The sequence below is a fragment of the Diadema setosum genome, chromosome 12, assembly GCF_964275005.1.
Source record: "Diadema setosum chromosome 12, eeDiaSeto1, whole genome shotgun sequence".
Lineage (NCBI taxonomy): Eukaryota > Metazoa > Echinodermata > Echinoidea > Diadematoida > Diadematidae > Diadema > Diadema setosum.
Genome location: NC_092696.1, coordinates 15648924 through 15793102, shown reverse-complemented (window position 1 = coordinate 15793102; position 144179 = coordinate 15648924). Strand labels below are relative to the sequence as shown.

Below are 144179 nucleotides of genomic sequence, written 5' to 3'. Positions count from 1 at the left end.
GCTCTCCCCACCAGTAAGAATCTGCAACTAGAGTCTACTCATCATTTCTGAATGTAAACTATTCAAGTACCAGGTAGCCTTGCACATTTTTTTTTTTTTTTTTTTGGCGGGATTTTTCACCAAAAAAGTAGGAAAAAGTAGGAAAAAGTAGGATTTTGAGCAAAAAAGTAGGAAAAGTAGGGACAGCAGTAAAAAAGTAGGAAAAAGTAGGAAAAGTAGGGCCACTTGAAAGCCTGCAATTCTTCTAAAGCTGCATGGACCTTGTTCCAGCAAATTATCAAAATTTTGTGATAACTATTAATAGCCTCCTGATTGGGATAATCACTGCATGATTATTCTTGAAAAGTTTTTTGTAATTCAAGTGATTACTATTTGACATTTCATAGTTTATACCTACCTATATAGACCAAAGCCATTGTTTATGAGGCTGAAACATTTACATGTATGAACAGAATTTTAAGATTGGAGCTCGCTTCCTGCTGTTTTTTCTGAGATTTTTGAGAACTGAACATTGTGAATTTGACACGCTTTTAAATGTGTTTTATACTATTCTACTCTGAGGTTTTAGCTACATTGTTGCAAAATCCTACAATGAAACTTTTCCATGTTTTCTGTAATTTACTTTACATGCTGATCTATTACCAAAAACCTGTTGAATGTGAACCTCATTATCAGACATTTTCTTTAAGAGCTGGACAGTCATGTACAAAAATGTACCTTAAAGCAAACTATCAACATTTTGTGATATTAATAGTTAGCCTCCTGATCACAAAATATTTACTGTTGATTCATGTTTTTCATTGGGATTTACTGCTTCAGTCTGCTTGATTACTCCAGAAGATACTGGTATACTTTTTACATGTATGTACAATTTAAATAATGGGTACTTGACATTTCATAGACCAAAACCATTGTTTTTTAAGGCTTAAACATTTATGAACATGTTTTATTAAACTGATCAATACTGGTAGCAGATAACTAAAATTTATCTGCAGTTTCTGTAATTCAATTCTAATTTCTGTACCAGTTTAGTATAAGAATTTGTAAACAAATCAAACATACAAACAATTGATTATTGAGTAATTCAAACAATTATCACATAATTGGAATATAAATTGCATTGTTTAAAAGTTAAAAGATTTATTGAAATATTCATTTCTGAACCTTTAAACTCTCCACAGACTACATGGACAGGTCTCTAGTCTCGTGACTCAGTGTATTAAATGGAATAGGTTATGGATGACTTGTTTTATCTAGATAGCCTGAAATCCATTTAGTAAAATAAAAAAAAAAAAAACAATCAAATCAAATTCTCAATCAAATCTTCAATTTCTGATGCATTTGTTAACTGGAAAAGAGTGTAATTTAATGAAATAGACTCTGTTTCATATCATTTTGTTGAATACAATTTTTGTCTCAGTACAAATGAAAGCTTGGAACACGACTCAATTAAAAATGAAATTTATCTTCAAGTTGGTATTCTAAATGTAAAGTTTCCTGCCTTTTGGTAATCTCATGGATAAAATGGGATTAACCACTGTCAGATCAATGTTCAAATCAATTTAGATTCTTTATTCATGGAGTTTGTTTGTGAAAAAAAGTTGTCTTGGTAAGTTTTCTTTGGATTATTAAGACAAAAAATCGTCTTGTGATCATGTGGACAAACTGTAACGTGAGTTATCGTAACGTGAGTTACCGATTCACATGACGATACCTGGAGAATGTAAGACAATTTGAATTTTTACCATACTCGGTGATGTATGTTGTTAGTCCATGACTTTGACACAATAGACTTTAAAGTCTCTCTGTTTCTTGTTTGAGGAAACTTTTGAATATAAGACATGCCAAATTTTTGCATGTCTAAATTATGTAACGTGAGTTACCAACATTTGTAGTGTTTTTTCTCATAGTTCTCATAAGAGTCTGTGGATGTAATGTTGCTGTGAGGTAGGATGGAGGTGCATGATACTCATTCACATATAGTAACTCATATCTCTAATTAGGTTTTAAGGATATTGATCTCAACGACCTAATTTTGAGTTCAAAATGTAACGTGAGTTACCGTGGAAATGCCCATATATATATGTATATGTATATATATATATATATATATATATATATATATATATTTATGTATGTACGTATATTATGTATAATAGTTCACACCTTTTGCAACGTTGAAAATAAAGTTCCTTACGCTTGTAAAATTATTGTTTAGTTGCTTTTTTTTCTTCCTTTTACTGGCTCTGGTTATCGACGAATCCCGTATTTTAACCCTAACAGGACCGGGGGGGGGGGGGGGGGGGCAGAAACCGCCCCCCCCCCCGACGTTTCGCGCTATAATTCTGTAACGCGAGAAGGCCTCGTCGCGAGGCTTCTTGACTTTCTTCGTTCAAGTCTCGCGCAACTTTTGAGACCAAATTTGCAACGTTCGCGCATACTTTTTCGAAGCCACGCCCATTTTTGTAACGGCATGTCGCCCCAAAACGGGCACAATTTTGTGATTTTGTGTACATTTCCTACGGAAAACAGTGTTCTGTCATGAAAGTCATAGAAACCTGATTATTTTTACAATTAAGCACTTCATTGATTAATTTTATGCTAATTATGGTAGAAAAGTGGTTAGTGACAATATCCAATAAAAAAAAAACAAAGAAAAAAACAAAAGTTGAAAAACAAAGAAACACATAAGAAATTCTGAAAACAATAAAATACATAAGAATTGAAATGAGTTTTGGCAGTGTTTGTGATGTACAATATTGTTGAATATGCTAAAACAGATTTACAGACCAAAAAGTAGACTCTCAATGCTTTTAATTAGGCTAACATATGATCTTGAGCTTAATGTGCATAATTAATCAATTAAAATTAGAAATTGATTGTTTCAAAAAATGTTATGGCTCAATCTTGTAGATTATGACGTGGGTGTCACGCATGCCAAATTTTATCGCGATCACACCTCCGATGGCCGAGATCTGGGGGGGGGGGGCGGATTAGGGGGGCGGATTCAGCCCCCCTCCGGTTTTAGCATAGCCAAAAAAGCCCGTCCTGATTAGGGTTAAAGGTCCTCTTTACCATTAGGAGAAATGATTTGAAAATGTTCCAGATCACATTTGATGCATATATGTGGGTCAGTTATATCACAAAACATCCTACCATAAGAATTTTGCAATGGATCCTATTAGATAGGGAGATATCACTGTTTGTTTTTTCAATAAACCATACCTTTAGACGATTTAGTCTATGAATCATTTTTATTATAACTATTGTTCACATTTTGTACATCTAACAATACTTAGAATTAATTATACTGATTCGAATTGGTTGTTTCTATCCCTATAACTCACATCTTAGAAGCATAAAACTAAGTTTTTGATTCATCTGCAGAATGGTAAATTATGCTAAATAGATTAAAAACACAATCAAATAATGATTACTTGTTCAATCCAACACTTTAAGGACACACTCACGGAAATGACTGAAGATCAAGAATCAACTCGTTTACATAATATTTGGGATGGAAATATTACTCTGTTGCTCAAAATAAAATTTCTGAGAAAGAAATCATCAGCGCTTGCATATGCGCTGACGGCGAAATTCAGTTTTGATTCTCAATCGATTATAATCTATTTGTACACGTGTCCTGATTGACATGACTGCGGCTTAACTTCACATTTTTCTTTATCTGTTAATGATTATTTGTCATTTTCTTCACCTGCTTTTTGTTATACATTTCTAATTGAGTTTGCAAAATAACTGATGTCGGAGGCTGCGTCACCATCAGATGCAGAAAGTTTTACAATACTTAAAAGGATGGCATAGTATCGACTGAGATGAGGATTAAGCTTTTAACTTTTTGCAAGATACTTAGAAACCATTTGTGAAATTCCTATGTTTTCAAGAGGAATCTAAATTTCATCTGACAAAAACTGTTTTGATATGGCTGAGATATCCAAGAACAAAGTAAAACAAAGTGATCTAACAAAAGATTGGTCCCACCTTTTATTAGGATTGCTTTGTTTTCAATATCTCATCCATCTAGAAACCAATTTCACTATTAACTTTGAATTCTTCTTATATGCTCTTTCATATTTCATAAAAAAGTTTCTCATTATCTCTCTCAAAAATAATGGAAACCTGAACCCCATCTTAACTGTTAACTTTACCATCTCTTTAATTATGTACCCCGGGTATCTGCTGCATGGTTTTGTCATTCACATAACGCACGGTTCTCCACTTCCGTCGTTGGTGTTCGTGGAAAGTAAAAAACAAAACAAAGGCTCCCTAGAAATGCGATCTTGGAAAGTTGTCAACGTGCCTCTAAATTTTGACGTCAAAGCCATTAAGCACCATGGAATTGTGAAATTTCACAATTTCCCCCTTTTGTCTCATCAGCCATACATTCACACATCATCCTTCTTGGTAAAGGAAAAAAAAAAGGGGGTGGGGGGGAGGAGTTCCCGAACTTCGCTGCAAGGCAAACTCATCAAATAGTGCATGCTATTAAAAAAAAAAATCTGTCCACCATAATGATAATGAACGAAACAGCCGTTTCGTTAAAGCGGGAAATGAAAAAACAAACAAACACCCAACAACAAACAAACAAACAGACAATTAAACGTTATGAAATTCGGAATTTTCTCGTTTTTCACGAAACGGTGATACTGTTCGTAACTGCGGAAGAAAATGACGTCATGATGTTAACCTTTTTCCCCTTACATACACAATCATGTATGAACATAATACTCATGTAGCGACAATACCATCCCCAGCCTTACAAAAGTATGCCCTGATTATACAAAGTAGAACTGTATTTGCATGTTTTGACGCAATGGAATTAATCCCGCTTAATTACGTAAACTTTCAATTCCAGAAATAAGAAATTAGATGAAATAAGATAGTAGAAGGCAGTGGAATAGGGAAGCAATGGCATATTGTTACCTTATATGATTACATTCATCTGACATCATTATGATTTTATCTTAGAAACGCATGAAAAACTGAAATGTTGTACCCCTTTGATTTAATGTTAGATTTTACTTCCACTTTCACTATATTCTATTTAGAATTACTAGATTTAAAGGCAATTGTACCATAATGTGTAACTTCATTTAAGAATCAATTTAATAACATGTACAATATTTGTACCAAGAACCTGTTGGCCAGATTGCGTCCCTTAAAAACACACACACAAAAAAACACACAAAAACACACACAAAAAAACAACAACAACACACACACACACAAAAAAAAACACATTTGTCTGCATAATCACGCATGGAAGAAAAAAGTCATCGAAATTTTAGAAGAAACGTGCTTATGTTATACTGGTACATCACTTAAGAATCATGGCAAGACAAGGAATAGATTCATTACAGAAACTTTTTAACGTATACAGTGTTCGCCATATAGTGGCAATGCGGTTTTCCACAGGAGGACCCAGTAACTAAAAGCCTTATAAGTCTGCTTTGAGTGCCGGCTGTCCCAAACAGTCACATAGGGCTTGTACATACAGCCGGAAGTCCCATACAGTCCCAGAGGAGTGGGCTGGAGCAGAATCTCTTCATTATATTTTTGGCCCTCTGTGTGGTACATTAAATTCCTGTTCATAGGAAAATGTGTGTGAAATTTCTGCATATTCAACCCATTATCAGAGAAAGGGTTTATCTTCACTGTGTTACATAGAAGAGTAAAATCATCATCTTTCTTGTGAGCCCCCCAAAACTTCAACAGCCTCCTTTTTTCCATTTAATTACTGATTCTTACAATGACGTCACATTTGGCATAGGATTAACTTCTTTATAGGTCTCTTAGAAAATGTTTGGCAAATATTTGGGAATTTCTTTGACTTTCTGCAGAATGTAATGACATTTAACCATTCCTATCTAATCCAGTGATATCAGATATGCATATAATGACATTTAAAAGTTATGACTTGATGACAAAATTTGATTTTTGTTGCAAACTTACCAGAGAACCTGTTGAAGAAATTAAGAAAATTATGATAACGGAATTGTAGTAAGAACAAAAGTAACATTACATAAAATCATAAAATACATACGTATTCGAATTCATGCCTTTGATTTTGTCTAAAGTGTGACGTTTGAATCGTGCGTGCCCTTTTATCCAATGTTCTCGCGTTAAATGCCAACTGTCATATTCGATATAAAGTTTATATAAAGTAAATGATATTTTAACACTTTTTATAGCCTTTCTTTCAGAATAGCGGAAGGGTTCAATAAGAGCATGCTTTTGTTTGCTTGCTTGTTTGTTTTCATTTTGTTCTGGTCTCACTCCGAGTCAAATTCGTCTCATAATGGCGGTCTGCTGTGGTTGTTTGTGCCTCACCATTGTTATAATTGCAATTTTGATTTTCACTGCTGCCTATACATAATAATCCTAATGCTGGATTTATATATTGCTTGTCATTGATGTCTATGGATGTGTGTTACAAACGCAGCACTGTATGATTTGTGCTGAAACTTTTGAAACAAATGAAATGAAATAATTCAAGTTGCGACGATGGTTCCTGACATTTTATACGGACTTAGTTATTCCTATATCACCAGGGCCCCCGTTTCATAAAAGATGCTATAATAGCAACTCTTGCTGGAGTGGCAACTTCCAATATCAACAGCCTATTAACGAGGAAGCTGAATTACTGTCGATACCTTGACAATTGTCATTCCAGCAAGTGTTGCTATCGTACGAACTTTCTTATGAAATGGGGCCCTGGGGTCTTTAATTATGAATTTATACGCTATAATTGCATTTTTTGACTTAAGAAAAAAAGAACCAAATAAACAGACAAAAAAGAGATATAAAGCGAGAGAGAGAGTGAGAGAACGCCATATGGCAGCACAGATATATTCCTGCGAATGTATAAGACGTAAAGTATAATGGTACATTATGTACTTTGTTGAGTTTCAAATCCTGTAAGCGTTTATTGCACCGGTACGGGCTATTTTTTTTTGCCGAGTCAGTCACAGTTAATCCTACTCAATTTGCACGCCCTGCGTCATAGGTGACGCGTAATTTGGCGCACTCCGCTCTTTCCATTCTACCCCATGGGAAAGCGCGCGCGTCGTTAAATACTAAGCTGTCAGCACTTGCTGACAAACGGAACGCTTCGAATTTTCGCGCGGATATTCCTCATAAAGTGACGCGGAAACGCCGTGAGGGAGCCACGCCGAAGAGGAAGTTTGCTTCTAGTGCGATCTTGTGCCCCTCGCCACATTTTTTTTTTGGGCTTGTTTCGTTTTTATCGATTTTTGTTGAATCTAAATCCTCCCTATACCAGCGTTAAGGGCGAGCAAAAATTGCCTTGCAGAATTTACAAGGTACAGTGTACTACTATCCAATGCAAATTCCTTAGACATCACACCTGTGACCGAATCATAATCAAGCGGATTCATGTGAGTAATAGAAATAGCTGATGGCGTTCACCTTTAGTGACATATACGCCACGGGAAGCCAAATGAAGTTTAAGAGGGTGATTCCACCCGACCACACCCCAGTGAGAGAGAGAGAGAGAGAGAGAGAGAGAGAGAGAGAGAGAGGGGGGGGGGGCGGTAGAGGGGAGAAAATATGAAAATTCATATCGTTCTCCGTGTCGTGCTCCTCTTTCTCCATTTATGGTGAAAGTCTTGCAAGAATACTCAGGACGTCTCTACAACCATATTAGCAATCACCGCATCATTCCAACCTCTGGGCGTTTCTCGAGAACACTGCAGAGAAGAATTATATTCGGAGAATTAACCAAATATTATAATTAGTGAAAACTACCATGGCGTCTTCAACGTGGGCATTTGTGTCTGTGATCAGTGCGTGTCTTCTGGTGACAGGTTAGTTTTGCAGAGTTTCTCTCTCTTTTTTTCTTTTTAAATCCTATCAATTACTTTATCAGAAGCTTGAAATTTTGAGGTGGTAGCAACGAACTCTGGCTTGTTCTTGCCGTTGTGTGGGTTCTCGGAGATTTCCTCCGTACGTGATTGTAATGTGTTGACTCGAAATGATAAACAATTAAAATGGTTTCGTTTAAACGCGAAAGACGTCAAAACGTCTCTGTTTAAGTTTGTTTTCTTGACAATTTGAAGAACACATTAGTTGTATATAGATGAAAATTAACTCCATGTTTGATTATTAAATCTCCTAAAGTAATAACGATTTGTAGTTTTTACATTTTTGCTTCAGTTTTCGCTGATTCATCTCAAGACATTTCTTTTTTTCTAGACCCTAATCTAAACGATAGTTTGATATATTATGTAAGTTACGCTATCCGACATTGGCAGGTGAAATATAAAGAAATCGGCTCTATTAATTTGTTCTAATGAAATAATGAAAAGAATGAAATTATCAATGTGATTTTACATAGTCACTGTACCAAACGAAAGAATGATAAGTGTTATCATTCAGAGTTCCTCACCGCGATATTTTTGATGACGTCGAAAATGAATATAAAGTATTATGCATCACAAAGTGAATGTATATAATCATTAATACATTTTAGCCCTATTTTTGGTACTTCATTGTAATTATTATAATCAATAATAACGCATAATTTGTACATGTATGAACGTACAGTTACAGCTCTGAACTGCTACACCTGCCAGAACTGCGCACAGACAGCGAAGAACTTGGCGCAGACCAGCCGCGTTTGTCCGACGGGTCTCATGGGCATGGCCCAGCCACAGTGTTTCCACGAAATCACAAATATGGGAGGTGAGTTTTCTTTTTTTCGGATCCTTTTAATCAATTCAAAATTTGTTTTCGTAATAATGGTCCTAGAAAGCCAAGAAAGCCTCCTGATGTTACCGATCGTCAATCTTTAAAATTTGGTATTTTCAGACTTTCAACAATTATTTATGTTTTCCATAATGATGGATTATAATGTCCTGCAATGTTTCCTATGTATCGAAAAGAAGGGGAATAAGCCAGCTACTTATACCAACCGTTAAAAAAAGCCCAAATTGGTATTTTTTTTTAGAGTAGGCATTTAGAAAAAAAAAGGTATTGAAAATAACAAGGCAACACGACTCATTTTTTTTTTTTTTTTACCATTAAACAATGTAAAATGTCAAAACATCCGAAACCACCAGAGTCTTATGGCGTGCCTAAATGCGTGAGGTTGTCTCCCACTAGTATAGTTTTATCAAAACAAAATTATTGAAATACATTACAAAATGCTCTAAAAAAGAAAACAATACAAAAAAAGGTTATTAACCGGTCAAGGTAACATTTGTATATTGCATGAGATTATGCAACGTATTTTCTGGAGCATTAGAGTAATATACAAGAAAAATGATCAAATTTAGTTTAGCCCCTGATTTGATTTCCTCCTATGGTGCCCGTTATTGTTTTAAGAAGTGGTGACTGATCCGTACTTGCTAGCAGGAAACATGAGTACGTCTTTTGTCGACATGTCGCGCCTTTCACACCGATCCGCACATCTAAAATAAACTTATGTTGAAAGATGTACTAGTCCTTGCTGAAAAAAAATGAAATTGTTATCCAGACTTAACTTGTGCAATTTCATATTTTTCTTTAATTTTCCTGTATTGAGCTGGGGAGTAAAACACAAGTAAAATATTTACGCACAGTTTTTCCTCCTTTTTTTCAAATTCTTTTGGAATACTTTTGAAAACAAATGACATAGGCAGTAATCTTGTTTAGCAGTTTACATAAAGCACCACGAATGCAGTTTTCATTTGTAATTAGTTGTTTTGAATATGATTTTGAAAATCAGGAAAAGAATTAATATTGTAGGCATATGTGGCTCTTGGGAGGCAATTATTATTGGTAAGACAGTATTGAGGCACAGAGATTTTCTGGTTTTTTTTTTTGTTGTTGTTAGTCAATCTTGCATTAGTCGAATTTTTCCTAAGTCGATTTTCTGAAACATTGGCGTTGTAATGATTTTCTATCGCTTTTATCTTCTAAGTCTAATTTCTCAGAAGTCGAAGCTGTTTTATATTCACCAGTCTCGAGAGATTCGACTTATGCGAGGTTTACTTTTATATGTTTATGTGTTTAAGAAGGAATCATTCAGAAACTTTGCAGATGACCCATCAACTGTCAAAGTATTCATTCATGATGGGATGACATTATAGCGTATATTATGCTGCTGTGAATCATTTTTTTTTTTCATGTTTAGGAACATGCAAAGCAAAAATGATTGTTTCTTTCGATGTTTTAACTGCCACAAAACTTTCATTACTTTTGGAGGCTTGTGATGTTAAAGGACAAGTCCACCTTCATATACATGTGGATTGAGTGAATGCAACAATATTAGTATAACACATCCGTGAAACTTTGAGGAAAATCTGAAAATCCTTTCAAAAGTTATGAATTTTTAAAGTATCTGCCCAATCACTACTGGATGAGAAGATTACTACAGTGTGTGATGTCACATGCGTACAACGATATAAGGAAAATAAAAAGAGAATTTCACAAAACTTTGCTTTTTGAATAAGGTGCACATTTCTTGGACTTGTTACTGACGTATGTTAAGAATAATATTATCCCCCTTGCCTTCTGAAAGAGAGAAGTCGAGTGTTCTTTTATTATGCGAGAAACGTGAAAATAAGTTGAATTTTCTTTATACTTTCTTTATACCGTTGTACACATGTGACATCACAAGCTATAGTAGTCTTCTCATCCAGCCATGACTGAGCAGAAACTTTAAAAATGTATAACTTTTGAACGGATAGTCTGATTTTCCTCAAACTCTCACTGATGTGTTCTACTAATATTGCTGCATTCACTAAACCCACATGTCTATGAAGGTGAACTTGTCCTTTAAGAATATTATGTTTCTCTGAAAGGAGCAAGGTACTCTTAACGGGATGAGAGACTTCCTCTAACCAGATTTGCTATAATACTACACTCTAAAAACGCAAATGTTGAATCAACATTTAAAAGGGCCGAGGAGTGACAGCATTTTTTGAAGTGTTGCGTCCAACTTTTAAGATAACATTTTAAGGAATGTTGAATCTAGCAGGAAAACCAACACTTTGAAAATGTTGTCACTCCTCGGCCCTTTTAAATACTAATTCAACATTTGTGTTTTTAGAGTGTAGGTGAGCTTCACTCCTCGAATTTACCCTAAGTTGTAATTTCCTTCGTATTTGCCCCCCCCCCTTCCCCCCCCCCAAAAAAAAAAAAAAAATGCGACGAAGTGGTTAATCGTGGATGCACCAACCGCTCCGAGTGTGCTGCCCGCTTCAGTCAAAGAATGGAGAAGCAGTGCGCCCCCGGTGTTCAACCCCCGTGCTACTCCTGCTGCGAGCTGGACAACTGCAACAAAGGCACAAACTCTGCGACCATGACGACCGTCTCCATGACAACGATGCTGATATTCATGTTGTCAACCGCCTTGTCAATGTTCGTTGTTGTGTAATCAACTGTATATTCCATCATTTCTCAGGATTGCATGTCTATACTTTGAGAAATGTTACTGTCACATTCGTAACTTCGTTAATCTTAATTTCGCATTGTTTGTAAATATCGCTTTAGCCCATTCTTCCTTGAATGGCCGCCCTTTTGGAAATAAAGACCCTTCCACGGATGATAAAACTGGAACCTTCCTTATGACTGAGGGGAAAGCAATAATTTATTCGGATCCCGAAAAATTCCAACCGTTATCCTTTCATTTAAAATGGGGAACGTATTCTCGAGTGACATAGAGATTTTTATTTCTTCTTTGAAATTTTCATACGTTTAATACAAGATTATAATATGTTTGGAGACATTATTCTTCAACCATGCAAATTTCGTGTCGTTTGGAAAAGGGATACACGACCTTTTATGCTTTCAATAATGAACAGTTTGCAACGATAAAGAATGCGAGAGACACTTACTCCTGGGAGAAAGTAGAGGCATATAAAGCCTACTTTATCAGAATTCTACGCCATGTTACTCCTCTGAAATTCTTTTTGTTCATCTTTCACGGTCGTTTGATTAAACAGTTGCTCTGTATAAAGATGTAAAGGACATATATCATTTTTCTTTAAAAAATAACATAGATCCAAAATTGACGTTGAAGAAATTGAAACGTTAAAAATCTTTTGCTGTTATCTAAAGCGATTTGATTGTCCTAGTCTATTTTCATACATTTCTCATCATATGAAATCAAGAGTGTACATTTTTAGTTCCCCAATATCCTACTTAAACTTGTCACATTTCATCGTTTATCAAAAAAAAAAAAAAAAGCAGTCATAAGCTTCCCACATACTTGCTTTTTGAATTAAAAGTATTTAATCAAGCGCAGTTTTTTGAATAGCCTATATTCGTATTAAACATCAGACTCAAATGCATTTTCCACTTTGCGTTTTTGTATACAAGTACTTTAAATGTTTGCAGTTAACACTTTTTTGTTGATTTTGAGTGAGCTTCCCTTTGATTGAGCGAGTGAATTTGCAAGAACACTGTCTGACTGTTACAGGTATTCTCTTTTTCATCATTAGCTGGATTTCTTTTTTTTTTTTTTTTTTGGTGAAACGTTTATCGATCTTCAGTCCAAACACCACTCTTTTTTTTTAAAGAATCAACTACCAAAGGGAAAACAGAAACAAGACAAAAGAAACAAATAAAAACTATAGAATGGCAGTAATTTTTAATTAAAAAAAACAAACATTTGTACTTCGGCAGGTTTTACTGTGTATACTATTACAGAACAACAGCCATCATTGACGCTATAAAAACATATCAAGTGTGAATTTACAATAATATTATGAAAAGTATGTGTATCAGAAACTCAGTAAAGTCTTACATGATTTCTTTAATCCTTCCATCGATGAAAGCACGTATTCAAGTTCAAGTATATTTTATTTTTTTCTCCATTTCAACGTTACCAATAATAATTATATACACACAATTTTTATGAAAGTAGAGTAAGATCAACATAAGCAATCAATAAAAATGAGGGAATACATTCTACTCTTGATAGGCATGATACATTGATTGCAGGAATAGACATTTTGGTGATAAATATACTTATTATCCCCAAGTCCCGTTTCATCAAAAGATAAAATCGATTTTCGATTTCCTTACCACACAGGCTGCCATAGACTTACAGTTGAAATCAACCATATAATCAATTTCAACTCTTCATAAAACAGGGTCCATACCAGTCCTGGTAGCACATTATTTGCATAAATTATATTCTTTACGACTCACATCAAACATCTTTAATATATGCATTAACATCTTCATCCGTACATGCGCATTGTGATAAATGTGTGATAAGTAAACTCAGCTATTAAATTCACACACACACACACACTCACACACACACACACACACACACACACACATACACACACACACACAGACATGCAAACAGCTTTCAGCTTTCTAAATTCTTCGTTTGCCGGACATCCCACACCATTATTTTAAGGAACTGTGCAATGCAAATATACATTGACTTGTAGGACCTATTGATTCATGATATCCTCTGCATCACTTACAGGACGTATATAGGTGGCCAAAAGAATATACAACGTATGTGCCATATATTCTGTAATACTATTTCTCCTATTTTTCTTCAGATTACTCGGATTCGCCCACAAAAACGTTCCAAACCATAGATTCTGCCAGTGACATCATCTGTCCGTTATCGCAACATTTAAGATTAAAGGGATGGTACAGTATTGGTGGAGATGAGAATTGGGCTTTTAACTTTTTGCGAGATACCAAGAAAACACTTGTATGATATAGTACAGAGCATACCATTTTAAGAGGAATTCAAAGTTCAGTTGATGAAAATCGGGTTTGGAATGACTGAAACATCCAAAAACAAAGTAAAACAAAGCGATCACAATGAAGTGTGGGTCCCACACTTTATTAGAATCGCTCTTTTTTTGGTGGATATGTCAGCCATTTCAAATCCAATTTTCATCAAATAAATGTTGAATTCCTCATAGAATTACATGCTCTTTCATATTTTATAAGAGGTTTCCCATTATCTCACCAAAAATGTCAGACACCTGAAATTAGGTCTCAACCAAAACTATACGATCCCTTTAAACAAAGACAATGGAATGCACCTTGCCCAAGTAGACCAAGCATAACTTGCACGTTTCTCTGCTGTGTCTTTTGCTAGTCATGATTAGTATAGGCCTACTTAGCAATGATTGACAGATTATGTCACCGGAAGAATCTTGGTTTTGATTTTTTCTTTTCTCGTCGGCGTATATGATAGTAATCTTATGAAAAAAAAAAAGAAAAAAGAATCTATATAAAATATATACCACGTGTTCAGATATTTATTTGGCATGCGTATAAGTGATGTTGACGGCATCATGAATCAACAACGTCAATACGTATATTTGCAATATAAGCCCTTCCAAAAAAGAAAAAAAAAGTCGAACGTCATTGTTATCGTGATTCATTTACACGGAAAACATGTCAGACATGCTTATTTGGCAGTTTTATGGCATTCAATTTCTAAAGTGATTGTTTTCACCAAAGAATAGAATCGATGTTCCACGTTTCCACGTCTCTTCCTATCTTACACTGCGACTGGGGAAAGCGAGTTGGCACACAAAACTGTTACATGTCGGTGTACATTACCGGAAATGCTAACAATTCGCTAGTGCTGTGAATGAATCACCGTCAATGACTGTGAAGTTTACTCATGCTTTGTTTAGATAGAATTGCAAATAGTCACGTCTCATATTTGTATATGTATCAAAATTAATGTTTGAAATTGTTTTTCATGTTTTGGAATTTATGATCACGATATAGGACAAGAAGTGGTTCGTTTTTTACAAAGATTGTGGCACAAATAGTAATGAAAAGGCAGCTTCTCAGAGAGCTTCGCCATTATCGCAATTCAATTATTGTCATCCGCAGCTAATAGGCCTACCCATTTGTACACACGACTTAAAAGAGAATTTCTGGGCAAAATATTCCCTGTTCAAGGATGTAAGCTCCGAGAATGATTCGAAACTGGAACCCTCTATAATAAAGTCAAGATACTTATCCACATTGCCACAATGGTAGAGTGCAAGTGGGTCGTTTTACAATGTTGGTGTCATAAATGTATGTAGTAATTAAAGGAGACCTCCGGATGATTTTCAGATTTTTTCCATTTGAACAACTATAAATATTGAGTAGGGCCTACAGCCTCTTCAGCCTCTTCAGAGTTACCACTGCTCTAATACCAGAGGGCCCTGCCATTATTATTACCCTAGCGTTGCCAGGTACCCATTTATACACCTGGGTCGAGAGGGACACAGCGCCCCAAAGGAATGCCCCTTTAAAATGTTGCCTTTCAGAGGGCCTCAGTATCATAATATACTGCACAATTATTGCTATGTGATACCCATTTTTACACCAGAGTTATAAGGGATATTCTGGGCAACATATCGTCTTCAAAGAAGTCGGCTCCTGGAAAGATTCAAAACTGGAACCTTCCGACGGTAAAGTCAAGATACTTATCCACGATACCACAGTGTGCTTCCATAATGTCTTTTGAATATAGAAACATTGCTCTCTGAATGCGACATTTAGAAGTGGAAACATGACTTCTGTCATGCATAATAGTTGTAGATAAATTATGGAAACAAAAATCACGGGATTAATGTTAGTGTGTACGAAATTACGAAGAGTTTCATTTATAAGCCCGTCATCAGATACAGCACAATAAAACATTTCCAGTGATTCATCACGTGTAACATAACAAGGAATCTTCTTGAAGTTATGATAAGTAACAGCCCGTATCTCCTTATCGTCAGCTTTGTTTTTTTAGTAAATATCTCAACTTAACAAAACTGGAGTTAGCTCGTTTTGCGTTAAAACTCCTCACATGGTTCGATAAGGCAATATCTTACAATACGTTAGTGATGCAAGAGAGACAATATATCTTACAGAAATTCACATAATTTATGTCGGCCCTAAAAGTGCCAGAATGTTGATTAAAAAGGCTGATATTTTGTTTGTTTGACTTTTGTTACAGGGTGAACTAGGAGATAATGCTATCGCCTTACAAGACTCCAATCAACTTAAAATCAACTGAAAATCAAAAAAGAAACTACTCTGACTCCTTCATTAAAAAAAAAAAAACAACAACTTGTAATGCCATAACAGTCATAACTGAGCCTTGGACGATTTCACGAAAGGCATGCCTGTTTTGTGTGTGCGTATATCTCAATAAGAGACTTGTGAGGTATAATTATTGTGACACCAAGTTCATCTGATTCCAATGGTACACTTTAAAAAAATAGGTTCGACCTTGCACCTTTATGCCAGTGTCACACTGGAAGCACTTTTACAGGTGCAACTTTGCACTTTTCTGGTCTGAAAGGTGGAAAGGGTACACCCGTAAGAGTGCTCCCAGTGTGACACTGGCATAGATGCAAAGTTTAACCTATTCTTTTTTAGAGTGTAATTGAGACCAGTAATGAACAAATATGCGCACATTCAGAATTTCATAACTTTCGAATTCTGTGTCAGAGTTTTCGAAACCTCTGCCATTCTGTATGAAACGTAACGAGTTTGCTTATTTCGTGAGACATTGAGTGACCTCTCACTCTGAAGGGGAACACCGTATTAGTTTAGAATTAATTAGTCTGAAAACTTTACTTTTAATCTCATTTTAGGCCGAATTTTTACTGGCGCGCTTGTCATAATATCCTCTTTCTTTTCAGACTAGCTTTAAACTGTCCTGGAATGCGCCTTTAACCCTTTGTCTCTGACACAGTATGACGTCGCTGGGGTGACAAGACCTTGTATCTGCAATTTTGGTGAAAATGACTTTTTTAGATTAATGGCCAGATAATCAATTAACTGATGTCCTGTCCAAATCCTAATTGTCTTACCCCAAAAATGAAGCCATCACGGCATGTCAAAGGAATATCTATCCCATTGGATACATTGCTTTGGCTGCCTTTTTTTTTCTTTCCTGAACATTTGACATTTTGTAGATACGAGGTCATGTCGCCCCAGCGACGATGAGGTTTTCCGATTTTTTTTCTCGAAATCTTAATTCATCATGCACCAGTTCCAGTGAGCAGTTAATGTCTTAAACACTTTCACCTTTGACCTTGTCAACATGATTTTAGAATGGAATCAGTCATTCCGTGGACTATCCTTATCTATCGTGCTGGATATTTAACGTAAGTAGATGGATCCAATCCACGTCTTCTTTGGCTCTCGACCCAGCCTTTTGAAGTTGAGATACTACGCCACCGGCTGACGTTTTTCCACGATTTCTTACCGCCTCAATAGACATTAACGACGCCGCTGGAGTCCCGCGCTTGATGCCGCGGGGACCGAAGCCCAGAATGTTCGCCGCGATGGTCGCACCGAAATCGTTACTCCAGCTGAATGTGGAAAATGAACGCAGATAAAATGGGGTGAAATGGATCATAAGTCTCTCTCTCTTTTGCAGATACACAGACATGTTGAAAAACACACAGACATAATTATTGTTCCTGATGCACACACATCCACGAAAACGTGATGCATGGGGCACAGGACTGTTAGATGGTGTGGACGTGGCCGCCAGTCTCGTACGAGAGCGGCTCTAGGCACAGACGGATTCATCGAAAAGTGTTATATTATTGCTTCAAAACCATCCCTCGCGCACACACACATGTTAAATGCACTTCCAAAGGAATAAAATTTTTATGCAAACATTATTCAAAGAATGATAATGATAAGTGAGGGTGACGTCACACTTTCCCGAAATTGACACGAGTATGTAGTTATTGGCCATACAAATATGGAATGTTCGATTTCGCACAAAGCTTGCCCGAACTTTGTTTAAAGCTAATCAACAGCAAACACAGGCAAATACTGTACGATGCCTGTAATAGAAAATCACAAGATGACACCGAAACCATACCAGAAGAAGATGTGAATCTATATCATGAAATGAACCCTGGCAAGAGCTCCGGGCTACTTATTGTTTTGCCAAAGATTTTGCCGCCGCTCACGAAGCTGTTGCCGCAGCCTGAGAAACTCCATCGGCAGTCGTACCATAGCTTTGATAGAATGCCATCACGAATAAAACAGAAGTTTAATATCAGAGTCGAATTTGAAAATATCCCTTTATGCAGGCGTCACACTGTCCCAAAGTTGAGCAAAGATAGATACTCGATAAACGAAATGTTCAAATTCGGCTCTGATGGTTATAAAGATCGGTATATTTGGGAAGACATCGCTTAACCGCCATTGGAGTTTCTCAGGCTGCTAACCAAAGATCGTACCTCCTTTGGCTTCTGGTCGGCTTTTAACCAAGGTCTGGGGGGCGTTTCATGAAGGAACTTGTCGGATAAAATATCTGACAAGTCAATTATATCCGACAAGTTTTGAGAAATTCTTTAGTCTGATTGGCTGATTTCTCTGAACTTGTCGGATATAATTGACTTGTCGGACATTTTATCCGACAAGTTCCTTCATGAAATGCCCCCCTGAACTAACTTCATGCGAAATTGAAAATTTCATATTCATGTGACCATCTTGTGTCGATTTCGGAAGAGTGTGACGCCTGCGTTATATATGCAACATACTCAAACGTTTCGCGGACACGCCGTCTGGTCTTCGCTGCTCTCGGCGATGTCACAGTGACTGGTTTAACGGAAACCTCACTGTCGGAGTCGTCCGAAAATGAGGAACACTTTAGTCTCGTTCCAGTCGCTGTCGATTCAAGGCTACTTAGAAGATTTCTCTCGAAACACAGACCCTTCATCGCTCGGCAGCGTAGCAATCGAAACATGACGAATTCCAACAAACTTATAAATGAAGAAAAGAATGGATGACAACGTAGGCCTATAAGATCACTTTGTTTACTTGTGATTCAACAATACTACCTTCTAAAATATCTGTGTATCGTACACAAATTTGTGGTTCCGGAAGAAATCAAAGTAGCAGAGTGCTTGTAATAAGAATGCGATTATATTTACACTGTGGTGACATCCACACGATAACTAGTTCTGTGTCATGCATGCCCTCACTTCCATATCTTTATAGACCTACAAACGTAATCACAAATTTCAATCAAAATTGTTTATGATTTCCTAAAAGACATCCAACTAATCTACCAACCAAAAGAGTACCACAGTGTGATGTCACAGCCATTCATCGCCTTGAAATATGGTTCTATACAACCTATATAACCTGGCCAGAGTGGCAACTGGCATCTCCTGTTATAACAAATTCCTAGTCCGGCAGTTTTCTTTTGTTAAATCGAAATGTCGTTATGTCCGAACGATAATAATGTGCTTTTATATAAAGATATCTAACAGATAATCTGGGGCCCGGAGTTTTATTTCGTTTTATCAGGAAATTCGTTATAACCATGTTCGTTATAACGGAAGTGCACTGTATAAAAATTAGACTGTGAGTCCATCACTTCAGCACTCTATAAACAACAGCAACAAAAGTAGAAGAAATGTAATGAAAATGTTATAGACCCTTCAAGAAGATGGCTGGTCTCACATTATTCATAAAAGAGCATGTTAGGTACTACTGGCGTTAAATTCACTCTCCACGGATTACTCATAATATGGTACTAACCTCGAGAATTGAAACAATATTTTTTTTCCCCTCGTGTTCAGTGCAAAACAAAACAAAGTAATCCTGCTCAAGAAACATTTTAACATGCTTTGAACAAGGTTATTTCATCAACATAGATGACATCCTGGCAATAAAGGAATATTCTAAACGGCGGCAATGACTTAAAGTGTTCCGATTTGTTTAGATTTCCACCGAATGATAACGGCCGCGGTCAAAGAGAATTCATATACCCTTTCTCTGTGGAGCTATTTACACTTTCCGTCAGTGTCAGCTACTAGTGGCGCATATTATGTCTATAGCGCATTTGAAGATACTTAGCCAATGATTAGTGTACAGTCAAACCTACTTTGGCATCTACATAGGCCTATACCTGTCTACAGAAACCCCCGTGTGTGCTAACCATTCAATTTGTTTCTCTCAGTTCAGAAGATTTTGCTTGCTTATCTGCTTGTCTTATCTGCTTATAAAGACCACATGTCCCTATAGACACAGCTATAGACACCGCGTTTTTCTGCCTACCTTCACTGTATAGTCCGTATGTTCGCTTTTTTTTTTACTGAATGAATATAGAAAATTTATTCCTTGTTATCCGTTATTGAGAAGCAATAGACTAATAATCAATATTAGAAGCACGCAACATCAATAATCACTCATTAAAGTTCGTTACCTATACATGAATGAGAAAAATAATGTCATTGACTGTTACAGAGAGAGTTATTGTAGTGTCCGTTGTGTGGTCACAAACTTACCTTGAAAGAGGCTGGTCAGTATAAAAATATTCTGAATAGCTCTAATAGAAGCTGTCCGATAATTCCCGTCAATAATCGTGGAGGAACGCAACGCTCAACATGTGACCGCACCAGACCTAATCAGCTGTAACTGACTTTCGATGCAGAAATGACAAAGTATCGACAGTATTTACATCCTCTGCCACGTCTGCCAAACTGTAATCATTGTCGTCCGTATTGCTCATTATTTCCCCTCATTCTTCATTTACCTCTCGCTAATTTTAACCAATATCAGGACTTTTTTTTTGCCCAATCAACAACAGCAAGAGCAACCAAAAATAGTGTCAGGTTACTTCTTCTGCTGCGAATGAGAGGAAAAGGTGAAGGAAACAGGCCGTCAACAATCTGGGACAGAGTTTCAATAATGTGTTCATGACATTGTCGGTTCGGGAAACAATACATGCATGACCCATTGTTTTAGTCATTTTTTTTTTAATTATTATTTTACCCTCCACTCGGCGAGCGTGGGCTGACGCACTTCGGCAGCAACAATGTTTTCATCAATAAGAAAAAAGAAAGAAAGAAAAAAAAAGTATAACAATTGATATGATATCGGTCATGGATACCATTATCGATGCCTTGCTTCTTGTACGTCATTTAGATTAAAAGTGTTGCTGTTATGATATTCTGAACTGGTCTCCGGTTTATCATGTATATCTGATGCAACAACTGAACAGAAAAGTTAAAAACAACAACAACAACAACAACAACAACAACAACAACAACAACAACAACAACAACAACAACAACAACAAAAAGCAACAACAAAAACCTGACCAAACAGTTAAGTTGTCACGTAATCTCAATTTATATCGAATGTGAAAAAAGACAGAAAGTTAGATAAGCATAAAATAATAGATGTAGATGGCTATAATTATAGACAGATATAATTATAGATATAGATAGGCATAGGTATGACATAGATAAATATAGACAGAGAGAGAGAGAGAGGGGGTGGGGAAGTGGCTGTCTGTGGCGGGATCAGACAGCCACAGACAGCCACAAGACAACCAAAGAAACACACACACGTCTGCTTTCAGCAGACAATGAAGCTGAAGAAGACCCAAGGTATGAAGCTGAAGAAGACCCAAGGTCGAAAGCTTCCACCAGCCGGCATCCTGCAACATCTTCTCTCCTCATTATTATCTCGATTATATTCTTCCAAAGATGACAGAAGCGTTCGGTAAAAATATCAGCATCAATTATACTAGGAAGTAAATTGGGTTCGACTTTGCACCTTTCTGGTCTGAAAGTTGTATGCAACGTTGCACCCGTATGTAGGTGTTCTCAGTGCATGTGTCACTGCACGTATATATAGGTGCAAAGTTGAACCGATTTTTTTTTTTTTGTATTTTTTTTTCATGGAGTGTATGTCATAACAAATGGCAACGGTTTATTCGAGACGACTAGGGAATAAGACATTAAACCCTATCAAGGAAAATTAGTTCAGTTCTACTTACTTTCCATCCAACAAAGAGCAAAACAAAATACAAAGCACGCATTACACCATCACAGTGTTTGATCAATAATCAGAAGAAAAAAAATACATCGGGCAATGTGAACAGTATAAAGTGTTTAGTAAGATATAATAATGTAAAAACAATTACAATACGTAAGAACATCAGTAATGAATACTTTGAAAAGTTGACAGAAGAGTAAGTACTGAAAAAGAGTGGTCCACTAAAAAGCAAGGCTTGTAATTATACGTTGATCACTTAAAACGTAGTAATAATTGATTATTGTCACAAAACAGCATCACTATATAAAATGGCAAGGTCAGACTGATCTGCAACTGTGCAAATTTTGTAAGAGGGAACCTTAACACAATGATTTATGAATGAGGATTGAGTGACAGTAGCAATATATAGTAGAACACATTAGTGATGTTTTAGAAAAATCGGACGATCGATTGAAATGTTATTAATTTTTTAAGTTTCAGTGTTTCCTCTGTGTATATAAAGATAATACGGAAAGTCATGATGTCATGAATGGGTAACAATCAAATTCAACATATTTTTCACTTTTCACAATAACGAACACGGATAAAAAGAGCACCATACCTTTTTCAGAAAACACCATGACGAGTCGAGGTAATGTGCACTTTTCTTGAAAACTGAATTTTGAGGAATTCTGATGATTTTCTGTACATAGATTTCCCCGGCCAATTTCGCACTTTTGTTAGTCCATTTGATAGAAGGTTCATTCACAGTCTGTCTTTCAAAATTGAAACTTGCTCGTTGAATTTAGCATTTCAATCGATGAAATTTGTACATTGTGGTTTTCGAATTCGTAAAAAGGACATTCAAATTGGCAGGTACTCTTGTATACGTTCATTCAAATTCGCCATCACTCGCCGAAAAGGTTTTTTGGGTCATATTTCGCGAATGGGCAGTCAAAACATATTCCTTGAAATTTACGTCATGTTATTTTTTTGTTGTTGAAAAGGTGAGAACATTTAAACGTGTGTTACTATGTGACTTTTTGTTTCATCCACTCACTGTTAAGCAGTAAACGTATCATATTTTTTGACCCCATAACTCGAGTTTGTTACTCTGAAATGCCCCTTTTCTTTCATGCATATCATTATAGGCCTATTCATGTACCAGTAGTACGGATTAACTTCATCTTCTTACAGTATTGATAGCGCAAGTTAGATAAAGGCATATATATCTCAATAGGACAGAGATGAATTATAGAAACATTTGAGGATCATATTAACCTTGACTTTTATACACTGCAAAAAGTCCGGTGTTAAATATGAAACACCGAGCTGGTGTTAAATTTCCGGTGTTCATTCATGGTGTTAGATTAACACCTCCGGGTGTCATTTCAAAATTTAAAATTGTTTTTTGAATAGTTTCTTAGTTACTACACTTCTTGTTAATTTTGAACTTCAACAAGACGATAAAGAATTTTCCGATAAAGTACTTGATTTTTTGAAAAAATCTGTAAATACATTTACACCACAGTAACACCAGTTGGTGTGGTCCCCTGTTGAAGCTGGACGGGTGTTATACCATTGAAATTAACACCACCAATATCAAATCAACACCATGCGGTGTCATTATTGAATTAACTCTAGCGCAGTGTCAAAAATATCGCCAGCCACAGTGTCAAATTAACACCACGAAGTGCCAGGCGAACACTTTTAACACGGTCACAATACATTTTCTACACCTGTGGGTGTGGTCCTCTATTGAAGTTTGATCGGTGTTAGATTCTAAGGCATTCTGCACATGGAGACGGACGTGTAGTTGTCACTGCTCTTTCGGCTACCACTCTTATTTCAACACGAATACCTTCATTCGCGCTATTTTCGAAACCAGCGCTTTTCAGGACTACCCACATCCTTTCAACTTCGTCAGACTTTTCTTCTATTCTGTAATTTGGTGAATTTTCGACGTTTCTACCACTAACTTGTCATGGCTCCCCCTGCTACTCGCTCGAAGACCGCACCCAACACCCAACCAAAACCACTGGCTGACGAAACAGCGGAGAGCCAGGCCACCCCTTCTTCTCCGGTTGCCCACCAGCCCACGCTTGCCGATATTCAGCGCAGCATTACGGAATCATCTGCTAACCTAAGCTCTAAGCTCGACACCCTCACCAGTGAGGTTACCTTACTCAGAGGGAAAATGTCGGAAATAGAAGCTTCAGTGACCATGAATTCCGACAAAATTATTGAAATGGAGCGCAAACAACTGCCCGAAATTGAAAGCAAAATGGCGGCCGAAATTGCGGATCTGAAGGAAAAGCTTATGACTATGGAATTGTACAACCGGCGCTCTAACCTTTTGTTCTACGGCGTAGAGGAGAAACGTGATGAAAATATCTACCAAGTTCTATCGGACACCTTCGCCTATCTCGGCCTCGAAGTCGATGACGCCAGTAACATCGCCATGGTGAACGCTCACCGATTGCCGCGACGCCAGGTTTCCGATGGCCAGGCTGAGCAGGATCGCCCACCCCAACCCAACCCCATTATCGCGAAGTTTGTTCACATGTGGGACAGAAACAGGATCCTAACGGCTTTTGAGGATCGTCAACGCAAGCCCGACCTCGCTTCTCAAGATTCTGTCGCGACTCCCTCCCCACCTCCCCACCAACGGAAAAGAATCACGGTCCGCACTGATTTGCCACCGGCCATGAAAATCACTAGAGGACAGCTAGCCAAAACTGCCTACAGACTGAGGAAAGAGAAAGGTGTGTCAACCAAGATTGCTGTCGTGGGAACGAAGGTAATCTTGAAATGGAAAGAAAAAAATACTAGCAAATAGAATGACTACAGTGATTAGAACGAGTCAACTTTGTTTCATGCATCCTTATTACTGCAACGAAGCATTTTGTCACACTCGTCTTATCATGTATAATAGATTTCATTACAGATAATTTCCTATGCATACAATCAATGCTTGTCTATGTTACGCGGTGATCCTGTTAACGGTTATAGTCGTTCTCATTGACCCTCATAGACAGTTTTTTCTCCACAGATTTAATGCTTTAACAACTAATGAGTTACCATCCGTTTTTATTCACATGTTCAAAAGAAATCGCTCTATTCATTGCTACCCCACTCGTCAGAGTGACGCTTATCACCTTCCCCGTACTCGCACTATTTTTGCAAAGAAAACAATTATGTTTACTGGACCCAGATGCTGGAATGACCTCCCTCAAGATTTCCTTCTTCCTTATCCTTATTCACCTTCAAACGCAAACTAAAACGGCTATTACTTAGTGGATACACACTACCCTGCTCTTAGCAACATTTTTTTTTAATACCCCCAGTCTTTTGTCTTTGTCTGCAGCTCCAAGTTATTTGACGATACCGTTATAGCACTTTTTGTGTGAGTGTGTGTGTGTAAACACGGCGAAATATGTACAGTCTCGTTTAAGCGATACTTAAGTATTCATGTGGTTCGATAGTTCGTTTTTAATACTGATTTTGCACTGGTACAATTTAAGTTGGTCGAGATAAGCATGTCCATTCTCCGTATAATTTCACGCCTATAAACTCGGGAACCTACAGTTTTTACAAGCATCTTTGCTTTTATGTAGGCCCCATCATATTTCTGACATTTATTTGTGATATACTCAGATGAAAATGACCATTTATATTTGTGTGTAATATTTGTTTGTCTTTTTTTTTTCTTCAAACATAAGATATGGTTGTATATGTTTTGTACTTTTGTTTTATTGTCAATCATTTTGTAATCCCATCACTGAGAAATGGAAATATGAAATAAACTTGAAACTTGAAACTTTGTTGAGATAAACGTCAGCAATGAGTAACGTTAAGTCTTTTTTTCGTATTGCAAACGAAATTTTGAAATGCAAGGAAAAATACTAACAAAGGAATAACTACAATGATTAGAACGAGTCAACTTTGTTACATGCATTTTGGTTACAAGAAAGAAATTAGTTATAAAATTTCGTCTTGTCACGTATAATAGATATCAATACAGATAGCTTCTTATGCTACAATCAATGCTTGGCTATATTAAGTGGTAATATACATGTACTTCTCAACGGTGATAGTCGTCTGCATTGACCACCAAGACAGTTTTTTTCTACGAGATAAACGTTAGCAGTGACTAACGTTGTGTGTGTGGGTTTTTGTGTTTGTTTTTTTTTTGCATTGCTCTAGTGCGTATGCTTGCTCAGCGTGTCTATACAGTTTCTCTGACTCCACTACCATTATCGTGCTTAATTGACATTGCTTTCCGTCAGTGTACAAGCTAAAAGATGATGTTTTAGTTATTTGTTAAAAAAAATAAAATAAAACAGGAAGAAACTTCATTGATGTCGTTTTAAGGGCATAACTAATCGTACTGCGAGTTTTGTGTAGGATTATGTAGGCCCATAGTGCTGAACACATCACTGTAGTCCGCATTTTGTTCATTGATTTATAGTTCAGCCCAAACTGGTGGCTGAGAGCAGACAACCGTGTCTTCTCTATGACGAGATTCTTGTCTAGTTCCTTTTTCCACTCCATTACTTGTGACCTTGACTTAGGTCCATGTTTCGTATCTGACATATATGTACATTTTTTTCTTTTGTTTTTGTCTTGTCTTTCTGTTTCCGGGATCTTTCCCGTGGAGTTTCGTTTGTACTGTATGTTTTTCTTGTGGAAAATTTATCAGCAGTTTCCGTTCACACAAAACACTTGCTGTATGCGAGTACTCAAATAGCACTTTTTCACTTCTGATAGAATTAAGAAATCTCTTGTCTCTCACCTGGTTTACTAGAAGAACATTCTTGTGTACCACGCTCCAGAAGCATTCCTTATATTCTTTATTGATAAGATTCCTCTTACATATGCATTTGTGTGAATTAATGCATGACTCACCCGTTTTCGTAACGGCAATTTGCATTTTTGGCGTCAGTTTGTTGCTTGGTATCGCAATCTACCAACTGGCATTTCTCGCTGTTTACGTTTTACACCAGCTTGTCTTAAATGTCTCTTCCTATAATGGCAATGTCAGGTATTTTCTGCTTCCTTGTGAAATGTTTATATGCTACTTGGCAACGAAATCTCCCAATTGTTATTCACACGGTGTTTCCGATTCTGGCAAAGTATGTCAAAGTGTCTCTTTGTTTAGTACTAATGTCATGCTTTTCTCATATTTGCAGTGTCAATATGTTACGCGATGTACATTGAAACCTCCCAACAGGTGTTATTTTCGTATGTCACACGTTTGGGAACCATGCCTCGTTTGTTTCTCCGTCCCGCAAGAAAGTGGTAGTTTCTTTGCTGTCAACTTTTCCTCCCCCACTAGTTGTAATCTAACTCACAATGGCTAATGAGGTTAATATAAACTCCTCATTTAGGACCGAGATTTCAGATTGTACTGACAACCCTGGCTTTTTACGGTCAATTTATACGGCCACACCTGAGTTGCAATTTGATTTTGATCCCAATGATCGGTTAGTTTACAACATCACTACTAATTATCACTCTGTGAATGAAATGATTGAACAAATGCAAAAGACTTCCACAAGTGAACTTCTTCTTTTGCATTACAATATCAGAAGTCTTAATAAAAAGATTGATCAGCTGCAAATATTTTTAAACCAAGTGAAATCTGATTGTTCTGTTATTGGTATCTCAGAAACTTGGATAAACAATTTGCCGTCCTCGTTTTTTTCTATTCCTGGGTATACATTTCATTCGAATAGTAGGCTTGATAGGAAAGGGGGTGGTGTAGGATTTTTTGTTACAAACAATTTGAAAGTTAAAATATTGAAAGATTTGAATATAATGTGTGATAGTTTGGAATGTATTTTTATTGAAATCGAATTATCAAAACAAAAGAATATTATAGTTGGTGAAGTATATAAGCCACCGTCTTCCAATTTCCGGGACTTTCTTGATGCTTTTTCTGATTTGTTGCTAACGCCTTCCCTATACCAAAAAAATATTTTCATTATGGGAGATTTTAATTTGAATTTGCTTCACTACAGTGAAAATGTTCACTGCCAAGAATTTTTAGATCTGATGTTATCCAAATACCTTATACCGTTAATAAGAAAACCTACCCGTGTGACTGACACATCATCCACGTTGATAGACAATATTTTTTGTAACAATATTTCATCTGTATTATCTGGTGTCATAGTATCCGACATATCTGATCATTTCCCGATATACGCAAAGGTTCCTCTCGCGAAAAGTTGTTGTCTTAAGTCTCAAGGATTTACTTTTCGTGATTTTTCTGAAGGAAACATCGATAGACTCAGGGAGAGATTGTTGATTGCTAACTGGGATGAAGTCTTTGGTATTGATAATGATGTAGAAACTGCATTTAATATTTTTTTTTTGATAAATTTTCACTGCTTTATGATGAAATTATTCCTTTACGACAATCCACCCGTTTTACCAATAAAAAAGCACCAAGAATGCCTTGGATCACCAAATCCCTCCTTAAGTCTATCAATCATAAGAACAATTTATTTTGTAAATATAAGAGGAATCCAAATGATAAAACGAAAGGTAAATATGCTCGTTATCGTAATATTCATACAACTACTTTGAGACTTGCTAAGAGGAGTTATTCCACAAGGCAGTTTGACCTTTACAACAACGATACCAAGAGCACGTGGAAGGTGATTAATAAAGTTCTCAGAGTTAAAGATAAACCAGAACAAGTCAAGGAAATATCCCAGCATGGTATTTTGATCCAAAATCCGATACATGTTGCTAATGCGTTTAATGATTTTTTTTGTTGATTTAGGCCCCAATCTTGCTAGTAATATCCCAGTAACAGATAAAGAATTTCATTATTTCTTATCTGATCCAAATCCTCAATCTATGTTTTTTACTCCCATCCAAGAATACGAGGTGAGGGATGTAGTTCTTAAGTTAAAAGCAAAAAAGGGTGCTGGACATGATGGTATTACGAATTTTTTACTGAAAAATATTATATCCGCAATATTGTCTCCTTTAACATATATATTGAATTTGTCCCTTGCTACTGGCGTAGTGCCTAGTCAAATGAAACTTGCCAAAGTTGTTCCGGTTTATAAAAAAGGTAATAAACAAGATGTAAGTAATTATCGTCCTATTTCTCTTTTGACGGCGATTTCTAAGATTCTCGAATATTTGATATATTCTCGTGTAATTAAATTCTTAAATGAATGTAATATTTTTTGTGAGTCTCAATTTGGATTTAGGAAAAAACACTCTACTACTCACGCTGTGCTTGCTTTTATAGATAAAGTAGCCCACGCTATAGACGACTCATCTCATACTGTTGGTATATTCCTGGACCTGTCCAAGGCCTTTGACACTATCGATCATGGTATTTTGTTATATAAACTCTCACATTATGGGATACGTGGAAAGGCCTTGGACTGGTTCAGGAGCTATTTAACTAACAGGAAACAGTTTGTAAATATCAACGGATTTAGTTCCAGTCTAAAAACATTATCTTGCGGGGTCCCTCAAGGATCCCTTTTAGGCCCACTTTTGTTTATTCTTTATATAAATGACTTTAGAAATTCATCAAATGTTTTATCTTTTCTCCTTTTTGCCGATGATTCTAATATTTTCTTTTCACATCGAGATCCAACAACTCTTTTAGAAGTAGTGAACAGAGAATTAATGTCGGTTCAAATGTGGATTCAAGCTAATAAGTTATCTCTTAATGTAAACAAAACTGTTTATATGTTATTTAGTAACTCCGTTACGCATTTGCCTGGCGACATAAAAATGAATAATGATTGTTTGACTCAAGTTGAATCGTCCAAATTTTTAGGTCTTTATATTGACCATGAATTAACATGGAAACATCATATAGATTATTTGTCTAAGATGCTTTCGAGAAATACTGGGATCTTAAATAAGCTAAAACATTTTTTTCCCAAGTATATTTTTAAAAATTTATATTCAACGCTTGTTTTACCCTATCTCAGTTACGGTATACTTGCCTGGGGCAACTGTGCCAAATTACACATTGATAAAATTTTCAAACTACAAAAACGGGCTATTCGTTCAGTTAATCTAGCCGATTTTTATTGTCACACGAATCATTTTTTCTTTGAAAACAGACTCCTTAAGGTTGCTGACTTGTTTTTATATAACTTAGGCACATTTATGTTTCAGTTATCAGCCAACGGCTTGCCTGACGTATTTTCCCACATGTTTCAGAAAAACTATGCCGTCCATGCTTACCCAACAAGACAAAGAGATTCATTTCACCTTCCACGTACTCGTACACTCCTTGCTCAAAAAACAATTGTTTTTACCGGACCTAAATTCTGGAATGATCTTCCCACCGATTTAATCAATTGCTCTAGTATGTTTATATTCAAACAAAAATTGAAATCAAAGTTAATAAATGAATATAATCAGTCTGATTAGAATTTTTCTTTGATTTTATGTTATCTGCAGTATCCTTATTCAATGTATGATGAATCAACCTGCAGTTTATGATTGTTTGCTTCTGGTTTATGCTCACATTATATAATCACTGCATCCGTACCATTGTAGTAACATATTGAACTCGTTATGAATTTGATTCTAGATATGTGTGAGTATATACTTGTGTATCTATATGCTAAATTAACTTTTTACACTGTTGTTATTCCTTAGGTTCTTGTTTTTTCTTCCTTTTCTTTTTCATCTCTTTTATTTTCTTTTTCCTTTGTACCTTGATAATCTAGTTTTTATATAGTTTCGTCATTATTACTTTGTGTCCTATCTCCATTGAATGCATATCAAATTTACACTGGTATATTTTCTTGGAACCTGCGTTTACAAGCTTTGCTTTTGCGGTTCCATCATATTTCACAAGTTATAGAGAATTGTCTTATGTACATTACATACGCTGACACACTTTCTGTCCATGCCCCGATTTATAACATATTTTGTATCTTGCTTGGTTTGTATTCTTTTTAGTGTATTTTGATGAAATGTATATCTCATGTGAAATATGAAAATAAATATGCTGGAACTGTTTACTGTGTCTCGAGTGTAAGACCGGTGCAGTTTCAGTTATTCAATTCAATTATTCAATTCAGATTTAACACCCATGGCGTTAAATCTAACACCGATGTTTTTACAGTGTAGAACCTACTGGCCGACACACTCGGAAAAAAAGCGCTCAACGGCCACATCTTCGGTTTGGGCGACTCAATAAGCACACACACAAAAAGGCCTTTACCAAATTTATAAAATGAATACGAAATACTAAATGTTATGATGCTTGCAAGAGAATAACCATGATAAAAGAAAATAAAGAAAGAACCATAAAGCATAAACGTACGTTATAAATTGACTGCAGAAGATGTTAAATTGGACGCCAAAAAATGAATTCGAATGAACGGGAGCAGCATATACGTGATCACGTGACTATATCATTCCAAACTAAATGAACGAATAGCGAAATGGTGCTTGTCTTATACGGATTTCAGCTGAAAAAGTGGTGTGTGGAATGAGGTTTAAAGCAATTAGAATGCTCCAAAATGAATTTGAATGAAGAGATCATAAAACTGAAGTACCGAACATGTCGTCGAGGCAAGATTTTGCTTTATTGAAAGAAGCAATAAGGAATTGGACTGACAAAAGTGCGAAATTGGTCGGGAAAACCTAGATTATTGTGCAAATATAATGTCATGAACTGTAGAAGTTTTAATTTTTATCAATCGATGGAGGCACAGAAGCTTTAAAAATTCATACTTTTTCGTTGCCGTTTTTCTATACAAACTTCGCTGATGCGTTCTACTTATATTACTGCTTTCACTCAATCTATCACGTTCATATTTGGAGTATAGGTTTCGTTTATATTAATTACTGGAAAATCGCTTGAACTTACAACCTTGGGCTTGGTTCAGCGTGCCGATTAATACGCAAAGCCATTTTACTGCGTTTTCTGATTTTTATTTATTTCTATATTATGATGAATCTTATTATCAGACGTTTCTATTTGTGACCGTGCATCATAAAACAAGCAAAAAGTCGCACCCTTTGATTTTACGTGAGGACTCAAGAAAGGTGAATGGGTCAACCGAGTCAGTTTATAGTTTTCCATGTTTTAAAGAACTATTCTTCTTTTACATTATTCTTGAGTTTGCTATCATAAATTGAATTGGAAAATGGGTTTTCAGCAGTTTTTCTACAACCCTCTTTTGGTAGAGTAGAGTAGTGTGATCAGGTTTTTCTTAGCGGCACCTTTTCATTTCTTGAAAATCCTTTGCATACAATGCCATTTCACTATCAACTCTAATAACTTTTGACAGGATGATTATTGCTATACTGCTTTGAAAGTTAATATTCATTATGGACAGAATGTGTTAATAGAGCATGCTCAATTTCTGCTTATAATCCCTTCATTGTTGTTGCTACAGTGGTTTACATCATGCGTTTCTTTTTCTTTTTTTTTTTTTTTTGCCCCATTCATGGCACAGGTAGCACGGCTTAGTAAAGATTAAGCGCTTGAATAGACCCTTTACTTCATCAGAGCCTCATTTCTCAGTTCAAACTTTTCCAGAGTGTGCGCTTTCTTCCCAAATGAGGTTAGGAGAATCTATATGTATTGAGTTATACATCATTTTAAAGCGTATAGAGTCGGCTCTTTCAGAATCTGCTCTTAACTAGAAATCCATGTCTGGTTTTGTGGTTTTGTGTGTTTTGTTTTGCAGGGTCACATTTTGTTACTGAACTTGAAACTAATCACGCGTAAATATTACTGTTTCACCCGACCTGCTTTCTTGTGTGACAGTCCAGGCTGGAATCCTTGCATGCTGATACAGGAAATGCTCGATAATGACTCGGGGGAAAAATGTTAAATTGATTGTTGAGAGATTTCAGAATAGGAAATGTGGTCCCGGTGGCCGGTGCACCGTTAGAAATAATAATGTACAATGTTGCGATTATACGCAGGAGATCGTGTTGTGTGTGGGACTCTTGTGGATGTTACTCTTGTATTGTTATTATTATTAATATTATTATTATCTTAATTAACATTATTATTATCTTATTTGTAATATTAATAATAACAATAATTATTATTATTATCATCATCATCGTCGTCATCTTCGTAAATTATAAGATTTTTCTTTGAGTGGTTCACAACATACGAGCTTGCTTTTTAGTGGACCTCTGAATTCTTTTTTTTTCCCTCGACTGAAGCATAACTTTGTATTTGCATTTTTTTTTTTTGTCAGAATGCATGCATATCCTTGAGCTGTTTCATTTATCCTTTGCAAAGTCGAATGTATACATTTATGATATAATTCCTTTTTTATTCTGTGCTATGTTTTGTTGGAAAAATAAATGCATTGATGAATTATTGATACCCATTTACTTTATCATACAGGCCTACACGGTACTATATGAAACGTTGGCATAAGCTTAGGATTTTTTTTTTCTTTTTTCAGGTGTTCATTTCGTATATAAGGAACAAAAAAGTGACTGTCTTACCGTTTTGACTTATATAACATATTTTCTCTCCGCGTTGATTACGATTCGCATCCCTTGGAATCCCTATCGTATAATAGGCCAACGCAATTTATTCAAATTCATATAGGTTATACAACACGACAATTGAATGCACGGCATTTCACTGGCTTTGATGTTCCATCCTAGCAAACACATAACGTTTTCAGAACGTTTCCTAAAGGTTTTTTTTTTTTTTTAAGTTCTGTACGTCTTCATATAAAATGAACGTTTTTAAAACGTACATACAACGCCAAAGTTGGGACTTAGCATTTACACCGCAAAGCACAGTTTTTTTTTTTTTGGGGGGGGGGGGTGGGGGGGGGACGTTTTAAAATCGTCAATGGACGTTACAAAGTATGCTACGTCTTCTTCCTTTTAAACGTCCACGTTTTTGTTAGGTCTGCAACGTCGACTTCGTCCTTAATGAACGTTTGAAAAACCGCTACGTGTTCGTCATTGGTTTCTGCACGTGAATATTCATGCCCATTTATGAATATTCAAATAAGATGATTTGAAAACTAATGGAAATAGATAAAAGATGTTGAAATCTGTAGATTTATGCTGGGTTCAAACTTTCTGTGTTAAAAATTGCACCTATGTTATTGTTCAGTTATTCACAATTTCAAATTGTGTTATAAAGTGGTATTTTCATATGTTAATAGGCCTAATTAAGGTATGTGTGATTTAATTTTAGTAACCATGTCTTCATGCATTACAACATTTTCTTTTTTCTTTTTTTTTTGTTGAAATTATAACTATGGTTCACATGTTGTGTATTTAACAATACTCAACATCTACGGATATACGGATACGGATACGGATCCAAATTTAAACAGTTGTTTTTATCCCTAGCTCACATTTTAGAACTATTTTAAAACGGTTTATTTACAAAAATAATGTTGGGTTTTGTTTCATCTGCACATGGTAAATTATGCCTTTTCAGAGGAAATGCTGAAATTTCCTGGTGGTAATCTTGTACGGAACAACTACACTGACTTTTGAATTTTGTGAACCACAACTAGATACAGTAACTGTTGTCTTAATGAATATAAATCAATAATAAAAGATCTAACACTTGCTTAATTTGCACACATGAGTTCCTTGGGGTTCTTTTTTTGTATTACAATAATAATATTCCGTATAAACCCACTGTATTAAACATCGCTGTGTAATAATTTATCTACTGATACCCTGGGAGCGTATCTCAAATATTGCCACACTACGATTTTTACTCGACGAGACTTTCAATTTTTATTGTTTTCCAAGTGAGGGACCAATAGCAAGAATCTCTAGAACGTTGAATATGAGGTGATCAACCTTTGAACGGGTCGGGTGAACAATAAATAGAAAGCCCCGTTCCAATTTGTCTTAGGATCGTTTTGAAAATATCAGTAGAATGCAGTGATAAGAAAAATGGTATCATCAGTTCATTTTATATGATTTAAGCCTTAAACGGTGTGATTTAAATTTCCAATAGGATAATAGATGTAATGTCGTCTACCAACAAGTGAATCTCGTCGACCATGCAATCCGTCTCTAAATATCTCGCAAAATCTCGGGTGCAATCATGTATTATACTCATAGGGCTCACACCTGTAAAGATACAGTTGTACCAAAATAAATGAAGAAAAAAAAATAATAAAAAAATCAGTAATGCAGTTTGGCATAAAATTGAATAGCTGCAGATATAGAGTACGAATTCCTCTACAAACTGCATTTTGGTTTCAAGATGAAGGCTTTTCTACTGGAATTTGAAGGGACTATATTTCATTGGGTGCGTGTATGGAAAATAGATGATTTTTGGAGAGACAAGAACTCGTAGTCTGGCTTTGCGGACCTTTGGACAGAGTTTGAGCGGAAGAACCTGACTTGCAAATTTGATGGATGACAGGGTATAGCTCACTTATCCAGGTTAGTGAAGATGAAACACCTCATTTTCCCCAGCTATTTTACAGATTTCTTTTTTTTTTTTTTGAAATTTGAATTTTAACACACGTCTCTATGGGGAATTTTACCCGTGTGTGCCCTATGTGTACCCTGCTCTGGCTACTGTTTGCATAGTTTACGCTGCAGCTAGCTAGCTGAGAAGGACTTGCGCAAAAAACCTGCGCGTACGATAAATTTTTGATTTTGAGCTCGTCTAGCTGAGATCGATGAAGGACTTACTTGCGCAAAAACCTGCGCGTACGATAAATTTTTGATTTTGAGCTCGTAATTGCGGTCTGACTGAAGTAGATTAGCTAGACGAGAATTCAGTAGAAAATAGAAGCTTCAATAATTTCAAGAATGAGCAATCACGGCAGGCAACTTAGACACAGTATGCTTGAGAGATTTTCTCTTTCACCTGAAGAGTATCTGGGTGAGTGTTCATGCATTTGAGAGTGTGATATTTCTCTTTTTGAAATGTTGCGGCGGTCCGCAACGCGACGATGTGTACGGGTTGCTAGAGACGCCGGACGGAGAAGTTTCCCGAGCCGACCCTGCCTGGCCCCGCGGCCCGCGCCATTCTGTAGCATAAACAAGCAAACTGCAAAACATGAGTAGGGCCTAACACATGTGTTAGACGTCTACAGTAGGCCTAAATGTGTTCCATGATGTACGCGCTTGTGTTCTACACTACGATTGTCTGTAAATCCAACCCATTTAGTAACGTTAGAGCACCGAACCAGCACAGCAGGCGCATAGCAAGCCACTGCCACATAACTTTCACAGACAGTGTCTTAAAATCTTACGTGTGGGCTGACCATATAATGACAATGTCCCAACAGACGAGACGGATACCATCCACCCACTTGCTAGTAAATCTCCCACAGGGCTGAAAATGCTTCATTCCGTGATCTTTTCATGGTCACCTTCCTTCCCCACCACCCCTAAACTTCCCAGTGGACTAACTTAGAACTAACTGTTGGACTCCTTCTTCTTCTTCCGATAAACAAAGTGCTGCCCTCAAATGGTCGAGGATGAACGCACTGCGAGAACATGCGCATACGCTGCACCGGGGCAACAGAAATTTGAAATCAGGTGAAAAATATTTACAGGTGCGAGTAAAAATCTGTGGATGAAGAGTTACATCCTACAGAGTTCCCTCAGCGCAGTTTTGAAGGCGATGAGGGATGGGTATGTGGCAGGATCAACAGGCAGGCTGTTCCAGTCCCGGATGGTGCATGGGAAGAATGAGTTGGCATACGCTGTAGTACTGGTGTGGTGTGGGGGATAGTGAATCGCGAACAGTGTCCTCTGGTAGATGTTGAGAGCTGGGTCAGGTAAGTCTGCCAATGGATGTCAACCAAGTGATATCTGATCTTATACATCATCAGCAGACGATTTTGGGAGCAACGTTCCTGCAGTGGAGGCCACTTGAGATGATCCAGCATGGCTGTGACGCTGCTAGTACTAATTAACAACGAACGTGTTAGCTAGAATTCATGTGATTCCTTGGACTAGGATCTAGATTATACTCGGGACTATTCCGCAATTCCGTTTTGGGCTGTGCTATCTAACAATGAACATTTTGATAGTAGGCCCCTATTAGTAATCAATCAACCAACTTCATATTCAAATAATATCAGTGCAGCCAACAGACAAAGCAAATTTTGCTGGATGAAATAGAATCTAATTTTTTAGTAATCTTCCAACATAGGGTGTTTTAATGTTACAACATTCCAACATCGGAACACAGTAGGCCTACTGTCAGTACACAGTAGGACATCTCATCTTAAAAACATTTAGATTCTAACATTTAGACGTAACTGGTTAGGCCTTTATACTGCAGGGTAGAATAGGATTATTAGAATATTACCATTTGTTGGGTTGTGCTGAAAGTTTGCAGTTTCATCGTTTCATGATTATCACTTAAATTCTAACTCGTTAGATTTACATATTGTATGTGTAGGGTCTAGGGCAAATTAAAAAAAAGATATCTTATTCTTAATGGTTATGCATCCTCCATGCACTTCCTTTTTTTTTTCTCCTTGAGGCCGCTTGGGTGATTTTTTTTTTTTTCTTCTAACACTAAGATAATTGGAAAATCTGAAAACACCCCCTCCCCAACTAGCCAAATACCACATTTGACCAACAATGTTATTTTTTTTTTTTTCATTTATGTATTTAGGTCTGTTTTTTTTTTTTTTTTTTTTTTCAGAGGAAAAGATCACATAAACGTGTCACATTAGGAAGATCGCATTTCTGTTGACTTATTGTATCACTATTAGAATCCATCTTAGCCTCATCGACATTTTCGTCAGTAGGGCCCCCCTTTTTTTTGTTGAGCTGTTGACCATTTTGAAAAAAGGGTTTGGGGTTGGCTGTTTGTTTTAAAAAACATATAAGCAGTCATTTTTAAAAAGAAAAAAAAAAAGGCCACCTTCCTTTTAATCGGCAGATTTTTTTTTTTTTTTTGCTTTGTTTTTTGTCTAACGTTAGTGTGACAAATGCTGACTGTTGAGCGTTGCACATGGATTTTAGGTCATTTCTTTAAATTTCTATTTTACAAATTTCTTTTTTTTTTCTTGAACTTTGGGAAACCTCAACAAAAATATATGACAGGAGTTGTACGACAATAAGTGGGAATTAAAGACAGACAGACAGACGAAAAAGTGCAAGGAGAACTTTCTTTACAGCATTCAGAAGTAGAAAAGTTCCATATGATTATAACTGAACATTGTAATGTAAAAGCTGGTATTTTCACAAATTTTCACAAATCATAGTTTGGCCACAAATTTAACAACACGCAAAAATACGGCAAATGGACAGGCGTTATCCTTTCAGAGAGCCTCAAAGTCGAATTCCCATAAACAACATCTCGCATTAATGTCTGTGACCTCATTCAGGAAAATATCGTTCGGCCTACATGGAAATAACAGCTTTTATTGTAATTGGTAACGGATAATAAGATTGTTGAATTAAAATGTGAAGGAGGGAGAAAAGAGGAGAAGAATCAGGACAAAGGAGTGGGAGAAGAAGAAGGAGGGAATTAGAATAAAGAGATAATAAGAAGCTCAGCCCTCTACAGATATTGATAATATCTATCTTAAACCTTTTTTTGTACCTCCATTCACCAGACCGCCACCACGTGTTGACCTATTTGGAAGATGCCGTGACCCAGCTACTGGAATTTAAGGAAGACCAGCCCAAAGTCGATCCAGCAATATTCTTGCAAGAATAGTGAGTTCACTCCTCACTTTTAAGATGCTATCTAAAGAAGGCCATTTTCTGAAAATTAATAAGAAAATTGGCTGGCTGTGTTTCTCAAACAGTGGAAGGGTGAGGTTGAATGTGCTAATCTTGTAACGATATTGTTATTAAATGCGCTTACTGAGAAACATACAAATTCTGTATTGATGTAATGTTGGTTGTCTTTGTGCCATTCTCTATGCAAACATACACCTTTTTTTTGTCTATTGCTTAAAGGGATCATATAGTTTTGGTTGAGACCTAATTTCAGGTTTCTAACATTTTTTGGTGAGATAATGATAAACATCTCATGAAATATGAAAGAGCATGTAATTCCATGAGGAATTCAACCTTTATTTGATGAAAATTGGTTTTGAAATGGCTGAGATATCCAAAACAGAGCGATTCTAATAAAGTGTAAGACCCTTATTTTATTACGATTGCTTTGATTTACTTTGGTTTTGGATGTTTCAGTCATTCCAAACCCGATTTTCATCAAATAAACTTTGAATTCCTCTTAAAATGGTATGCTCTGTACTATTTCATAAGTGTTTTCTTGGTATCTCACAAAAACTTAAATTTAAAGCCCAATTCTCATCTCCACCAATATTGTACCATACGGTACCTTTAAACATCCTCATGTTCATAAGATTTGTGTACTCACTACATCAGAGTTTAAAAGTCACATTGAATTTAATTCTATGTGGTGCTACAGAAAAATAAATCCTCTTTGGTAATTCATACATGGACTTATGGTTTTATAAAGACTCCTGACTTTTGAATATCTTTTTTTGTACACCACTTACCAGCTTTACCAGTATTCTAAATGGCAGCCATGTCTTGTACCGAGAGTATGATTACATCAGGTCGACGCCACACAACCGCGCCTCGTTTGTCCGGCTCTTTTGGCGTTGCTTCAGCTACATAGGCAAACAAGGAGGTTGGTATTCCTTTGTGTGTGCGTTTGTTGGTGTCATCATTCTGATTAATGATTGAGAGATTTATTTGATTTTAGCAGGAAGTATTGAGGTATGTGGGAATTTGCGAAACACAAACACAGTAATGGTATTGGTTAAAAAGAAATGTAACTTGAGTAATGTTGGATAATTGTGAAGATAGGCCCTTGGGGAGCTTTGTGCTAACACTGAAGAAGGTACATGTACACACTGTACCCTAGGTAAGTATGATTTTCAATAAATCTCAACTTGTTCCATACTGAATTCTGAAATCCCCATAGACTTAATACACATGTCACAAGGTTCCTGTAGGAAATGTGTTAATTGCTGCCAAAAACTGTCCCTGTAGCCAGTGTCAATATTCATGAAATATTTACATTCATGCCCTCATCCTTTCTCAGGGATTGACTTGTGATGCATTATAAATGCTGGGGTCATTTTTGCCTGTCCCATTGTCCACTCAAACAGACCTGCTAACGGTCAGGGAGTACCACTCTCTCCTCAACCTGCTCTGTCCGGACTTTCCTCTGGAGCCGGTCCACCGGACGGCCCGTATCATCTTCTTGGAGGACGCCATGGACTCGCTGACCTCCTTTGCCGACTTCCTCTTTGCGTTCCAGCTGCAGTTCTATTACGAGGGTAAGATCTCACTGAAACCAAAAGGCCAGATGTTGAATCAGTTGGAATATCTATTGAAGAGGTTTGCATGGGTATATATTTAACAAAGTAAGATGCGATTTGGTATTCAATTGTATGACAATACAGTTCACAAACTTGTGCTCCCTTAAATTTCTTACATTTTCTCTTTACTTTTGCATTATTCTGTTTTGAAATAGCAAAATGATCACTCTAATTGTAGTCTTACAGCGAATACAATGTTGTATGTTTTATGTTCGATAAGATTGTTCTGCTAGACATGTCTCGTTTCTAGTACCAGTCTTCCCTTTCTGCACTACCAGAGCTCTTTTTTTTTTTTTTTTTCAATTTTGTTGCATTGATTGTCAATTTAAGTATCATTATGGGGTATGTGCTAGAATAGACCTCAATATCACATTGTGCAGTAATTTTTGCAATGGGAAGTGAATTTAAGTTTCGTGAGCTGGCAAACTTCAATACTGCAGGCATTCACAAAGTTGTGCATTACAACACTTAATAGCCCTGTCTTGTCATGACGGCTTCAAATCGAATAATATTTTGTTGTCATTATGTGAAACAGCTCCCCCCCCCCCCCCCCCAAGTAAAATTGTAGATTAGTTCATTTGGCAGCAACCACACCTTGCGGAGTTCTACTGTACCTGTTTTCACTAACAGACTCGTGTTAAAATATCATACTTGTAGACAAACACACTATTATTTGAATGGCATAAGAATGTGCAAATATCCAAATCTGATATTGACATGCAACATTGCATACTCAACCCTTTCTGTGCCAGGGTCTTTGGAGAGTGTGTACGAAGCTATGGAATTTTCTATGTCGGTTGACAGTCAAAGCACACAAGGGGTTAAACTTTAATGCCTCATTGCCCACTGCTTGTCCTACCAGAGTTTTTGCAGCGGTGCCTTGACATCTATGAGCGGCAGATCTCAGCGGCCCAGAGTCCACGTGAGGCGGTTTACATCCCGAGTGAGACGTCACCGCGGCAACAGCAAAAGAAGCCCCCGCAGGCGGCGGCTGACCACCCTCCCCCAGACAGTGTGGACACAAGACACTTCCTGGATGCTATCGCCAAGGAATGCCAGAGGGCCAAGTATAGGTGAGGGGTCAAAGTTCAAGGAGCAGTGGATACAGACGAGGTTCTGTGATGTCAAATGACTGGTGGCCTGAGGGGCAAAAACAAATTGTGTGTGTAGGCCTATTAAGCACATACCTGTCAGCGGATGGTACACATACCACATACTAGCCTGCCTGACTGGCCTGATAAAAGCTCACGCGTTCAAGGGACGTGAGATGTAACGCTTACCCGCTTGCCCACGTGTATGGGTGCCCCTATACGCAGTCTTTGCTTATCAGCATGGCTTGAAGACGTCATTGGAATCTCGCCTATACCAAGAATTAAAATATGTGGGAATGCCATTTGTGTTGTCTGACACATTATGTAGTCTGTGCATGTGCTTCTCTCCCATTTGGGCAGATTCTTCAAAAATAAGAGAGTAATTCAACAGCTAGACAATGAACTTTTTTTGAATTATCCCCAGTTTAACCTGTTGAGGACGGACTAATTTTGCTACAACATGCATTTCCCATAGGCACTTGCCCGAGTATTTGGGACACATCCTCAAGGGGTTAAGATATAATGCTAGAATGTAAGTGGTTGGCACTTGAAACCTTCTTCCCTTGTGAAAAGATTATTCAGTACAGTGGCACCTCTTTATAAAGAGGGGGGATATAACAAACCCTCTTGACAAGGTGATTTTTCAGGTCCCACCTCCTTACATTTCTCTTTTTTTGTACTGTGATATAGTGAGAGTCGTGATGCAACATGGTAAATGTCATGGTTTGTAGATCTTTGTTATATCAAGGTTCCTCTGTACTGCACACAGTGGACTCCCATTATAATGAAGTCCTCGGGACCGGCAGTTTTCTTTCGTTATATCGAAACTTAATTGTAACCTAACAATTAAACAATATAAAGTGGATAACGTTACAGCCCAATTTTCTGCTTCATTATAAGTTCGTTGTAACGGGAGTGCACTGTATTGCATTCAATGTGTGTGATATGTGGTGCACTAGGATTCATTTGGTAAGTAGGTTCAGGAGTGGTTAGTGATACAGCCATGACTCCTTCTTCCTCTCAGCTACCCTGCTGTCTCTGATCTTGGCGTGCCTCTGGATGGGTGCGCAAGGACCTCCTTCTATGGCTTCCTCGTGGCTCTGTCGAAAAGTGAGGCCATCAACGGGGGCATTGGGATGCTTCCCTCCAAGTCTAGTCTCTACGACGACGAAGCCAGCTCCTCACCAGCTGGAGAGAGGTAAAGCCAATTTAATTATGACACAACTGATGATGACAATAATTACGTGTAGGACGATTATGATGATGATGGTATAAACTAGAGAAGCACTCTGAGAGCTCAGACCTCCGCCAAGTAGCTCATTTCCACCACTGATCTTGTTCTTCCAGAGAGATCAGTGATGTCCACTCATATGTACATATTGTATGTATGCATGCTGAAAATCGCCCGATTTCCTAATATAGAAGCCTTTTGTTATGTTGTCAAGTTCCAGCTACGCGGCGCGCTTTGCCCTAGCAGAAACTAGAGCATGCACTTCAGTGCACATATGCAAACCTCAAAAAATGTGCATGTCAACTCCCAAGTTCATTGAACCTACCTTCCAAAATGTGGAAAATCCTTTAAAATCCCTAAAAATACTTGCACCACTACCAAAATTTAATCATTTGCTTATGGAATGCTGATTTTTTGGTGTAAATATTCCTAGTGACATTCCAAACATTTGTGCTTAAAAAAAAAAAAAATCAGTATCAAAATTAGTTTCTTATGTTTTTTATTGTTTTATCAAATTTTTTAATGTATTTCTTTGTTTTTTTGAACTTTTGTTTTTGTTGTTTTTTTCAGCAGAATTTGTCATTCACACTTTTTGAAGCATAATCATACTAAAATAAATTGTTTTCAGCCATTAAAATTAAAAATATGAATCTTTATATGAATTAATTGTAAAAATACAATTTGTATTGACTTTGTACACAAAATCACGTTTTTGAGCAATTTTGGGGTTGACAAAAGTTTTTTGAAAGGGCGTGGCTTCGGAATGGTATGCCCGGGCGCAACAAATCTGGTCTTAAAAGTTGCGCGAGACTTGAACGTAAAAAGTCAGCGAGCGGCGCGGTCAAAAAATTTTGCGCGCTGGAATGGGCGTGGAATTTGTCGAGGGGGGGGGGCATTATGCCCCCCCCCCCCCCCCCCCCCCCCCCCCCCCCCGGTAAGTTAGGGTTAAGTTCAGGTGTATGTATTTCACAATCACTCATCAGTCAACATAAATGTAGAACTGCAACCCATCAGAAGTTCTATGAGGGTGTCATGAATATGCATTTATACAAAGGAGGTGTGGCCTGTTGGGCCGATGTGAAAAAAAAGTTGATGGCTCTTTTCGAGCGAGGCTGGGACCATGCCGTCCGCGGAAGCAAGAAGGAGGAATAAAGTTGTCATAACTTTAAGTTTTCGTGTGATGGTGATTTGATTCCGTGTCACAAATTTCTTTCATTCCGTAATAGAGGGCTTGAGGGTTTTCACCATAAATGAGCAATAATTGACTTCATAATTCACAATTGTCATTTAATTCTTTCTCCTCCATTACTAATCATCAAGGAGAGGGAAGCGGGTCCCCTCTCTGAAGCCTTCGGTATCATCAGCAGCAAGTTGAGCTTGGACGACAGATGAGGAAACTGAACATGCTGTTTGAGATGGGAGAACTCCTTTAGACGAATATTGAGCAACCTCATGAAGTGCCACCGCTTTGAGCCTTTCTGCGTGTTCACACTGGGCCTGCTCCGGGAGACTGTACGAACTGCACATTTTCTGTCTACTGAGACATTTCTTCGTCAGCGAAACAGGGTAAAAAGTAAGGGAGGTAAACATGCTAATTGAAATGGAGGTATCCCAAAGATAAAGGACTATCTGTAGGAAGTGCTGATGCTTTGAGATTTCAACAGCAATTGTGTTCACACCAGGCACTTTCAAGGTATCTATGCATCCAAAGTATGGCATTCTTCAAGCAGCAGAAGAGGACGACAAATGAGGAAGCTAAACATGCTGATATATGTGGCGAAGCATCCTATGGTAACGAGTAGTTGATAAGTGCCATTGCCCCAAGACCTTCTACAACACGTGTGGTTGTGTGTGGACTCGAGTGGCTCGCATGTCAGCGCAATGGACGCTGAACTTTATAGTGTTGCTCATCAGTCAAATCAGCTGATGATGAGATTACAACATATGTAAGTTAAAAGTATGAAGTGTGAAGGTGAGGTTAAGGAATTCTTAGTGATTGAAGGTGATGCCAGGTAATTACTCCTTTAAGCCTTTGGGGCAGCATGTCATGTACACATGCTTTGCTTCAATATGCAAGTGTGCATATAATTGTGTGCACATGCCATACTCTGTTGAAACAGGAATGTAATATAAAAACAAAGGGCAGACAAAGGTCAAGGAGCCCTTTGTAATGACAGACAGCTTTAGGAGATCTCGCTTACTTGAACTTTTCTGCACCAGTCATACTCATACATGTAAGTAATGGCTGCTTTTCAAAGCATGAAGGGAAAAGGTGTACAACCTCCAGATACGGACTACGTACATACAGCATAACCAACATCTTTAGCATTGCCATCATGGTGAACACCAGCAACATATACATTTGGCTGAATTGCTTTTTTTTTCTCTTGTATTTTATCTTAGTAAACATCTATGTGAAAGGCCACAAAATGAGAGATGTTACCTTGTTTGAAATGGTTGAATAATTGTTTAAATGTTGATATCTAAAAGATGAATGTTCATAAATGCTGTAAGGTTAAAAGCAGTTAGATTGATTGTATGATTGATGGCTTTACTTTTGTACTAAATTTCTTGCCACTGTTAATCAACTCACAGCCCAGAACCATAGTAAGAAAAAGGCTATAGTATGTAAGCAAGAAATTTGCTGTAAATTAGATTGCATGTAATACAATGGAAATCGCAAGAGTGAAAAATGACAAAGTTTCCAAATGAGAGCCTGAATTGTACATTTTCATCTCCTTTTTGAAAACCCCATAATAGATTTTCACCAAACTTGGCATGTAGCATCCCTAGGGGTATAGGATCTCAATTTGTTTGATTGGGCACCAGGCTCCTCCTGGGCGCCCCAGGGGGCCCAAACCCCCCAAAGTAAGGAATCTTTAAAAATCTTCTGATGAGTAAGTACATTGATGACTGTAGTGTCTAGTTTGTTCATGGCGGATGCGGAGATGCCCCCCCCCCCCCATTCCCCACCATTATATATAGTATCAAAATCTGGTATTTTTACTGTCACCAGTGCTGATCAATTATGAAGAACAATAACTAGACCATAAACGTAGTTCAAACTATAAATATAATCACTGACAACCATAACGTATCTACGCATTTCTCAAGATGAAAATAAATATCAATTGAACCCTGCATCTTTGTAATCTCATAAAATGGATAATTGCATTGTGTCCATGCCAACCACACAAGTGGAGGCATTGGCATGGTCACAACGTACCTTTGATGTAATTGTGTAAATGGGCAATTCCGCGGTTAGTAACGTTACATTTGAACAAATTTAGATATTTGTTTTAACCACTAAATTACCATTTATTCATTTCAAGTCAAAATTATGTCAAAAACATGTTCATCCTTCCCAGGTTTATGATACAGAAAAGAATGAACACAATCCAAGAAATATTAGAATTGCTATAGCAACTTAAAGGGCTGGTTAGTAACGTTACGAAAAAAGGACATGACAAAAAAATCAATGTCTTGTAACAAAAAGTGTGCAAAAATTCAAGTTACTTCAAACAAAGTGTTGCATTAATTTCAATTATTGCATCATGACAAATGTTCATGCAAATTTTTTTAGCAGTTCGACCGATAATTTTTTAGCTAGACCCCCAAAAGCATGGTTAGTAACGTTACAGTTAGTAACGTTACATTTGTCCGGAGTAATTCCGCAGGTCATTTCACCCTTTTGTAATTGACAAAATGTCACATGACTTCTAGAGTATTTAAATGTATTCATCTTTTACCTTTTAGCAAAACTTTGAGGAAAAAATTTCAAAGGAACCCAATGTAATTTGCATTTAAGTGAATTTCAGCGTCCCCAGTCCCACATGTACATTTTAAATGGTGGTTTTAGATCTCACAAAATCAATGAATACGAAAAATAAAATCTACTGAATTTGAAAGACCCTAATGATTGGTGAACATCCATGGCATTAGTTGATACCTAGATTAAATGGTAAGATAAAGAGGCACATTTCTTTTATCCATGTCATGTCCACCTAACTGCGGAATTGCCCATATGCATTTTCAACATGCTACACTAAAACCATCTGAAGTAATAGCGAAATATAATTGAAGACTACAAAAACAGTGAATCTGATTGTGACTTACATGGTTTTTACCGTTTAGTCATGTTTAAAAATGATGATGAATCAAAGTAGGCATACTAGTGTTACAAAACCCTTGTACGACTGAAGATAATGAATACTTTGACGTTGAAGTCACGCCTTAGTTTATTACTTTTACGATGAAAGATATATCTCATAGTTGCTTACAAGTCATTACCAAAAGCTTACTATATTTAGAAGAAGATTAACATTTTGATCATGAATCCTCCAGCCCTATTTAAAAGGATGTGTGTGAATCATGTCACATCATATGTCAAATAATTATTCCTAAATTGCATAGAAAATAATATTACACAATGGAATTGAATAGTCAGCGCTTCACAAGTTTGTTCTACTGGGCATCCTTGTTCTTCAATGCGTTCTCTACTGAACTATAGTATAGGGGTCCTTTTAGATTACAAAGTCCTGCGATAACTTGAACGATTATACTGGATACATCATTCAGTGTCATTGAAATTTGGTGCCTTGGGATGCGATTCTTATCAGGTACTTGTATGGTACGTACAGTGTAGGTGTTGTGACTCTTGTACTGAGAGTATGTCTTGTACTGCTCTTACATGTTCCTTGGGCGGTGTATGAAAAACGCTATGCAGTCCATGATGATACAAACATTGGAGAAACACTTGTGGAAGTCAGCTGGCATGTTTAATTTAGACAGTAATTTGGGATGGCCAGTGGACGAGGGCTGGGTACGAAACTAAACACACCAAAAAGTGTATCTGCCGCCATAAACCTTGCTGCTGACCGAGGCAAAGTTCAAGAATATTTAATGTTCTTCTATAGACTGTACGTATGCAACGCAACAGCTATTCCTGTATCAATATGATAGTTATAATGTTTTTGTGTGATTTAAAATACACAAAATCCACTCTGTAGAGTGCCCAAGGTGTACGTAGGCCATGGGATAAACCTGAGATACAAACAGATATCTGTATTATCAGGGAATACACTACAAGATGCCAAGCACTTCACTTACAGTCTGTAGTTCTTTTCTCCATTTTAGCGTCGACTAAAAATCAGCTTAACGTCAATCTTTGTATTTAATGCCTTCTATTCCAAGCCATTAAACAGACTTGTGATTTGTTTAATGAGTTACAAAAAATCCTATCCAGGAACTTTCATGGATGTGATGAGTTTCTGGATCTCAAGCTGGTTAAAAGTTTTCTTCCTCTTTCTCACTCCTTCTCTATTGAGATCTCTCTCCTGTCCTTCAAGCCCTGGTCACAACTCGCCGTGCGTGCTTTTAGTCCGTACGTTTTTGGCAGGGGCCACGGCATTCACGTTTTCTCTGAAAACGTGGGGAGGGAGTGACTAGAGCAGGGAGGAAGTACGTCAACGCACGACACTCGCACGGTTGCGCAAGGTGTAAGTACGTGGCCCGCACGCCACGCCTGGTCTTGAGGGGTTACGTGCATCGTACGGTGTGCACGTGGTAAGTGAGTTGTACGTGCTTACAACGTACAATCTCCGTGCGAATGCCACGTTATCTTGCGGAGACTATAATTACACGTGCTGCTCACGTACGGTATCCCTACTCTCTCGCATGTTGTAAGTGCGTGCAAGTGCGATTTTTTTTTTTTTTTTAACCGTCAGATGTTGGGGGTAGACCTATAAGACCACTTTTCGAGATTCTTCTGATGTATAATCATACGTCTTCTCCATACGTGTACATGGCAGTTTAACTTTCTGTGTATCATATCTATTTCAGGGTCATAGGTTTATATGTGAAATGTGTGAATGTATGACTCACTAACAGAGAAAGGGTTAATACATCTGGGCCCTATATATTTCATAAAAAAGTTGATATGATAGCAACTCTTGCTGGAATTGCAATTGTCATAGTAAAGACAAGAATCCAACTTCCTGATTGGCTGTTGCCATTGGAAGTTGTCATTCCAGCAAGAGTTGCCATCCTAACTTATTTTATGAAATGGGGCCCAGGTACACGTATAAAAAATATATCGTGTATACAATGACATTGTAAAACATTATTTTGGTAACACATTGGCACTGGAGATGAGCTGAGAATATACGTTTGTTATTTCAGATGCATATGATTTGGTGTTAAAAAGTCTGCCATCTTTACACGCAGTTTCAGAGGTGTCCAGTAGTTCATTTCAGCCATCCAGGCATATCTTGAGCTAGATTAACAGCATATTGCTGGAACGATGAATGTAGGCGTATGGTTTTCCAGTTTTCTTATCACGTGCTCAACACGCAAGTGATAAGTGCGCCGTCCGTCGAGCAAGTGACGGCAGGAAGACGCACGGAGTCAGTGCGTTGTACACACGTTTACTGTAGAGGGCACGTACGTTGCCCGTACTTGGGGTGAATCCGTAGCCCGAACGCAGCGAAAGTTCCTCATGACATAAAAGTGCTACGGCGTGTCTGCGTGCTTCAAAATCCATACTGAGGCGGTACTTACTACGCACGGATCCCCAAGTTTTGTCCATGTTTTTGTAAGTAGACAGCACGCACTTGCAAGTACGGCGAGTTGTGACCACGGCTTAAAGGATCGACAGTGGTTATGCTGTCTTTATGCTCTGCTCGATATTCTTCGCACTGCCATCCCTATCATCTGGTTTATGTTGAATTTGAATTGAATAATCTGCTGTGGCACATTTCCTGCCATACTTAGCCTTTGTCCCTTCTGTTCTTCAACCAAGTCATCATGTCATCGTCTCATCAGGGGTGACATCAATTTCATCCGTCTTTCCCGTGAACTCATGGATTCTTTCTCTGCGAGACCTATTTATACAAAACTCGCATCCCCTTTGCCAGAAGAAAGGTCTCATCGGGCAGGTGATAGTATTCACACTGAATGTTTATTGTATTCCCAAGGTGGTTCGCTAATTGCTCGAGCTCATTTTCTTTACTGTCTAGTAATTGGTGGAGGTGGTCTCCTTAGCGTAGTGCACGGGTTGTACTGCGGATGTGAGAGATTAGCCCGACTGGCCAGATCTCGCACTGCTTCATAAGCCTTCTTAGGTGTGGTGGCCTCACCAGACACTTTTGAATAGAAGAGTTGCCTGCTTTTGTTTGTATGTGGCCAGCAAATCCATCCTCTCCTTCAGGTGTTGGGGAAGGAGAATTATGATAATGATAATATGATAATCATAATATTTCTAATGTGCACTTTTTGACAATTTGTCACTCAAAGTGCTGTAGACATTGATTCATAATTACTCAACAACATGAGATTAAAACATAATTTGCATGAATATTGTGAATTAAGCTAACTAACAGAACCACATATAAAAATGTAAATTAGGATGTCTTGTACTTCCTAACAAACAAGTGGTACTTCAAACTTGACTGAAAAGTCTTGCAGTTATGTGCAGTTGTATCTTCCAAATACTACCAGGTAACCTGTTTCACACTGTTGGTGCTACATAGCTAAAAACATGGTCTTCATAATGGGGGGTTCGGCTGCGAGGTATTACCAGCACAGTAGATGACGATGATTGTAATGGGTACAATAGTTGTTCTGCCTCCTCACAAGAAGATCCCTGATATAAAGTAGGTGCTGCATTATGGAGAGCTTTATGGACTAATGTCAGGATCTTGTACTCAATCCTTCTTAACACAGGGAGCCAGCGGAGTTTCTTTAGAGTAGGGATGATATGATCTTAGTTCCCTACACCTTTCAGAACAGGATATAGTGACTGCCCGTCCTCTCTTACTTCTTACTGTCAGTATTGTTAGCCTGTTAACAGCAAGTCTCTCTGAGGTTGAAAGCGATTTCAGAATCTCATCTTGGATGGGACTTTTTTTTTTTTTTTGGAATGCTTGCTTCCTGTAATCCTCATGTTTTTACTTCCTTTGGCCTAAGTCCAATAAACAGTAGAACCTGTGCAAGAGTGACTGAGGAAGTTTATACTGGACATTAATCTGGTTGAAGTACACAGATATCTGTCATCAAACAGGTTTTCTGTCTCTTTCTGATCGAGGAATGTGTGGAACTCTGCATAGTCCTGTATGAGTGTCTTCCATTCCTTGCCATGAAGTAGACCATTTCCTTGTTTGATGAGTAACAGAAACAGCTCCTTTCCAGGAACTTTCTTGGATGCGAGGAGTTTTTGGATCTGGGGCTGGTGAAACAAATTATGTTCATCCTCTTCCTCACTCCATCTTGTGTAAGATCTGATCTCTATTTGTTTTTTGTTTTTTTATTCGCCCTTTTGGGCTCTCCCCTAACAATACGAACATATACGATCACATCACTTGGTGATCATTCACAAAACAAATACAGTAGCTCACTTGGCTGGGACATACTACTTAGGGGGGGCCTCGGGCAAGGCTGGCCCAGAAACTGGAGATATACATATATACACTACTATCCCGGGAGCCACACAACAAAAATAAGAGGTCATGGATAGGGGGGAAGGACAGGGAAAGATAGAGAGAGAAGAAATGGAAGGCACCCCCCAGATAGGAGTCTCGGATTCGTAATCCAGCATCTCTCGTATCGGCGTCGTTTAGATATCGAACTGCTTCTGTTGTTGAACGCCAGACCTTGGTGTTCCGGTCGGCCACGAGGGCTGTGATGCCTCATAACTCATAAGTGCTGTTGGCATGGACAGCACCAGTTGGTACTTGTCAGAGGTGGTAGATCCGGCGTGCATGGCCGCTAATGCCGTGGTCATCTCCGTCTAATGCCCCATATTTGGTGGCAAGGCTCGGAGTGACAACCAGTCCACGCTGTCCGTGATTAATGATTCCTTCCGCTGTTTGGCGCTGTACTTCTCCAGCACCGTCGCAGGCAGGACTGAACAGAGAACAGCAGAGATCTTGGTTCATGCCATTTCCACGCAGCTTGGTACTGTTCGTGGCTTGATTGTATTTGTGGGTATGGCAGGAGTGTTGTATTTGAGACCCTTCCATATGTAGGGGGGGGGGGGTGCCAAAAAGAGTATGGGCTAATTGAGCTGAACCAAAAGTGTGGGTGTGAAAGTGCTCCCGGGATTGAACCCAACAGCAGAGTGGCAGCGGAGGGGAAGGGGGGTCGGCAAGAATCCATCTCAGTCAGTCGCGCCCTGACTGTGCTTTAAACATGTGATAGATTCTCGCCGAACCCTCGAGGGATCTAACGACTAATAGCTTCGTATCCGCCCGCGACAGCCCGGCGCTCCACAGCGTGCGCACGGAGGCTTCAGTAAGAAGCCCCCGCCAGTTGATGGTGAGCGTGGAGAACTCTGGCTGATGTTCAAAGTGTTTCACAACGTAATCACTGATGCCTGAGTTCTCCCGGTAGTAGGAGACCTTCCGCGTGTGTGCCGCAGCAAGCGACGACACGTTGGCATCTCCCACCACCTGAACGTCCACCACCATTGCCCGATCGCCGCGTCCCATGATGATGTCGGGTCTACGTATCCCAGCTGGGGTGGGAGATCTAAGACCCGATCGTGGCGTTTGGTTCGCCAGGGCGCGACCACCGGACAAGATTGGAGGATGTGGCCGAGGCTCTCGACCCGACCACACCCCAGATCGCACACCACAGGTGCCCCCGGACGACCGCGAGCGGCCCTCACCCGAGTGGTGGAAACACCAAGACGATGCTTGATAGCTGTGACATAGTTGGAGCCCGAAAGCAGGAGGGTTCCGTCGTTGACCCAGTCGTGGGAGGACCTAGCGGAGTGGGGTTCCGCCAACCCAGCCCCATCAACGGACTCGTGCAGCATCCTAGCCCAGCTGCGGGCCGAGGCCCTCCGACCCTCCTCCACCCCGGTCTCTGAGGAGACCCAGAATGGAAGAGAGCGAGGGGCCTCTAAAGCGACCCACGACACTCGATCGTCCGAGGACTGAGCGAGACGCTGCACGATTCCTTGCCGCAGCAGTGGAACAGCGGACTCGAAGGATGGAATACCGAGCCCGCCGTCCCGGATCTGGGCGTGGAGACTTGCGTTGGTCGTATCTTTGGGAAGATGTAAAGCCCCGCGCACAAATTTTCTTGTCTCCTTGTCAACCCTACAAAGGGTTCCATTTTTCGCACCGCTAAGCACAAGGCTGTAGCGGTGCCGTCTGCAAAGGCTAGCTTGGAGATTCGACTAGGCCCCAATTGGACGCCGATGTTTTCATCCAATTTGGCAAGGGCCCAGTCGAGAGTGATGTTGATAAGGTAGGGAGACAAAGGGTCTCCCTGCAGGACTCCCCTTTTACAGTGTACCACCGTGTCGAACACCGTGGTGGCGTCGCCGTATACGCCCTGGATGTACTCCACCAACGGTTTCGGCAACCCCATGCTAGTGGCGGCCGCCAACATGGCCTCGTGTCCAACGGAGTCAAACGCTTTCCGAAAATCAATAAACGCGCAGTGTGCGCAGCAATTTCTTAGTTTCTTTAATGACTCCATGGAACAAGGCCAGGTTGGCCGCCGTTCCGTCCTTGTCAGTGAATCCCTTCTGGTAGTCCCCGACAGGTGCAGCAGAGCGTACTCTCCAAGCCAAGATCCTATGGAGGGTCCTCGTGACCACCGAGGTGATCGTGAGCGGCCTATACTCACTGGGGCCCTCCGGGTGTGAGGACTTGGGGATGAGAACGGTTCTTCCCTCTCTAAGCGCAGAGGGGAGACCAAAGACCAAAAATCCATTAAAAAGCCACTGGAGTTTAAGTGTATTGACCTGCGCAAGGTCTTTTAGTACTCTTCCATCCCGTCCATTGGCGGTTCCCTTTTTGGAGGCCTTAATTGATTTGTTTATCTCATCCGCAGTCACTTCACACCATGTTGCTGAGGCATCAGCAACTGGGGTAGGGATCTTGCCTTGGTTCGGAGGGGCGGGTCTTCCCAAAAAATCCACCCAATTTTGTTCCGTCCCCTCCGGGAAGGATGTGGCCGCACCTGGAACTTTTCCGTCCAGAATGTCTCTGCATGTGCGGCCCCTATCCTTCTTCCAACTCTGCTGAGTCTGTCGATACTTCCATTGGGATTTTCTTTTCTTTGTCCCGCCCTGCTGGTCGGCCCAAGGGGCTGCAGGGCGGCGTCGTGAGGTGGCGCTCGGGAGCCACTCCTCCAGCTTGCCCATCAAGAGGTCCTGAGCTCCCTCTGGGGAGAGGACCCGAAGGCCCAACTCCCCAGAGATCCTCCCAAAGGCCTCTTTAGGGGTCACCGGTGGAGCGACTCCCTCACTCGAAGGACGCATTGGGCTCGAGCTATCATCCGTATCGTCCGAGACCGCAGCGGCGGCCTCGACCGATGTCTCCACGGAAGAAGAAGGGCCAGAAGTTCCTTCCGTGGCTTGCTCAAGCCCGGGTTCGGCAGGGTTTGCTCCTACATCCGAACCCCCTTGACATCTCATTTCCCTGAGGAGGGCTGAGTACCTGGCATTTTTACGCCGCATGCCTTTTATGGCCTCGATGGTTCTGTGCGGCAGTATTTTGGCAATGATCTGATTGATGTTGTGTACAGAAGCGGGTGCGGAAATATCCGCACTCGCGGCCAGTCTCAGCTCCTCCTCATCCCACCTCATCTCCGGGTGTGCCCTGATGGTGTCGGCCACGCCCGAATGGTATTCGTCTGGGTGGGACTTCCGCTCGTGCTGACGTCGACCTGCGAATGACTTGAATTTCCGACAACAAATTGGACAAATAGAATTGTCCTGGTCGACGTCAGCACCGTTCTCGAAACCGGTGCCGCTCATACTGTGGTTATAAACAAAACGGTTAGGCAACGAAACAACGGAAAGAAAAGAAAAGAAAAGTGTGTGCCCCTAATTGTAGTCCTAAATTTGGACTACAATAACAAAACAGAAAGAATTTGGAAAGGGCACACAAACACCAAACAAATTGGTTAAGGGAGATTTGCCGTCTACGCAAGTTAGACGTTGCCCGGCGGGGCCACGAGGAGGCTCTCCCTTAGTAACTATGACTCAAAAACTCAGGTAACGAAAATAGAGTGCGTCAACAAAGAGAATTGGAAGCGAGCAAGGGACGCACTCGCAAATCATAAACTCAAGAGAATCATAGTTACCTCTTTATCTGTCTTCCTGCTACAGACACTGTTACTGTACTCGATCGATAGAAGCTAGCCTTTGTGTTCTCAACTTCATTTATTTTATTTTTTCATTTATTTTGTTTTTCATCTCCAACAGAAACATATGAATATTTTACAGAAAAAGAATACATATATTTCTTCATAATACATAATATTAAAGAAAAAGTTTTCAAAATATTGTAAGTATACATGGAAGTGCTGGAAATTGGGAGGAATGCTAAAAAGCAGTGCTTGTAGGGTACATTCCCCTCACACGTTATACAGAAATTTTTATGATTGATTGACTGATATACATAAAAAGTGAATCTTGGTCTCATTCTCTCCATCTTGGGCACTGTATAGCATTCTCTGTGCTTACATTGAACTGGTTGGTTCTTTCTTCTTTGTATGGCCTTCTCAATTTCATTTTTCCATATTAGTACTGCCATCACTACCAGCTGGATTATGTCATATTTTAGTCAAAAGTTGTCATGAGACACTCTCCCTGCCATCTTAAATTTTTTTTTTACTCTTCATCCAATTTGTCATGTATCAAGTTTTCGTCTTGTGACTTTTCCTTTCTCTGCGAGGCACAAAACTTTGCTGACTTTTGCGAGGAGGAATGTCTTGTTTGGTAGTCGACAGTACTCTCTGTGGATCCTTATGGTGTGTCCTAGATGATTTGTGAGCTATTTGAGCTCATGCTTCTTGAGACCTTGTATTTGGGATATTGTTGCTAAGTGCTTTCTCAATCTTGTGCATCGAATGTACTCCGTGTTGTGGATGGTGATGGTGTCCTTTTCCTTAAGATGAGATCATGAGCTTCCCTGCCAAATGCCCTCAAATCCTGTCTAAAGGGCATTATTGCTACAGCAATATCTTTAATATATAAAGGCCACTATAAGTCTTTTTCCAATCTAAGAAGTGGCTCTGTTTGATTAAAACTAAAGTGAAAAGTCAATATCCTCTGTAAAACATTGACATTGATATTGACATACATCAGATTAAACAATGTGTGAATAATTTACTGCCTGAAGTGTCCTTGTATAATTTATTTTTCCTGACATTGTGTTCTGGCTTGACTTTAAGGGAAGGTCGAGGGTATGCTGGAAATATGTCATCTGCATTTGGCATGTTCATTTCCTTTGCAATGCTGTGGAAAACAGCTTGCAATAATATGTGCTGTAATGAGAGGTGTATTAATTCATTGTACTTTTCTGTACTCATCTAATTTAATTTGCACTCATATGCTTCAGTTCTCAGAGTGAGCTAATTTACACACTTTTTCTTACTGTGTGATTATTGTGTTCACAAATTTTACTGAAAACAGTGCACACATACAATCTTGAATAACTTCATACCCTCAACTGTAAGCTCTCACATTTATACAATGCCCATTGACCCGATCATTCCGAGATTTGGCCATTTCTTGAAAAAAGAAGCATTTGAGAGCAAATAATCAAAAGAGAATTTAAAGTACAGTTTCATCAAATGATACATTTGCAAACATCGTTTCGTTACCATCACATACCAATACTCTCTGTTGGCTTTCATGCGATATTACAACTAAAAAACAAACAAAAAACGACAACTTAAATGTGGTAATTTAGGGCCATTAATCCATGCTCTCCAAAGTACATTGTTATGGATATAATTTCGAACTGTCACTCATATTCCCTAAAACGTATTTGCCTAAAAATGTTTTAAAAAGTAGTAAGCATAGGAAGGATGAACTGGAAATAATTTCTTTTTTTTCCCCCTGTCCTCGGTCACCTAGTATGAAATTTAGCACACGACTTTGGACAGAGAATGAGTGCTTACAATGTCAGTGCTTTTGTTGTGAAGAGGGGGCGTAGACCTCCGACGATCCCTGCCATAGTTTCTATTTGGCTGACACGCTGCCTCATACTTCCGTCTGCATCTGAATCAGCTGCTCCATATTTCCCAACCAGATTGACTTGACATCCCTGGAGGATCTCCTTCATTTCTATTCAGCAGTTTTATCACAATTATTAGCAATGCTATGATATGTTTAAGTCCATTCATCCCATTACAAACTTTGCTGACTTTTGAGAGGAGGAAAGTCTCATTTGGGAGTCGGTAATATTATCTGTGGATGCTGATGGTGCGTCCTAGCTGATTTGTGAGCTGTTTGAGCTCATTTTCCTTCCGACCTAGTATTTGGGATATTGTTACCAAGTGCTTTCTCAATCTTGTGCATCGAATGTACTCCGTGTTGTGGATGGTGATGGTGTCCTTTTCCTGAAGATGAGATCATGAGCTTCCCTGCCAAATGCCCTCAAATCCTATCTAAAGGGCATTATTGCTACAGCAATATCTTTAACATATAAAGGCCACTATAAGTCTTGTACCAATCTAAGAAGTGGCTCTGTTTGATTAAAACTAAAGTGAAAATCAATATCCTCTGTAAAACATTGACATTGACATTGACATACATCAGATTAAACAATGTGTGAATAATTTACTGCCTTAAATGTCCTTGTATGATATATTTTTCCTGACATTGTGTTCTGCCTTGACTTTAAGGGAAGGTTGAGGGCATGCTGGAAATATGTCAACTTAAATGTGGTAATTTAGGGCCAGTAATCCATGTTCTCCCAAGTACATTATTATGGATATAATTTCGAACTGTCACTCATATTTCCTAAAACGTATTTGCCTAAAAATGTTTTAAAAAGTAGTAAGCATTGGAAGGATGAACTGGAAATGATTTCCTTTTTTTTTTTTCTGTCCTCGGTCACCTACAGTAGTATGAAATTTAGCACACGACTTTGGACAGAGAATGAGTGCTTACATTGTCCGTGCTTTTGTTGTGAAGAGGGGGCGTAGACCTCCGACGATCCCTGCCTTAGTTTCTGTTTGGCTGACACGCTGCCTCATACTTCCGTCTGCATCTGAATCAGCTGCTCCATATTTCCCAACCAGATCGACTTGACATCCCTGGAGGATCTCCTTCATTTCTATTCAGCAGTTTTATCACAAAAGCAATGCCATATCTTTTATGTCCATTTATCCCATTATAAGAATAAAAGTAGCAGAATTTTCAATTACTAATTAGCCCTTTTTAATTATCACTGAACTGTGAAAAGACTGTACAAGAGGAAAGTATTAGCTGTAATTTTTCTCCAAAAGATAAACTTTATCACATTATATCATATCATAACTTACTTTAATATCATAATTATATTAAGACTTTCCTTTTAGAATGCAATAACTCAGTGATAAAAACAAACATAAATTAAACATACGTAAAAATATTTCAGACGTACCTGTATGTATTTCCAATGCATAACTTCTTTATCACACTCCCCTGCTCTTTTACATTGATTTCATGACTTGAAATAATGAAATAACATATTAAACCTTCTTGGTGGAGGGTCATTTTGGGCCCTTTAAACCTGACATAGACTGGCATTTTTGACCATGATGCAGGAGACAAAAAAAAAAAAAAAATTCTACAAGACCTGCCTCAGCAAAAACTCTTCATTCACATGGGCTTGTACCATTAATCTTGTGCTGACCATTTACTGACTACTATAGCGAGCTTGTATAATAATTCAGTGAAATAAAAAATACCTACAAATTCCCAGGTGGTCTTGAACTTTTGCAAATTATGGTATAGATACATTTGATACATTGTATTGTATTATATTTCATTAAGTCAATGAATAGTTTCAAATATATGATACAAATTTAATAATCAATTTTTCTTGATTAAGCAATGAATATAAAATATGCAGAATCTTTTCTTGAATTTCCATTAATAAGATATTGCTTATAGGAAGAATTAACTTTGACATGCCTCATGCTGTTAGGGAAAGAAAGCAGCTGTGCATAATTGATTAGTTAGTTTCTGGTTGAAGGGCATAGATGCTGGAACAATGTACTATGATTCAATCAAAATATGAGCCAATCCCATTTATTAGAAGTTGGTTGCAAACTGAATGTAAAAAAAGAGAAAAAATCTTACTGATTACAACAGTTGAAGTACAAATAAAAACTAAATTGAATGTGACATGAATAACAGGCGTCACCAAGCTTTCCATTATGGCAGCTCAATCACCACTACACAGGACATGGCATTAGTTTGTGTGACTAGCTACGTTTGACGTTTGTTTAATAGTCGACTTCGCATAAAATTTGAGACCACTGCGACTACTTCTGCGTCGCCCGGCTTTACCTAGGCACATGGCCTATTTTACGCATGTTTTTTGGTGGAAAATTAAAATTATTTTGTTTTATTGTTATATATTATATAAATAAAGAGAGTGTTGTCTGGAGGTTCCTCCCCACGGTGAGCACTGCTGCAGCCATGATGAGGGTCACGGGGTCTCCTCATCAGAGTCAGGGTTGGCTCTGCAGCTGCAGTCAGTTAACCTATATGACAACAAAAAAGTGAAAAGCATGTTCAGAATTATTGCACGTTCATTAGATGTATCTGTGTATTCCAGCTAGGTAACAGCCAATATGGATAACTAGAGATTCTGAATAGGCTCAGTGAAACATGGAAAGCAATACCAAAAGAACAATGCATTCTAAACAGAAAGGAAATCCCGCAATGTGTAATCAGCATATTTCCTCTTTAATCCTGTAGAGAGTGCATGGATATGCACATCCCCATACATCCTAATCTTGATGTCTAACCCTAAAATCTTGGATCATGCAACTTACAGACAAAATTTTATCAACTTACTGTTCGGAGTTTGACTGTTGTCTAGAGGTTCATCGATCGTCATGGTGCCATGAGGAGGGTTAGTATGTCGTTAAAAAAGAGTAGAATTATGGAGAAGAAACGTGATGATACAACTTCCTCAGTAGAGTGAAGATATAGTACTGTACATGTGTCAAGCAAACTAAGCAATACACAATTAAGCCGCCATTGGGTGCAGAATTTTAGAGAACACTGAGTAAGCGTACTACACACGTACGTACATTATTAAAATGAGAAGGAGTGAAAATGAATAAAAAGCATGAGTGCTATTGATTGAGTGGCAGTTTGGATCTTCCCTGCTAGCTCGAGATGTATGCAGAGTTCTTCATGCAAGCAATGAAACTGCTTCTTCAGCTGTCCAATTCCTCTCTCAACCAGACACCGTATCCTCTCATGTGATTGGTTGTAGCGCTTCTGCGGAGATTGCGAGCACAGTATGAGAGTAAGAAGCCATTGACGGAGCGGATAACTGCTAAACCCCTTGACCATATTATTATGTTCACTAAAGGTTCCTTGGGCCTTCTTTCCCGTAAGACTCTGGAATCATGGGTGTTCCCTCGCCAGCAAGCATTGATGTTGATGAGCTTGCATTCCGCATCCATGACAACTTGAACGTTGATGCTGTGTTTTCTCTTACGGTTTATGAATTGGTCCTCATGCTCGGTGGGCGCAATGAGTTTTATCTGGGTTCAATCGATCAAGCCGATCACCCTGGGAATGTTTGCTATCTCGAAGAGACTCACTTTTAACCTTCTTCCTTTCTTTCTTATTTGGTAGATGGACAAAGTCTATCACCCCGTGAATATTCACCATCTCAAAGAAACTCATTTTAGCCCTTCTCCTTTCCTTTTCATTTGGTAGACGAACGAAGTCTGGAAGACGTCTTGATAGCGCATCACTGTCTTGGGCAATACATCTCAACATAGATGCCCGAGACAGATGCAAGGTGTCACCATCAGTTCGTTGAAAGCACAGCGTTGCGAGAACAGGAGAGATTGAAGAGCAGCGCACACCCTGTCAGTTGGAGCTGTTTGGTGGTTCCAATTTAGCCTTGGGAACGATGTCATTGTGGATTAGATTCTCGATCCTAGGAATACAAAGTTGCTCTCTCAAAGAGCGGTATCTTTGAGTTGAACGTCAGTGTCTATCTCAAACGGTGGACGTGGGAATTTGGGACGATTCTTCTGCGCCCTCTGTGTGACGATCATTATGAATGTGATGAAAAGCAGACGTCCCAGTCTTGGATATTCCTATCTAATGTATCGCGTCAATCGTTACTAGCACCTCTTAACCGAATTAAGTTGCTAGAAATTGTAAGCTAAAAGGCTCAACACAAGTGCTTACAGTGAGCAAAATGTCTCAGCAAGTTAGATTTGAGCGGTATTGCTCAAAGTCCGTTCTAAGCGTCGTAATGTTCATAGTAGTCAAAACTGTCTCTTTCCTTTATTTTAGGTCAGGAAGCAGACTGCGCAGATTGTTATTATTTTGACTGTTAAAGAGACCTTAATGTACCCATCTGTAAATTACGATTATCATATTTGGTGAGAGATAACCAAATAAGAATGATGTTGCATTCACGTACTTGTAATCACTACCTCAAAATTAAAGAAAGAATTTAAAATATATGATTTTTTTTAGTCAAGTAAAGTCCTCTACCTTTGCAGAGTAGCCAAGATTATTGGCATACTAGCATAATTATAGGAACGATACAGACATACATATATAATTTATCATTGAAAATTTGTTTGCTGAACGTACATGACATTGTGTATGCCCTCATTTCTTCAATTTCTGCAATTACCAGCCTACGCCGAAGGCTGCCATCTAGTGTCTATTGCTTGTCCAAGGCAAGTTTAAGATACGGTATGATATGATATTAATTCATTCTGTACTTGTGGCTTGGGAGCCCCTTCTGCACGCGCTGATTTTTTTATTTTTATTAAAATTAAAAACATACAATCCAATTAGTTACAATACAGTACGATAAGAGCGTATTGTAATATTTGTTCATTCTTCAGCTGTTTTCGTCGTATGAATTGTTTGTTATCATAATGCCGAATGGGAAATGAACTTAACTATACGTTGAAAAATTAACGCGTTGATTGAATCAAACACATAGCAATTGTTTACAGTTCCAATTATGTTGCAGTAAAAACGAAATAATACAAAAATGATGCCGCGAGAGCCTATTGAAATACAATCTTAGTTTGAATTAATTTTTTTATTCTGTTGCCATTGAGATCAACTGCCAAGTTTGAGGAAAATCTGCCATGGAGTTGATTATTACAAGTTTATCCACACTCTTACACCCTTAATCTGAAGCTTCGTGTAGTCTGAAAAATGCAATAACGGCATGTACATGTAATTCAAAAGGTTTGTTGTTTTGAAGCACACGAAGTCCACATTTAACTGGATGTGCTTAATCCGAAAATGAAAAAGGGTTCGTCAATCGGAATTATGCATTTGGCAGACAAATCATGTGTGTATTGTGGTTTCAGAAATAGTAGAAATGTTATGATTGAAATGCTAACGGTTGTTAAAGAGTATCAATTATTTGGTTGCAATATTTGTTATCTCACCATAAATTGGCATTGTAAGGCAACTTTCACTTCAATTTTGTCAGTTACTTCACGTTGATTACTACATGTATTCACACGTAATGTTCTATAGGGCGCATGGTGTATCTGTGAAACAGAAAAAAAAAAACACCCAAAACCCTGTATCTGTATAACATTGATTTTCTAATCAAGAGATATAATTAATTATACGAACACGCAATCCTCAAGGTGGCTATTATAATGTACGTTGTACCCTGTAAGATACGTTAATTTCCACTCTGGATTATTGTATGCTACGCTGTATGTAAAACGCCGAATTACTCATTCCAAGGTATGCCAATTTTACACGACTTGCCCTAAACGCGCATACATGTTAAAGCCAAAACATAGTTCTGGTACGCCAGCAAAAGTTGTCAAATTTCGCTTCCTAAATGTGAACGTATGCCTAGGAAATGTGCGGAATAATGCTGCATGTAATAACAAAATATTCGATGGGTAACGACGAAAATGCGAAATATTAACCAAAAAGGTTCAGTCTCAGAACTTACCCGAACGGGGTCAGACTAAACTCGGACTCGGGGATAACTCGGCCTCGCTTTGACGGCGGGCTGTTAGCTTGGTTGCCGCAGCCGCCTTGGCAACCTTGGGTATTTATTATTGTTATTATTATATTTATTATTATTATTATTATTATTATTATTAGTAGTAGTAGTAGTAGTAGTAGTAATAGTAGTAGTAGTAGTAGTAGCAGCCTAATGGCATAATCATGTAATCAGCATAATGTAGAGCCTAATATATTGGTAATTTCAATCTGGGAAGCAAGAGGACAGTGATAATAACTTTTCAAGGGTTTTCTATGATGAGGAATCCATTTATAACCACCTTTACCATTTTGAAATGATGCAAGTTTCTTAAATATCATAATTATCATATTGAGCTAACACCTGTGAGCAAAAATCTAGTAGATGGTATTTTGTGTTCCTGCATCACAAAACCAAAAAGTCGCCAGACACGGATATTTAGTAAAGGCCATGTTCTGAAAGAGCAGACTCTAGGCTTTAAGATGATGTACACAATGTATTATAACACAGTGCAAATAGGCTTTCCTAACCTATCTAGACAATGGACAGAAAGCACATACTCTGGAAAAAAAATAAGTGTTTACTGGGGAAAATAGGCTTTGAAGGTTGGGTCTATTCAAGCGCCTAATCTCACAATGCTGCGCTCTGTGCAATGAATGGGGGGAAAGAGCAAACAAACAAGCAAACAGGAGGTAGAACTCCACAGCAATCATAGTAAAAGGATTATCATATTAAGCTAAATTGTGCACACTCTATGAAAAAGAAACAAATTCTATTTATAACTTATACTAACTTTGAAAACAGCAGCACCTTCCTATCAAAAGTTATTACAGTTTAAAGGGAAGAGTGTGCAAGGAATTCGTAAGAAATTAATAGGGGCCTGTAGGACACAACTAAACTCTTCTATGTTTCTTTTTAAATGTGTTCTAGAAAAAAAAAACTTCAAAAGAAAAACAAAATTTCCTTTTTTTGTATGTCCGTATATTTTAGAGTTATGCAGAATAATTACTCTTTCAGTTATTCTAAAAATGTAAATATTAACTGGATTGACCCATTTCACCAATGTTGAGTCTTCGGTTAAAATCATGCGTGCGACTTCTTGTTGGTTTTGTGATGAGTGGGAAAGTTGCTTTTAAAAGGTCTTTTGTTGATTCGTGTTCAAGATTGGTATTGAAGTAAATTACTAAAATTCAGCGAGTTGGCGTAAATGTATGTGTTGCTATAGTTTTAATCCTTTTAACCTGAAAACATGGATAATACAACTTTTCAAGCGTTTTCTTTGACAAGGAATCCATTTATAACAATAGTTATATCATTTTAAAATGATGCAAAAGTCTTAAATATAATATGCATAATGAACTAATTTGTATATATATTATAGTCCAGTATTAGAATGGTACCATAAAACATTCGGGGTTATAAAACTCCAAAGGACTTAATGGAAGCAGGGCAAACACTATAGAAAGTGACATTTTGTGTCAATATATTTTATAAGACACTTCCGTTACAATATGACAGCTAGTAATCACTGTCGTGTTGGTGTTCAAACATTTCGGCTACTTTAAGTGGAAATGAATTTGTTGATAAGTTACACTGATTTTGACCAATCTGTAATTTGAATTAACTTCTGGACATGCTTTATGAATTTTGATTTTAAATACAGGCATACACTTATATCAGACAATGGCAATGTTTTGACAAATCTGTACATCTATTATTAATGCAGAAATGTACATGCACATTGTTTGTGCATATTTTATATACATGTACATGTACTTGCGTACAATACATGTAGTTATATTGTGTATGTAATGTGTTTGTATGTGTGCACCTAGTGTATGTCATATAGTAACATAACTTTCAAGAGATACATCAGCACAGGAACAAAATAAATGTAAGTGTTACGCTTACGCCTTAAAGTCTTATCCCACTGATTTATTTTCATTTTGTCCAGTGCCGTCGTATACAGGTACAGCTTACGAACAATCTGTCGTGGAGCCCCAATGGGGTTTATAACCAATAACAAACTTCAGTGCTGCACTTCGTTCTGTTTGACATAGATGCCTTATACTGCCGGTGGCTGCTGGCGATGTGTATAGTACTATCAGGCTATGATAATACATGTATTGGACATGAATTGTATAGGATATTTGGACCCTTCACCTATTACAATAAGTCAGTTCGGAGTTTGGTCATGATTGTGCATATTGGTGCAAAGATCTTTCACACAGAGCTTCAACACGCAATTATTCTCCGTAACTCAACACTATCATAATCCGTGATCCCTTTGAGATTGCTAATCCCAACATCCCGTCTAAGAATAAAGTGAAACATATAGTAATAATCTCTTCTTGCGTGACCACGGTTTACATAACATGTACGATGAATTTAGATGTAGGGAATATCTTTTCTCGCAAGCAACGTGCGGATTGAAACAACCTCACTGTAAATTTATTTAATAGGCAATTCACATGCCTCGGAAACATTAAGGTCGACCGGGTATACTCCTCATATCAAACTTTGAATGACAACAGAAAACACGTGAAGGATGAAACGTTTGAAATATTTTTGCTTTGTACTCTCCGACCAGCTGTTTCTCTGTATACCCAAGATTGAAGTCGCTCTGCAGCCGCAGTTTTCAAATATTTACACCCGCCCAATTTCATCACTTCTTTTTAATTAATACGCGTGTCGAATGACCACTCCTTGTGTACAGTCGCTCCGATTTCGTATTGAAGCCTGATGTGGTGACTTCACGTACAATAGGAATGGTGAAATCTCCGGGAAGGAGCTAAAAAAAGTGGTTCCGTGTTCCGTTGCCAAATATCATGCATTTTCACAGTTGCCTGCCGTCACCGAAACGCTGTTTTCAAATTCTGATGGATTTTCGACATAAGAGGCTTACGTGCACGGCTGGTGTTCTTTGGGTGTTGCTTGGCGTTGGTGCCATTTTTCTTAGCACTGGTAAGGTACGTATAAAAGTGACGCCGCAAAGAGTTCTCATGTCTGTAGGTAGTTTATACCCTCCAGCTAAACATGCCTTGATAAAATAATATACAGTGCACACCCGTTATAACGAACACGGTCATAACGAAATTCCAGTAAAAAATCAGGGTGCAACATTAGCTGTGCTATGCTTTATTCTATTTTATTATTTTTCTTTTAAATTTGTTCGGTTATCAAGAAATTTGAAATTTTTATCAAGAAAATTGCCTGTCCCGAGAAATTCGTTATAACGGAGTCCACTGTATTCGTGTTCTGAAATTATTGTGATAAATTTAAATTATGAAAAGGATAATCTGGATTCAAATTACGTAATATTTGTTATTAAGTTAATTTAGTGAGGTTTAGTGTCGAAAATAAAGTTAGAAATGGGCTTCGGTTGGGGGTTTCGACCCAGAATCTATAAATTGATAAGACTATTTGCTTTGGCTATTCTAGTCTAGTCTCTAGACTAGTCTATAGACCTATAGACTACTAGGTTATGTGGAGGGTAGGTACCAAAGGAACTCGAAAGGGTTGGGTCATCAAAGAGAGTAAATTTATAGAGAGAAGAACGAAAATGGAGGGCGAAGAAGAGGACAGACATGACAGAAAGTTGAAAAAGTTCTGAGGGGTGATGGATGAGAGTTCGTGGAGAGGCGGGAGACATCGGATGTAATACTAATAGTCTAGTCTAGTATAAGGATAATGCTGTTAAAGTTAGCCCACTGAGTCCGAGGATGGGAAGTTCCACGTAGAATAAACACATTGATACAAATCAAATAACTCTTCCGGTATCAAAGCAATAATGACAAGCTAGACTTCCTTAATGCCCCCCAATATACAGTTTATGATACCCCAGTCCCCACCACTTGCCATATTAAAATGTGTGAGTGCCTGCATCCAATCCGTTCGTATAAAACTACAGCAAGGGTGTAGAGTGGTATGGTAGAATTGTGTGTGTGTGTGTGTGTGGGGGGGGGGGGGGGTAACGAAGTCTTTCCGATAATAATAATAAGATAATTTTCTGTCCACTGCACCTCTGATTTAATGCTAAATATACCATATACCTAAACAGGTGAAGGCAAAACCAAAGAAAGAAAATGAGGCGATGAAGAGGAGGAGGAAAAAAATATCTAAAATTTAGTTCTACACTGAGAAAATTAAAACACAACAAAATATTAGACTATTAGTATTATCTAACAATGTCTAATGTAGTATTAGGCATGTCATCGGAATGACGATTATTTTTCCATGACTACCAAACTGTATTATGTCATTTACAATAAAATAAGCATAATCTTATGTCATCTGTGCTTAGACAATGATAGATTATATATAAATTTAAGTCCATTATTGACTATCAGAACAAGGAGGTTTAGTGCTTCTGCTAATAGTATTGACTAATTGACATCTTTGGGTGATTTCATACAAGTTCGGCGGTATAGGGCTGGTGCAGGCAGTTAGGGACTGTTGCCCGCTTGTTGCAAATAGTTTTGTTTTGCTTCGACAACTTGGGTTACTTTTTTTCATTAACGTGAGTTTTCAGTTCTTACCAAATTAATTTTTTATTCTGGTAAAGAAGAAGAAGAAGAAGAAGAAGAAGAAGAAGAAGAAGTAAAAAAAAAAAAAAGAAAAAAAAAAGAGAGAAGAAGTTAATGCAACAGACGCCGGGTGTTGCTGAGCTGAAGGCGTCAGTATTTTTTATTTTTTTTGACGATGAGATTAACGGAATTAAGGGATAGCTGTAAAGATTATCGATCCTCATAATTATCTGTTTATTATCCGATTATCTGATCCGAGGGGTCAAACAAACAAACAAAACACAAATAAACAAACAAAAAAACAAATAAACAAATTAAAGACAACAAAACACAGAAATCGCAAACAGGAGTGCAGTGGAGATCGGTGTATATGGACGACATTCAACACCGGACCCAACAATGGCTGCCGAATCTTCATCATATAAGACGTTAAGGTCATCATACTTAATAATACACTGACTGACATGACTGATTTCAAATTCGTTGTGATGGCTGGTGCCAGCATGGAAATAGGATTATTGCCACTCTTAAAAACTCTTCTACAATCATGACAATTATAATTCTAACATTGAGAAAAAACTTCCCTCAAACTATGAAGGAAAAAAGCTATCATGGATTTTTTTTTTTCGCTACTTATCTCCCATTTTGCGTCAAATTGCATTTTTCGATGATTATTGTGTTTTCTTTGTCCTCTGGTTTTCTTTACGTCTCCTAATAGGCAGCAGAGCTTGATGCAGGCGTTTATTCCACTTTCACGAAGAGAGAATGCCACGGCTTAGAGTGCACTAACGGTACGTTCAGCCGGTGGTGTGTACCGCCTTTTCAATATCGTTATCATTGGCAAGTTATTAGACATGATTTTCGGGCGAGATTGAGCTTTGTTAGCTTCACCTACAGATACAACTATAAAGATGTAGGAGTTCCGTATGGGTACCCTCCATGCCACAAACGCGATAAGACGGAAGAGTATTACAATGCGGATCATTTTCCCGATTGCTAATTATTTTTGGTGCTACTAAAGTCGTGACATGAAAGGACGACAGAATCAATGAATAAAGATGAGCAAGTGTGGGTACCTGAAATTATGTGCATAACTTTGAAATCACCTATCACTGGACTCATTCACCCTTTCCATGATATCTGACCGAGTAAACACACTCTATGATACACACATACACACTCTAACACATACGCACAATAGACCAAGGGATAGTCCAGAGGCATCATTTGATTGCACACCTGCATCTCACCCTATTACCAGCAGCTGTTAACCACCTGTTTCGTGTTTCAAGAATTCCATTCAAGCCATTGCGCATTGCATGTGTGTCGTTCTCGAGACAAACAAACGCAAAGAATCTCAAAGGATGTTGTTTATGACCTTTGATGTTTATCATGCATTATGCATACATTTGAATACATTATGAAAAAGCAAGTGGAATGTATTATATTCATATGTATTTTGATACGTTGGGGATTTCCTGTCCACGCCTTGCTTGCTTCGGTGTATTAAAGTCGTCACTTTTTTATGGGCAAAATCAAAACCTATTACTTTTAAACACATCATTAATTGAAGTCAATACAGGTAAAAAGATTATGCTAGGCGTAATAGTTTGTTTTGTTTTAAATAGAACATTGCCAAGTGTTAATATTATATTGCACAGTATCAATTTGTGGGCAACAGTAAGGGGATCTACTCTTCACAAAGTATCGTCCGTCTTTATAGGGAAAATCATGATCAATTTCGGCGCTATTTATCTTATCAAAAGCATCTGCTGGTGTCACGCAGCCTTCCGCTACAACTTCCCCGTCATCGTCCACTGCCACGTCATCGACGCCTGCGACGTTCGGGGAGTCGAACTTGGAACCGCCCCACGGTTGCGACCGGACGATCACGGCTGATCGCGGGCAGTTCACGTCCCCAAACTACCCGTTGAAGGTCACAGATTTCCCGCGATGTCGCATCACGATCGTCGCCCCGCCGGGGTTCGCTCCGGTCATCGTCTTTCCCGAGTTCGAGTTTATGGGATCTAATGACTGCTCCACTGGCGAGACCTTTTTGCAAGTGAGTGTAACCTCATTTCCAATATATTGTTTGAAATCATGTTGAAATCAGATTCGCAGATTATGGAGTCAATATGAAGCCATGACAATATTACATGTCAATTCTATTGCCGCGTATATCCAAAATCTGAAGATACTGCTTTGGCACAAATCAACACCCAGCGATATGAATGGTCTAACATATAGCATAGTATATCATTTTATAAAGTCTGCACGCACGCACACAATAATAATCTTGGAATAGGACTGTATCTCGATTGCAAGTTTTAATGGCAACCTATCTTGTTCTTTAGTCTTCCCGTGTATTTGAATAGACCATAATTTTCTTTTCTGTAATGTTAATGTTACAAGTCATGGATGTTCCATTTCCTACATCCTATAAAGAAGTACAGTGTATTTCATTCGCCTGTTCCCTCCGATGATAATTATATGTGATTGGTTTCTCAGGCAGGTGTTGACTTAGATGTTGCCAGATAGATCACGTCTTCGGCAAGTTTAGTGGTTGTAAGGGCATCATTTTTTTTTTTTTTTTCTGACTAAAGCATGCATAGAATTTGAATACATTACCGAAACGGTCTATCCATTTCTTTCAACGGACCCTCGCCACGGTAGATCAACGCAGTAGAGGACCACCCAGAGTTGGTTTGCGGATCGCAAAAACCATTTTCTGTCACGGCTGACGCTAATGTGGTGGTGGTGGACGCCTTCGGGACCCCGGACTCTTTCCACTGGTTCTCGGCGTCCTTCCATTCACGAAGCACGGTTAATGGTGAGACAGTCCGTGGTCTAATTTCGGGTTATGTTTTTAATCCGAAAATGAAATGTTCGTTATTCCGAAGGTTCCCACACAAATTCCTTTACAAACATGTTTGTTAAAACGGAAGTGAAATAGAATTCCTTAATCCGAACGTTTATGGCGCTATTCTGAAGTTTTGTTAAGCTGAATGTTCGAAAATGAAAAGAAACGTTCAAAGGAACCTAATTGCGTTTTCGGATTAACGATCAACGATTAACCGCAATGACGATCTTGTTGATTTGAAGACAGCAAAGGGCCACAAGGAAGCTAGTTGTATGATGACTGTTTGACCTGATATTTATCTTTCTACGACTTTTTCCTCACAGTGCACTTCATCATGTACGAGGGGGTCATAGGTCGTTTTGACGCCAACGCGCTTGAGCCGCCCGCGTCGGGCGCGGACGGTGCGCATACTGCATTGCTGCTACACGCTCATCCTGGGTCACGTGTCAACGTCGGGTTCGAAGAAGTTCTCACGGACGTGGACCGACCTATACGGGTTAGTCTCTTACTTTGCTGATTGTAACTGTTTACACTATGAAAAAAAAAAGTAAATAAGAAAAAGAGTTTACATTCAGAGAGCAAATTTGAAAGTGACTACTGGACTGTAAAACGAATGCTCGCGTGCATTTTATTTTCGCGAATTTCGCGAGAGCCAAGATTCGTGAAATTAAAATGCACACGAAAGTTCTTGTCTACACATTATGCATTGGATAACAGTGGCAATTCGCAAAAATTTCATGCCGCGAATATATCATGTTTTACAGAACTTTTTTTTTCTCTCTGTAAATTATATTGTTTACACTTTTGTGAATCAAATAAAGCTGCAATACCAATAATTCTAATTTTGTTCTGTGAATGTATACAATACTCCCAAAGGCACCCCATAAATATACCCTTATTTCTACGATGCTAATTAACACCAGTCATTGGTGTTATTATGTTAACCGTTTTTTGTTTTTTGTCTTCTTGAGATTCAAGACGTGGTTACCGGAGACGTGCTCGTCGAGTTGTACGGAAGGCACGAACACTTTTCCATCTCCTCAGAGGGCAACGAACTCTTGTTAGAATATGAGCGAGGCTCGACCTTTGAACTCGTCTTTGAATATCAGCTGCTCATCACGGAAGAGCAAGAATATGCTGGTCAGTAAAGCAATCGTTATGATTGTTTGCCATGCCAACCTCGATTCGATTTGACAAATTTTTAACGTGTTCCTGGGTATGCTGAATCATAGGTTGTCACTGCTGTTATGGTTGTATGCAATGTGTTTTCGTTTATAGGTGGATATCATCTTTAGTATTTAATGTATTCATTTCAGGTTGGTGCCCACTAAACATAGATTGCCCTCCCGTTGGGACCCTGAGTACAACTGTGATAGGCCTATCATATCGTAATTTAGCACATGGAGCTCATAATATAAAGGATTATTTTTGGCAATAAAAAGTTATTATTAAGCTGCAGTGATAGGCGAAGATAACACTTGATTTGTGATAAAACGCTTTGCATTAAAGCATGTCTTTCATGATATCGCACCCATTTTGCCGCCATAATGACCAGTCACGTCAGGTCCACAGTCGTGCCGTTTGTGACATGGAATACATGTTAATTCGTTTTCTTATTATCTGTATTATGTCTTCTATTTTTATATATTTTATAGAATGTGACGTAACGCTTCTCGAACAATCGGGCGCTGTAACCTCACCCGGATATCCGATCGCCTACCCGCCCAGCCTCGATTGCACAATGACTATCCGCGTTGGTGAGGACTCGGCTGTCCGTCTCGTGTTCCTGAATTTCTCAGTGGGGTCGGATATGTACGCTGAGGGCGACACTGCAAATCACTGCGTGGATGATTATGTGCAGGTATTTGTTTTTGTTTATTCTTGAGTTGCGGAAATTCCGTCACTTGCTGCTCTCTAATACTGAAATCGAGTCACATACTGGCACAACAGTTCCGTAGAAAGACGTTCAGAAGTCACAAGAGATATTTGGGTTTATGGTTTGTGGGTAAAAATAATATTATGTAAGCTCCTTAACTACTTTGAAATCACGTCTGATTCAGCGACAGTATGATCTTCACAACTTTTCAATTTCGTGTTACTTTAAGTCTCAAGAGTGTGTAGCAAATACTCATTCGTCGTTTTGAAGTAATCTGATACTTCCTTACTTCGTATCACACTTTATTGCAATGCTCACTAAGTATGTCTACGTGAAATATCCAGAGTGTAAGACCCTTTTTAAAGAAGGGAGGAGTAAGCAAAAAACAAACAAACAAACAAACAAAAAACCAAACAAACTTTATTTTAGCTTCTCTTAACTGGCTTCCGTTACCTATCATAAAGCAAAATGATATCATTCGCTTTATTGCACAATAATTTATGATGGTACGATGATGACTAGCCTTGCAACTACAGTTGGTATGTTGCAATACTGCTATTGTATGACATGCTGTTGGTTGTGCTTAATTATAAGGTAACTGATGTAACGACTGATTGGGTGACGCGAGTCTGTGGTTTCCTGCATCCATTTTCGTGGACGTCCGACGACAACGAGGTGATGATTCTACTGCACTCGGACGATGAAGGCGCGTCCACTGGCTTTTACGCTCAATACACAGCCGTGGAGAAGAATGAGGGTAAACTTTGAGCTTCTATTCAATCATATTATGTATAATGCTCCGAGCAGAGACTGAGTTATGTACACAGAGTGTGTACCTCTACACGGATTTGTGTACCTAGGAGCTGTGCTCCTTAAAGCTATTTTAGTTGAGGTGGGGCTTCAGGTTTCCTACTATTAACCCTGTGAGAGAATGAGAAACCTCTTGTAAATTATGAAAGAGCATAATAAAGCAATTCAAAGCTTTCTTGATGAAAATTGGTTTTGAAATGTTGATATCCAAAAAAAGCGATTCTGAATAGGATTACTTTCCTTTACATTGTTATTAGATATCTCGGCAATATCAGTACCAATTTCCAGCAAATAAACATTGAATTCCTTTTGTATAGTATGCTCTTTAACAATCCATAAGTAGTTTCTGAGTATCGCACAAAAAAAGTCAAGAGCTGAGTCCTCATCTCATCCAGTACTATAATCGTCACTTCAAGACCTTGCCACCAGACAAGGTTTGGACAGAGAGTCAGGGTACAAGCCCTGACACCTCCGGTTAGAAAGCAACCTGCTGACCCTCGTGTTTCAGAACGTTGTTTTCCTATTAGGCATGTGCCTTGGTGAATTTTCATAAATTGCCTTTCTCGCCTGTACTCGTTTTTTAATTGTCTGAGACAAGATTTAGATTTGCAAACAATCTGAGCAATCACTTCATGGCTTGTAATAATTATTAGGAAATATGATATAGAAACAAAACCGATACGAAATGATAATGACTGGAAATATTTCAACAGTGCTGTTACTCTAATAATGTACGGGTAATCTGTTCGGAACTGGCCGGAGTGCGAACCCATATGCCACCCGTTATTCAGATCCTTAAGCACTTTGTATCGTCATGCTCTCTCAAACCATGTAAAAAAGGTTTTAATTGGGCTTTATATTCACACAATTTTATCAGAAGCTATAAACAGACGCAGACTATCGCAAATTGTGGTGTTTCATTCTCTCTTCCCAAATTTCCCAGACCCGGACTGTCTGGTGGTTGAAGGATCTGAGGTGTTCCTAAGGCTCCCGGCGGACTCTGATTCACCTTCGCCTCGGTGCAGGGCTCTCCTCTCCTCGCCGCCGAAAACTATCCTCGTCATCGAGGTCTACCGCATGGACATTCCCGGCAGAGAGGATTGTGAGAGACAAGGCCTGGTGGTATGCTTGCAAAACGATTCATCTCCATGTTTTGATGAATTTGCTGACATAAACCAACTGCGCATGTACGTGTGTGTGTGTGTGTGTTCGTCCCTCGTTCTCGAGGATGACCAATGACATCAATTGGCTCGATGGGTTCGGAGGTGGCTGATGAGGCCAATCTGGGCAAGAAAGCCTCTCCCACAGGTAGGGCAGAAGTGGGTAGGGGCTACACTGCTGGGGTTGGCTGCTCTTGCTTTTCGCATCTGGCGTTTGTGCTCTGCCTGCTTGACGCGCTGCTCCTCTGCTCTACGGGCCCCTATAGCAATAGCGTGGCGCCAGGAAGGGCGATCTGCGGCAAGTGTCTCCCAGGACTCGGTGTTGATGGAGAAGTCTTTTAGGTAGAACTTCAGGTTGTCTTTGAAGCGCTTCTTTTGTCCTCCCACCTTACGCTTATTCCCATCAGCGAGTTCCCCATAGAAAAGCTTTTTCGGGATGCGGTCGTCAGACATGCGGGTGACGTGGCCTGCCCATCTCACCTGGGCCTTGCGGATTTTGGTAATGATGCTGGGGATGCCTGCCCGCTTCAGTACCTCTGTGTCCGGAACTTTATCCTCCCAGCGGATGCGAAGGAGGTTGCGGAGGCATCGCATATGGAAGTGGTTGATTTGCCTCTCATGTCTCCGGTACAAAGTCCAAGTTTCGCAGCCATAGAGAAGCGTGGTGAGAACAACTGCACAGTAGACTTTCAGCTTCGTTGAAAGGCTGATCCCTCTCCTCTCCCAAACATTTTTTCTGAGTCTCCCAAAAGCACTGCTGGCTTTAGAAATCCTGTTGTTGATCTCAGCATCAATTGTGACACAGTTGGAGAGGGTACTGCCTAGATAGGTGAAGGTCTTTGCTGCCTGGAGGGTCTGTCCGTTCACCTGGATTTGTGGTTTGTGGTACTGGCTCCCTGGGGCTGGTTGGAACATCACTTCAGTCTTCTTGGTGCTGATGGTGAGGCCGAAGTTGTCACAGGCTGAGGAGAATCTGTCCATCTGCAACTGCATCTCGTCCTCACCATTGGCATTGAGTGCGCAGTCGTCAGCAAACAAGAAGTCTCTGATGACGGTCTCCTTCACCTTCGTGATGGCCTTCAAGCGCCTAAGATTAAAGAGCTTTCCATCCGACCTGTACCTAATGTTGATGCCAGGTTCGCAGTCTTTGAAGGCCTCTGAGAGCATTGCCGAGAACGTCATGCTGAATAGTGTCGGGGCCAGGACACAGCCCTGCTTGACTCCATTTGTCACTGGAAAGGCATTGGAGGGTTCACCATTGTCAAGAACTTTGGCAGTCATCCCATCGTGAAACTGGCGGACAATTGTCATGTGTTTTCTCTTATGCTATTTTTTTTTCTTTGTTGTTTGTCATGTACGTATGCTACATGACAAACAACAAAGAAACAAAAAACAAACAAAAACAAGCACCAAAACAAAATAAACTTTGTTGGTTATTCAGTGATTTGAAGCAGTATCTTGCAGTTGTTGTTTTAATGCTCTTTCTTTCATTCTATTTTTTTTTATGCCTCCGCCAACGAAGTGGCCGGAGGCATTATGTTTTCGGGTCGTCCGTCCGTCCGTCCGTACGTACGTCCGTACGTCCTTCCCGTTTTGTTTTTGTCGATATCTCAAGAACCGTGTGGTGGTTTTACATCAAACTTGGTATGAGGGTATATCCTGGGGGGATAATACTTTGTTTGGAATTTGGGGTCACGGGGTCAAAGGTAAAAGGTCACAGATTATTTTGTCAAAAAAAAGGTTGAAATTTCATGTTTTTCTCCATATCTCGCAAATGGTTCAAGGTATCTTCATGGAACTTAATATATATGCATGTACCGATGGGCAGTGATTATCTAGGGAAGTTGGGGGTCATGGGTCAAAGGTCAGGGGGTCAAAGGTCAAGGGGTCAAAGGTCAACGTCAACTCCTCAAAATATCACTTATTTCCTTATATTTATGCAATGCCTGAAGGATTTTTTTTTAACTTGATGTATGCATGTATTACCCAATATATATTCTGTGGGAAGTTTCTTGCCAAAAGGTCAAAGTTCAAAAGGTCAAAGGTCAAGTGAAAGTGCTAAATTGCACTTTTTCCTCCATATCTCGAAAGTAACTCAAGGTATCATCATGAAACTTACGTATTTATGCATGTTCTACCTAACAGTGATTCTCTTTGGAACTGTGAGGTCAAAGGTCAAAGGCCAGGTTTAAACAATACTATTTTACCATTTGATACTGAAATTATATTTTTTCTCAATACCTTGAAAAGTACTCAATGCATAAACTTATAAAAGGGTCAAAAGTCAAGTAAAAATCATCAGTTCCCCAAATACCTGCACTCTGACGTTTTAATCATTCATCCAATTGGACCTAGTTCTAGGTAAGTGAACATTCAGCACATTTGTGGCAAACCTGTCATTTTAATATTTTGCCAATTGTGTGAAACTGTCATCACACATTGTCAAGACATTGTACTATAGACCTATTAGGAGAACCATGCATTATGGCGGAGGCATACCAGTCGCCGTAGCGACATTTCTAGTTGTTTGTTTTTTTTTTTTTAGGTGAGCCGTTTTCTTTCTTTTTTCTAACAACTTCCTCTTGGCTATTTATATTATCCTCTTTTTTCTCCATTCATTTCATCATACAATGAAATTTGTTTTATCAGCCTGGAAGCGGCGAAGTGGTATTGATATTGATTTTCTGGTTGTTTTCTAATTTACTTATTTCATTTTCGTTTTCTCTTATGCTATTCTTTCTATGTGGCTCGTTTTTCATCATTCGTTCACATTCTTCCTTCATGACAGTCTTATCTTACTTCTGAAAGTTGTGCTACTGAGATGATAGATTTATGGACATTTTTCTCCTCTAGCTGAGGACCCAGAACCAACTCAGCCGTTACATGTACCTGTGCATTAAATTTAAGTTACAAAAACAAAACAAAAAAGTTTTCATACTTTCATTATACTTGGTAAGACGGGGAATCCTTGGGCAGGCTCATTGGTTGTGGAGAACAACCTTAGCTATAAAGATAGGCATCATATATAATATATTTCAGCATATACCGATCTATGTTATTTACCAGGGAACTGAGATCATGATAAGAAAAATATTTGTTCGTTGTTGTATTGTTTGTTTTGATTCATTTTCAACTTGAGTTCACGGATGTAGTTACCGAAAGAAGCGATTTCTACTGCGGGGCGACGGCGCCGTTTACATGGACTTCTGACGGTAACGAAGTTGCAGTAAGCATTGAAATGAACAGCGCCACCAGAGATACGAGGTTCAGAGCTCGCTATCAAGTACTCTCCCTATCGTCAAGACGCCGCCAGTCCTCAGGTACCCGAGTACATCTTTCCATCTCCTTAAAATCTACCATTGTACATGCATAACGTTCAATGTAGATATGCCAATAAATTTTTTGATCAACGAAGTAGTATAAATTAGATATATTCTTTGCAGGGGAGGATAAGATGAAAAAAAAGAAGAGATTTTTAATATCATTTTTTTTTTCATGTCTAATCATAGCAGATTGCAAGCGCACAATCACCGAGCGCAGTGGTGAGATTAACGTGCCCGCAGTTCCGGCGTGGCCACCGCAAGGAAGTGGAGACTGTCTGCTGCTTTTCCACGCAGCCCCTAATCACCGACTTCGACTCGTCGTGAAGGATCTGCTGATCGACGTTGCTAGTCACCACTCGAACAAGCACGTCATCCATGAGAGCGATATTGAGCACAGACAGATGTCTCTCGTGGACAGTGACGAAGTCGACTTCAAAGTTAGACACCACCATTCCATCTTTCCCATTTTCCATCCCCATACTAAGCTTCTTTTTTTGTTTCCCTCAATGATTATAAGGTATTAAAATGATCAAGTAAAATACAAACCAATCACAATAAAACCAGAAAGAGATGTACATGATATTGTGATGTTGTAATGAAAACCTTTGCTCATTCCATTCTCCCACTTGACGGCATTAAATGATAACTAAGCGCTTCGGCTTTCTAGAAATCTGGCTTTTGAAAAAACAAACAAACCCAGATTTCAGTAACTTTCATTTGCATCATTATTTGGGCTATCGTAGGATATTTTGACTCTACTTTCTTGTGTGTGTTTGTGTGTGCTTGTTTTCATAGTAGTGACAAAATGAGTGTTTATAACCTCTGTTATTCTTTTCCCCATCATCACCCCATCCCAAAAGATTATGGACGTGTCAGTCAGGCGGGAAAGCGTCGGAAAGGCGATCGAACTCACCACGAGTCAGGAGGCCTTTACTTGGACGAGCGAGACGAACGAAGTCATCGTCACGTCGAGACAGCTCTCCGCCGACTCGACCCGCGTCCAATTCCGCGTCGAGTTCACCACGGAGATGCACGAATCAGGTACCAAAGTCTTCTTCACCGATTCCTTGTCGCAAATCGTAGGATATTGGATCGTTAGATCTAACTTTCTTTCCAATCCTGTGGAAAATTCTACAAAATTTGATTTTTCCTTAATTCCTCTTACTTTGAAGAAAAATTTCATATAAATGTGATTTATGCCAAGGATAAGTACGGGTATGTGTTTAAAGAGTTGTTCCATTTTGTTGAAAACGAAATAATAACTGAAAAGAAATTAAAAGCATTTTGTTGAAAATGAAAATAATAAATGAAAATAAATGAAACGGAATGAAATGAAAAATTTGGTTCGTTTTTAACATTGATTATAGGAAACGGTTTTTTTTTTTGTATTAAAACTTGTTTGCTCTTGCCAAAAAGAGGCAGAATCCATCGATCTAACATTATGATATTTACATCCTGCCCACAGGAAATGTACCCATGGGACAATGCGGTAGAGTTGTGAATGACATGCCGGGCATACTTAGCGTGGTATCTGCACCTGCCCGATGCCGGATAGTCTTCAGGGCCAGGCCCTCGGAGCGCGTCCTTGTCAAAATTACGCCACTTGATACGATGAAAGAGAGCACGCCGAGCGACGACAACGACTGCGACAGAGCCTATCTACAGGTATATCGAAATCCAGACGAACCTGCAAGATAATGTTCTCATTAAAAAAAAAAAAAAAAAAAAAAAATCAAAAGTCAACAATAGCAACAAAATCAACACTTAAATTTAATACAAATAATGTCAAAAGCAAAACAGCAAAATAAACCTGGAATTCAATGCAACGTGTATCAAACAAAATATAAATACTTCGTCTTTGGTAGATGTGAGAATATCATGAAATCAATATTCAAGTCATTTCAAAAACAAAACAAACCAAAATAACAGTAACAATAACAACAAAATAAATCAATGACAAAATAGGCACGAAGCATCGTAAAATGTACCCCCATAAAGCAGACGTTCCAAATCTTTTCTAGTGATATCTTTAGAATTGCCTTGGCTGACAGTTAAAAATTAAAGTGAAATTCAGTTTTCGTAGCTTTGAATTTGTTTCTTTAATACCATGACTTCTGTGTTGGCAGTTATGATCACAACCTCTTATACGGTTATAGCCACAGATATCAATATGACTTGAAGATTCAGCGAAAATTAGAAGGCGTAAGCGCGATGTAAATTCTCGGCTGATAAGCACTGATAAGTAGTATATACTGTGCTGCAAAAAAAAAAAAAAAATTACTTCTGCTCTTCGTTGGCCTGGTATTTATACCACCTGTACTCACAATTCAATCATGTCCATTCTCGTAGTAATACAAACTTTTGGACGACGGCGTTTTATTATTCAATTTTTGAGGTGAGGTTTTTAGTTCTTGATTTTTTCTCATTTATTATGTAATATTGCATATTTAGCTTCTTTTTCAAACTTAATTTTGAACTCCGAATGTTCTTTTCTCGCAGATAACTGATGTGCTGACACGTCGTAACGAACGCGTGTGTTCCCTGCCAGGCAAGCTGTCCTTTTCCTGGCTATCGGAGGGCAATGAACTTTCCATCCTCGTTCACGGAAATGCATGGGTTCTGCCTTTCAACGTCGCCTATGAGAGTATTCCTCAGCCTCCAGCCTCTCCTTACCAGTCGTTTTTAGTGGATCCGCCCGGGGAATTCTCTTCCTTGCTGCACGCCAGTGCTGCTCGACCAGGAGATGAATGCGAGGTATGGTGAACCCACAACAGGCGACTCGACGCAAAGACTAATTAATGAATGTGATTATCGTATTAGAAATAATGTCAGAAATATTACATCGGTGGTGATTTTGTTTTTAATTGAAGTTACGTGAGTAAAGAAGGTAAAGGCCAAATTATTACCTAATTTACCCACTTGTCCTTAAAAATGTCAGAGAAACGTTTAGATAATGTATGAATTTAAGCGTTTTTTGAGAAACTCTTGAGAGATTCTCAGCTTCCTCATATCGGTGTTACTACAGACGTAAAGAGGTCTTTTTGTTATAAACTTACTTGAGCCCTGCTTTGTATGCCTATGTACTTAGAGTATACTACTACTACTACTACTACTACTACTACTACTACTACTACTACTACTTCGAGGGCATGTATTAGCTTCAGCCTATGCCAACTCGGTTTCATAAACAAAGTTGCACCTCAAAACCTGTCTATCTAACTTGACTGTCCTTAGTTCATTAATACTATCAAGGCCTGCGTCATACTGTCAAGGCCTTCAGTACTACACTGATGAAAGTAGCCCTACTTCTTCCTCTTTTTGCAATTCCCTGTTTGGGCTCCCAGAGTACTAAGTACTTAGAGTATGGATGGGGCGTGACTCTTGTATTCTTACATTTTGCGCGAATGAATACCGGCAAAAAGCCTCGACGCTAAAGCATGGTAATCGTACATATAAATCCGTATAGAAAACCCGGCTTGCATTATCCATTTTACGACAAAGTCCTTTGAACTTAAATCCTAGACCACACGTAAAGAATATTTGGTGTCCAACGTCCATTTTCAACGGCGGGTATTAGGTTTACCCACCATGTGTATTGAAGCTGTCGTCACTATTCACAACTTATGGTATACAGAATCACTGGAAATCTGGGATTGTGGCTTTTAGGGACTTAATCCTTTATTTTGTAGCTAGGCCTACATAAAGGGCATTTGGACGGAACAATAGAGGGTTAATGTTTTAAATACTCGCAGATCTTCTGCATGGACACCGTCTTCACCAAATTTTTACAGGAAACGGCTTTCAAGAAAAGGCTAGGCTACTCGGGCTGTTGGACATCGTCCTCTAAAGATTTTAGAGAAAGTGCCTGGCAAGCAAAGACTAGCTACTTAGGAATCACTCATGCAGAACACCCAAGAGTGAATAAAAGAGATGCACACCCCGGATGGTCGGGCGGAAATCTCCCTGGTGGTCGCCATGAGTGGACGTGCAGCGCAAGCCCCTCACGCAACCTACAACAAAACCACCACATGGACAACACGCACCCAACCACCACCATCCACACCCACGCAAAGCAACCACACATCAACATAACGACTCCGAACAAAACCAGCAGCCGTACGGCGGAAGTGTGTAGGACAAAATCAGCACTCCAACACCACCATCCACAACACACCACTGACACCCACACACACTCACTGTGCTCGATTCTTCTTCGCCTCCAATTAGGTATTAAACGAAACCCATCGCAGACCCACCACACAATATCACCGCCGCTCACACTCAGCCCAGCAACCACACACCCACCACAACCACAATACGAACCAAACCAACAGATCGACAACGAAATTGAAGGAGCAAGATACGGTCATTCCGACATTCAATGTGTTCGTTTCATTGCACAATCCTTTCCAACTCAATGATAAAACCCATTGCACACATCACACATCACCACCGCAGCTCACATAACATAACTTACAGCAGTATTGTTGTCAAAGTCAAAGTTTGGGCCTATCCTCATTTCGTTGCTCAAATCGACAACACACACCCATGTAAACTCTAAGATGGCCCCAAAATTACTGCCGTTCCCTTAAAATGTGCTCCTGCAAATAATGACAATGTATAAAATTGAATTGTTTTGCCCTCTTTGAGATATTCAAGACGGCTTCCAAAATATCACAAACAATCTTTTATTTTCTATATTGAAATACATAAATGTAGGAAAAAATGATCGAGCTCTTGCAGTCTTGAAATTCCTATTATTTCCATATAATTGACTTCTAAGGAGGTTGAGCCCACGGGGTTAAAAACAACTGCACCTTTCTTTACATGCCCGCATAAACTTCATCTACGATCCCCAGTTATAAGACATCTCAATAATAATTATGTCTCGACTTATAGTATATGTCAGTATATCTCTTAAGATTTTCCCACTCGTATACAGAACATCCCAACCGGGTTATTCTTCGCGCTCCATCACGTCCATGATTATCCACGCTTCGTGGTCTTTAAAGGGACATTCCGGACGATTTCCATAATTTCACATCATGTAGTACATAAATCAACAGCTCCATGTATAGATTCCTGGAATTTGTTGTGGTCCTTGAGCAGGGAAACCAATAAATTGAAAATCTCAAACAAATTACACTGAACAGTGTTGATGACATCAGAGCCTCATATATTTCAGAAATGTAGCAGTGCAATTCCATCACAATACCACTAGCTCAACAAGTTCACCTGTGAAGAATCTATGCATGCCTTCTTCTTTTGTTCTGCTTCCGTGAGCCCCAACTCATGCATTCTTATGGTGAGGCTGCCATGTCATCATCCTTGCTCATTGCAATTTGTTATAAATTTTGAAAAAATTCTCATTCCTCATCCCAATCACTATAAATTCTGAAACTCTGTACTCAGTTTAGTTGATTTATAGTTGTTCAGATGTAAAAGTCTGAAAATCATCCGGAGATCCCCTTTAAATCTCGTATGTATATTTAGTATTTATCTATGATTGTTGCTTGCTATTTTTCTTTATATGCTTTACATCTACATGTATTTGTCTACACGCAGATTATAGTTCACGCCAAATCGAACGAACGCCTAAACCTCCGGTTTCGTGAATTCTTGATGGACGATGTTGTGATGTCACGAAATCACATCCGAATGGGCAGCGACTGCCAAGACCAGTTCGCACAGGTGAGTTTTACCGGGAGCGCTTTACTTATGAACGTTTTGAAATACAGGCCTATTTAAATGTTAACATTTCCCTCGTTGACATAATTTTCCTCTTTGGGACCTATATGTTCATATCAAGTACTCCAGTTTAAAGTGTTGCAAGACTTGTAATTCACTTTATCGCTATAAATGGCACGAATCTTGCTGGAAATCTTTTTTATTTATTACGTAAAGCGAGTAAATGAATATATCTATTAATCGTGAAAAGTGATGACAAGGGCAATCGCAATGATCAATATCATCACTCTAATCAGTATCATCAGCATTACAAAAAAAAAAAAAATGACTATCCACCTGTAGGTCACGGATTTGACATCAAAGCGGAGCGCCACTTTCTGCGGCCAGTCGGACCTGTTTTCGTGGACATCTGACGCCAACGTGGTCCGTGTTTTATTCCGGACTCAACCCGGTAGCGTCTTCAACGGGTTTCGGACCGTCTATCACACCTTGGAAAGAACCGAAGGTATTATTTCAAATGTGTATACTCCCAGCTGGTCTTCGTTCAAGTCGTCGGGTGGTAACCTCTCCACAATCTCTTAGTATTTCATCGTCGTCATCGTCACTATCTTTGTCTCTTCCTTGCCTTCGCTTTCCTTCTTCTGTGTTTGTCTTCTTCTTCATTTTCTTCTTCTTCTCTTCCTCCTCATTCTGTTTCTTCGGTCGTATGGTACAATTGTACCGGGCTCTCGGCACTGCGGTGAAGGTATTGTCCAGATCCATTGCTGACTATTCATTTTTAGGTCGTTATTTACAATGCACGTTGTATCAGAAGAATTAAAATGTATGTTCAGGTGAATCAGCATGCAGTGATGCCGCCTATCGAGCGGGATTTGGGCATTGTTTTGTCCCTTTCGTAGTGTGTTTAGGTGCGTGCATTTCCCCAAACTAATCATCATTTCACCTTATACTGACTTGTTCTTTTCCGTTCCAAGCCGAAGAGGTACGGTTAGTCAACGCATCAAGCTGGAAATGGGTCAGACAAAGATTCAACGGGACGGGTCGCATAACGTCCCCGAACTATCCGGAGCCTTTCCCGAGAGAGGTCCGCACAGAGATCGTTGTACACGCGCGCCCGGAACATTCAATCGCGCTGGTTTCCTCGCATTTCGACCTGGGTTCCAGCGAGGAGTGCCAGGGGGATTTTTTAGAGGTGAGATTGTGAAGTGCGTAGTAAAATCATTGGTGTACATTATGTAATAACAATGTTTCACTGCTATGATTTCATGTAATACACAAATTACTCTCCAGCACTTTGAATTACCCAGGCCTGTGTTCCATGCCACTCACAGTTGCTGCATGATCATTACTTTTAGTAATGACAAAAGTTATCATACAGTGGCTTTAAACATTTGACAGCAATGGCATTATTTTAGTGTTACTCTAGACACGAATACACAAACATGAATATTCATGAAGGGAACAAGAATCCCCCTAGAAAAGCACATGAGATTCTGATTCAAATCAATGGATCTTACTGGAACGCAGCCATGTGTGATGTATTGTAATTCGATATAGTTTCAGAAAGCACGTCTGCCGAACTTTGAAGAGCGAAAATGTTCTTTCACTTGAAAAGGCTGTCGACGGCGTAAAAGAAGTAGTATGTTTTCAACTTCTTTGAATTATGAAAATTAATTAAATGACACTACTTTTCAAGGCTTAGTTAATTTATGTGCTTATTGAAGAAGGTGCTTACCTTGAAAAATAACTTTGCAGATAATATGAATGCAACACATAAGTATAGACCGATCCGACTTGACAAAACACCCGCCATTAATTGCGGTGTCCCACGCAGTTGCGCACGCGTATGCTGAATGCATGATTATGCACGCGCGAATGGGACACCGCAGTATATGGTGGATTTTGCTGCCAGGTCGAATCGGTCTATTAACTCAACGCATCAAATAATCACATGACTTATGATTTTCGCACGCTTGTTGAATGCAGATATTAGATCTTGGTACCGATAGAAGCCTTCGCATTTGCGACCGACACGCGCCCTTCACGTGGACATCGGAGAGTAATGAGGTGAAGGTCACCTTCAAGAGTGACACGCATGAGGAGCATGATGGGTATGAAATCAAATACCAGGATGTAACACCAGTTTCTGGTGAGTTAATCGAATAAACTTGTGAATTAGTTAAAACAGTAATCTGTATGATTTCCTGCCTTTATATTAATACATGATCATCACTTTAAATTGCCATGTTAACAATGTGTCAATAATTTCAGATCTTTTATACTTTAAGGACACACTTGATTTGTTTTCAAAAGTATTATAATTCAACTGATATAGTAAGGAAACCAAAAATACTCATTGTCCCCATAATGTCGCCTTTTAGAATTGTTTTCCAAACCAATGCAATTTCGATGACCAGGCATCAGTCTTGCTGTGAAGAAACGCGACTAAAAATACTCTTTTCTTTTCTAAAAATCGTTTCTTTGAGACGACGAACCAGATGATTATTTGCGTTTTTGTCATTTTACTGCACATCTGATTTTAGTTGTCCTAAGTTGTTTGACACAATTTCATAAAGAATACTGAATTAGAACACAAAGAATAGATAGAATGACAAAAGCTTTACTTTCAAGTATTTTTTCCACCATAAAGTTAATTACATTACTTTAAGGCCTATCTTTTTTTTTTTTGTTATTCTTATAAAGATAGTGGAGGAGACATTTTCTGCCAGTAACAATATTTCAACCAATAGTATTCTAGCTCTCAAATGTGTTTATATATATATTATTTTGACAGATTGTATCAAATACTTAGAATTGAACGAGTCGACACAGTCAGTGCGTATGAGCACGAAACACGCCATTCATTCGCACCAAGAATGGGGTTACTCGAACGAGAGAGGACGCTGTTTGTTTGTGATTCAAGGAACTCCGGAATCTCGACTGCGAATGACGATATCGGATCTGGAACCATTTAGTTTTGAAATCGGCAATATTCAAGTGAGATTCTTATTTCTAATCGATCAAGTGTAACAATAAACAGTACTGTTTCTACTGAAAGTGCAGCTTGGTTTGATTTCATTATAATTGTGTCATGATAAATCGTGGATTTTGTAATACATGTGATTTGATTTGTTACGAAATTGTTTTGAATATGGAATCAATAAATGATTATGGAAAAGAAAAAGGATTATTCGCTTTTTGAAAACTCTTACTTGTGAGTCTTGTAAGGGCATGGTATTCAAAATAAGACAAGTGTTTCTAAACGGTATCTATACTAGCTTGGACTCAAAACAGGTTGTGACATCCGATTACTGGACAAAGAAGAGCACATCTTTACACGATTTCTCTTCGCCTAATTGTTGCTTTGCTCGATTTAACTTTAACCAATTTTCATGAAAGCATATGTTTTTATGCATGCATTTTTGTGTGCTCTTGCATTTGAATGAGTGTGGGTTTTTCAACTCTTTGCCAAGGAAAAGATATCAAAGAAAACTGAATTCTAGAAACTTTTAAATCAAATCAATACTCCTTTGCACTTACTAATCAAAGCCAAAGTAAAAACCGATCCCTTTTATTTACTTTTTTTTAGAAGATATATTTTTTCTTCTCCTTTGATGAGATACCATAAAATTTCACGATGCTTGTTTGTATGTTTGTTTTGTTTTGTTTGCCCCCCCCCCCCAAGATGTCGGATATACAGTGTAGTAATTCCCTGCCATTTTTTATACGCGGTTTGTCTCCATCATCAGGTGATGGAGGTTCTACACTCAAGATTATCTACGTACACCCTGTCAGATCCGCGACCTTGGTCTTTCACTTCCGAAGGGAACGCCCTCTACGTCTTGATGCACGCTAGTCAAGAACGTATACCATATTTCACGATGCAAGTCCACGCGATCCGTCGTGCAAGACCAGCGGGTCAGTCGAATTGTCTTTTCCGTTTAATACAGTATTGGCTAGTTTGCTGTCATCCTATCCTATGCATTGCTCTGTGTAGGAATTATTATGTATATGGGATTATACAGTATGTGCTCCCATTTATCTGCCATATTGTGCCTAACTTGCCACATTTTTTTTTTAAACAGTTTACCATTAATGACTATTTCTTCTTACAGGATGCCAGAGGGTAATTGAAAGCTCTGTTCAGAATTCGATGCTCCGGTTTGCGGGATCAGGTGACTCTAACCAGCTAATCGTTCTGCAAGCCGATTCGGAGGAAGTCGACAATCTATCATGGGATTCGGAAGGGGTAACCGATTCCGGTTCGGCGATGAACATGATGGATAACCGCGACGAATGCCAAGTCGTGATCCGACTCCAGCCTTCCCATCGACTGACTGTAGTATTTACGGTGTTCGAAACGAGCGGATACGACTGTGCAGGGAATGAAGCTAGTATGGAGGTAAACAGGATGAAGTATGGAATGATACCCATATCGAGCAGAAAATTCATTCAAAGGTAGACCGTTAACAGTAAATTAACAAAGGTCATATCTCAAGATCAGTTGCGATCTATTGAAGTAAATCAACACCACGGCTCAATACACTTATTACACATGATTTCAGAAGTGTGATGTTTCAAATGCAGTTATGTGGGCTGAGTTTACGGCATGACAATCAAGAAGGTCAAAAGTGAGAGGTCTATTTCACAGATAAAATATTAGAGATAATGTATCGTTTTGTGTGACATGCAGGTAAACACGGTAGGATAATGAGACATAAGGAGGTTTTAACGTGAGAGAGTTCCACAATGTAATGTCGATGTTAACATTAGAATCAGTTTCTTTACGAGCAAAGATAACAAAGCTTGAGATTTTAGACCAGAGGGATTGGGAGGTACTTTGTTCACCTACTCCCAGATCACACTCTGTGTTCGTTATGCGATGGGCAGGTTGTCGATTCTACGTCTTTGCGGACCAGACGCTTCTGCGAAAGTCAACCCAAGTTTTCGTGGACGTCGGATGCGAACGAAATCCTGATGAAATTCCATCGGTACGACGCCATGCATCGGCTGAGGGTAGAAGCCAGGTTTAGACCCTTTGAACGTCCCGAACACACAGAAAGTGGTAAAGTATCGGTATTAACGTTGCGGGTTGCAGTAGCCGATTCATGAATCATAAACCAATAAGTCTTTCGCGCATGTGCTCTAGAAATTCAGTAAACATGTGCCCCTGTAGGTGTATTGCTTCTTTGGCATTGGTACAAAGTTGTCCGTTTTTTTTATTTTTTTTTTATTTGAGTGTTTAGTTTCTTTAAACAGCTAATGGAAGGAGAGATAATGTTAATATTGTCAATAGCTCTCACCTTTTAATATTGAAAAAAAGTGAAGAATGTTGCATTTCATTTGCGTTTTGATCGATGTATCAGCATAGTAATTATTTGTCGTCCTCATTGCTGTTGTCGGTTGTCTCTCATTATCCTGTGATCGATCATCAGCATTATGCTCTAATAATCTTTTAATAGTTGAGTATTTGAATTTGATATTGTATGCTACCAGCACATTCAATCCCCGTCTTTACTTTCTTTTTATTCTAATTTCCCAAAGGGATTTTTTCGTTTCCCCCAAGAACCCTTAACATTGTTTTTCCAAGAACGCTATCCTACGAGGCTGTATCTCGAAGTGAGATGCTGATGGCCTTTGATCTATACTCTCAACATTATTATATAGGCGACAAGTGTTCGAAAGTTTTGACCGCGAATAGTATGGTGATCGAGTCAGTGTACCACCCCAGGCATTACCCTGCAAATCTCAACTGCTACACGGTGGTGCAGGCTCCTCCGGATCAACGCATTCGCATCGTTTTCTCCGTCTTCCATCTGGAGGGTCTCGCAGGTAGCGACTGTGACAGAGACTATCTCGAGGTACTGCGGAACCAATCACGTTCTTATTTGCACACAAGCGTACTATGACTCACAAAAGCACAGCCAATTCAGCCTTATGGACTCCGTTGCTACAAAGTCATTGCTTTAAATGTGATTTGTCATTTTTCATAGGAATTTAATGGTACATTGTATTTTAAATTTCGGAATTCAGCATATTTCGATGGGGCTTTGCCATAAAAGAAAAGGAGCGAAATTAGTCCAGTAATACGATTGATTTATTGATAGATGCTTAGATTGATATCATGATTGATAGATTAAGTGATTTTAACATTATCTAAATTGTTAAGTATAAAAAAGGCTCTCTCTAGTATCATGAAAGAACCATCAACGTGAACATAGAAAACAGTGTCATGTACAATAAAGTAGCCCTATAAAAAAATCATTAACATGCCAGAAAACATGTATAGCAAAAAATGTTTAATCTTATTTTATTCAATCAAGTTAATGTATGAAGAAAAAGACATTGACGTGTTCAGTATTGCTAGTAACAGAAAAGCAGGGGAAATTGATTGAGAGTAATTTTTGTTTAAACAAGAATTTCGTAAGTGTGCAGTGCTTTGACTGTAACTTGATAAAGATATCCGACTGATTTCGTTTGGTTTGTCAAGATATCTGATTTGGCAACGATGCGGACGGATCGCGCGTGCGGCACTCTTAACCGATACGCCTACACATCCGATTCTAATGAGATACTCCTACGGTTCGTGACGGACGCGTATACCAACGGTCCCGGATATCAAGCGACTTACGTGTTTCTGAAGAGACCGGAACCAAATACAGGTGTTATATCTAACTTTGAAGGAACTAGAAAGCGCCAGGACACTCTTTTTTTCTTGTGTGTGTGTGTGTGTGTGTGTGTGTGTGTTTTCATTAACCTATTGCACTGACATCTCCCACCATGATCCGATATCATTATTATGAACTGTTGACATTTTCAATGTCCTATGTCGCGTGTAAAAATTTGTGTGCATAGAGTGGTTTGGCATTTTTTCTTTAACGTAAGTAACCGCTTCAGGACTGTTACCACTAGTCGAATCTCTACGTTACGATAAACCTATTCTTACATTGTTCGAAAGCAGCTGTGGACAGGATTCGAACGCGGGATCCTCCACCATCCCACAGTTAAAGAGGAAATCCAGTCCAAATATAAGTTAGTGTGATAAAAAGAGTAAAATCTTACAAGTTCAACGGTCAGCTGACGGTAAAAATTTGACTTAAATCGGATGAAAAATAAGGAAGTTATGACACCTCTGACCGACTCACATTATATATTTTGTTTTTATAGCGACCGTCACAAATGGACGTTATCTATTCTTCGCATGTGCAGATATCGGGTTCTTTGAGAACAACTATAGAAAATAAAAACATAAGATGACCCACGTACGGAAGACGGATGATGCGGAAAATAACAAAATTTCTCGTAATTCACCTATCGATCAGAATGCAACGTCACCCTCATCCACGACGAGGGGTCCATTTCGTCCACCCCTAATGACGTTGCCATGGAAACGCATCACGGAAGAGACTACCATTGCCAGTACCTCATCCACGCCCCGCCATCGATGAGCATCCTGTTGACGTTCGACTTATTTATGGAGGCAACAACTAACGACTGCAAAAGAGACTATTTAGAGGTAATGAAGAAAACACGATTAAAGTAAGGGTTGACGGAAAATCGGTTTGATCCCAAGAACAATCAAGGTGACTCCATTAATGAAATCATCTGACCTCTCAATTTGTTGATGTTGATAACATGTTGCAAAGGTGAAGAAGTGGACACTACCACGTGACTATTTTCTGGAAGAGAGAGTATCTTGTCTTCCTTCGTGTCCCATCTAAAATAAAAATACTACAGTTTATGACGTCACGTATTTACAACGATAATAGAGAAAATAAAAAGAATACTACAAAATTGTCTTTGAAAAATGAAATGCACCCATTCCCTCGTTTTGTCATTGACATAATTGTTCAGGGTGACATTCTTCCTGCTTTCTTTAAGAGGAATTAAGTCGAGTGGTTTTCACTATGTGAGAAAAGTAATAACATTTAACAATAATATGTGAATTATATTTTGTTTATAATGTTGTTGTCCATGTGAAGTCACACTTTGTTGTAGTCGTCTCATCCAGCAATGGCTGCATCAGAACTTGAAGAATTCACAACTTTTGAATGGATTGCCTGATTTCCTCAAACTTCGCTGATGTTTCTGCTATTATTGCTGCATTCCCTCAATTCACATATTTGGGTTTCATTCATTCTCCTCCAGTGAGTCTGGATTCATTTCAATTTTAAGGTCATGACCTCCGTTACTTCATTTCCTGTCAAACATACCCAGATCACTGACACTGCAGTGGGGAGCACAGACAGATTTTGCAGCTTCCTTCGCTCACATCGCTTCACGTCCCAAGGCAACGAACTGGAAATCGCATTCCATAGCAGCGAAAAAGGAGAATTCAGTGCAACGTACAAATGGTCCCAAGTTTTAACGTCAGGTTTGTACACTTGTGTGAGAAAATCAAGAAAATAGACACCACAAGATCACTGCTAATAATCATAAACTAATTAAATGGTAATATTCTTGATTTAATAATGTAAAAATGCTGTCATCAAAAGCTGATATACTGCTGTTTGTAAAAGGTTTCACAGAATGTAAACGAAAAGTACTTTTAGCTACATTTTCTTATTTTCAGTGGAATCCTATAAAACGTACCACAATCTTTCTACCAAAACATAAGATGTCGGGTTATTTTTCTAGCCAATATTACAGCTACATGACTGCGATAAAATCATGCAAAAGTCTTCGACGTCGTTATCGACTTCAAATAGAAATAAAAAACTCCAAAGGTTTGGATCCAGGCTTTTTGATTTAGTTTGTAATCTTCCGGATTGTGCCTGTTCGGTGGTATCCTGTAAAAGTTTTTATGGAGACTTCTTATACATCGATTTTGAACGCATTCTTTTTTTTTTTTTTTTCTATGCGACAGCGGTAAATATTGCTCTCGTAAGAGTCGTAACTTCGTACTTCGAGGCACTTAACTGGTACTGGTACCTTTCTCTCGTATCATCTCTTACACGATATGCAGACTGCGATCAGAGTTTTACCACCAGCCCCCAGCTGTTCTCCTCGCCCAAGTTTTCGGACGCCAGTCCCGATGTTTTCTACGCAAACGACCTGGACTGCACGATTACCTTCCTCGCAGCACCGATGGATATGATAAAGATTATGTTCCTGACCTTTGACCTCGAAGAGTCGGAAAATTGCCAGTATGATTACGTTGAGGTAAAAGTAATGTTTACCTCCATAAGTGTACTTATATCTAAATGCATAAACATGTACCTATGTATCTTTCTGAATATCTATCTTTCTGTAACACTATAGCTTTCTCTCCATCACATATACATCTAATCTTATTTAAGCAAAATATTCATGAAGTGTTTACCTAACATCGACAAAAAGGATGTTCGATTTTGTGTGTATTGGTGCGATTTAACAGAGATTTTCTTTCATTTCCTTTGTGCGGATGGGGCACGGTAGGTTATTGAGTTTGTGATAGCTCTTTCGGAATGAGGGAATCAAGAATCACGTTGACCAAAACAAACCAACTAAATGCTAATGTTCTTGCTCGATTCGAGTTAACACCCTCAGAACCCCCTAGAATTACAGAGTTAGAAGACAATGGGTGTCTTTTGCAGTGCTGACACTTGTGGTCGTGATCAAGTAAAGAGCTATTTGGTGGTAGCAGGGTTAATTTTTGCACCACGTATATAGCCCTGAAAAGGGTCTACCCAATCCCCACATACTTACCAAAGAAAGAATGCATGGTGCACCGTTAGCCTCGTACAACCCAACGTTCTACCGCCACGGACCTTCAGAGATTTAAGAGCTGTTCATCTACGGGACTTAACTGCTCTCCTGCCGCAGATACGGGCCATGGGAGAAGACTCGCCCGTTCGCTACTGCGGCTCGCTGCCGGAGTTCGTCTGGACCTCACCAAGTAACACCGCATCACTTCGTTTCCATAGCGACCACATCGTAGCAGGCAAGGGATTCCAGGCAGAATACAAAACGGCGTCGATGGAAACTGCCTACGGTGAGATCACTACTAATTGTATCATAATATTGTGTTTTGTTTCATTAACTTACTAGGACTATATATACGTGAGTTTCATCGTTGTACCGCCAAAGACCTATCTACCAAAGACCAATTAACCAAAGACCAATCTACCAAAGACCAATCTACCAAAGACCAATCTACCAAAGACCAATCTACCAAAGACCAATTTACCAAAGATCAATCTACCAAAGACCAATCTACCAAAGACCAATCTACATCATAACATTTTGAAGTGTGGATATGTGGCATGTGTGTGTTAGTGTGTAGCGTGTTGAAAGTACATCCCACTTTGTGTCAACCTCATGATGTTGGCAGGGTTCGACATTAGCGGTGGCCCGTTGGCCCGGGGCCACTGAATATACTTATTGATGTCGAGCTACCAAACTTTATCTTTTATTAGCCCAAAATTAACTAAGTTAGCTAAGTTTTAGAATAGATTGTTGTTGTATTTAAATTTAGGAGCTTTGCCAAGTTTGTGTCTGTTTTTGTAAACGTTAGTGATCTCCCCTCTCCAAACCCACGCTCACTATGCCACATCTCGCTCCTTCTCCTTCTTTCAATCTCCCCCTCCCTTTCCTTTCCTTCCCGCTCTCTCCATCCCTTCAATTTGTTACCCCCTCACCTTCCCATCAGCATGCGATGTGAGTTTGACGCAGCAGTCGGGGTCGTTCACCTCCCCGGAGTACCCCGGGGAATACCCGAACAATCGCGACTGCAAATATAGCATCACTGTGGAGCCTGGCTTCGTCATCAACGTCACCTTCGTGGATTTCCAGCTGGAGTTCCACCACGCCTGCGAGTACGACTTCGTCGAGGTAATGAAGGTCCATTGAGCTCTCGTAAGTTTGCATTTTCAAGTATAGTTGTTTGAGATCATGGCCTGCTAGAAACGGCGAAGTTTTGCGTTTGTGCAGGTATAGTGTTACCATCCATTGTCATTATTATAAGTATACACACTCAAAGTGATTTGATACAGCTTAGAAAACAAACTTTCTTCTGTTCCTAGGAAGAGAGTCAAACTTTACAGCTGGTGGACGGGACATGAGATCCAATGGAGAATAATCGTAATCACGTTCATTTTCGTGTACAGAAACTGTTATTTTCAGATACCGGAAGTGTTTGGCTTTGTTTCATCTAGGGCTTCGACCTTGACTCCACAAATCAATAGCGCTTCTCGGTTTTTAGGAAGCGAAGCGATTGCTTATTGGGAAATTGAACTAAAATTTCATTTTGTTTGTTACAACGCGACAGTTACAGATCATAGAATTTATATAAAACGAAGTATATTATTCTTACAGGGTGGACAAGCTCCACCTTGAAGTTGAAAAGCTACAATTTAAACTTTTGTGTGCCTTCAGTGCTGATTCTAACAGAAAACCCAATAGGAATGTACACACTGTCCAATGTCACTGGCACAGAAAGTGCACCCCCTTGTTGTTCGCTATTGCATACACGCAGCTATTCAAAAGAGACAATTTATTATACGTTATCATGCCGAGATCAGTACGGGACTTTGACTGATAGATTTCAACTCGAGATGTAGATTTTATGAATCACTGCGGCTTCTCCCGTTTTAATTCTGCTGAGGTTTACGATGAGCTCCTCGGCCCGTCGTTGTCTCGTCGATATTGCGGTCCACTCGCTCCCTTCAGCGTCATGTCCGAAACCAATGACGTCTTAGTAGAGTTTCACAGCGACACCAGCGCCAGGTTTCGCGGGTTCACTGCCGAGTACGTTGCGATTCCGCACAAAAGACCAGGCTCGCCCAAGCAAGGTATATCATAAGTAAAACTAGAAGTGTTTTGCTGCTTTGCTTGCCAGTTTGTTTGTTTGTTTGCTTTAAAAGCAATGCTTGACCATTAAAATTAATGAACGCAAAGAAGAAAACTATTCTGGGCGATAGTGTTTCATCGGAACAACTCTTTCCATTCGAATTTCAATCAATCACTTAACAACTATAGCATCTTTTTCAAGATTATATCATTAATACTAGGTTACTTAAACTCTGCACCAGTTTCATTTTTTAAAGTATGCTGTTGTAAATGTATTTGTAGAAAGAAATCTTAGTATACATCACTACATATTGTGTCCATTTGATTGTGATAACTATTGTCATTATTGTGATCAATAACATCCTATGTACTTTCAATGACTATGATTGTAATTATGATTTCGATTAATATCATGATTGTTTGATAATTATCGTGACTACTTTATTTTGGTACTTTTAAGGCGTATCTGGTGTTACCGTTATCAAAATGTTATCATCAGTACTTGTACATCTTACTATCATTATAATAAGTGAGACACATACCGTCTCATTTCTCACGTCAGTCCAAGCCCCACTGTGTGAGGACCAGACCTACCGTGACCCGAAGGGTTCGTTGACGTCACCCAACTTTCCTTACAAGTACGACAACGACGAGCACTGCCGCATCGACATCCGGCTCGAAGACGAAGACGCCCGCGTTCGCGTCACGTTTCATTTCTTCGACGTCGAAGAGCACCAAGATTGCACGTGGGACTTCGTACAGGTGGGTGACTGGAACCCTATTGAACTCTCCGAGTTTCAGAAATATTTCTGTAGTTTGGTGCTGCATCAGCTCATCGTGATTTATTTCTTATTATACAACATCCAAGTAGATCCTTGTAATTTGATTGGAGGATTGTTGGTGACGTAATATCAAATAAGTACTCCATTCAACGCGCCGTGCAATTTTGGTTCTATTTTTGCGTGCAACTTGGTTCGATTTTTTCGTTCTATTCCACGGTTCGAGAAATTGCTCGGTACTGCGTGTACTGTGTGTTGCATATTGAGGATCGCATGCAGCTAGCGCAGGTACGTGTGCGGTACATGCATGCGCGCACATAGGCCTACGTAGTGCTAGTGTACGTGTATGAGCGCTAGTATAGCTGTGACCTGTATCTACACTGATTGCACAAGCCAGAAAGAGAATCGCAGTGGATCCACATGTAAGTATAGCTATATTTTTCATACATATATAGACTTCTAGGCCTACTTAGACCAAAAAGATCTACTTGGACGTTGTATAAATCAAATAGTGTATGGTCTTTACTCGTGCAATGGAACGAGATTTCGCACTCGGTGAAAGATGAGGCGCACTATTCAAATCGGCTTCGCCTCGTTGAATAGAGCGCCTCTATCTTTCACCTCGTGCGAAATCTCGTACCATTGCACTCGTGACCATTCACTATTTGTATATTAATGAATGAACGAATCAGTTCATTGATTAATTGGTTAATCTATTTCATTATCTATGCTACATATCAATCTGTATATTCATGTATTTATGGATCTCTATACACATTTAATCTGTTCATTTTTCTATTTCTTTACTTTTCATTGTTCGTTTCTTCGTAAGGGAGAGTAAAGCTTTACTTTCATGTCATTCAATTCGTGTTTATATTCAATCGTTTGTTCAGTTACAAAATCGTGAAAAGTTTCTAAATACCAAAAATTATCATTGCGTCTCAAATCGACACACACTTTAAAAGATTGGAGTTCCTTTTTCTCTCCCATATTGGCAAAGTTGTCAAAATTCTCTCTGATTTTGTGCGGACTTGTGAATACATTTCAAGCTGATCTTTCTCAAACGTAAGATGTGCTGTGAAATTCAATTTTATTGTTTTGAATTACGTATTTTAGATTGCCGACAACATTAGCCACCGTATGTCGGACCGGCTTTGCGGCACCCAGTCTGAGCCTTTAACCTGGGAATCGGACTACAATGACGTCACCATAACGTTTCGGAGCGACGGCCTAGTAACGCGGACGGGATTCTACGCCACCTACGAATCTCTCGCGGGAAATGACGAGACTTCGTCGCAAACGAATTAAAGGACAAAAATGACATTTTTTTTTTTAAAGTCAATATACCATGAGGGAAAATTGTTTTTACATTAGAGGAAAATTATTTGCCAAATACGTGGATGAATTGTGATCATCTTATTCATTGTCCAGACCTATTGCCTATGATGACGCGAGTAACTGGTGTGCTCCGATGGACTGAATGAAATGACTTTCTATTGTGTTACGTAATTATGTTTTTATCTCAGTTCGATTTTGAACAACGCATCATCGTCAATCAAAAGCAGTGCTGCTTATTAAGTGTGTGAGATGAATCAATGTACCTCGAAATTATAAGATATCATTTGCATTGTTTTATACCTGAACTAGTTGCTAACAAGAACCGGCTGCTGTGCCTAAGATAGTTATGTATAGGAAATCATAAAATATCTGAGCTAACATATTACAGTCGATGCGACCAAGATGAATTTCGTGAATGCTTTTACCAAGAACTTCATTCACCTCTTGGTTACTTTCAGCTATTGCTAAAGTGTAGTAACTGTCTGACGGAGTCTATCACTTTAATACATTTTCTGGAAAATCTGATCTTTCCTTTGACAGCATTATCGATATTTTCGAGGGCATGGATTTTCTTATTCTGACGTTATTATCTTGATCTTTGATATGAAGTTATTATGTAGCGGCTTTGAAAACAGATTGCCCGATATTTTACTTTCCATGTCCCCTAGTTTCATTCTAAAAACAATATTAGTAATTATGCATTTTATACCACTTTAGGTCCTATTTTGATTCGAAGCAACTGTGTGGCATGCACCAAGTCATGCCATTTTTATGCCTCCGCCACGAAGTGGTGCCGGAGGCATTATGTTTTCGGGTTGTCCGTCCGTCCGTCCGTCCGTACGTCCGTACGTACGTCCGTCCGCTTTCGTTTACGCGATAACTTGAGTAATGTTTACTGGAATTTTACCAAACTTGGTCCAAGTATGAAGTATGATGGGGCAATGATTTGATTAGATTTTGGGTGAAATCGGCTAAAGGTCAAAGGTCAAAGGTCAAGGTCAAATCATGAAATTGTATCCGTTTACGCGATAACTCAAGACTGGATGGAGAAAATTTCACCAAACTTTGTTGGAGGATGATGTATGATGGGACAATTACTTGATTAGTTTTTCAGTGAAATCGGACAGAGGTCAAAGGTCAAAGATCAAGGTCAAATCCTAAAATTTATCTGTTTACGTGATAACTCAAAACTGGATGAAGCAGCTTTCACCAAACTCGGTCCAAGGATGATGTATGATGGGACAATTAGTTGAGTAGATTTTTGTGACATTGGCAAGAGGTCAAAGGTCAAAAGGTCAAGGTCAAATGCTAAAAATGTTGCTATTTCCCCCATATCTATGCAATGCCAGTAGTTATTTTCTTGAAACTTAGTGTAGACATGTACTACTGCGTAAAGATTCTCCAGAGAGAGTTTCATGTCATAAGGTCAAAAGTCAAAAGGTCAAAGGTTAGGTGAAAATGTTGCAATATCACTTTTCTTGCAAATGGTTCAATGTATCTTCATGGAACTTGGTACATATGCATGTACTGACTGGCAGGGATTATCTAGGGAATTCAGGGGTCATGGGTCAATAGTCAGGGGTCAAAGGTCAAGATCAACTCCTAAAAATGTTACTATTTCCCTCATATACTAGTATATGCAATGATTCCATTATTAGTTTTAAAATTTAATATATGTACATGTATTGGAGATTCCCTTGGAAATTTCTAGCCAGAAGGTCAAAAGTCAAAGGTTAAGGGTCAAAGGTCGGGTTTGAATGAAAAAAAAAATATATATATGTACTGTAATTACACTCTTTCTTCATACCTTGAAAATTATACTCAATGCATAAACTTATAATAAGGTCGGTCAGAAGTCAAGTAAAAATTTTCAATTCCCCAAATATGTGTACCTGCACTCCTTAATAGACAATTATAGCAAACCCAGTTCATGGAAAGTGAGCATTCAAGATATTTCTGACAAACCTGTCCGATATTTTGCCAGTTATGTGAAACTGTCATCACACATTGTGAAGACATTGTGCTATATACCTATTGGGAGAATCATGCATTATGGCGGAGGCATCAGTCGCCATAGCGACATTTCTAGTTTTTTTTTAAATCAGACAATGAAATTGCGATGAATGTGCACCTTTTCGTTGATATGATTATGCTCAATTTCCAACAATCAAAAGCATTATGTCTCCCTCTTTGCATTATCATTATGATTTTATTGTACGCAACTATCATTTATTGTATGATGAAAATCATAATTCAAAAGCTTGAAAAATCAAATGATTGGCCATGCACAATGTATATGAATATACTAAACATGTTGAATGCTTTGCATGATTGCAAATACGCCCTCATTGGCACAATGCGACCATATTGGAATTCCAGTACCACTCCCGAGCGTTGCTCTGTAAGCCCTGTTTCTGTGTGTCTCCTATAGGGCGATGTAACAGAGTAAGAAATCCATTATCTCTGTTATTGTAATAACAGAAACTTTTGCTTCGAATGTGCAGTGATTCGAGTTTATCATAAAAAAGAGTAAGTAATCCATTTTCTTTGCTATTGTGATAACAGAAACTCGTGCTTCGAATGTGCAGTGATTCGAGTTGTCAGTGTTTATTTCTTCTCCATATAATTACCTTCATTTACCCATGCTCGATATCTGACCACCACAACTTTAGCTGGATGTATAATCATATTAAACAAACAACAATGACATCACTTCAGTATCACAATGAATGAAAGCTGATAGGACTCAACTGCACAACATGTACCGGCTTTACATCCTGCCAAAAATGAATTTAGTCAAAGGCAAACGCAATAAACCGCTTTGATCTTGTGTATGGGTGCGTACCTGTGTGTGTGTTTGTGTGTGTGTGTGTGTGTGTGTGTGTGTGTGTGTGCACGCGTATGATACTTTTTTCGATATACTTACGGTACCACGGTATACATGGTACCACTATGTTTGCTCGTTGTTCGTAGTCTTGGTACTCCAAAACCGATAAATCATTGTGCTTGAGTCAAATACAAAGTCTTTGCAATCATAAAGAATTATACTTTTAAAGGAAAAATAACCTAATAAGTACATCAATATTAAACTGCAGAAACATAAAATACAGAAGTATCCTCAAGACTGGTCAACAACGTATATCTTTCAGCCATAACAAAACAAAAAAAAAAATCCACATAAGGTACTGTCACAACATTGTAACAGTGTTTCAAGCTGGTATCTGTGGTATTATAACGTGAGATCGTTTTCTGCGCCTCTACCACATCGACAGAGCTCTGAGATGCTTATCATTAATACTTCACTTCACTGAGGCTCTCTTAGACTTGCTGTGGGGTCGTCCTATGCGTGGTTTTCCTGTAATTATACCTCCGCCACGAAGTGGTGCCGGAGGCGTTATGTTTTCTGGTTGTCCGTCCTTCCGTTCTCCCGTCCGTCCGTCCTTCCGTCCGTCCGTAATCAATTTTGTGGACAGCGTAACTAAAAAACTGTATGTGGTATCCTATAAACTTGTCATGTATGTGTATGAGAGTGTACACATGCTCAAGGTCAAAGGTCACGGTCAAATGCTCAACATTTTGCTATTTCACCCATATCTATGCAATGCCTCTGAAGACATTTTCTTGAAACTTAGTGTATACATGTACTGTCCAATTAAGATTCTCTGGTGAGAGTTTGGGATCATGACGTCAAAAGTCAAAGGTCAAATGAAAAATGTTACAATTTCACTTTTTCTCCATATCTTGGAAATGGTTCAAGGTATCTTCATGGAACATAGTATACATGCATGTACTGACTGGCAGTGATTATCTAGGGAATTTGGGGTCATGGGGTCAAAGGTCAAGGTCAATTCTTCACAATTTTACTATTTCCCTAATTTTTATGCAATGCTTGCAGGATTTTTTTAAACTTGTTGTAGGCCTACGTGTATTACCCAATAGAAATTCTCTGGCAAGGTTTTGTTTTTTGTTTTTTGTTTTTTTTTGCCAAAAAGGTCAAAGGTCAAGAGACCAAAGATCAAGTGAAATTGCTGAGCTTTACTTCTTCCTCCATATCTCGGAAGTGGCTCAAGTTGTCTTGAAACTTAGTACATATTTATGCATGTTCTTCATGACAGTGATTCTCTTATGAATTTTAAGGTCAGAGAGTCAAAGGTCAAGGGTCAATTTAAGGCCAGGTGAGAATGGTAACAATTTACCATTTTCTGGAGAAATCGCACTTTTCTCCATACCTTAAAAATTACTCAATGCATAAATTTATGAAACGGTCAAAGTCAATAAAACTCCTCAAGTCCCCCAATACATTGCTCTCCCATTCATCCAATTAAACCTTGGTCAAGGAAGGTGAACATTCAACACATTTGTGACAAACATGACATTCTAATATTTTGCCAATTATGTGAAACTGTCATCATATGTCCACATGTACTATAGACCTATAGTAGGAGAATCGTGCATTATTGTGGAGGCATACCAGTTGCCATAGTGACATTTCTAGTTGTTTGCTTGTTTCACTATTATAGCCCATGTTGCCGTCCTCTCCTCCGTTCTTACTGTCTCCTTCCTGTCCCTACTCCTTCCTGTCCCTTCTCGCTTTCTTTCCTGATTTAGTCTTGCTCCAATGCCTTTCTTCGATTGTCTTTTACTTCTCGTCCATGTTTTCACCCTCTTCCTTCCCTCATCCCTTTCTTCACTTCTTTGCACCCCACCCCTTCGGTCATGGTTTATCATTAGGGAGCTTTAGATTTTGACGCGCGGACGTTTGAGCCGACGCTTGCGCTGGACGTTCTCCTCTCCCCGCGTCATGTGGAAAAGTAGCTTTAGATTATGCTGGGACGCAACGTATAAAAAATAAGATCGCGCACCCATATGATCAGTGCATGAAGAAGCTCTCTACGTCGCAAACTGTGCGGACGTGAAAATAGCCGAGTACGCGTAGTGAAAAACTCAGGCGACGCAAGCTAAAAATAGATTGACTTTACGCGTGCTACTGCGCACGCTCAGAACATGTTTTTTTCCTTTGAACGTCCGCGCGTCTAAAATCTAAAGCTCCCTATTCTCCAAAGAACTTTGTGCGTGTTTATACAGGAGCCTCTCGCATCGGCGCGCATGAGCCGGTATTTTACCTCCCGCATGAGCGCTTATTTCTCGTGTTTATACAGCAGTCAAAATACCGGCTCATGCGAGCCGATGCGAGCCGATGCGAGCGGACCTCAGCTGAACCGGACCTCTCGAATTTTGGGGTCAAGCATAGGTCACGTTCGCAGTGCAGTTTATTGCATGATGGGAAAAAATGAAAAAAATCAAGATGGCACCGGCAAAGTCATCAGGACCACCAAGCTTGAAGGTCATTCTTGTAACGTTCCTCTTGACAACCACTCGGCCAAATGATCAATTGAAATCCCGTTTTTCAGTAAGAAGGAGAAGACGTGGTTCGATCATGACAGATATTAAAATACCTTGTACACGCTTTCCGGTTACCCCTCGAATTTCGGTCGTCTGTATAAACACACAGCAAAATACGCGAGGCTCCTCTCGCATCGGCCACCTCAAAAGGTGGCGGACGGAACCTCTCGCATGAGCCTGCATTTGGCGGCGTATGCCGGCATACGCCGTGTTTATACAGAGCAAAATTCGAGAGGTCCTCTCGCATGAGCCGGCATGAGCCGGCATGAGCGCGTATTTTGCTTCTCTGTATAAACACGCTCTTTGTGACTCTTTCTTCGTGACGTTTAACCGTGTTAGTTCCCCTCTCCTGCCTTGATTTCATTCTCTTGCTTGATCTGGGCCCCGTTGCTAGAAACTTTGCGTTTAAACGCAACTTGCAACTGATTGTCACTGGCCAATCAAAATCATTGTTGCATGCATGTCTTCTTAATAGGGCAGACCCTGAGCCAATCAAAATGGTTGTTTCAAAATTAGCAATTATTTGCAATTGATTGCAACTTTCTTGCAACGGGGCCCTGTTTTCCTGGTGCACCTGTCCTTTAATTTCCTGTTCCTCTCGAGAAATCAACTCCTCGAACGTAATCTCCACATCTGCTTGACTCAGTTTTGTCCGGAGCTTGTACGTGTTCTTGCCCAGAACCTTGGTCGGTTTCGTGTCTTCTCTTGCCTTCTAGGTCGCTTTGATTACTGGGTGTCTGTGGTGAAGAGTGAAAAGAGATTTAATGGAATGACTTGAGATTAATTTTGTCGGATAGTTGTTACAATAGAAGATTGGTGAATTCTCGGGTGATCCAAATGAGGTATATCAGTTCCGCGATCCCTTATACTCAGCATTATTAGTGTCCATTAGCATTTTTTTTTTGTGTGTGTGGCAATATCTAAGGTCGACCAGTCTGAATTTACCCAGGTACTTAAGCGACGTCTCATGCACGTTGTGGCATGTGGTCCCTCAAAACAAATCACGGTACCCTTGGCGATCTCTCTCTATCTCTCTCTCTCTCTCAAAAAAAAAAAAAAATCTGAGACTGGAGATATCAATGGAATTTTACGCGAATCTGACGGTACAAAAAATAGATAGCTAACTTCAGTTTCAGATTATCGGGGTAGCAGCGTACGCCGCGCAATGCTATAAGGAAGCGTGAATTGTTGATGTTTTGACAGACATCAAACAAGACGACGTCGATTTAATATTTCCTGATAACTGGTTTAATTCAAGCTTGCATAATCGGAATTGATGCACTTGAGATATTTACATGGATATAACAGTTTTTATTTCTTTAATTGAAATTTAAATACTCGATAAAGATAACTATGTATCAAGATTTTTTCTTTTGTGGAACGCATCGTACTTTACTCTGAAATTAGATGTTAAAGTGTTCCTCATAACCAACTACAGGGTGATCATCATGTGTTTGATAGCCGCTGCGATTTGGAATGTTTTATCTATTTATTCATTTATTTATTTATTTTTTTTTTTGCTTGATCGCTCCTCGCGATGTCACATTCGCACGTATTGCGAATTGAAGTTGAAACATTTTCAAGTTGTCTTGAGCGTATCAAAGCAATTCGTACCCTGACATGAAAAAGTGGATAAAAATCAAGGGCCAAATCTAGATACTGTCCTCGTTCGATGTGGTAGATAAAATTTGATAATGTCACAAGCTAAATTGTGAGTTAAAGTGGAAGGACCGTAGCAATCATGATAATGCAGAGAAGGTAAAGTGGAGTTGGGTTGGCGAAGTCTTCAAAGCGTATCAGTGCAAAAACAAAAACAAAGACGTATAACGTCGCACTATAAGAAAGTACAGTCAATTTGCATGCTGTTTTACTTGGGACTCGTGTAATTAAAATGTGGCTATGAAAAAAAAAAAAACGCGCAAAAAACTGTTCATGATGATAATTCAGAGGTTGCTGGTAAAAATATTTTCCAGTACAATATCATATAGTGCTTAACGTACGATTTAACTTATTTTTTTTTTTTTTGTTTCCACCCGGCTGTCCCACAAAGTTATGCTACCTTATCCATGATAAGCTGTATGACTTTACGACTAAATAATAACATGTGTCTTAATTAATGAAATAAAAGCCCATTTTTTTTTTTATATACCTCTGTGCCTCGTAGATAGTCATGGAGTAACTTGCTTAACGGCTTTTGGTTGACAGTAATGCAGTCCACCTGTAGCATGATGAACAAAATGGAAAAGGGCACACTTTTTATTACAATTTAAGTCAATCATTACTATCTCTGAAGAAAAATGTTTTTATGCGAAAAAGGATAACACCAGCTGAATATAGCCACCTTTTTTGCAGAAATTTGTCATTTCGATAAATCTTCTTGTAAAATTGATTAACGACTTTAGTGTTTGAAAAACAAAATTGACAATTTGACGTGATTATGGTAACAATGTTTGAAATAAGGAGAAAGTTATTTTTTTCACTTTTCTTGTAATTTTTAATATAACAAGATGAAACAACAGAATAGCCGAAATGATTCCACCGCAAAGGCTGCACTATAGTGCAGTAAATAATTTGATATCACCCTCAAGGCTATTGATGTTATACTCCCGTCCCCTATTCTGGACGAGATCTGAGTGAATGGCGATGTCGGATTCTTACTTTAGAGCGTGAAGCCTGTGAGGCAATGCTCGTGAAGAATGTCTTTGGTAAGTTATCGCAAATGAGATCGGCAATTGTAAGATGGGGCATACGACAAAGAAACTCAGCGAAGGTTGCTGCTGCTGACTCTGAGACGAACCGCGACCTTCTCTCGAAAAAGTACAAGCTTGTAGAATACAAGAAGAGCTTGCGAATCTGTAAAAAAAAAATGAAATAAACAATAATGCACTTATGAACAGCTTTGAACATTCCTATTTTCTTCTGTCATGCTGATTATTACAGGAATGTGTTACGTTTGACGTTTTTTGTTTGTTTGTTTGTTTTTTTAAATAATACACGGCAATTACAGAACACTTTTCACTTTCCAGCATAGAAAACAAGAATCATCACTCATCAGAAAGAAAGCACTATCAAAAGTGTTGAAAATATAAAAAGACAAAACAAAACAAAACAAAGAACACACAAACAAAAACATAAAAAAACTTAAAATGAAATCATAAATGAAGCAAGGCTATTTCGTATCATTGCAGTGGTAAAGGATACTCTCTCTGGCTGGCCGATGGCAGCGGTATTTAATAAGGTCTGGAGAAAATAAATAGAATGATGGGTAATAAGAAGGGATCAAATTGCCATTTGGGGTCTCTCGTTAAGCGATTCAACCGTCTTCGTGGCAGGAGAAGCCTTTGTGTGGCCGTCTGCACTTCCCTATGTCATCAAAGTGGGATTTAGTTCATGAACTGATAGCAAATATTCTATATAAAACACTATACATGTAATACATTAAATGTAGAATATCAAGTGTTGAATAAGCCAGTTCACAGTTACAATCTGACCATGTGCAGATAAAGGTCATTGCAGACCTTCTCTTGAAATGGATTTACAACTGAGGTATTCAAAACCTAGAAAGGGTTTCTGTGTTGTAAATGAACCAGGTGTAGATTGGTATTTACAGGTGAATGTGCATTCTTTTCAGCAAGATTAACAAAAGTCATTCATGCAGCACTGACATGTAAATTAACACTTCCTGCATGGCTGTTTTCAACTGCTCTTCTTGAAGACCATTCCATGTATTGCAAAGTCTGTGGTTGGAGAGGTCATTGCAGACTAGTGCTAACTGTGAACTGGCTTATTCGTCTTCCATATCAATTCGAGAGAGTGCGATAGGCATAAACATGCTCTGGAAAGACCGACAGTGCAATAACTACCCACCTGACAGGATGGGGCTGACGCGGCGGCTTTTGAGAGGAAACTATCGGGCAAGTAGGGACACTGCAGAGTGAAACTCGAAAGACGTGGCATAGTAAACACCCATCGGATCAAGTCCTGTCCCATCGAGGACTGATATTTGGGATCCTCGGGGTCATTGTCAAAACAAAGCTCCAGATCTTGAATCTGTATGTTATAATAAAACCATATGAAAAATGAATGAATGAATAAAATAGAGGATAAATAAATAGGTCAATAAATTTATATACAGGTGTATGTACATGGAAAATAAAGCATGTGAAATTGGTAAGAAAGAATAATCTAACGTAAATAAGGGAAGAGATACGAATGTATTCAAACAGGGGCAGCCTGGAACACGCATGTAATGTTTGAGCATTTCAAGCGAGCCTCAAACAAAGTAAAACAAAGTGGTCCTGATAAAAAGGTGGGATCTACCTTTTATTAGGACAAGTCTGTTTGAATTTGTACTAGAATACCTCGGCCATTTCAAAACCGATTATCACAAAATAAACATTTAATTCTTATTATTATTATTGTATGCTCTTTTATATTTCATGAAAGTGGTTTCTAATTGTCTTGCAAGAAGTTAGATCCTGAAAAGGAAATCAAAATTTATCCATTTAACGTGCTTAAAGGAAACCAAAACCCAAAGAGCAATGTGACTGGAGTGAAAGCAGCAACATGTAGAACACATCAGTGAAAGTTTGAGGAAAATCGGACAATCGATGCAAAAGTTATGAATTTTAAAAGTTTTGGTGTTGAAACTACTAGACTACTAGAGTTCATGATGTCATGTGTGAACAATAATATAAGGAATATATAAAGAGAAATCCAAAAAAGTTAATTTCTCATGAAAATTACATCTTAATCAACTTGATACTGACATAATGTTAAGGGTATATAATTCCCCCTGGTTTCTGAAAGCGGTTAGTCAAGTGCTCTTTCATTACGCTATAGAAAAGTGAAAGCATGTTGAATTTTCCTTGTATTTTCTTTATATTGTTGTCCACACATGGCGTCATGATCTCTATTAGTCTCCTGATCTAGTGGTTCCAACACCAACACTTTTAAAAATTCTTAACTTTTGCAACGATTGTCCGATTTTCCTCAAACTATCACTGATGTGTTCTACGGGTTGCTGCTTTCACTCAATCTACATTGCACTTTGGGTTTTGTTTTCCTTTAAGGCTAAGATTAAGATTTCATTCTAGTGATTTTTTGTTTATTCTTTACCAAAGTCATTACCTGTTGGCCCGAAACAAGAAGAATAATGTGTCTTAGCGCTTGTGTGTGTGTTTGTGCGTATCTGTGTGTGTGCATGTGTGCGTGTGTTTGTGTCACGAACTTCCTAGTGGCCCTTTTCTTGTCCCTCCGTGAATTTTCATGTCATCTGTATGAAAAGATGCATCGTCAGAAAAAAAAAAATACAATGCCCATCTGCGTAAAACTTCTTACATGGTGTAATGCCTTTCACGTGGTTATCTTTATATTGAAAAAAAAACGTTCTTTTCGCAGCAAAATTGTCTTTTCGCAGCAAAATTGCTGTTTCTTTGTTCATACATTCAAGGGCTATGTAATGAAGGAGTAAAGACAACGATGGAATGACTGTACTATTCAACCAGAAAATCACGCATGGATGGTCTGTGGCTATTTACTTTTCAAACAAGATCTACACTAAATACGCTTCAAATACATGTAGCTAGTGAGGCATTGTCAAAGATTACATACCTGACAGGATGATGCTGAGATGGCGGCTATTGAGAGGAAACTGTCGGGCAAGTAGGGACACCTCAAACTAAACTTCGACAGACACGGCGTAGTAAATACCCATCGGACAAAGTCCCCTCCCATCGAGGACTGATATCGGGAATCGTCAGGAGGGTTGTCAAAATGTAAGTCCAGATCCTCAAACTGTGAAAAAAAAACCCCCAACAGATCCAAAACATTTGTAGAAAGTTGAAAGTAAAATAAAATCTTGCAAAAATGACTAGAAAGAATGGTAAAATGAATATAACATTTTTGCTCTTGTTTTTGTCAAAGTAATTGTTTGCTGGCCAGTCACATGGAAGTGTGTGTATTGGTGTTTTTGCGTCTCTTTCTGTGCGACAGAGTCCTTCTCTTCCCTCCGTGAACACACAATCTACATTCTGTAGCTCGAGGGAATATTATACAGCGACACCACTGCAGCATCTCATTTAGGAAGGTCTGTCTGTCTGTCTGTCTGTCTGTCTCTCCATGCTTGATCATCTGTTTCATAGTTGAAATAATCAAGGAGCTCTGCGTTAATAGTGGGACCCTCCATTTCCATTCCCATCTTTGTACTATGTTTATGTATATCATTATACCATAAAAAAATGAAATTACGTTGTTACTCATGACCACATGTATTTTGTTAATTCACGTTTTTGAAATCATTACAGATATGTTCTGTTGATGCATTGATATAGTTTTCCCTGTTTATTTAATGGAAATGAAAATAAAGTTGAATTAAATTGAATCATCTATAATAAAAAAAAAACACCTAGTAAGACTATTCGGAGTGAAACGATGTATCGTCAAAAAGGTTTTGAGACTGTGCAGAGTCTATCCGGATACAGCATTTCATAATTTCAATTGATAATCTTGCTATTTCAATACATATTCTATGGCAGCAAAATTGTCTTTGCTGTTCTTTTCTTTCATTGTATAATTTGGGGGTTTCTTACAAAAGGACCTTAAGCTATTTCCTATTAGATTAAGGTCTTTAATTTCACACAATTATAATGTTTACATTCTAGAAATTATTCTATTATCAGCTGAATATGTCTAAGAGTCATTACCATAGGTAAAAGATTGAACAATTAAAAACACCCTTCAAATGTATTTTGTGATATATGATTTTCTTTTATATTCATTATTTTTTCGGACTTAGCCCCTTTTTGCAAGGAAAGTCTTGAAAGTCTTTCTCATCCCCTATCATTTCTTCGTCAGTCGATCTGCTTTAAACTGCCCACTTAGCTACTAGAAACATTGCCTCAACAAAAAAAACAACAACACAAAATTAACTAAAATGTGAGCTTGAGTGACCATTTATGCCTAAGTGAGGTCGTTTATTGTCTGTACCTTATTAATATTTATCACTCTGTCCGTATTAAAAGAAAGCTGATTTGCCCTATAAAGCAGCAATCTCTTAACCAAGCACAATGCATTGAACAAGTGCATGTTTGTGTAGGGTTTTTCTTCCCTTTTCCTCCATAACCATCTTTATTCTTCTTCATAATCACCGTCATCACCACCATCACCATCTTCATCAACATTGTCGTCATCTGTAACATGGTTGATTTAGTAGTTTCGTAACATAGTAACCTCACACAATGTGCATTGTGTTCTGTTTACGTGGTCGTGTGTTGATATCTGATTGGTCAGTATAGCCAATAAGGATACATGATAGATAATGTGTGGATATTAGCCCTTTTGCAAGAAAAGTGGTCGCATTTAGTCCCTTTTGAAAGAAAACATGTCTTTCAAATCAGTTTTTCACAAACTTCCTGCAAAGTTTGGGAGCTGTAAGTAAGCTATATAGTCAGCTGATGCCCATGGTAAATTCCTGTTTAGGCACGTCAAAAACTTCTATGTGATAAAAGATGGATTTACACACTTTTGAAAAAGACCACACACACTCACACAATTATATGAAAATAGATTACATAACGCTATTTCCAGCCATAAGGGGAAATGAGGAATAAATGATAGTTTGGGGGAATTTTGATAAAAAGCATGATAATATTCAGAAAAAAATGCAAATATTGCCCTTTTTGAAAAATTATGCATTAATATTGGCTCAACGAAGCATTGAATTGACAAGAGCACAAAATGCATCTTATACCACAAAATTATGTTAATGAGAAAATAAAACTTTTTTTTTAGAAAAAAAATACCTACACTCCCCCAATGACCCGTTTTCTATGCACATCTCTCCCATTTTTTTTTTCTTTTTTGCATCACTGACAATCTCCCCTTAATCATAAATAACATCGATGGTACAGTCCTCAATCTACTCACAATACGCCATCTGTGTTCTACTGTGGAGTAGTCCTTAGGCCCCAGATCACTGATAAGGCATTGAAAAACATTGTCAAAACCTTAAGGGGAATCAAAAATTTCCCCTTTGGAGCGAATTCCCCTAAAATACCTCGTTTTCAGACGTATGTTCCCCCTATGGACTGTTTTATATATATTTACCATGTTAAATCGCAACAAAGTGGGGTTGATGTGCGGAAAAAAATATTACTTAACAAGTAAATCAAACATGACTAGTGGTTACTTTCTTGAATCCAAATAAGATCTAGTACGCTTCAAATAGCTCGTGACGCATTGCCAGAGATTACATACCTGACAGGATGATGCTGAGGCGGCGGCTGTTGAGAGGAAACTATCGGGCAAGTAAGGACATCTCAGACTGAACTTCGACAGACATGGCATAGTAAATACCCATTGGACGAATTCCTTGTTCATCGAGGACTGATATCGGGAATCGTCAGGAGGGCTGTGAAAATGCAAGTCTACATCTTGAATCTGTGAAAAAAATATCAGAAATACAAGAACATAAGCGCATGTAAAAATGGAATGAAATCAAGATAGCATAAATACAAAAGATCGCTGAAGAGGTGAAGGCCCCAGAACAGGTCCTGTAAATGACAATGTGCATTTCAAGACAAAGAGACTTTTTTTGTTTTTGTTTTTGCCAGATTATGCGAAACTCAAATGGACGATACGAAAAGTATGTGCCAATCTGTAGATCTCCTCCACAGGAATGAAGCCAATGATTAATTCACGTGTCAGGGCATAATGATCGTTTATCTCTCTATTACCAAGGAAAATAATAATGTCTTTATGACGGCGATAACCTTTCGCCGCCCCTCCTTTTTGAAGATGTGCGGCACTTACTGGTACAGACGATATGCGGAGACAGGTCATCTCCGCAACGTCTCCTAAAATGTAGCCGACTCTCCGGGGAGTCGCGAGACTATCAAACATGTTCACAATTTTTTCGGTGATTCATTCCAATCTCTAGCTGGTCGCGGAAAAGTCTCCGCGACGCTTCCCCCGACGTCTCCATACTTCTCCGTCTAATCGTGGCCAATCAAGTCGCGTAGACTTATTTTATTCGCGATGTCTCCGAGACGTCTCCGCGACTTTACGGAAACTCAATTTGCGACCTACAGGAGGTGTCGGGGTAACGTCTCCGCGACTTCAGGACGAATTAATGTTCATCTTCTTTGGACAAATTGTTGGAGACGTCTGACAAGTTCCCCTGGAGTCTCCTCGGTGAGAGCGCAAGCCATTTTTATTTCTTTTTTGGTCTCTCGTGTCGCATTTTTCGTTTTTTTTTTTGTTTTCGTTTTTTTTTTTTTAAGGCCCGCCAGTCGCAGCTAAGTCTCCTCCAGTGAGATACACCTGTCAAAAAAAAAAATAAAAATAAAAATAAATAAATAAAAAATTGTCTGCTCCGCTTCAAACAGCACATTATGATGCATAGTGACAGATAAAATACCTGGCAGGTAGATGCTGAGGCGGCCGCGGCTGCTGAGAAGAAACTACCGGGCAAGTAGGGACATCTCAGACTGAACTTGGACAGACATGGCATGGTAAATATCCATCGGACAAAGTCCCCTCCCATCGAGGATTGATATCGGGAATGGTCAGGGGGTATGTCAAGATGCAAGTCCAGATCTTGAATCTGTGAAAAAAAAAAAAAAGATCAAAATCATATCAAAGACAATTCGTCGTGCGCATGGCAGATTGTCGTTAGCGCGCTCCCGTGCGCATGGCAGATTGTTGTTAGAGCACTTCCGTGCGCATGGCAGAAAGTTGTTAACCCTATGCGCGCTCCCACACCCTAACAACAATCTGCCATGCGCACTCCCACACTGTAACGACAAATCTACCAGGCGCAGGGAAGCGCGCTAACGACAATCTGCCATGCGCACGACGAATTTGAAATGGAATGAAATGGTGTGACATCGGCAAGAAAGAATGCTAACATGAATATTACAGACCAACGCAAATGTGAAGGCCCGGAACATGCCCTTGTACATGTACGTGCATTTCAAGATAGAGACATAAGATCAACCGTAATTCGTTACAGTGGCAATTGTTGCTAGGCTTGGCTAAGAAAGAGAGAGAGAAAAAAAAAAAGAAAGAGAGAGAGAGAGAGAGGTGAATCTGTTCGTAGGCACATTGCAAATCAACATAATACTTCCATGATTATAAGGCGATAATATTAACAGTGACATTATTGAAAGCGCGTTAGAACTAAATGACCACTGTACCCGATCACTGATGGGTGATCATTATGAAACAAAGAAAAACCTTTAAAAGTTATAAACAGAATGCATCCCTGGAAAAGACCGCTCTGTACCAAGACTTCTCTTTTTATCGAACTACCCTGTCGTTCAATCAGTTGTGCCAACCACTGAGATACCTCGGTCACGTGAATCAGGCCTTGTACAGTGCACTCACCCTACTCTTTTGGCAGTATTCGTCTCCGGTTAAAGGGGAAATCCAGTCCAAATAATATTATATAAAGTTAACCTGATTACAATGGTAAAAATTTGACTGAAATTGGATGAAAAATAAGGAAGTTGTGACATTTTAAAGTTTTGCTATAGTATCTCTGCAAAACAGTTCTTGTACAGTGGATATGAATATGCAAATGAGTGAGATATCCATTCATAACCTCACAATTTTTCAATGGTCGTGTACAAAATAATGACGAAAATTCAATGTTTCTGTCATTGAAGTCATTGAAACATGGTGTTATTCCTGGTTGAATAACTTCAGAATAGTAATCAGTTAGATGTACGAGGATTTGATCCTCGGGCATAAATGCGTTTGAATGAAAAACTGGAAATTTCAAAATTTTATGTACATAATATATATGGTGGAGGGGATGACATGCTCACTTTGCTCATTAACCACATTCATATTGACCGTCCAAGAACTGTATCCTGAAAAATATAAAAATCTTAATTAATGTCATTACTTCCTTATTTTTCATCCGATTTCGATCAAAATTATAACGCTGAATTCGAAATATTTTACTCTTTCTTATCAGCCTAAGTTATATTTGGATTGGATTTCCCCTTAAGGGGATGACTAGTAACTGATCAGTGGGAATCAGTGGGAATGCTTGTGCAGTGACGGGGCGATCGTTAACGGCCAGTCAACAATCGCCCCGTCACTGTACAGGTACGCTAACCTGGAAACACTGAACTGCACATTACTTGAATATGAAACCATTCTGAACCAACATATCACACAACAATAGATATAATGTACTCTTAAATGAATCCCACAAGGATTGGAACAATCATCCACCAGCATTCCCACTGATTCCCACTGATCAGTTACTAGACATCCCCTTTAATGTTGAATAGGACACATTATGTAAATCTGACAATTTAACTATGATGAAATATATTGTGACTCATGGTTTGATAGGGGCGTTGTGGATATTTAAGCGTCTCGTTTTTAATAGTGACATTAGGTATCTGATCAAGGCATCGATTCTGTTTGTCCTGACGGCAGTACGGGTTGGACGTACTCAAAGACTCGTAATGTGATAGCTCCCAGGCAATCATTGGAAAATTTAGTTTGGATCCACATTTAGTTTGGATCTCCATGGATACACATGGCCTAATTAATGTTTACGGTGTGTCTGTTATGGAGGGTTCAAAATCACTGTTGTTTCTGTCGTTACGTTTTGTTGTTTATAATTTTTCAATTCATTTTCTACGGCAGCACATTGTTTTTGCTGTTCCTTTCTTTCATACATTGAAGAGATTTGTGTTGGAAAAAAAGTTAAATGGTAAGACTGACGCCAATCTGGAAAATACCCTAAACCACAAAAAAAGCTACTCAACTATGTAGTGAATCAAACATGACCGATGACTTTTAATATTTCGAAATAAACTCCTCTATACAGTACAGACAGCAAATGACGCATAGTTAACGATGAAATACCTGACAGGATGATGCTGAGGCGGCGGCTGTTGAGGGGACATTTTCAGGCAAGTAGGAGCATTTAAGTCTGAAGTTCGAAAGACGTGGCATGGTAAATACCCATCGGACAAAGTCCCCTCCCACCGAGGACTGATTTAGGTAGTCATCATCGAAATACAAGCTCAGATCTTCAATCTGTAGAAAAAAAGAAGAGAGTCAAAATATCGCGAAAAACTAAGAAATAAGAAAGAAGAAAAATAATCAAATGATCATCATTAGAATATTACTATTATCATTATTATCATTACTACTACTCCTAGCACTAATACGATACTACTTCTACTACTACTGCTACTACTACTACTACTATACCGCTAATATTATCATTGTGACGGAAGGCTGGAACATGCCATGTAATGCTCGTGCATTTTAAGTAATAGACATAAAGATCAAACTATTTCTCCGACTTTGGTTCATACATTTGAACAATTTAGTTATACTAAGTACATACAGAGTGTCATATTTTATGGTGATAGGATGAGGAATAAGAACGTTTTCAAAATTTACAACAAATTGCAATGAACAAGGATGATGACATGGCAGTCTCACCATAAGAATGCATGAGTTGGGGCTCAAGGAAGCAGAACAAAAACGACGACATGTACAGATTCCCCACAGGTGAACTTGGAATTTCACTGCTACATTTCTGAAATATGTGAGGCTCCTATGTCATAAAACAGTCTGTTCAGCGTAATTTGTTAAAGATTTTGGGGAGTATTGGACCCCGTTTACAGTGCGGGGCTGGGCAGAGCCGCGGCCGAGCCCAGCCTCAATTGCGGGGCCGAGCCCCGCAATTTTGTCCGTTTACACTGCCGGGCTCGGCCGCGCTTTTAATTCAAACCTTTCAATATTTTGTTGTAGTGTACACGAGGTGAAATTATGAAAATCGTCTGGATATTCTAATGCTCCTTTAAGATCTTCCTGTCAAGCCTGCATTTCACAGTTACATTACAAATTCTGATGCAAATTCGTTTCTTTGTTTCAGAAGCCTTTACCACAGTATAGCACTGTATTCACTTCTGATTTTTATTTTGTTTCTTACATCATATAAGTAGAATAAAGCTGATAATTTTGTATTAGGGAGGCGGAAAGATATATCCCCTTAGCCATCTCTTTGATTGTATTGCCTTATTGTCATATCGTAGTAACAATTCATCTTTAGCCTGTACATTATGTTACATGCAACTATTCGTGATAAGGTCTTACCTGACAGTTCAAAGCCTCTGCGCTGAGGATCTTGTAGAAATCAGTGTGAAATTGTGAGTCAAAGATTTCTACTTTGCGAAGCACATAGCTGGAGCACATACCCTCTGCCAAGTCCCGTGACACAGATCTTCCGTACCTCACTCCGCTGACAAGTAAAGTTTCCTATGAATATTGGATTGAAAATTATTTGACATCAGTGAGAGGTAATTCATAACCAACAGTAGGCTCTACATAGAGTGGTGTTTAGAACTATACATGCAGTTGTTTTGGACGTGGGAAACTCAATTCAAGTGGAGCAAATTGATACGTTCAATTTATGACGTGATTCGTTAATCAGAGCTCTTTAAGACATTTAGTGGGTGTACACGCTCCATGTATTTTGTTATCAACCAGAGCCGAGGGGCGATAATACTTCTGCTATGTACCGTAAATTATGTAACGTGTATGCAGGCCTAGGCAGCACACAGTACGTCACTCTAGTCGATACACAGCGTATATTCAATATCATATCTTGATCGTACTTGAATGGTTACTGCCAGTAAGAGTTTGGCAACCAAGTGGTAACAGCAACTGTCGCAAATTGATCTAATTCTAGTCAAGCCTGAAACAGCTACAATTCTTTCCAGTATTCAATAGCTTTGTCATGCGAGCATACTTCTTGACTTCATCAAATTTGTTTAAAAAGGCCCAGAAAAGACATTTTATACATTTACCAACAATCCTATTGCCTGATGACAAGACATTGCAATTATTTCAAGTTACATGAAGTTCAGAATTAGCTCAAACTCCAATTCATACCTTACAACTTCATTACGGACAGACGGAGGACATCAGTTATTACCTGCATAAAATAACACTTCAATCGATATTCAACTCTTAGCAAGATTTTGCATTTCAGAACGATTTCCTTAAATATAGTGACAAAACTGGTCTTTAAGCCACTGTAGATAGAGCAGATGATGTTGAGCATCAAACGCATGGTACGTGAAAACCCATTGTTATGCACTGTCATTTTACATAATTGAAGGGGTCGGTGCAATATAGTGCTAACCCACACAATGGTCATTTTTAGATAATCGCTGCTGAATGTTTGGAAAGTCCATACATTGTACATTAATAAAACACGAATGCATGCATTTTTTACCATCTTATTGGTTGAATTCAAATATGATATTTTCAAGGAGGTTAGAGTGATGGATAAGGATCATGAAAATGCATGTAACTCAATTTTGACAAAAGTGTGGGTTAGCACTATATTGCACCGACCCCTTCAATTGTTCAGTGGCTTTTCAAATCGATAGCCAAGCTAGGTATCACTCACCACTTGGTTAAAGCGCACCATGAACACAACTCCTGAATTTGTATGCTCTGAATAGTATGATGCGACTTTGTGTTCCTTCCATCGTTCTCCCACTGCCCTGGTGGCCTCCTCAGTATGACATTCAAACGCAACGTCAACGCAAAAATTACGCTGATTATCATCAGCACTCCCAGGAGAATTAGAAAGTACGAAGGAATAGTTATCACAGTTTATCAAGCCATGGATGATATCAAGGCCAAGCTCACTTCGTAATGCTGAAGTGAAGTACAGTAGGTAGCGGAACTCTCTAGGCCGACTATGAAGTTCATTTTTCACATTGTCGTACTTATCACGATCATTGGCGAAAAGATTCTCAATATATACCCCTGCAATATATTCCTGGAATAATTTGTGGGGAAACGAAACCGTTGACACAACGAAGGACTGGATGTTGACATCGCGCCGACGCTCCCTTGTCATGACAGCTCTTTCTATTGTCAAAACCCCGACTCTGCAACATGTTTCCATGGCATCATGATACTCTCTGAATTGTTCTTCAGGAAATGACAGCTTTTTGTTCAATAAGCCATTCAGAGCTATCTCTCCTATGTCTTCGATTGCCCGACCAGCTTTCTTCACACATGTAATTGCGCATTGATTCTTCAGATTTTTACAAAGTTTTGACGCGTAGTGTTCTTTCAGAAAAGAAATCATTTCTCCAAACACTTTAGAGAAAGTTTGCAATGTTTGCATTTCTTTTCGTTTCTCTTCTCTGCAGTCATTCCATATGAGGCAAAGCATTGCACAGTAGATGGGAAACGGGGCCATCTTCCACCGGATAACGTCATTTTCCTGCATAAAACTGATCAAGCTTTCTGCAAGATTGTCCCTCTCTCTAATCCGAAAGTACCTCCTGATGTAAGTTGTTAAATTCTCTGTGTTAAATCCTTCGACGCTAAGCAAAGTGTAAGCTTCGGCAAGACTCTTGTCCATCATGAATTCATCTGTTCTCCACGGCCGTGTGGTAACAATTACCTTGCATGACTTATATTGCTCTACTCCTAGAATGCGAATGACCGCACTGCTGTTCTGTTCACTTAATTGTTCATCAAACTCGTCGAAACCGTCAAATATAAAGAGGACTCTACTAAGATTTGCTGAAATATAGTCATCTATCTTTTTATTTGTTGCTATATTTGAATGAGAGAGATAGGTTTTTACAATAGCACCAATACTTGTTGCGTTCTTGACATCTCGAAGAGGAATTAGGAGCACCATGTCCAGATCCTGGAGAATCCTACCCTGGCACCAATCCCAGGCAATCTTAGCGCAAAGCGTTGTCTTCCCAACACCTCCTTCACCCTGGATCAGAAGGCGCTGTAAAAGATTTCCATCGCTGTGGAAAAGATCCCCGTACGCTATTGGTGTCTTACGCATGCTGCTTCGGTCTATTATACTTAAATTGGTATAAATGTCATCCAATTCAACAAGCTCCATAAAGTTGAGTGGATCCACTCTGACTCTTCGTCGAGACACACGGTAATACGCCTTCAGTTCTTCCTTGCACTGCTGTACTTGTTCCTTTGTAAGTGAGGCTTGTCCTTAGAGGAGAAGTGACAACAGACAAAGACAACTGATATTTATTATGATCTATAAGTTTTTGATATTCTATTGGACATCCAAGTTGGATATCACTCATTCTTTTTGATATATATTTGATGTATTGTGTCATTGATAAAGATATGAAAATAAATTGATATAGAAATGAGAATGAATTTGATATTGTTGTGCAATGAAATATTCAATGAAAGTCGAGAAATTAAAAATCATCGTGCATGATATAAGAATAGACACAGTATTTATCTCATTTCTACAATGGATACTATGATAACGTAAATGTTTTCATACTCAGCATTAATTCTGCTTCCTCATAAAAATGCTCTGTTATGTTTGGTCTTCGCCAGCAGGGATTCCAGCCACATCCTGAAACATATCAACAACGGATGGAATACACAGTTAATATCAATGATCGTTTAAAAATAACGATAACGTGTACAAATTGTGTGTACCTGAATTCATTGAAAATCGTTGTTGTATATAGAGTACTGTCTCTGAGAGGCAGTAGTCGCACAGTATATCAATCCCAGAATAGTTTGATACCTTACGTGTTCAATAGTAGTCTCAAATTGTTGGGTTGCTTTTTTGTTTTTGTTTTTTCATTCGATTTTGAATATGTTACAGTGTTTTGAAGTAATGGTCTATTACCACAAGTTCTATACGACTATATGAACCCTGTATACGTAAACTATGTCACAGTCATCCTTGTGTGTAATAGCCTATTCCTTTTCACGGGTTTCTCGTTAATGCAGACCGATTCTTATTCATTTCAATATGGTTAGCAGTGGCTAACCCCCCTTCCCACCAAAAAAAAAAAAAAAAAAAAAAAAATATATATATATATATATATATATATATATATATATACACACAACCATACTCCCGCACACACTCACACAGATGAAGAAAGATATCAAGACTGCAAAAATCGACACCTTTTTGAGGTAGGTAGTCCGGATGTTTGTTTTGAAGATACTTTCCAACGAGGAGAAACAGGGTGGCTAGGGCAACAGGCACACCAATGGCGAGTCCAATGATTAGACCCGAATGATCGCGTTTCCCTGAAATTTGATATACAAATAGATGAAACACGTTTAAATTTACCACTACATTACAAGAAGAAAGCCAGATGTGTTGTATAAAAATCTCTATAAACATACAACGCTAACATTTTTTTTTCTAATGTGTGTCAGTACCAAAGATGTGATCACATGGAGAAAACTGATATACATTATTCAGAGGACATTCTGCGAATAGTCTAAGGCAGTTATTTCTGTCTTTACATTTGAAATTGGTATTAACTGATTGATAGAACGACACGTGTACAGTAAAGGCTGCTCTGCTAAGAAAATGTACAATTAAAACAAAAATGAAGCAAAAAAAAAATCGTTGGAGTATTGTTACATGTTTAGCCGTTATCTTCAGAAACACTGAAAATCCAACATTTCACTAAACCTGATACAGGTAGAACGGTGATTTCTACGGTCGACGTTCCATTCAGCGAGTCACCGGTAGCCACGCACATGAAGGTTTGCTCTGTCCCATGTTTAGCTGATACAGTGATTGTCGCGAACCTCTCGTATGTGTCGTCAGAAAGTGTGTTCTGTTGTGAAATCACGGAATCCAGTCTCTTTCCCGATTCCTCGGTCCATAGCATGGAAACGTTGGGCTTGAATCCACTCACGACGCACGTAAGAGTGAAGGAAGGGGTGTTGGAGGGAGATTGGTATGTACACCGGCTTTGACGAGACTGACTCTTATCAACGCATTCCTCGATTACATGTCTTGATGCCATTGCTAGGGAAATAGGAAAATTTAATTTTGAAATGACACTTCTTTGTGTGTATTCGAATTCATTTCTTCTCTCAGCAAAATTCAGCAACTTAATCTGTTTCACGGAGAGAGAAAGTTATAATAATTATTTTTGCGGCATTATGATTGTTCTGTTTAATCTGCAAAATTCAATGGGACTTGAATCTGATGAATGTTCACCGCAGAAGATTGAAATCATGATAACTGGATAATCTGCATATAGTAGTAAAATAAATTTACCAAAAACTTACGTGTTTGCAATTTAATCTATCATCAGAAATCGGAAGGGACTATGTGTGAACACCAGGGCCATGCACATGTGCGTTTAATTTGTGGAAGTTAAGGCTGTATGGTCTATGTTGCTAGTGAAGTCAGTGTATTCAGCCTCTGAACAATTTCTTCATCCTGTTGTAACTGTTTACATGGAACCGAGAGAGGTGGACCCATAAACCATCCGACTCCGGATATATATTATTATTCATTACAAATTAAACTGCAAACAAGTGTGTTGTTGTTCAATTTGACTATTTCATATCGGGATTAGAATACAATTATGACGAAGTCTTCATTACCATGGCGCCAAAGTTTTTGCTGCTCTTGATTGGCTTGGGATGATATTTCAGTTTCGAAAATTTCGAAAATTAATTGAACAGCGATAATATGTGTTTTCCAGTTAGGTAGGGTTTCAAGCACTTTCATAACATAGATATTAGATACTCTTTTGCAATAATTCACCCATTTCTGAACGGAGTTAAGTTTTCTCTTAAACTTTTCATCATCAGAAATTTTATTCCGTTTTATGAATAAACATGCTAAATTCATCCGACATTATGTCAGAGTTTGATGTGAATCTTCAGATTGCTAAGAAAGATGACGGCATCAAAAGCTGAGATCACAGGCGCACATGCACCTGTGGAATTAGATTGAGCATCAGTAGAAACAGACAACTGCTTGAATAACTAGCCACTTGGAACTCCATCTCTCGAACCTCCTTGATTGTTAGAGTGTTAGAATGTTTATGTACTTAGCCATTTGAGATATCAATAATTTGATGCAGAACTTTGATGAGTTAGTTTCATTCGGATTCTGTGATGTGTCTGTGGTGTACCTGTGATGTATTTAGTGTTTATTTTGTTGTGATATGCAATGTAAAAAGAATTTCCGGAGAGGAAAATTAAGTAATCAATCAATCTTCCGAAATACGGAAAATCCAACATTTCACTTAACCTGATACAGGTAGAACGGTGATTTCTACGGTTGACGTTCCATTCAGCGAGTCACCAGTAGCCACGCACATGAAGGTTTGCTCTTTCCCGTGTTTAGCTGATACAGTGATTGTCTCGAACCTCTCGTATGTGTCGTCAGAAAGTGTGTTCTGTTGTGAAATCACGGAATCCAGTCTCTTTCCCGATTCCTCGGTCCATAGCATTGAAACGTTGGGCTTGAATCCACTCACGATGCACGTAAGAGTAAAGGAAGGGGTGTTGGAGGGAGATTGGTATGTACACCGGCTTTGACGAGACTGACTCTTATCAACGCATTCCTCGATTACATGTCTTGATGCCATTGCTAGGGAAATAGGAACATTTAATTTTGAAATGACACCTTTTTTTGTGTGTGTGTGTATTCGAATTCATTTCTTCTCTCAGCAAAATTCTGTAGAAGTCGTTCCTATAGTAACATTGAAGAGACATCATGACTTTAGACGACCAAAATTTTCATAGCAAACAAAGTTTTTACTTGAGAGGCCTACATGCTCACTGCTTTTGTGTTTTTAAAGATAATAAAAAGTTTTGGTACCACAAAAATTTCCTTGTCTTAGTTTGTGTTTCAGGTTAAAGTACCTTTCATATAACTAACACTGTGAGACTTACTCGCCCCAAAGTGCTCGCATGTCTTAGTAATCATGCAATTAACTGCGACAAGCAGCTCCATACGCATAGCGACCAGCAGTCCCATACCGCATAGCGTAATCGGGCTTCGCATTGTAGCATCAGGATCATGACAGATTTAGTATCGCGGGATAAATGTTAACTTAAAATCCCCAAAATTCTTCAATTTGAAGACTTACCAATTAAGGTGAAGTATTGAAAACAGGCTTCGGGCAACGTTTGGTTCTGCCTATATAGTCCCTTTCTGTTCGAATTGATGACTGAATGTGACTCGGCCGAGAGGACCTTGGGAGAGCTACATACACCATGTACACTGAATACTACAGCCAGTGCATGCGAACCATGATGCGAACACATCACATGCGCACAAATTTCAAATCCCATATCAACGGATAAGATGTTTGTGTGCGCATGCGCTGGCCGTAGTAGTCAGTGTATGCATCGGTCCATGGTGTATGTAGCTCTCCCAAGGTCCTCTCGACCGAGTCACATTCAGTCATCAATTCGAAAAGAAAGGGACTATTGGCAGAACCAAACGTTGTTCGAAGCCTGTTTTCAATACTTCAACTTAATTGGTAAGTCTTCAAATCGAAGAAATTTTGGGATTTTAAATTGACATTTACCCGCGATACTAATTCTGTCATGATCCTGAATGTTACAATGCGAAGCCCCATTACGATATGCGTATGGGGCTGCTGGTCGCAGTTAGCTATGCGTACAATGGGCTGCACGCAGCTGGTCGCAGTCAGTGGTTTCGTACAATATTTATCGACGCTGTACGGCGACGGCTCTGGTACGAAACCATTATTGCATGATTACTAAGACATGAGAGCACTTTGGGGCGAGTAATTCTCACAGACAACGTACTTTAACGTGAAACACAAACCAAGACAAGGAAATTCAGGGAAACTTTTGAGGTACCAAAACTTTTTATTATCTTTAACATTATTTCATCATAAGGATATACTTTGGTTCCTATGAAGGCCAACATTTAAGAGTTATACCCAGGCAACGACCATTTTCGAGTATCCCCATGACCATGAATTAACTAAAATAACTTTAATTGCAGTTGACCAGGTACCCAGTGGCGTATCTAGGAAAAACGGCGCCCGGGGCAAGCACGAAAATTGCGCCCCTAATTTCTGAAAAAGTGTTCAACCCCAACCCCATCCCGGTAGGGACTTTAAACAAAGTCCACATGATGCTTTTTCAAGCACTTAAAAGGGATCTTTTGAGGGTGATTTATATGTAATGAATTTTGATAGATTTTGGCGAGCGAGCGCAGCGAGCGAGCCGAAAATTTTTGTATTTCAGCTTACAAAACATGGAATTCTTGTCATTTTTTGCTTACCAAATCTTACAATTCTAATCAAGATATAGTGACAGCCTTATAGATATCGATTTATACCAAAAAACTGAGGACTTTAAAAATACTCTAAATTAGTGCGCGCGAGTGAGCCGAAATTTGTAAATGTCCTCGTCATCATCACGTATTGTTCTTATCTTTTTTTTTTATAATCAATTTTGGCGAGCGAGCGTAGCGAGCGAGCCGAAAATTTTTGTATTTCAGCTTACAAAAATGGGATTCTTGTCATTTTTTGCTTATTAAATCTCACAATTATAGTGACGACCTTATAGATAACGATTTATACCAACAAACTGAGGACTTGAATACTCTAAATTAGTACGAGCGAGTGAGCCGAAATTTGTATATTTCTGCGTCATCATTACGGTTTTTTCTTCTCTTTTTTGATTTTTTTTTTGCGCCCCCCTCCCCCGTATGTTTGAAACCGTTGGCGTCCTCTTTTGATCCAATCGCCGATCGCTTCAGAACGAATGAAATTGCAGTCGCTGCTAAATACAAAATGACATGAGTGAACACAATAGACATTATCATTTTGTCCGCGTCATCGTCACGTTTTGTTATCTTCTTCTCTTTTTTTATACAAATTTTGGCGAGCGAGCGCAGCGAGCGAGCCGAAAACTTTTGTATTTCAGCTTAAAAATCATGAAACTCTTGTCATTTTTTGCTTATTAAATCTTACAATTCTAATCAAGATATAGTGACGGCCTTATAGATAACGATTTATACCAACAAACTGAGGACTTGAAAAAAATTATAAAGTAGTACAAGCGAGTGAGCCGAAATTTGTATATTTCCGCGTCATCATTACGTTTTGTTCTTATCTTGTTTGATTTGTTGTTGTTTTTTTGCGCCCCCCCCCCCCATGTTCGAAACCGTTGACGCCCTCTTTTGATCCAATTGGCGATCGCTTCAGAACGAATGAAATTGCAGCCGCTGCTCCGTGAAACATTTTGCCTGCTAAATATAAAATGACATGTGTGAACACAATAGACACTGTCAGTTTGTCATCATCACGTTTTTTTATTATCTTCTTTTTTGCATAAATTTTGGCGAGCGAGCGCAGCGAACGAGCCGAAAATTTTTGTATTTCAGCTCACAGAACATGGAATTTTTGTGTGAACACAATAAACATTGTCATTTTGTCCGCGTCATCATCATGTTTTGTTTTTATCTTGTTTGATTTGGTTTTCTGCCCCCCCCCCACCATTCTCCCTCCCCCTTCCTGGCGTGTTTTTTTTTTTCTTCTTCTTCTTCGTTTTTTTTTTCGTTCTTTTTTTCTTCTTCTTCGTTTTTTTTTTCGTTTTTTGCGCCCCCAAGGAGTGGCGCCCGGGGCACGTGCCCCCCTTGCCCCCCCCCTAGATACGCCACTGCAGGTACCTAGACACCTACAGAGTCACTTTTGTTACAATTTGATACATTTTCGATGAAAAATTAAATGAATCGTTACCACCATAACGGCAAAAGACGCCAATTATGATTTTGTCAAAAAGCCGATTTGTACTCAGCACCGTCAAAATGATATAGGAATTTTGAGAAAAAAAAAGGATAGAGAATGACAGATTCCTTTTTATTGGGGGGGGGGGGGGGTTCAGTAAAATCGTGACGGAGGTCGCGCAGTTTACTAATTTTACGTAAATATGTTGCTTTGACAGATGAGTCACCTACAAGCCATTTTTTTTTTCGTCACTTCTGTATTCATTTACTCATCATCTTATTTCCATCAAGATGCTATTACAGTGTAACATTTACATACACATAGCCATGTATATAAAATGCACAAAACAAAATTTGTACGATAGAATATATAAAACACAAGGTTACTTGTCTACCCGACCTTACTTTTCCCAATCCACCTAATTCGATGATGCGATATTTTCCCCTTCTAAGGTTGTCTCCCATTTATAAATGACTATAATAGTCAGACAGAGAAAGAGAGTGACAAGAAAAAAAAAATAACAACTTACACCTAATCGTAATGATGGTGGAATTTTCCAAACTTTGGAAATTCTTCAGCAGCACCTGACAATCGTATCGACCCTCATCTGCCACCTCCAAGTCGGTGATGACGAGGCTGAAGTTCTTATCGATGTCGAACCTCTCTTCCCTGCCCCTGAAGCTTCCATCGAAAAACTCAGCTTTGGAAACCTTCAGCTCCGGACGCAAGATGCTCCCCTTGACCCAGAGCACAGCGAGAGGCTCCTCCTGGATGTCACACTGCAATCGAATGTCTTCTCCTTTCCATCCTCGAACGTTGGGGGCAGTGCCTATCCTTGAGGCTTTACATGATGGAAATGGAATTTGAGCAAAGTCAGTTAAAAGCAGTTGTACTGTATCGTGCATGGATTAAGCTATACATACACATCATGGTGTAACCTGTTACACATGCTACCAGTCCTGTTTTCACAAAACATTTTTGCCGGCAAAGAAGTTAGATTACAAATACCTTCGTTCAATTCCCAGCGGAGGGGAGCGGGGGACTCTCGGACCCCAGCTTTTTTTTTTTTTTTTTTTTTTTGCACTATACATAGGAATACATAGGGTGTCACCACTTTGCACCTCCCCGTTTTTGTTTTTGTTTTTGTTTTTGTTTTTTACGCCGAAAGTGGCCTCACAAATAGAATGAAACCTTTCAGCTGAAGAAACCCCGAAGAGGCACCAGAAGTTGCCTTGGTGACGGACTTTTGTTTTAATTTAGCCTGTTAGCTGATAAATCCCGGAAGTGGGTCCCACACCTTTGAGAACGTGATTCCGTCCATGATAACGGCCCACGACCTATAGGACTACCGTCCACCAGCTCGACATAAGGCAAATAAGGCCCAAGAGACCGACGTTTACATTAAGGGGTCTGAAGTACGCGGTATTGGTCTCATGGTTTGTTTGTTTGTTTGTGTTTTGGCTTAACCCTATAAAGCCCAAGGGGGGGGGGGGGGGGCACATTGTGCCCCCTACCAGATTTTCATTTGCCACTCCTTCGCCCTTAATCTGATTTCTACCAAATATGGTGACTTTTCCTAAAATCTTATTGCGAACATTTTGATATATAATTTACTTATATTTGACGTTGCTGGTTGCCATGGCAACCATAAACTGACAACCATGTCAGTCAGATGTTGCATCATTTTTCTGTTCCCATTTCATTTAACAGTATTACAGTGTATGAAATTGGTGTTTCTTGACTAAAATTTGTTGAAGGAGCAAAGTTTGAAGTAATATTATATGGTCCTGGAAAGTTTTTTTTTTTCATTCTTTCCTTTGTTTTTATGTGAAAAAGGCATAAAACAGTAGATATAATAGAGATAACTAAAAACAATAGTATTTTCTAAAGATTGCCCTTTTATTTTGTGTTATTTTGATTCCTTCACCAAAATTATGCCTCTAATATCATGAGTTTATCATATCATCAATCTGCAATCTCAAAATTCCACTATCATGCAAATATGAAATGTCATAACTATACATGTACCCGTCCCAGTAAACATTTCATATCAGGTATTTCTTTATGTTGATATGAATAGCGCCCCCATGTGGTGATCTTGAGAAATTCCAACCTTAACAAATAATAAGATTCCACTTGCTTATCATTTATGGCAAATATGAAAATGATTGGTCTATAATAAGACATATATAATGGGGATAAATAAATTATACAGAAAATCATGTTTTTAGCATATTTCCTATGTATTTCTTTATATTTTGGTAAATAGCGTCCTCCCTGCGTGACCTTGAGAAAATTCAAATGTACGGTCATGTAGAGTATGAGTTACTCTACTCATGTGCCGAATATGACGATGATACATCAAATAATAAAAAAAGTTATATAGGGAGGAGGGCACAATGTGCCCCCTCCCCCCCCTCCCTTGGGCCTGCGAAGGGTCAAAATAGCTTGGGCTTAATAGGGTTAAACAGTGTCAAGCTTGTCGGTTTCATTTGCATATACAGTGTCGAGTTGTTGGGCCTTATTTTACCTATAATGTTGGGCTAATGGGCCGTCTTTGCCTAATGTTGAGTCGGTAGGCCTCTTTTTTCAGTATCGAGCTGGTAGGCTGTATGACTCGTGGGCTGTATGACTGTTGGGCTGTGTAACTCATGGACGTTGTTAAAGGGGTATTCTAGACGATTTTCATAATTTCACATCTAGTACATAAATCAACAGCTCCATGTATAGATTTGTGGAATTTATTTTGGTCCTTGAGCAGAGAAATCAATACTCTGAAAAACCCAAAACAAATTACACTGAACAAAGATAATGACATAGGAGCCTCACATACACTGTGTATTTCAGAAATGTAGCAATGTAATTCCATTACAATACCACGTGCTCAACAAGTTCACCTGTGTAGAATTTATGCATGCCTTCTTCTTTTGATCTGCTTCCTTGAGCCCTAACTTGTTGTGAGGCTGCCATGTCACCATCCTTGTTCATTGTGATTCTTATTGGTTATAAATTTTGAACACACTCCTATTCCTCATCCCAATAACTACAAATTCTGAAACTCTGCACCCAGTGTAACCTATCTATACTGTTGTTAATGTGTAAAAGTTTGAAAATCATTCAGAGGTCTCATTAAAATGTCGAGCTCGTGAGCTGTAGGTCTATGACAAGTGCGTGTCGAGCAGATGGGACGACCCGTATGACAGGTAAACCTTTAAAAAATAATGAAGTCGTGTTTATCACAAGGTTTGTACGAGCTGGTGAGATTTGTACACTGAACTGAAGAAACAAGCATAAGTATCATATAATAATAAGCATAAGGCACTGTATGGTGTGTTTTCCCCTCATTAACGTTTATATTAGCATGCAAATGGTGACTACATTAAGATATTCAGACGGATTAAGTGAACGTAATACTACTACTACTACTACTACTACTACTACTACTACTACTACTAATTATTATTATTAGGTGATCCGAGTATCCTCTCGGATCACCTTCTGTTTTTGTACGGATTCTTTCTTCTTCTTAGGTGATCCGAGTATCCTTCGGATCACCTTCTGTATCTGTACTGATTCTTTATTTCTGGACAAAAGTTGTGCAGAGATTAACTCAGAAAGTCCTCTGCCTATCAATTTCAAAATTATACCATATATGTATCATGTCACAAAGACGACAGATTTTGTGAAATCATTGTGATCAATGGACCGTGACGTCACTATGACGTCATTATATGAAAGCACATTTTCATTAATATCTCATTAATGGAATGGAATTTTTCTATGAAATTTACGTCACACATAGTTCAAATCAAGCGCACTCTACACATTTTCTCAAATTTCAGTTTACACTTAAACCGTGCGCGTACGCGCACGTTAAAATGTTGACATGTTCCAATCGAGCTCAAATTTTTTTTGCACACGTTTCAGATCATTTGGAGCATTTTTTGAAAAATTGAAAAAATTGGACGGACGCGTACGCGCGCGCACATATACGCACGCACAGCTCATATGCAATAGAAATTTCCCGTTTTTTTACACTCATCGGATGACTGAAATGTCAAGGAATATTTCTACCAAGTTTCAAGTCGATCCGACTCAATATGACGTCATACGGGCCCGTCAAAGTTGAAATTCCGCGCGCGCGTCAATGGCGATATACAGTGCAACTATGCCGAAAAACTGCCAATTTTAAATCCGATTTTACTCGTCAGGATGGACGGTGACCCCCCATTTTCTGTACATATTTTGAAAGCTGATGAGTTGTACATGTCATTTCATGGGGTGGCAATGCTGACAAAATGATTAAAAGATATCAAATTTCTTAATAAAGTAAAAAAAGTAAATTTTCAAAATGACGTCATCAAATTTCAAGTTCATTCGAGCGTATCTCACTAATCCTTTGTCAATTTTCACCAAGATTTCAGTATGTTGTAGCTTATTAAATCCTCTTTCATTAACGTAATAACGGTATTTTGATTAGATGACGGCATCACCTCGTAAAAGTGGATTGAATGTAATCTTGTCAAATTTGACCAGTTTACGTGTTAACTCTATGGGAGTGCAGTTTTTATGGAAATGAAAATTGACATGACTATCTTTATCGAGCACTAGCTCACTTATGCTTCGGTGAATTTCTCCCAGATTTTAATATGTTGTAGCTGAGACTTTGCGCTATCGTTAATGTGCCCTTCGTTTTTTCATACGATGTCTGCATCACGTCAAAACACTTGGTTGAAATTAAAGCTTATCTTCGATGTATTGAAGTATTTCTTTCTTTCTGCAACTTTCTTTGCAATAACTCAAGAAAAACGGCCTCTATCACTTCCATATTTTGCACATGTTTAGTTCATGTGACGTGAATTATTTCATAAAATAACAACTACTTGATCGGACACCATCTTGGGTATGTAAATTAGGGTCAAAGGTCATAAGTGTTTCACCCTGTATCTTAGTGAATACATGTCCTATCTTTCCCATATTTTGCACACGCAAAGACCATGTTACAAGGATCATTTCACAAAATAACTACTTTTTACTCAGATGCCATCTTGTCTGTACAAATTGAGGTCAAAGGTCATATGTACTTCTTTTTGTATCTTCGTTATGACGTGTTATCTCTACGGGAGGGAATTTTTTTAATGTGAAAATTGACATGATTGTCTTTATCGAGCACTAGCTCACTTACCCTTCCGTGAATTTCTCCCAGATTTTAATATGTTGTTGCTGAGACTTTGCGCTATCGTTTTGTTTACTTCGTCTTTTCATACGATGTCGGGATTACGATAAAAACTTGGTTGAAATTAAAGCTTATCTTCTATGTATTGAGATATTTCTTTCTTTCTGCAACTTTCTTTGCAATAACTCAAGAAAAACACGCCCTATCACCCCCATATTTTGCACATGTTTAGTTCATGTCTCGTACATTATTTCATAAAATAACAACTACTAGATCGGACAACATCTTGGGTATGTAAATTAGGGTCAAAGGTCATAAATGTTTCATCGTGTATCTTAGTGAATACCTGTCCTACCTTTCCCATATTTTTCACACGTATAGACGATGTCGCGAGAATCATTTCACAAAATAACCACTATTTCATCAGATGCAATCTTGGGAGTGCAAAGGTGGGTCAAAGGTCATATGTACTTGTTGCTGTTTCTTCGTTATAGTGTATACAGAATTTGGTACCTAACATGGCAGATATGACTCCCTTTGCTAAATGAGAATGCAAACATCACACGGCCAATGTCTCTAAACACAGATGAAATTTGTATGGTCATGCCTATTGCGATCAGGACTCGAATCATTGATAAAAAAAAATCGGATCACCTTAATTTGTCAGTGATGACAAATTACAATCTCTAGTGTTAAACTTCCCGTTGTCACAAAAAAGTTCTTTCTCCTCAAATGTTGTGTAGAGGTTAGCTCAGAAAGTCCTCATCCTATCAATGTCAAAATTATACTATATATGTATCATGTCCCAAAGACGACAGATCTAATAAAATCAGAGTGATCAGTCAACCGTGACGTTACTATGACGTCATTATATGAAAACTCATTCTCATTCATATCTCATTAATGGAATGGAATTTTTCAATGAAATTCACGTCACATATATTTCAAGTCAAGTGCATTCTACTCATATTCTCAAAATTCATATTAACGCTTAAGACGCGCACGTACGCGCGCGTTGAAATATTTGTATGCTCCAATCGAGCTCAAAATTTTTTTGCATACGTTTCAGACCAATTGGAGCATTTTTTGAAAAATATAAAAAATTGGGCGGACGCGTACGCGCGCGCACATATACGCATGCACAGCTCATATGCAATAGAAATTTCCCGTTTTTTCACTTGGGTCGGATGTCTGAAATGTCAAGGAATATTTCTACCAAGTTTCAAGTCAATCCGACTCAATATGACGTCATAAGGGTCCGTCAAAGTTGAAATTCCGCGCGCGCGTCAATGGCGACATACAGTGCAACTATGCCAAAAACCGCCAATTTTAAATCCGATTTTACTCGTCAGGATGGACGGTGACCCCCCATTTTCTTTACATATTCTGAAAGCTGATGAGTTGTACATGTCATTTCATGGGGTGGCGATGCTGAAAAAATGATTAAAAGATATCAAATTTCTTGATAAAATAAAGAGAGTTAATTTTCAAAATGACGTCATCAAATTTTAAGGTCACTCGAGCGTATTTCACTAATCCTTTGCCAATTTTGACTCAAATTTCAGTATGTTGTAGCTTATTAAATGCTCTTTCCAAATTATATTTACAAAATTTTGATTAGATGACGGCATCACATCGTAAAAATGAATTCAGTGTAACGTTGTCAAATCTGACCAGTTTACGTGTTATCTCTATGGGAGTGCAGTTTTTTCTGGAAATGGAAATTGACATGACTATCTTTATCGAGCACTAGCTCACTTACCCTTTGGTGAATTTCTCCCAGATTTTAATATGTTGTAGCTGAGACTTTGCGCTATCGTGAATGTGCCCTTTGTTTCTTCATACGGTTTCGGGATCACGTCAAAAAACTTGGTTGAAATTAAAGCTTATCTTCGATGTATTGAGATATTTCTTTCTTTCTGCAACTTTCTTTGCAATAACTCAAGAAAAACAGACCCAATCACCCCCATATTTTGCACATGTTTAGATCATGTCACATACATTATTTCATAAAATAACAACTACTTGATTAGACGCCCTCTTGGGTATATAAATTAGGGTCAAAGCTCATAAATGTTTTATCCTGTATCTTGGTGAATACATGTCCTATCTTTCCCATATTTTGCACACGTAAAGACCATATTACAGGGATCATTTCACAAAATAACCACGTTTTGCTCAGATGCCATCTTGTCTGTGCAAAGTGGGGTCAAAGATCAAATATACTTCATTCTGTATCTTAGTGTATACGGAATTGTGTACCATAGATGGCAGGTCTGACTCCCTTTTCTAAATTAGAATCTAAACATCACACGGTCAATGTCCTTATTAACACAGATGAAACCTGTTTGGTCATACCTATTGGGATCGGGACTAAAATCATTGATTTCCGAAGAGATCGGATCACCTAATTTGTCAGTCTTGACAAATTCCAAGTCTAGTTAGGTGATCCGAGTATCCTTCGGATCACCTTCTGTATCTGTACTGATTCTTTATTTCTGGACAAAAGTTGTGCAGAGATTAACTCAGAAAGTCCTCTGCCTATCAATTTCAAAATTATACCATATATGTATCATGTCACAAAGACGACAGATTTTGTGAAATCATTGTGATCAATGGACCGTGACGTCACTATGACGTCATTATATGAAAGCACATTTTCATTAATATCTCATTAATGGAATGGAATTTTTCTATGAAATTTACGTCACACATAGTTCAAATCAAGCGCACTCTACACATTTTCTCAAATTTCAGTTTACACTTAAACCGTGCGCGTACGCGCACGTTAAAATGTTGACATGCTCCAATCGAGCTCAAATTTTTTTTGCACACGTTTCAGATCATTTGGAGCATTTTTTGAAAAATTGAAAAAATTGGACGGACGCGTACGCGCGCGCACATATACGCACGCACAGCTCATATGCAATAGAAATTTCCCGTTTTTTTACACTTATCGGATGACTGAAATGTCAAGGAATATTTCTACCAAGTTTCAAGTCGATCCGACTCAATATGACGTCATACGGGCCCGTCAAAGTTGAAATTCCGCGCGCGCGTCAATGGCGATATACAGTGCAACTATGCCAAAAAACTGCCAATTTTAAATCCGATTTTACTCGTCAGGATGGACGGTGACCCCCCATTTTCTGTACATATTTTGAAAGCTGATGAGTTGTACATGTCATTTCATGGGGTGGCAATGCTGACAAAATGATTAAAAGATATCAAATTTCTTAATAAAGTAAAAAAAGTAAATTTTCAAAATGACGTCATCAAATTTCAAGTTCATTCGAGCGTATCTCACTAATCCTTTGTCAATTTTCACCAAGATTTCAGTATGTTGTAGCTTATTAAATCCTCTTTCATTAACGTAATAACAGTATTTTGATTAGATGACGGCATCACCTCGTAAAAGTGGATTGAATGTAATCTTGTCAAATTTGACCAGTTTACGTGTTAACTCTATGGGAGTGCAGTTTTTATGGAAATGAAAATTGACATGACTATCTTTATCGAGCACTAGCTCACTTATGCTTCGGTGAATTTCTCCCAGATTTTAATATGTTGTAGCTGAGACTTTGCGCTATCGTAAGTGTGCCCTTCGTTTTTTCATACGATGTCTGCATCACGTCAAAACACTTGGTTGAAATTAAAGCTTATCTTCGATGTATTGAAGTATTTCTTTCTTTCTGCAACTTTCTTTGCAATAACTCAAGAAAAACGGCCTCTATCACTTCCATATTTTGCACATGTTTAGTTCATGTGACGTGAATTATTTCATAAAATAACAACTACTTGATCGGACACCATCTTGGGTATGTAAATTAGGGTCAAAGGTCATAAGTGTTTCACCCTGTATCTTAGTGAATACATGTCCTATCTTTCCCATATTTTGCACACGCAAAGACCATGTTACAAGGATCATTTCACAAAATAACTACTTTTTACTCAGATGCCATCTTGTCTGTACAAATTGAGGTCAAAGGTCATATGTACTTCTTTTTGTATCTTCGTTATGACGTGTTATCTCTATGGGAGGGAATTTTTTTAATGTGAAAATTGACATGATTGTCTTTATCGAGCACTAGCTCATTTACCCTTCCGTGAATTTCTCCCAGATTTTAATATGTTGTTGCTGAGACTTTGCGCTATCGTTTTGTTTACTTCGTCTTTTCATACGATGTCGGGATTACGATAAAAACTTGGTTGAAATTAAAGCTTATCTTCTATGTATTGAGATATTTCTTTCTTTCTGCAACTTTCTTTGCAATAACTCAAGAAAAACACGCCCTATCACCCCCATATTTTGCACATGTTTAGTTCATGTCTCGTACATTATTTCATAAAATAACAACTACTAGATCGGACAACATCTTGGGTATGTAAATTAGGGTCAAAGGTCATAAATGTTTCATCGTGTATCTTAGTGAATACCTGTCCTACCTTTCCCATATTTTTCACACGTATAGACGATGTCGCGAGAATCATTTCACAAAATAACCACTATTTCATCAGATGCAATCTTGGGAGTGCAAAGGTGGGTCAAAGGTCATATGTACTTGTTGCTGTTTCTTCGTTATAGTGTATACAGAATTTGGTACCTAACATGGCAGATATGACTCCCTTTGCTAAATGAGAATGCAAACATCACACGGCCAATGTCTCTAAACACAGATGAAATTTGTATGGTCATGCCTATTGCGATCAGGACTCGAATCATTGATAAAAAAAAAAAATCGGATCACCTTAATTTGTCAGTGATGACAAATTACAATCTCTAGTTCTTCTTTTTCTTCTTCTTTCTCCCCAAAAGTTGTGCATCGATTAGCTCAGAAAGTCCTCTTCCTATCAATTTCAAACTTATACCATATATGTATCGTGTCCAAAAGACGACAGCGCAAGTAAAATCATAGTGATCAGTCGACCGTGACGTCAGTATGACGTCATTATATGAAAACACATTTTCATGCATATCTCATTAATAGAATGGAATTCTTCAATGAAATTTACGTCACATATATTTTGAGTCAAGCGGATTCTACTCATATTCTCAGAATTCATATTTATTCTAAAACGCGCGCGTACGCGCGCGTTGAAATATTTGTATGCTCAGATCGAGCTCAAATTTTTTTTGCACACGTTTCAGACCATTTAGAGCATTTTTTGAAAAATTGAAAAAATTTTACGGACGCGTACGCGCGCGCGCATATACGCACGCACAGCTCATATGCAATAGAAATTTCCCGTTTTTTCACACTTATCGCCTGCCTGAAATGTCAGGGAATATGTCTACCAAGTTTCAAGTCAATCCGACTCAATATGACGTCATACGGGCCCGTCAAAGTTGAAATTCCGCGCGCGCGTCAATGGCGATATACAGTGCAACAATGCCAAAAAACCGCCAATTTTAAATCCGATTTTACTCGTCAGGATGGACGGTGACCCCCCATTTTCTTTACATATTCTGAAAGCTGATGAGTTGTACATGTCATTTCATGGGTTGGCGATGCTTGAAAAATGATTAAAAGATATCAAATTTCTTAATAAAATAAAAAGAGCAAATTTTCAAAATGACGTCATCAAATTACAAGTTCACTCGAGCGTATCTCACTTATCCTTGGCCAATTTTCACCCAGATTTCAGTATGTTGCAGCTTACTAAATGCTCTTTCATTAATATAATAACAACATTTTGATTTGATGACGGCATCACCTCGTAATATTGGATTGAAAGTAATCTTGTCAAATTTGACCAGTTTACGTGTTATCTTAATGGGAGTGCAGTTTTTCTGGAAATGAAAATTGACATGACTTTCTTTTTCGAGCACTAGCTCACCTATGCTTCGGTGAATTTCTCTAAGATTTTAATATGTTGTAGCTGAGACTTTGGGCTATCGTAATATGTCCTTCATTTTTTCATACAGTATCGGAATCACGTCCAGAAGCTTGGTTTAAATCAAAGCCTATCTTCGATATATTTTCATATTTCTTTCTTTTTCCAACTTTCTTTGCAATAACTCAAGAAAGACATACTCTATCACCACCATATTTTGCACATGTTTAGTTCATGTTACGTACATTATTTCATAACATAACAACTACTTCATCAGACGCCATCTTGGGTATGTAAATTAGGGTCAAAGGTCATAAATGTTTCATCCTATATCTTGGTGAATACATGTTCTATCTTTCCCATATTTTGCACACGTAAAGACCGTGTTACAAGGATCATTTCACAAAATGACCACTTTTTCCTCAGATGCCATCTTGTCTGTGCAGATCGGGGTCAAAGGTCATAATATTATGTACTTCTTTCTTTATCTTCGTTATGACGTGTTATCTCTATGGGAGAGAATTTTTCTAGATGTGAAAATTGACATGATTGTCTTTATCGAGCACTAGCTCACTTACCCTTCGGTGAATTTCTCCCAGATTTTAATATGTTGTAGCTGAGACTTTGCGCTATCGTACGTGTCCCCCTTGTTCTTTTATATAATGTCGGGATCACGTCCAAAAAAAGTGGTTGAAATTAAAGATTATCTTCGATGTATTTTTATATTTCTTTCTTTTTCCAATTTTCTTTGCAATAACTCAAGAAAAATAACCCCTATCAACCCCATATTTTGCACATGTTTAGTTAATGTTACGTACATTATTTCATAAAATAACAACTACTTGATCAGACACCATCTTGGGTATGTAAATTAGGGTCAAATGTCATAAATGTTTCATCCTGTATCTTGGTGAATACATGTCTTATCTTTCCCATATGTTGCACACGCAAAGACCATGTTACAAGAATCATTTCACAAAATAACCACTTTTTGCTCAGATGCCATCTTGGGGGTGCAAAGTGGGGTCAAAGGTCAAATATACTTCATTCTGCATCTTTGATAGTGTATACGGAATTCGGTACCCAAGATGGCAGGTCTGACTCCCTTTTCAAAATGAGAATCCAAACATCACACGACCAATGTCCCTAATCTTAGGTGAAAACTCGAATCATTGATTTAAAAAAAAAAAAAAAAATCGGATCACCTAATTTGTCAGTCTTGACAAATTCCGAGTCTAGTTATTATTATTATTATTATTATTATTATTATTATTATTATTATTATTATTATTATTATCATTATGTCTTATTTATCCCAGCGTAGCATCTTCAGTGTTGCCACTGCTCTACCAGAGGGCCCTGCCATTATTATCACCCTAGCGTTGCCAAGAACGTAATGAACAGTAGGCCTAATATAGTAATAACGTACAAACTCCCTTCAAACACTGCGGTTATAGTACTTTTCTTAATTTGGTGATTTTCACGCGGGACCTGTCATTTCGTACACACATTGGTATTATACTTGGCTGTCGAATCCCGACAACGCATTAACCGAGTGCAAGTTGATGAAATTAAACTTATACACCTACCTTTTCCAGTTTGCCCACTGAGCACAGTAGTTGTCAATGTTAATATGAGAACGAGACGATATCTTCTATCCATCATAGGTTGTCAAAGATTGAGATGATTCATAAACAATGAATTAAGTGCACGTTTAGATCATAATGCTCTAATACACTGTCAAGTAATCACAGTGATCAATGTTTTCTCTAAAAACAACAACAACAGAGACCACTGGCAAACACGCCCCAATCAATTCGCCCTTCCGAGACAGACTGAATTCTTTTGTTGAATGGGCGCATAGCAATAAATGTGACGTTCTTTCCTACGACGTATAGCCGTTTTCTAGCCAATGTATGCATGTGAAGCCTTCATATTTCGCCCGTTATGTCCCATACAGGATACTGTTGACACAGTTCATGGAAGGCATTTGCTCGCATCGTGCATGAATGACTACGTACAACGCATAATCACCGTTGACAGTAAGGTACACATTATTTTTCCATGCCCAAAGGCACATTTCACACGTTAGTAAAGGAGTGCTAACCGTATACAATTAGATTGCGTTTAGTCTTCATTTCAGTGCATTATAGATATGATGGATAAAGTGGTGCAGATTCAAACGATTACAATGAAATTGTCATGAATACATCATTTCCTCGCACTTTAGATACCTCAATAGAATAGTGATACGTGTATATCAGTGGTTCATGTGAAAGGAAATCATGCTTATGTTGTAAGATTTTTTTTTTTTTAATGATAATGAGAATATATGGTACTGGAAATTGCAATTGTAATATTTGTGTTTATTTTGTAGTACATGTTAATTTTATTGTGCAATAGTTAAGATGAATATGTTTGATATGCTTTTTTTATTCTATGTATTTTTTTTTAATTATTTTGTACATATCTTAATGCACTCATGGTCTTTTGTTTTTAGAATGTGCGCAATTCAGCCTGATGCAGGCTGCAACGGATATTACTCAATGAAATACCTTTTTTAATTTAATTTTCAGTTCGATTTCGCTTAACGACACTAACTTTGTGACACACACACGTAAGCACAAAAATGGCCAACCCTAAATTTTCCAAGGAAGTAATAACTTTAGGCCTACACTGTACATAATGTTGTTGAAATGTATAATTCACATGTTTTCAAACACAAACAGTGTCAGTTGAAATAATTGAAGACCTGAATATAACAACGACCCAAGTCCAATTTTTGGCCAAATTCAGTTTGACATGCATGGACCCATCTTGTGTATAAATGATAAATCCTATTAAATTTCCCCCGGAAGTGCCTGAAATGAATGAGTTAAATCTTATATTAATGTAAAAATGAAGGACTTGGGTCATTGTTACATTCATATTATAGCGCCCTCTCTCATCCTTCTCTCATCTCTATGATCTCTGTATATGATTCAAAGAACGACCCAAGTCCATCGCACAAAATGGCCTCTCCACAATTAATGTAAATATTGATTGTCATAATAATAATGTTCTGATTTGTATATACAATGTTGCCTTCCCATCACAGTTAAATAGAACACTATTGGACAAATAAAAAGATATGATTTTTTTAAAGTTTACTCGAAATGGTCTTCCATGGACTTGGGTCGTTCTTTTATTCAGATACTCAATTGCTACAACACGCGGCATTGTGTTTTAGGAACTGCATATTCCTGTTGTGAACATCTTTCAAGTTTGGCATTTCAGAGAATTCGGGTGCATGATATTTCTTCATACATGAAAACCTTGGTGTTCTTGACACGCCTGAAGGAAGTACTCGTTCAAAAATAAATGGAAAACAGCAGGTTAAAGTAATAAGAACACGATGGGTATAACGTCAAGTTCATTGCTAGGACCCGGGTTGGTGTAAACTCCAAAACAACTACTTATCAAAACAAACCATACTTCACAAACATCATTCCACATGAATATACAAATTGCATAACAGCTATGAATGGATAACATTGCAAACCACAAAAATGGAGAGTGGATTAATGGTAAATAATTACAAGTATACGAGATACATGGATATAAAGCACTGTTATAAATCAATCGACTCATTATATAAGGCTTTGCATGCCCCCCTTTTTAAAAATCTATAAACTGATGTACATGTTTGAACATTTAGATATAGGGAGTGCATGCATTAAACAAACTCGCTCCGACATGTGCAAAAGAATTCCTTTCATATCCTGTTCCTGATGGGCAGGGAAGTTGGAGAGGGCATTTGAATAATAAAGTGTCCCATAATTTACAGTTAATGATTCGAGATAAGTTGGTATTTGATTATTTTGTATTTCAAAAACAAGGACTTTGCCAAATAGATTTCCATTTCAGCCTGAGTAACAGGAGACTTTGAGATGTGTGATGTTTGACAATCTTTATAATTTATAATTTCAAAATAATTCTGGCATATTGTACTTTGGATTTTTTTTTGTATCTTATCCCTTTGGATTGTCTGGATCATCAAGGATGTATAGTTGAACCTCTCGTATCCGGACAAGTCGGGACCGGGGCTCATCCGGATAAGGGATTTGGCCGGATACGGGAGACTCAATGCTTTATACATGTACATATACATACACATGTACTGATGAAGCCCATTGTAGTACCACATGTAGTAATGTGTATACTGCAACCTTTTCATTGTTACATTTGGGGATGTTTCGGGATGTTGAATGTCTGAAGGTAAGCAATTTGGAAGGAAATTTGATGCAATGTATATTAATCATATTGGAAGTAATATGTAATTCATGTGTGTTTGGGTAGGAGTTCTCAAGGAGTTGGGAATCCCCCTTTCTTCCAGTAATTATTAAAAAAATATCACGGCGAGATTGCGTCCGGATAATAGAGAGATTCGGATAAAGGGAGGCCGGATAATAGAGGTTCAACTGTATAGTATTTTGGATTTTGGCGTTATTCATTGCATCACTGATATGTTCTGTTGTACATTGTAAAGGCAATGAAGAAACTGTATTGCTGTACATTCTAAAGGTAATGAAGAAACTTACCTTGTTAGCACTTAGGCCCGAATTCACGAAGGTGGTACAAATGAAACCATGGTTTAAACCATGGACAAAATCTATGGAGCGCCAAGTGTCGCATGGAATATTTCGTTACGAAATCAGTCATTTCGTCAATGAAAATGATGATTTTGTAACGAAATGACAACGTTTGGTAACCAAATGAACACTTCGTCCACGAAATGATAATTTCGTTAACGAAACGGTCATTTTGTCGACGAAATGACCAATTTCGTAACGAAATATTCCGTGCGGCACTTGGCACTCCACAGTTTTTGTCCATGGTTTAAACCATTGTTTCATTTGTACCACCTTCGTGAATTCGGGCCTTAATGTTTATGTATATCCATTTATATGTATGGTACCAACAATGTATATGATATATGTGCATGCTGCATAAGCAATGATATAATGCAGGAACCAATAAATCAAAATCAAATCAAATCAAATCAAATAATAAAGAAACAAAACATGCATTGACCGCTCGCATTAAGCATGGTTGAGATCATACATAATCCCTTATAGTTACAAAGATCAATTTTCATTCGGTCGTCAACCCCATGTATAGTCATACAGGTCATTTTAAGCTGTGATCTTGCATTTTTGCCCGGAACTGTTTCACCATATTGATTTTGACCATTTCCATGTGCAACCAATAAGCTTGGTAAAATATTTGATAGGCTGAGCAGCATCAGTATCTGTATCAACATAGTTGCTGTCAAATTGGCAAGGGCCCTGCTACGTATGTCGGGGCTGAACACTGAATTGAAATGATGGCTTCTCTTATATTGCAAGCCGGGATATTATCTTATAGTAATGACATCCAAGCTTGGGTAAGATTTTATATTTGTAAATCCTTGTATAACGTAGGGAATTCTGCTATTAATTGATGGCTTGTTTTTCTTCATACATGTATATCATGTATGAATACGAATTATATTATGCTTGTATCATTGTTGCAAAATGTAATATATAGAAAACAAAAATGAAATCAGAGACATCGCATATCGCAACTGCCAGAAATTGATCAAGCTTCACAATCATGACGCGCAACGCCTATATATGATTAATATGGATCTCCTTAGAGATCGGGGAAGGAAAAAAAAAGGTATCTCGAAAAAATATATAGTATAATACAGGCCCAACATATTATGTATGCAGTCCTACCATTTTTACTTATTCGAGGGTATGTATTGGTTTCAGCCTATGCCATCTCGGGTTCCACAAACGAAGTTGCTTCTCCAAACCTGCCTATCAAGCATGGCTGTCCTCATGCTATTTTCACTATTAAAATATACATGCATCATTGAGATCCTGAACAGACTACGGTCATACTCCCAAGATCATTGCTACTACCACTATAATTGTAGCACCTTTATTTTACCACATTTGACTTACTGCATTTTAGCCAGGAAAGCGAGCAAAGTATGCAGAGATTGCTTGAATTACCATAGCGAGCTTTTGGAGAATAGTCTCACATTCAACGTATCAATAGGTTGCCTTCTTTGCCAATACTTTTTACTTTGTACGTTTTAATTGCTTATGATATTTATTACAGAGTGCAATATGTAATTATGCTCTTATATGCTCTAATTATGCTTATATTTGTGTCAATTACTGTTTGTAGAAAGAAAAGACAAGACAAGACAAAACAAAACAATGGTGTTTTTACTCGCCCGGGTTGAGTTTTGAAATATGTCCCATGATATTATTGAACCCTTCACTTTGCAATAACTTCGTTTTCTCTGTCACGTTTACTGCAATGTCATAGTTGTTCATATTTTTGTGACATTTTAATGTGCAGGTTTTACTAAGCAAAAATAAATGAATAAATCAATGTCTAATTCATAATTGTACTGAAGATGATATCATTCATATTTATATATTTATTCATTATATTCATATATGTACATAATGTATAGGCCGTATGTATGTATAATATATATATACACAGTGCCTGTATAATACATAAAGCCCTATGTTTGTATAAATATGTGTGTTTGCGTGCGCGTGGGTAAGTGGGGGTGTGTTTGTGTTTGTATGTGTATTTTATGGAATGTATGAGATTTTTCATTTTTTTTGTGTGAAAGAAATTGTCGCTTTCTCTGACAAGTGTTCGTCATAGAAACAAAACAAACAAACAAACAACTCTGTAAAGTAACGAGCAATACGATCTAATGAATCCACTGGTGTTTTATTGTAACCAAGGATCCATCTCAGTACGTATAACTTGTCACGTGTCTCTTTAACATCCGACCGGAAGACATTATTTGCTCAAGTTCAAGTGAATAGGCATTTACATGTATATAATATCCATGGTATTTAAATGCATTAGTCATATTTTTTTTTTTTACATTATTGCAAACACTGGCATACTTAATGTACTAAATCACATAAAATTACCCAATCTCCTTTTTCTCAGTCTTCATTTCTCTACAAAATACAGATATCCTCTCAATGCCCCCAAATATATTGAATAATTACATCTATTTATAGGCTGCATTTAAAAAAAAATGACATAAAAGTATTTACAGGGAGTGAGTCCAAGTCTTTCATTTGCTCTTTATTTAAACACTGACAAATGCGATTACAGAAGTGTGCACTCTCCGTCAAATGGTATGGCATGAAATATGCATTTTATTTAAAGCGCCTCAGTAGAGTGATGTGTAGAGTTTGCAGGATCCTTTTGTAAAGGCCTATGCACTAATGTTAATCTGCTCATTTTTCTATATTTCTGAGATTAAAGAAAGAGAAATCGTTGTTCAAACCTGTGCAAACCTCTTTTGCCAGCACAATGAAAACAGATTTGTAGCAACTATACAATGTACAAAATAATGTTATTCTGCCATTTGGCTGCTAAACTGATATGAAGTACTTAATTTCTGACGTCACAATGCGTCACAGAAATATACTTTCGTAGAATTGTCTTCACACGGATGAGATTTCTCATGGAATTATGGAGTAAAACGTCAAAATTGCATCATATACAACCTTCAAACATACACACAAAAGTTCACCCATAAGAATATAAACAGAACCACATTTGGCTTTTTGATAAAAAATGATGTTTTTTTTTTGCCTACATTTTCTTTGTATTTGTTTACGAGAAAGGCTTCAATTGGATTGATATTTACTACTAGAACCAGCACATGAATATTAGCGTTTTCTTCTTTCGTGATACCTCCTAGACATATCGCAATTGCTCTACTTTTACAAAACCATACTAAAAGAAATGCACACACAAAAAAAATACATCCTCTTTTCTCTCGCTTTCAAACTTCCTTTGATTCATAAATAAACCTGCTTAGTACACTATTTTATATAGTAAACTTTGTCATTGTCCTCTGAAAATTATGTGGTAACCTTTGTGCCATTAACAGCTAATCGAGATTTCTCAGCTTTGACATTATAAACACACACATTAGCACTCATTACAGAAATAGTATTAGACCCCCTCACACACACACAAACGCACACAGACACAGACATACCAGGGAGATGAACTCGTGTCACCTCTCCCTATTATAGACACATAATTATATACGTACATTTATTAAAATAAACACAAAATCATATCACACCACGCAGGATTGACGCTATAATAGTTGCACTTGATACGAGCGTCACAATCTAATAATTGTACAGTATGATTACATAATTATGGTCACAAAACCCCATCCCCCTCTCATTCACCACCTCCAACAGTTAGCTCTTAGTTAACGAATCATGTGATCCTGGATCGAATACTTACATTATAACCACTTGCTACTTTCTTTAAGATAATATACTTATTATTATTGTTCGACAGTAAAGTTTTGGTGAAAATGCTAGTGATACCGCCGTCCAGATAGAGTTATACAGTAACTATTGTAATTCATAGCTTTAAAGAAACGGCGAAAACATTTCATACAGACAATTATTTGATGAAACCAAATGACATACGTAGGCATTGTCAGAATATTGGCAACAGAGAGAGACAGAGAGGGAAGAAGACAGATCAATTAGTTTGTATAAAAAACATATTATAAAGAGAGAGAGAGAGAGAGAGAGAGAGATAATACTTTAAAGTGTCAATGATGCCAGAACAACATTAATATTTGTCACAGTGTACCACTTGCACAACAACGTAGAGATACAT

At 38.5% G+C, this 144179-nt stretch overlaps 3 protein-coding genes and 1 pseudogene across 3 annotated transcripts; 2 read left to right on the top strand and 2 right to left on the bottom strand.

Moving 5' to 3' along the window:
- Positions 1 to 35471: 35471 nt before the first annotated feature.
- LOC140235750 (centriolar satellite-associated tubulin polyglutamylase complex regulator 1-like) lies at positions 35472 to 43752 on the top strand. The gene is made up of 7 exons (XM_072315763.1): positions 35472 to 35605; positions 38307 to 38409; positions 39228 to 39358; positions 39843 to 40013; positions 40918 to 41128; positions 42171 to 42344; positions 43698 to 43752. The coding sequence occupies exons 1-7, from the start codon at positions 35533 to 35535 to the stop codon at positions 43750 to 43752; spliced, it is 918 nt and encodes a 305-aa protein (XP_072171864.1). The 5' UTR covers positions 35472 to 35532.
- A 15070-nt stretch (positions 43753 to 58822) lies between these two features.
- LOC140235749 (putative nuclease HARBI1) lies at positions 58823 to 61035 on the bottom strand (annotated as a pseudogene).
- A 4122-nt stretch (positions 61036 to 65157) lies between these two features.
- Positions 65158 to 99070, top strand: LOC140235748 (cubilin-like). The gene is made up of 32 exons (XM_072315761.1): positions 65158 to 65319; positions 67595 to 67667; positions 68643 to 68938; positions 69550 to 69706; positions 70060 to 70232; positions 70708 to 70876; positions 71392 to 71597; positions 72207 to 72369; positions 73366 to 73544; positions 76722 to 76902; positions 77095 to 77342; positions 77766 to 77946; positions 78371 to 78570; positions 79405 to 79659; positions 82471 to 82596; positions 82936 to 83098; positions 83568 to 83785; positions 84580 to 84742; positions 85388 to 85590; positions 86343 to 86511; positions 86709 to 86995; positions 87484 to 87658; positions 88261 to 88454; positions 89084 to 89255; positions 89916 to 90109; positions 90811 to 90967; positions 91559 to 91755; positions 92398 to 92566; positions 93224 to 93405; positions 94178 to 94364; positions 94925 to 95124; positions 96258 to 99070. The coding sequence occupies exons 1-32, from the start codon at positions 65179 to 65181 to the stop codon at positions 96447 to 96449; spliced, it is 5970 nt and encodes a 1989-aa protein (XP_072171862.1). The 5' UTR covers positions 65158 to 65178; the 3' UTR covers positions 96450 to 99070.
- A 3393-nt stretch (positions 99071 to 102463) lies between these two features.
- LOC140235747 (uncharacterized) lies at positions 102464 to 127426 on the bottom strand. The gene is made up of 15 exons (XM_072315760.1): positions 127414 to 127426; positions 124968 to 125279; positions 119377 to 119730; positions 118869 to 118994; positions 118225 to 118299; positions 116338 to 117917; positions 115017 to 115178; positions 113772 to 113945; positions 111301 to 111486; positions 110139 to 110321; positions 107496 to 107678; positions 105750 to 105932; positions 104541 to 104735; positions 104032 to 104100; positions 102464 to 102619 (listed from the first exon to the last, which is right to left on the bottom strand). Exons 1-15 carry the CDS (start codon positions 127424 to 127426, stop codon positions 102464 to 102466), a joined length of 3951 nt encoding a protein of 1316 aa, XP_072171861.1.
- Between the last annotated feature and the right edge of the window lie 16753 nt (positions 127427 to 144179).

Bases quoted from the DNA above. Each gene is read 5' to 3' on its own strand.
- LOC140235750 (XM_072315763.1), top strand. From the start codon at position 35,533: ATGAGCAATCACGGCAGGCAACTTAGACACAGTATGCTTGAGAGATTT. The intron at 35,606-38,306 runs GTGAGTGTTCAT...TCCATTCACCAG, and splicing joins TTCACCTGAAGAGTATCTGG to ACCGCCACCACGTGTTGACC. The intron at 41,129-42,170 runs GTGAGGGGTCAA...TCTTCCTCTCAG, and splicing joins TGCCAGAGGGCCAAGTATAG to CTACCCTGCTGTCTCTGATC.
- LOC140235747 (XM_072315760.1), bottom strand. The intron at 115,179-116,337 runs GTGAGTGATACC...CAATATTCATAG, and splicing joins TGGTGCGCTTTAACCAAGTG to GAAACTTTACTTGTCAGCGG. The intron at 104,736-105,749 runs GTGGGTAGTTAT...TTTTTTTTACAG, and splicing joins CGTCAGCCCCATCCTGTCAG to ATTCGCAAGCTCTTCTTGTA.
- LOC140235748 (XM_072315761.1), top strand. From the start codon at position 65,179: ATGCATTTTCACAGTTGCCTGCCGTCACCGAAACGCTGTTTTCAAATT. The intron at 77,343-77,765 runs GTTAGACACCAC...CCATCCCAAAAG, and splicing joins GTGACGAAGTCGACTTCAAA to ATTATGGACGTGTCAGTCAG. The intron at 79,660-82,470 runs GTATGGTGAACC...GTCTACACGCAG, and splicing joins GACCAGGAGATGAATGCGAG to ATTATAGTTCACGCCAAATC.